The sequence below is a fragment of the Crocodylus siamensis genome, chromosome 4, assembly GCF_052110815.1.
Source record: "Crocodylus siamensis isolate JL-2025a chromosome 4, ASM5211081v1, whole genome shotgun sequence".
Lineage (NCBI taxonomy): Eukaryota > Metazoa > Chordata > Crocodylia > Crocodylidae > Crocodylus > Crocodylus siamensis.
Window position 1 is genome coordinate 163,231,527 of NC_143398.1, and position 141,970 is coordinate 163,373,496.

The following is a 141,970-nucleotide window of genomic DNA, read 5'->3' on the forward strand; positions in this document are numbered from 1 at the left end:
AGTTGCTTGGACTGTATCCACCTCCACCTTTCACCCCAGCTCTGCACCTGTGCAAACCCCTATGAAAATAACCCTCTTCCCTGGCAGCAGGCAGCCATTGCAATGCACTTCTTGCCAAGTATGTGCTGAGTACCACCAAGGTGCACCCCTTCCTCAGCATGCAACATGTGCCCCCCTCGAAGAGCATTCAATGTGAACTGTGCCCTTCCTGGAGAGCATGCACAGTGTGCAGTGTGCTTTCCCTGCTCAATGCGCATTCCCTCCCACTGTCTGCAACAGCACCTCTCCCTGGGCACTCCCCTTGCCTTCTGCAGTGCATTAAGTCTGCATTAAGTCTGTCCACAGGGAAAATTTAAAAATTCCTCCTTTGCCTATAGCAGGCACAGGATGAGGGCAAGAAAGATGCCCCCTCTCTCCCCGTGCCTCCTCCCCTTTATCCATGCATGGTAGGTAAACTGCCCTCTCCCAGGCAGTTAATAGCTGATGGGGGTCAGGCCTGCACACACATACAGCTAATGGAAGCATAGCCCTTGGCTCCTGGGGGAGCAAGGTGTGGTCCTGCAACAAAGTCTGGCCTGGGTGGAGTTACCCTTCTGTGAAGGGCTGGAGTGGGCAACTTGTGGCTTGCAAGTCCCCAGGAGCATCCACGATGACAGCTCTGTCGGCTCTCCCCCCCGCCTCGACAGCCACATTAGTGAGGGCCAAGCACAGGCAGTGTGGAGATCCAGCAGCACATTAATAACAGGTCTGACCAAGAGCAAAAAAGTCCTTGACAGTATATCACCTTCCCCAACAAAGGTAGGAGCACATGAGAGTCATAGGCCTTTGCCAGCTTGCTGCCCTCCTCATCTGTGCATGGAGGAGTTAACAGGCTCTCTCACCAGCCTGCCTTAGTCAGGGGGTGTCTTGCAACTCATATTGCTTTGCACTGGGTTGGGACTTGCAGCAAGGCACCATTGGGCTGGGAAGCAGGAGGGCTGGGATCTAAGTGAGACTGACTGCAGCCTGTAGGTGGGGAAAGGGGGCAAGTCTGGGGAAGGAAGAGCTCCCCTAGCCTACCCCTCCTCTTGCTCTTCCTGTAAAGGCAGACTGGCACCAGTAGCTGGCTTAGCAGCTGTGTTGGCTGCTAGGTTTCCACCTTAAGACAGCAGAGGAAGCACACTGACCTAAATATAGATGGCCACTCACACACACAGGCCTTGGCGGAAAGGGAGGAAGGGCGGCTGGGGGAAGCTGGCTGTGCACTGGAAACAGGCCTGCGTGCCACATGTTCTGCTGCGGCTGGAGAATATATATGCTCCCTGCAGCCCTTCTCTACCTCCTGTCTCTGCCCCTTTCCCTCCTTCCTTGCTTACAAGATGGGGCTACAAACCCTGTGCCACCTTGTCTCCCTGGATCCTTGCTCTCTCACCCTCCTGGGAACCAAAGGCTTGAGCCTGCTTATGCTGAAATGGCTGATTGCTTTGGGCTTTGACCCTGCAGCACAGTGCTGGAGGACCCAGCCCTTCCTTCTTGCCACAGGGTTGTGGGAAGGGTAGGGATGGAGTCTGGCAGGGTCACTGTTACTTGCAGCTCATAATGCTGGAAAATATGCAGTTTCCATGACTTCTTGACATGAAAGGGGAAAAAATACGCATGCGCACACACACACACACATATGTATACACCCCCCATACATTATATATACATGTTCACACCCTTCCATATACACACACACACACACACACACACACACGTGCTTGTGTGTATTGCAAATTCCTTCTCCTCTGCAATTTTTGATCCAGTCAAAATGCTACAGACAAAAGGGGAAAAGGGAAGGGGCACTGTTAACAATTCTCTCTCACCTGTTTTTTTCCCACTCTACAGTGATTTGGGTTTACGGTCAGCACAAGTGGGGCTGTAAATGAGATATGAGATTCATTATATCCCAGAAGTGCCCCGGGCAAAGTTCGGAGCTGTAGTGTGCAGATCGCTGTACCTATCTAGAGGCCTTGGCAGTCTAAATCAGTAAAAGGTCTCTTTTTCTCTCCATTTTACAGATAAAGAACCAGGGTGGAGGGAAAAAGAAAGGGAGAAAGAGAGGAGGAGAGAGAGACTGGGGGCATAGAACAAGAATGGGAAAATACTGATTGTATTCTGATGACAATTCTGATGAATGCAGCCCAGTTATTGCCCACCAAAAACAACTGCCAGATTTGCCCTGCCCTCCCTTTTTCAGTTTCCATCTCTTTGCAGGCCCAATGGTAATCCCCCAAAGAGTGAAATGATCTGTGACTACCTTCTAGAGGCTGGAAGCAGCACTGTGCTCAGCACCGTGCTGTGTGTCCTGGGCCTTATACTGCTCAGACAGGAGGGTGATTCTCATAATGCTCAGGTACACGCAGTGCTTAAGATCAAGAGGAGCTGAATTCCATTCCAAGAGGGTGCCAGAGGCCATGTGCTGTTACACAGTCCCTAGTGTGAAGCCTTTATCCCTTCACTGTCCCCATCTCAGTGCTTCAGCTTACACCATCACCTCAGCAGGATCAGTGTAAGTCTCTCCCTCTGCTTGGCACGTCGGCCCTGTCCTCTGGGGGCATGAGGCAGAAGGGAATCCATTCTCCATGCTCAAAGGCCTTGACTTCTCTCACCCTGGAAGAAACAGCATAGCTGTAACACTTCTTGCTGGTTTCATGTGTCATTTGCTTCAGGGACCCACATTGGTGAGTGACTCAGGGCCTGGCCAAGATGAACCAGAAGAAGATTTGGGGCACCTGTCCTCCAGAGCAAGACTGGGACTCCTCCAAACTATTCTCTGTTCTTCATCTGTCAGACAGCGGCAGGCTAGGCTGGCCAGGAGTACGTATTGAACCAGACACTTCTGCATCTGAATGCACAAGCCTCTAATAAGGGTCCATCTATTGCTGGAGTGGGCCCCTCTGTCTCAGCCCAGCCTGGAGCACCTTTACTGGCCTTTATCAGTGTCCTAGCCCCCCAGCCAGTGGCAGACAGCAGAGTCACACAGAACTTTTTTGGAGGATTCCTGGCCTGTGTATCTACCAGGTTCCTATAGGCACAAGGCCCTAATTTCTCTGCATCCAGCCCCAGGATCTCCCAACAGCTTCCCTCCATCCCTTCGCCACTTCACCAAAGAAGACACTCAGCAGACTTCACAGATGGCAAGTGGCCAACCCAGCTCAGAAATGTCAGCAGGAGCATAGTCTGACATCTCAGCCCCGTCTCTAGGACCTTGTGCAGCCATGGCTCTGCCACCTAACCTGTCCTGCCTGCCCACTTGGGACAGTAACAGTCAGTCTAGACACCTTGTTCCAGGGTGATGCAGATCTAGACTCTCCCTTTCAGAAAAGCTGAGCACCTACAGGCAGCTAGAAACCCAGCCTGTCAAGGCCTAACCCAGCCTGTCAAGGCCTCCTCCATGCGACCTGTATGTGGTGGTTTCTGGTGGGGCTCAGACTTGTAAGACTGCAAGCCACCATTGCCCTCTTGGCTGGCACCCACCACAGAAGCCAAGGTGTGAATGATCTCATCTCTGAACCCTGGGCAAGGGCCAAGTATGTGGGGGCAGCAGTGGCTGGTAGTCCCCTCGGCCATAGGAAGTGGGGGACTGGAGCTCCTCCAGAGCAGAGGCAGTGTCCTCCCTGCATACGTAGATGACGCCGCCCATCTCAGCTGAGCCAGCCAGCCAGAGCGTGATGGAAGGAAGAGACAGAGCAGCAGCTGAATCCCCCAAGGACTTTCCAAGCTCTGTGTAAGTTCATGGGCAGGTTAGTGGAACAAGCCGGCCGCCGGCAGGAGACAGCCTCATATCACAGCAGCTGGGGCACCTGGCACTGTTGGTAGGGTGCTGGGCAGCCCTTCTCCCCACCAGCACCTGTCTCTCATGTCCAGCCAGCGCTCCTGGATGGTGAGAGCTGGTGGGTAGGAGGCTTTACCTGGTAGGGAGAGCAAGGCTCCAGTGGGAGGAAGATACAGAGAGGGGAAGGTTCTCTCATCAATGGAGCTCGCAGACAGGGGCTGAACCCATGCCCAATAATGGTCCCTTGTTGCTGCCCTAAGGACACAGGTGGCAGAAGACTGGCAATCCTGATGTGGAGGCTCTTTTCTAGCACCTGGGAGGCACATAGCTTTCTGCCCTGGGTCCGTCTGCCGCAGGCTGCCCTCTCACTAGCTCAGCAGGCCCAGGCTGAGTTCAAGGTTTGTGTGGCAGATCTCTGGGGACTATCCAGTGGGGAGTGGCTGCAGAGCCAGGCTGGCTGGGGTTGCTTCTTTGCTGTCAGCATCATCCTCCGGTTCTTAGTCTTTTGGCTAAGATCAAGCATGACAGGGAGCAGCCAGACTCCCAGGCCTCTGAGCCTGGGACTTGTACATAGGATTCCAGCCTGGATAGGGGAAGCATCTGAATGCCCAGACCCTCAGGCCTGGGACATAAGATGCTGGCCTGTTTGAAGCTATGTGACCCATGGATTTTTGCAGACACAGTTATTGAGTTTTGCTTAATTGGATTTGGAATTCAATTGGCTACCAGAAAAAAATATATATATAGGGGAAACTGAGGCAGGGGAAGTTGAAGGTCACCCAAAAGGCTCGTAGCAGAGCTGAGAAAAGAACCCAGGTGTCCCAAGTCTTAGTCCAACACACGAGTGGCTTGGAGGCATCAGAGCTTCTTGCAGGTACTGAAGGAGCCCAGCTGAATATGAACAGCAGACAGCATCTGGAGTGACTCCAGCCTGAGCCCATCTCTAGTGCTGGGAAGGGGTTTGGAGGAGGGTGAAATGCAGAGCCTTGCTGAAGCAGACAGGGCTGAAGGCAGCAGAAGAGAGTGGAGCAAAGTGCTATGACAGGAAACCTTGATGGTAGAAAAGAAAGGGCAGACTTGGGGTTATATATATACTTACATATCTCTGTTGCAGGAGGCTCCTGCAGTGAGGATGTTCACATGGGTATCCCAGGCAAATCCCAGTGCCGGCTGGGAGGAGCACACCCCTCTAAACCATTGTCTCGTGTCACTGCTCCATTCTGCTGCCTGCTCTCTCCCACCCAGGATACAGACAGCATCTCTGTGCAAGGAAATACCTAGGCAACCCTAGACTAACCCTGTGCCAGGGCCTGCCTCATGGGAGCAGCAAGGCCTTCATGTAGTGGCCGTTCAGGTCATAGGAGCCCTTGGAGAACCAGGTGCCATAAGCATGAGTTAATTGTCCCAGGTTACACACCCTGGACACACACCCCATGGTTTTGGCGCCCCTTTGAGGCAGTTAGCAGCACAGCAGGCTCAGGATCTTGGTCCCAGCCGCCTTATGACCTTGCTGGCTCTGCCCTGGCTGCCTGTCCCTGTCAATCACACTGGACACATTCCTGGCAAGTAGGGGGAAGATGGCAGCACCACGGCTCGTCTGGATTGTCTCCTTAGCAGGCAAGTTCCATCCCGCCTCCTCCCAGGGGTTTCTGTACAAGTCAGGCAAGGTGGGGGCAGCCCAGATGCAAGGCAGGGGCAGTGTCTGGGGAGGGGGCAAGATATGCGGGAATTTAATACCCAGGGTGCAAGGCAGGGGATAGAGCAGGCAGAACAGAGCCTCTGCACAGAGAACAGTCCAGTGTACTAAATGCAGTGACCACGCCCCAGGCGAGAGGCCTGAGAGCAGACACTCTTTCCAGCCTTGTCCCCTGCTCTCCTGCCAGGGACCAAAGCAGGGAGCAACCCCCATGGTCAGACAATTCCAGACACCTTCTAAATATAACCGGCGCCTTTTCCTTACAGACCGAGTGGAACCGCCTGGCTTCCACAAGCCAGGCGTCCTGGAGCAGAGCTAGGGACTCTCTTCTGGGACCCAAGCTCTGGGGTTGGGAGGTGGTGGGAGGGGGCCCTATACAAGGAGGGCCCTGGCCAGTAGAATTCAGGATGAGCTGGCAGGCATCCCTTCTTGAGCTGGCAGGACTCTGGCCAAGGGCCCACAGCACACGCAGAGGATGTGTGCTGCGCACGAGCCCATTCTGGATGCAATAATTAGCTTGGTGCCAGAGGAAGAGCATGTCCTCTGGCTTAGCCCCAGGAGTGGGCTTTTCACCCCTATGTTTCTTAGTGCTTATAAGAGAAAAGCAAAGAATGTGGGGAAATGGAGGCCTAGACAGATGCCATGCCCCCATACTGGAGGCAGGAGCAAGAGCCCCCATCCCCAGTCCCATCCCCTTATATTGCCTCTTCACAAACTTTCCTGGTTTTTCCTGTTTTCCACCCCTTCTCTTCCTGGACCTGACTGTTCGACTCAGGGTGCTTTTGCTCCCCCTCCCCAGGCCTGTGGCTCTAACCCCAATCCCTCTCCACAGCAGTTTTCCTTGGTGGGCTCCTGGCTGCTCTCCCTGATCTCAGTGTCTATCCGGTGACTGGAGAGATCTTTGTGCACGAGCTGGAGCGGGAGCACTTCCAGGACGCGTTTCCCTCTATCCACAATAACGTCGAGGGTGAGTGATGACAAAGGAGGGTCATGCCACAGAGCCCAGTTCAGCCCCATGCAGATGGCAGGGTCAATGCTGCTTGGAGGCCAGACCAATAACTGGTTCAAGAGTAGGAGCCTCCACCAGAAATGTTGTCTACAGTGCGTCAGCCCCTACTCTTGGCCCACTGGCCAACATGCTAATTACCATCCACCCATCCATCCCTATTTACAGTGTATCTGTATATTAATCTATCAATCCCCATATACTGCCTGTCTGTCTATCCCCATACACCGTCTCTGTTATCTATCTGTTGGTCTGCTTGCCTTATATTATATAATTCAGGGTGCTCAATATTTTTTATTATATAATTCATGGTGCTCAACCCCCAGCCGTGGGCCAGATCCATCCCACATAGTTGCGTTTTTTGGCCTATGAGGTTCCCCACAGGTCTGGAAACTTGCTGATGGGGGAGTGTTGGCAATGAAAGATGCCACCTCTCCCATCCTGCCAAAATTTCTAAGCCCCACACAGAAGGACTGGGCCTTGTCTGTGCTAGCCCCATGCAGAGGGATTGAGCCCCTGTCAAACCTTCCCTATGTGCCTGGACTGAGTCCTGGCTGGTCCAGCAGCATACAGAGGAATCAAGCCTTAGCTGTATCCGCTATGCTTAGCTGGACTGGGCTCTGGCCAGGTCATTCACATGTGGCTGTATCAGGCCCCAACTGAGCCAACCCTGCATGCCAACCTAGTACCACTTATCCAGCCCCCTACTATAATCTGTAGTAATTTATCATATGTCATGATATTATATAAAAAATAATGACAGTAAATTGATGGTTGCTTTTGCTGTGTATGAGGCCATATCCAGGCATTCACAAATGGACAATCTCTGCCCTGAAGAGCTCACAGGACTAGCAAAGGGAAAGAAGGATCAGATCCCTGTGGGAGCTCTATCATACCAGCTCCATGTAAGGACCTACCCCTGGTCTCTGACACCAGTGCTTTATGAGAAAAAGTGCTGCTGCTGTTGGACTGGCACAGAACGGGGGTGTTGAGATTGCACCTGCTCAGGCAGCCTCCTCTCTCCATAGTGAGCAGTTGCTTAACTGGAAAGCACTGACTGACTTGACCTCAAAACGGTCAATTCTGCAGATGAGTTTTAGCCAAATACAAAATGAGGGAAAACACATTGGATATGGTTCAGCAGAGGCAGAAAATTTTTTTTGTGGGGGCTGAGTGCACAAGCACATGTGCCCCCCGCGGGCGGGAAAGTCTGCGGAAAAAGGGGCGGGGGAGGGGAAAGGGCCATGTGGGGAGGAAGTGGGGCTGGGAGCAGGCAGGGACTGGGAGGGAGCCGAGTCAGACCCAGGATTGGGGCCAGGGCCAGGGCCTGCTGTGCCTGGGCGGCTGCCCCTTCCCCTGCACCCAGGGTCATTGGCTGGCGTTGACGCCCCCCACACCAACTACTCCACCAGCCCCGAGTCCCACACCGGCCCTGTCTGCTTTCTTGCAATGGCCTCAGCCCCATACCATCTGGGGCGCCAGGTACTGGAGGTCCCATGCCCCTGGGACCTCCATGCCCAGCTCCTGCTGCTGTACACATTCTGGGAGTGCATGGGGGGGGTGTACCCCCAGATCTGCATGGGGCAGGGCAGGCTGCTGCTGTGGGCTGGAGCTGGTGCCGGGCTGTTCCAGGTGGAGGGGGCTGGGCTGTGCTCCGGGTGGGTGGTGGCGGCACTGGGAGGGGGGTCGGGCAGGCTACGGTGAATTTTTGGGTGGCTGAAGCCCCCTCTTATAGCCCCCTCCCAGCGCCACCACCATGCACCCTAGGCAGCAGTGGCAGCCTGCCCTGCCCCCCGCAGATCCGGGGTGTGCATAGCAGCAGGAGCCACACCCCCTGGATGTGCCGCTCATGGCTCAGTCCCACACCTCTCTGGCTGTGCAGCGCCCACCCGTCCCCTAGCCCCAGCCCCAGCCCCACTCCCTCCCCACCCCTGTTGCAACTGCTGGAAGCCCTTGGCTGGGCTGCCTTGCAGCCCTACTGCTGCCCCATGTTTTGTGGGGCTAAGGCCTGCTGCCTGTGGTTCTGGCTTACTTTCCCCGAATGCTATTTTGGGTCCATTCACACCATGTACCCTCACCTCTTTCTCCCCTCTGCTGGTCTGTGAATGATGGTAAAGTACTCTTGTCAATCTTGTCCCTGAATTTTATTAAAACAACCCTGAAGAAATAGCATTTTGTCCAAACTGAAATGATTTAAAAATTTGTTTTGAACTTTGCCAAATGCCCTGCTACTCTCTTTCTGCAAAAACTGATAAGGTCTTTGCTATTGGGACTGATTTGCTTGGAAGATGTCCTGATACTGTGGGGATGGGCAGAAAGGTAAAATCCTAAATTAGGTAAATTATATGGGATTCTGCAGGGGAAGAGTTCTGAAAACCCTAAAATTGTGTGTGTGTGTGTGTGTGTGTGTGTGTGTGTGTGTGTGTGTGTACACATGTGACACGTGTATATGTATTTTTTCAGAAATCCCATCTGATGTCCCCATCACCTTCCATGCCCATCTGTTGGGATACCCGGACCTGCCCAGGTGGCTGCGTTACATCCAGCGTGGGCCATATGAAACCGCCTTCCTCTATGGGTCACCCACAGCAAAGGAAAAGAAAGCTGGCAGGCAGACCATTGAGGTACTGAGTGGATGCTGTTCCCTACAGTCAGGGAGCTCTTGTGTGCTGCTGGGGGCAGGTATATGTGTATGTGTGTTTATAGGTGGCTCTATGTGCCTTTGAATAACTGTGGGAGTTTTTTTCAGAGTGTCTGTTGTTTATAGGAGGTGTATATAAATATATTTCTGTGATTGTGTGTTGTTTTGAAGGAGTGCTTGGTTATCATGTGTCTGTGTGTTACTGTATTTTACTTTGAGGAAGTGTCCATGTCTGCTTTTGCGCTGCTTTATGTGGGTGTGGTGTTTGAAGGAGGTGTTTATAGGTGTCTTCATGCAATTGTGTTGCTTTGTGGGAGTGTCCATACAGGTGTTTTGGTGGGATTGTGTGGTTCATGAAGGGTGCAGATGGGGAGGTAGAAATGTGCCTGCTTGTGTCAGCATAGCCAGAGGGAGCTATAAACGCTTGGTAATCTTGACTGAATTCAGAACAGTAAACCTGATTTCTATGCAGACCTGAGCAGACCTCAGTTGGAGACTCCCTTTGCTTCTAGCCCAAGAGCATCCCCCTGAAGCAGACCTTTTGGAGCTGCTGCCAGGGGATTTGAGGAGGTAGAAGGCCATCTCCCTCCTCAAGAAGAAGAGGCTTTTATTCCTCTGCCTCCTGGCCTACAGCTCTGGTCTTTGCCATCTACGGCAGACCCCCTGGCACAGGGAGAAAGAGAAGACCTAGGAGGACCTAGTTTGGGAAGTGGCTATTTTATTCCGAGTGAGGAACTTTGCTTTCTTTTTCTCTCTGTGGCAGGTGAAAGCATATAACAGACATACATATGAGACTGTGAAGCAAAGGGTCATCTTCAACATTGGCTCCTCCCCAGGTAAAGCCTACCAACTCTCCTAGTTTCACCACTCAAATACTTTTCCTAGCAATGCCCGCCAGTTTCCCAGGGCTGACCAACTTATCAGCTCCCCTGGCCTAAGGGAGCCTACCCATCATGCACCGAAATGCCAGTAGGGTGACACAGACCCTCCTCCTTCCATTTGGAGAGTCCAAGGGGCCCCTGGAGTTTGAGCTTTCCCACAGACACACAGTCATCCTCACAGCTCTGAAGCTGGTGGACTATAAGGTGCCTAGACTTTTATACGTTAGTTCTGAGCCCATCCCCACAATGTCCCAAATGTCTGATGTCTGTTGGATCCCTGATCCAAGCTGCTGTCTTTGAGCCCAGTCCCAAACCTCGTCACAGTGGAATCTCTCTCTTCCCCCACCGTAGACGAGCAGCTGCCATACCAGGCAGAGTTCTTTGTGAGGAACCGAGATGTGGAGGAAGTGCTACCGGGGGAGGCACAGCAGCTGTTCCAGCAGGGTGTGGACAGCATCTGGGATCAGGACGACTTGCGCATCATCAACATCACGTCAGCCTTGGACCGGGGAGGTCGTGTGCCCCTGCCTATCGAGGGCAGAAAGGAAGGGTAGGGAGTGGGACTTGTGCCCTAGGATATCAGCCACCACAGGGCATTAGTTTCCAAATGGCTTTCCTCCTCAGAGGTCCCCTGTGCCCATGAGTGCTCCTAATCCAGAGGCTCATCATCAATAGGCAGGGGATTCCTGAGCTGTTTCCCCTACTCAGAGAGATTCTAGGGATATCCAGTGCCAGTGCATTGCCAGACCATGACCAGGGACCTCCTGGATACTCTCTTTCTTCATGACCAGAAGAATCCTGGATCATTCTCATGACCAGAGGGTTCCTAGGCATTCCCTCAGCTTCCCTCACTGGAAGGACTAGGGCTGCTAGGACTGCCAGTTTCCTGAGCTGTTATCACCTACTTCTCACTCATGCCACCTCCCCTCTCCCCCTGTGCTCTGTTTCCTAGGGTGTACATCAAGGTAGGATCCATATACCCTTTCTCTGACTGCCTGATGGCCACCAAGTCTCTTGATAATGAGGCCCGGTGCAAAATGGAGCAGCAGATAGTTCTTGCATGTCATGACAGATTCTATCCTGTATTCATAATCGACTGGTGCAATATCACGTTGGTGAGTAGCTTGGGCCATGTCTGGGTTATGCTGTGGAGTCTCCCATGCAGCTCTCTGTACTCTGCCTGGAAACCTGGCTTCTGTGAAGTCAGCTGGAGCCCTGTAGAGCCAGATGCTTCCTTGTAGCTTTGGTCTCACCCTCATACCAAGGGAGATACCACCTATTCAGTATCTGTGTCACAGAGGAGGGAACCTTAGCATGTAGCATGGCTAATAGAGAACAGGAGAGGTGGGTCTTTTCCTAGCTCTGAAACCAACCTATTGGGTGATCTCAGCCTCAGGCAAGTCCCACTTGTAAACCAGAAATCTCTTTCCCCTTCCATCTCAGTCTGTTTAGACTGCAAGGGCTTCGGGGTACAAGCTGACTTCCAGCATGACTCTGAGTGCAGACACACAGCATGATTGCTATAAAGCAGGGGTTGCTATAAAGCAGGGGGCACTTGAGAAGGCCCTAGGGTGTACATGTAGGCAGGTGGGGATGGAGCGCTGCCATGCACCATCCCATGCTGCCACGCAGGCACTAGATGCTGCCAGGCAGGCACTAGGCACTGCCCTTCTGGCTGGACACAGGGGGCAGGGGAAGTTCACAACCAGTGGCTACCACCACTCCGTGTTTGGCTGCATGCCACCTCTTCCCACTCTGCATCCAGCCGCTGAAAGTACACTGATTCAAAAAGGTTGAAAACCTCTGCCATAAAGTAATATACTGCAGGCATGTCTACATGTGCAATTAATGTGACTGAATATACTCCGGTTCAATCTGAGCCAGAGTAAACATCCCAACATTACTGTCTACACATGCATTTAAGCACAGTAATTTGCTACACTGCTGGATACCACTTATATCTGATGGGACTATCTGGCAGCTCAGTAAATTAGTCTACTGCACCCTAATTGCCACATATGTGTAGATGGTGATGCTTTACTGCATAGCAATTTAGTTTGCAGTGCAGTAAATTGTCTCGTGTAGATGCGCCCCATGGGTTTTACTCTGTGGTGAATTTACTCTGTGACAAGCAGCAGGTGTGTCGGTAGCTTTTCTAAGCTAGGTGGCCTGAAGTAGGTGCCATTACTGGGCTAGCCCAATAGGTGGTGAGGGAACTAGTTTGCAATATGTAGAGGGCTACTCTTGAGTAAGCGGGACAAGAGTAGCAGACAGGTTTACACATACAATCAATATGAAGATATAAACTCTGGTGCATATCACGCTAGAGTTTATTGCTCTGGGGCTTGCCATTTGGACATGTGCCCAGGACCACAGCACATTGAGCTGGGTTGGAGCAGCCCTGGCTGGCAGGGAGCCAATGGGGTAAGCCTGCCAGGCCTGTGCTGCTCCAACCTGGCCCAATGTACTGTGGAGAGGCTGGCTGGTGCACAAGGATGCTCCAGTGCAGGCCTAGCTGGCAAGCAGCCCTTACTGAACTACCCTTGTGCCCCAGCCAGCCCCATCAGCATCTACACGTACGTTGCTGCTCACAAGAAAACTCCACAACAGGGTGGTACTTGTATTTACAAGTGCCATCCTACTGTAGAGTTTATTAGCTTCCTGTGGTCTAATAGGGTTGCACATGTAGACACCGAGGGCACCTGTACATGTGATGGAGAAGGCGATTAATCAAGTCTGCTGTGAGTCTGCTGGAGTGTGTTAATTAGTGTGCTCCAGAAGCCTCCGCATCACATGTATTCAATGTCTCTGCATTTCAAAATGGTGGTTGAGAGGAGTTTTAGCTGAATGAGCTTTAGTTAAAGCAGCTGCTGTCCACCTCCCGCTGCCAGGCTGAGTTCCATGGGGCTGCTCGGAGTGAAGCCCTGGCTCTCTCCTGCCTCCTGCCATCGGGCAGCTTTGAAACTTTTAAAACGTTTTGAGTGCCATCGTTTCATTTCAAAGCTGTTTCAAAGTTTTTTGTTTTGTTTTGATTTTGCTGTTTCAAACTTGAAGTGTATCAAAACAGCTTTGAAATGAAACACTTGGCGAAATTTCACACACCTCTAATGTTTACTGCAGAGTTAATTAGATAGCTATAGATAATGTAGATGTGCCCACCCACTATGTAGTGTAGTTTTCTCTAGTGGACACATACTTCTGATCTCCTCAGAAGTAATTTTGCACTGGAGAACAGCATTGTGTCAGCAGTAAACACTGTGCAGTTTACACCAACTCTACTTTTCCTCCAGGGTAAACTGAGAATACTCCACAGTAAATCTGTCATGTGTCCACACCTGCATTCTGTGTACAGCACTGCACCTGATTTAATGCAGCTGGTGCACATTATCCTTGTAGTTAAACCAACCTGATTTCTGTGCACAGTGGACTTGGATCTAAATATATCCGCAGTCCATCCAACATAGCAGGGCTCTGATCTCAGCTGGGGCCACTGTGTGCTGTTGTAACGGTAGTAGTAAAACAACAAAAGTGCCAGGTCTCAGTAAACTGCAGAGTGGTGCTTTGAGCAGCAGCAATATGTCCTGGGAACAGAGGAACAATTTCAGGCATAACAACCTTTTTCATGCATCTTTTGCCTGGAAACCCAACCCTTGGAACCCTTGCAGTGCTTTTTCTCACCAGCAGGGGGAGTCAGGCTCCTGTGCAGGAGGTCTGTGCAGGCTTGTCAGGTATCACCCATCCCCTCCAGCACCCCTGAGGCATGTTGCTCAAACAGCCAGTTTTGTCCAGTCTGTGGACCCTTGCATGGGGCATACCAGTAGTTTTCCAGTACTTGGACAGGGGGAATGATTGGGGATCCCTAGGGGAGAATCCTGTTGTACTCAATGGGAAAGTTTCTCCTGGCTGGAAGCTCAGGATCCAGCTGATGGTAAATGTTCTTACTCCTATGGAATTCACTAGGATGCTTCACACCCTCCAGGCAGGGTCATATCCACTATGGGACTCCAGTGGTTCCTGCTGCTGTTTATTCTGGCATAACAGGTGCTGCACACATAGAGTGAGACAGTCCGTGGCCCAAGGACTCGTCCTTCTCCTGGGCCTGCAGCTGGGCACTCCAGGCACAGGAACGTGAGGTTACACAAGGGGTGTGTGGCAGAGTTGGGGCTAACCTCCTGATCTTCTGAGTTCCAGCCTAGTGCCCTAACCCCAAGCCTGCCCTTTTTTTTCTACCATCAAGAGTTCCTGCCTTAGCACTTTGCTCTGCTTTTTTCTCCTGCTGCCTTCAGCACTGTCTGCTCCTGCATGGCTCTGCATTTCACCCTCCTCCAAGCCCCCTCCCAGCATTAGAGATGAGAGTCACTCCAGATGCTGCCTGCTGTTCAGATTCAGCTAGGCTCCTTTGATACCTGCAAGAAGCTCTGATGTCTCCAAGCCACTCATGTGTTGGACTAAGGCTTGGGACACCTGGGTTTTTTTCCCAGCTCTGCTACTAGCCTTTTAGGTGACCCCTGCCTCAGTTTCCCCACTTGTAAAATGGGCACTGACCTTCCTTGGGAAGTGCTTTGAGATTTGCAGAAGGAGCACAGAAGAACTGTTCTTTTGGGGTTGTTCCCTCCCTCACCCTCATCCTCCAAGCACCACTGAGATCTAACCAGGCTTGTGGTGGGGTTTGGAACAGGGGGCTGTGCAGTGACTGGCACAATGCCCTGGCATCTTTGAATTGGCTTCTGCCATGATGGCAAATGATGCTCTGTCTGATCTCTCCTTAGAGGGCGGCTATAGAGATAACCTCTCCCTAAAATCCCTCCAACTATCCTGACAGCCTCTCATTTTCCAGATGGATCTCTCCAGCCCCAGCACCACAGGGCCAGCGCTTACCTTGGGAGATGGGGTTCTGGAGGACGGTAGTGAATTTGAACCCCCCACAGATGCCCCTGAGAAGACTTTTCTGTATGACTACCTGCTGACCATCCTCCTGCCCTTGCTGGTGGCCCTCCTGCTCTGTCTTTTCCTGTCCTACATCATGTGCTGCCGAAGGGAGGGCCTGTAAGTCAAGCACTGTCTCAGGCTGCTGGAACCAGGCAAGGGGAAGGGAAGTAGGAGCTGGGAGGGGGAGGCAGGTGTGGAGGTCTCTGATGAGACCTCATCTGGCTTGCTTTTCCAGGCAGGTGGGTCTTTATGAACGAGCCAGAAATATCCAATGGGGTAAAGGCTTTTCTTGCACCTGGACTGTATTTGGGTCCCTCTGCACTGCTGACCCTAGGAAATTGATCACATTCTTCCATGGGATCTGTCACTGGGACAGGGAGAGAGTGCAGCTCCTTTGGCTTCCAAAGCAGAGCCCTCTGGGCATTCATGTGGTAGGAGAATCACCCCTAACTAAGAGCAGTGTGGGGCCTATGATGCACAGCAAAGCAGGTTTGAGTCCATCCAGTCAAGGTCAGAAGCACACATTTCCTTGCTGTGGTTGGGCCTGGCCAAGGTGTGTGCAACCACATGCTGAAGGATCTTTTCGAAGATGTGCTTGATCTTAGCTGGATTCTAGCAGCATGACTGCTTTAGCGGCTTCCAGGTGGAAGATCAGGGTTTGGCAGTGTTGCCTTCCACTGATTGTCTCCTCCTGCCTTTTCTCTTTTTTCATAGGGACAAAAGGGACATGGCAACTTCTGAGTAAGTTTTTTAGGGTCTGTATTTGCATGCGTGTGAGAGTGATTTGCTCTCATGTATGTGTACGGTATATGTGAGAAAGGATGATATGTGGGAACTGTGAGTAATTTCTCTGGGATGTGTATGTGAGTTTTGTGCTGTACAGTTTCTCCTGTTACCTGTTGGTGTGATTATGCTTATGTGCGGCATACCTGCTTGGGGATGGGCTTTAGGTGATGACACTTTGCATACTGAGCCTGTGCTTGTTTGTCTGCTCTGTTTGTGGAACGCTGTGTATGTGTGCACTTCTGAGGTGTGTGTGTGTATACACTACTTCATTGCTGTACCTGGGGTTTATTTCTCCTCCCAGACAGCCCCATGACTCTTCCCATCCCTTGCTTCCACTCACATTCCAATGCCACCATAATACAGTGATTTCCTTCTGTGCCAGTACCGCTGGACACATGCCCCTGCAGTGGTTGGGACAGGTCCCTGATAAGTGACAGGTCACCTAAGGAAGCACAGATCTCCCATTCGCATCCTCTTAGGGCCTGACCTTCTTCTTCAACAACAAATGGCCATGAACACGAGTAACTAACAGCTAACATTTCTGCAGCCTAATTCATCCCCAAGGCAAAGGTACATGTATATGTGGGTCACATCACTGACCACTGTAATGCAGCCAACTTGGGAGTGAAATGAGGGAGCTGTTTAACAGCCCACAACAGCACCACCTGACACACTGTGAGTCTTCTGGGAGAGTGTATCTGGTTAGGAACCCCTGCTGAATTGCGGTTATGCTTCAGTGTGGCTGGCTAGTAAAGAGTAGGGGCACAACGCATGACGCAACGCATGATTGGGCGGTGAATGTCAAGGGCTATAGGCTGTACAGGAGGGACAGGATAGGAAAGAGAGGTGGGGGCGTGGCGCTCTATATTAAGGAGGAATACACATCCTCGTTAATTAGCAAGGAGCCAGGGGAGGGGCACTCTGAAGTGCTTTGGGTTAGAGTACAAGGCAGTCGAGGGAAAAGGGATTTAACGGTGGGGGTCTACTACAGACCTCCCAACCAGGGAGAAGAGCTTGACCAGGAATTCTTGGGTCAGCTCGCAGAGGTAGTGAAGGCTAAGGATGTGGTAGTCATGGGGGACCTGAACTTCCCAAACATCTGCTGGGAGGAGCAGTCAGCCAGGTCTGAACGCTCCCGTAGGTTCTTGGCCAGAGTGCAGGACCTCCATCTAACCCAGGAGGTGCACAGCCCCACCAGGGGAGACGCCTTGTCGGACCTAGTGCTGGCCACGGGTGACGACCTGGTGAGGGGGCTGCGGGTGCTCGACCACCTGGGCGACAGCGATCATCGCCTGCTGGAATTCACCATCCAGCGCAAGGTGGCAAAGGCATGCAGTAAGGCAGCGGCCCTAGATTTTAGACGGGCAAACTTCAACGAGCTAAGGAGGATAGTTGGAGAAGCGCTGAGGTTCCGGAGGGGAGGGGAGCCGGGTGTCCAAGGAGAGTGGTCACTCCTTAAGGAGACGTTCTTCCAAGCCCAAAGGAAGGTAATCCCAACGAGGATCAAAGGGAGCAGGAGAGCACACAAGCCTCCGTGGCTCGCCAGAAGCATCCGGGAATGTCTCCTTGCTGAAAAGGAGGCTTACACCCGATGGAAAGAAGGGGTCATCACCAGGGAGGACTATTCTGTAGTTGCTCAGGGATGTAGGGGGTAGTTAGGAAGGCCAAGGCAGAGATGGAACTGGGACTAGCTTCCCAGATTAAGGACAATAAGAAGTCCTTTTTTAAATACATAGGGGGTAAAAAGAAGGTCCCGGGTAATATGTGGCCCTTGCAGGATGCCATGGAAAACTTGGTCGTCACACCAGATGGCAAAGCTAACATGTTTAACAATTTCTTTGCCTCCATCTTCCTAACTAGGGACCAGAACAGCCACCTCCCTGCTGGGCCCCCCTCGGGCCCTGGGGGAGGCACACCCGGGCCATGGGTTAGCAAGGATTTAGTTAGGGAGCTTCTGGAGGGGTTGGACGTATTCAAGTCAGCCGGCCCGGATGATCCCCACCCTAGAGTTCTAAAGGAACTGGCCAAGGTCATTGCAAGTCCCCTGGCACGGCTTTACGAGCACTCGTGGTGCTCTGATGAGGTACCAGAGGACTGGAAGAGGGCCAACGTGGTCCCCATCTTCCAAAAAGGCAGGAAGGAGGACCCGGGAAACTATAGGCCGGTTAGTCTTACCTCCATCCTAGGCAAGCTGTTTGAGAAAATTATGCTGGCACACATCCAGGAGGGGCCAGCAGGGGACTGCATGCTTAGGGGCAACCAACACGGGTTCATCAGTGGCAGGTCCTGTCAGACCAACCTGGTGGCCTTTTACGATCAGATCACCAGATCGTTAGATGCAGGGGTAGAAGTGGATATAGTCTTCCTGGACTTCCGGAAGGCTTTTGACACTGTCTCTCACCCTGTTCTCATTAAGAAACTGGGGGGCTGTGGTGTAGACACCCACACAGTCAAATGGGTCGCCAACTGGCTGGAGGGCCACACCCAGAGGGTGGTAGTGGATGGGTCCTTCTCAACCTGGAAGGATGTGGGCAGTGGGGTTCTGCAGGGCTCGGTCCTCGGGCCCGCACTGTTCAACGTCTTCATCAATGATTTGGACGAGGGGGTAAAAAGCACCCTGTTCAAATTTGCTGATGGCACTAAGATGTGGGGGGACGTGGGCACACTGGAAGGATGCAACAGGCTACAATCAGACCTAGACAGGTTACAAGGGTGGGCGGACGAGAATAGGATGGGTTTCAACACAGACAAGTGCAAGGTGATGCACCTTGGGAGGAACAACTGGCACCATACCTACAGGTTGGGTAACTCCCCTCTTATCAGCACAGAGGCGGAAAGGGATCTGGGGGTCATCATTGACTCCAAGATGAACATGGGCCGGCAGTGTGGGGAGGCAGTCAAGAAGGCCAACCGTACCCTGTCATGCATCCACAGATGCATCTCGAGCAGGTCCAAAAAGGTGATCCTCCCCCTCTATGCGGCACTGGTCAGGCCGCAGCTGGAGTATTGCGTCCAGTTCTGGGCGCCACACTTCAAGAGGGATGTGGACAGCATGGAGAGGGTCCAGAGGAGGGCCACTCGCATGATCAGGGGGCAGCAGGGCAGGCCCTATGAGGAGAGGGGGGATCTAGTGGCCTGTTATAAACTAGTCAGGGGGGATCAGCAGGCATTGGGGGAGTCACTGTTCCCCCGAGCACCGCCAGGAGTGACCAGGAATAACAGTCACAAGCTGGCAGAGGGTAGGTTTAGGTTAGATATCAGGAGGCGCTACTTCACAGTCAGGGCGGGTAGGGTCTGGAACCAGCTTCCAAGAGAAGTGGTCCAGGCTCCTACCCTGGGGGTGTTTAAGAGGAGGTTAGATGAACACCTTGCTGGGGTCATTTGACCCCAGTACTCTTTCCTGCCATGGCAGGGGGTCGGACTAGATGATCTGCTCCCTTCCGACCCTAGAAACTATGAAACTATGAACTTTGAATGGTGTCTGTGATATGTAAGCCCTTGCCAGGAGCCAGGGGACACATCTGACTGATGGGCCTGTCTGTAGCAAAGTGTCCCTTCCCTATGCTGGGACTGAGGGCCAACACTGAAGGAAGAATGCTGCCTCCGGAGTGCTGGAGGTGGCATTCACCGGAGGTGTCTTCTGAGCCCATGAGATGTCTTTCTGGCTCTGCCAGCAAGGGCTCATGCTTTGTCCCATCTCTACCCGCTTCTCTTAGCTGTTATCAAACAGGTCTCTGCTTTGTCCCCCTTCCAGCCCCAAAGGATGAGCCCGGACTCAGGACCATAAATACAACTCCAGTGTATTTTTCACAGTAATGACACTGTGCCCATATGGGCCCTGTCTTTCATTCTCTGAATTACTACTGCCCAGGTGGGCAGACTTCTGCCTTGGCTTCCTCTGCGGCCCCCTCAGAGCCCTTCTGCTCCTTCCTGCCCAGCTTCCTGCTCCTGTGCCCAGCCCTGTTGGACCGGCCCCACTTCCTGGGTGCCGCGTTCTTGTTCAGGGCTTTGCCAAGGCGGAAGGAGCCAGAGGCACTGGTGCCTCTCAGATGCCGCAGGACCCCCTTGGCAACGAGACCCTGGAGCACTCTCCGGAAGTGGCTTTTCTTCTTTGCCATGTCATAACCAGTGGTTATGAGTGATTTCATGAGGGCTTGTAGGGAAATGCCCAAGCGCTTCGTGGAGGAGGCCACAGCTTCCACAATGAGCTTGGAGAGGGCCTGGGTTGGCAGCTTGGGAGGGCGGATCTCCAGTGCCTTGTGCTGCCTCAGGAAGCTGGCCGCCAGTGCCTTGGGTGTACTGGAGGGGTCAGCTTGCTCCACTGTCTCCAAGTCTGGCTTAGTGGAGGCTGGGTCGGCTGCGTCCAGGCTGGTTGTAGGACAAGAGGGTGCCTGGGGGGATGCTCTCCCCTTGGTCATTCTGCTCGCTGAAGAAAACGTCTTTCCTGCCTCACTTACTACCCACTGCCCAGTGCAAGACACTGCAGTGAAAGAGGCTGCCTTGTGGCTTCAGATCTGACTTTGCGTTTCGTCTTCCACTCGGTGAGCTCTGATGCTGGGTTGGGCTTTGTGTTTAAGTGATTTCCACAGCTGAATGCCGGAGATTCAGACAGGGAATGGGCCTGGGGCAGCCTCAGATTCCCAGCTTCCTTGGAGAAAGCACTGAGACTTCCCTGCTGCCTTCCAGCTTTTCCCTCACAGGCTGACCTTTATGGTATGAGGCCTGATTTGGGGCCCTGGAGCTCGGCTTGGAGATCCTGGGTCCAGGCCAGGAGATCTCGGATCTGGACTTGGCTTCTTTCTTCAAGAAATGTCTCCCTCTTTGGGTATGTGGGCCACTGTAGTGAGAGTCCTCCTGCTCCGCGTGGCTCCCAGCAATCCAAGTTGCCTGTGACACTGACCTGTCACAGTTGTCATTGAGCACCAGGACAAACTAGCGGTAACCATGACAACAAAATGTGACAGAGTGTGATGTCATAAAGGCCCTGTGATGTCGATGAATGTGTTGCTCCATCTCACAAGGGTCTGAGTGATGTTTTATAGATTTGAAGGCTATCACAAGACTTCAATTAAAAACACACTTCAATTTTATTCTCTTCCAGTACAACAGGTCCAGAGGCACTAAGCAATCTGAATGCCCATGAGAAGGAAGGGAAGGGGGGTCACAGGGTGGACATTATACCTTTTTGTAGAGAAATTTGCTTCTACTCTGAGCTGGGTGAACCTCAACATTAATTTCCAGAGAAAATTCTGACAGGTTGAGATTCATTTTTCTTCTGGATGAACTAAGAACAAACGTTCCCAGAATTCTCTGCAAAGCAAAATTTTCAAAAGAAAAAATTCTCTCTAGGCCAGTTGAAATGTTCCCTTCTGACAAAGTATTTTCATTTTGTTCTAGTCCATCTTTTCAATTTATCTTATAACTCAATGTCAATTTTGAAATGAAAATGCATTATAACTTGAAAAAGTCGAGCGTTCCATTCCAATCAAATTGAGCTCTTTTGACCTTATTAAAAAGCTTTGGGTCAATTTTTCCCCCTAAATTGCTCCAAATTTCCACATGTTCTTGTAGGAAGTTTTGATTTTGATGCACTGACTTGTTTTGTTGGAAATTTTTGACCACTTCTCCTTATCCAGGGGCAGCAGAATTTAGCATGTAAGCTGTGTCTTGAGAAAGCACGCTTGTAAGCATGTGTATGAATGAAGTGACAATATGAGGGTGAAGATTTGTCTGGGTGTGTGCGATGGTGCACAGGTATCTGGGTCTGCATAGATATTTGTTATCGTTATTTTTCCAGTTGATTTCACATCACTACATAACAGTTATTCACCTGTTTTGTTTATTTGCATACTTCCAGTGGGACTAAAACATTTTCTCTTCAGTTATATTTCACCATGTTATTTGCATATTGGCTTTGGTTTATTGCATAAGCTAAACTAGGAAAAGGAAAGCCAGCAAACCAGTGATTGGTTTGCTGAATAATGCAGCAATTAAGCATCATGGGAAAAGAGATATCCACCTGTAACAGGCAATTTGGCACTGTGTTTCAAATTCTGAAACAATGTTGTCATCAGGAAAATGACTGCAGGTGACTTTCAGTTATTTTAAATAATTGTAAATGATTAAGCATATTGCACTGGTTTGAGGAATACTTAACACATTCCCTGTCACTCCCTGCTATATCAGGCCATTCATTCAGCGGCCTGAGAGAAAGAGTAGGGAATTGTTATGTGTGGGATTTTCATTATTCACGCACACATGGTCAAGTGTAAAGACACAGTGGGGCATGAGATATGATTGAACCTCAGCTGCTGTCATGATTTGCCAGTAAGCCTTGAAGAGCTGGCATAAAAATGCATGGAGAAGCTTGAAGTATTTCAGTTAGAGATTATGCCACCTGTTTCCAGTCTTGTTTTTTTTAAATATTTTGTTCATTAACCCAATCTACTTAGTTACATAATTCTGTTGGGAAAAAGGCTGTGCAAATAATAGGAATACACTATGTGGCGGGATGCTTAGTGTGCCTGTCCCTTGAAGAAGTGAGGCGGCTTGAGGAGTAGCCTGCAGGTGATGAAAAGGGCTAATGAGAGAGTCACTGGATTGGGAGTGGGCAGGGCTTGGGCTGTATAAGCCTGGGTCCAGAGCTGAGCAGGCAGTAAGCATCCAGCTGTGCAGGATGGCTGCAGCTCCTGAAAGCCAATGCAAAGAGTCTGCAGCAGTCTGGATGTTTAGGAAGGAAAGAGGTGGAGAAGGTTCCTAGGGGACCAAAGGGTCCACAAGCCCAGAGAGGGGCCATAAGTGGGACCAGAGAGCCCAGAGAGGGGCTGAGTGTATGGAGTGAACATCAGTGAAGTGATGATATCTGCGAGGTTTGGGTGTGGTGTAGGGGCAGACAGAACCATGCAACTAGCCCTTAAGGCTATGACCACAGACACTGTGGTCCTGGGATCAAGCTTGGGAAGCCCTGGGACAGCCTCCCTTACCTAAACTAAATACATCAAGTTGTGGCAGGCACATGAAGGGGCACATGAAGATAGGTGGAGGGTGAAGGGTCCAATAGAGAAGGGGAAGTCGGTCGGGGGAGGCAAACAGAGATGAGAGGCTGGGAGAGTGTTGGTGCGTGTCCTGCTTCCACCCTGGTAGGACAAAGCCTTGGAGACCTGAGGGGCCTGGCTTCTTTTCCTTGTGGCTCCCCACCCCTGCCTCCTGAGGCAGTGCCCTGCAGGGCCTTTTCAGCTGCATCCCCCGACAGGACCTAATTCTGCTGCCTCTGCACCCCATCCCAGCCTCCATCAGGGAGAGGGGACCTGTTTCCTGGCAGGTCACTGCCTGAAGGAGCCAGCCCAATCCCCTGGCAACCTGGAGCTGATCCAGGCCAGGCATTTTGGTGCTGTGGCAGGTGAATTAGATTGCATTTGACTCTCACTGCCTGCCCTTGAGCTTGCCAGTGCCTCAGTGCCTGGGTGATTGGCATTCTGTAAACATCTCAATGGCTAGGCAAGTGGGCCTTGGACTAGACAGTGTGACCCAGTGTACCAGGCAGTGTGTTGGAGGCCAGTAGTGTGGGTTCTGTCACTGGCTTCCCATGTGACCTTCCATAAGCCATGCTTCTTCCATCTTTGTCTACTTAGATCATAAGCACTCTCAGTGCCTTCTTTCCCCTTGGGCAGAATCCCTTCCTACTCCAGACTCTCCAGTCCTTCTGTAACATACCCTTCTTCCCATGATGGCTATGTGCCCTGCTTTGTCAAGAACCACCAGGCCATCTCCAATGACCCTTGGCAATTAGTGCCTTAGGTCTCTGTCTCCTGGAAATGCAGGCAGCCCTTGGGCATGTCGGCAGCCCCTGGAGCACCCCACTTGTGCCATGCTGGAGGAACCATCCTGCAGAGCTCTCCCAGCAATGATCATCCTCTTTCTGCAACACCCAGGTTATGCCTTCCTGGTCACTGCACCCTGTCTGGCACTATTTTTGGGGAGATGGAAGGGGGTCAGAACCCTGCAGAGTATTTCCTCCCCCCTCTCTGTGCCCTTCTTTGAAGATAAGCATGGATGCAGGATGATTTAAACACAACAATCCTTTTATTTAGCACTGTGAAACATCTGTACCTTGTGGGGGTCAGCCCCTCAGGTGCTAGCTTTTGACTACTTGGCCTTGGGTTGTGGCTTCTTGGACACATCCATTAACCCCATACTTCCTCTTTCGGCCAAGGTGGTTGCTGCTATCCCGATCTTGAGGACTTTCTCCTTTTTCTGAGGTAGCTTCTTTTTTCCTTGGCCTCCACCCATCTTCTTAGCCAGTTTCTTGCTGATCCCAAAGGAGCCCGAAGCCCCCATGCCTTTCAGCTTTTGCAGAAGCCCCTTGGTTACCAGGTTCAACAGCACCCTCTTAAAGTAGTGCTTCCTCTTCACCATGTCGTATCCTGTGGCTTCAATGGTCTTCTTAAGTGCCTGCAAGGAGAGGCCGGAGCGCCTATTGGAGGTGGCCACGGCATTCAGGATGAGCTTGGAGAGGCCCTGATACAGTGGCTTGTGCAACTTGGAGGAGCCATCACTTGCTGGACTGGATGTCTTACTAAGTGATGGCTTGGCCTTCTGAGAGAGGCCAGATTCTGAGGACTTGGTCCTTTTGGAGTTTCTGCAACCATAGCGTAGCACCTTACCAGAGAGGCCAGAGCCAGATGGCTGGGCCTCAGGGAAGAGGCTGGAGCCAGAAGGCTGAGGCTCATTGAAGAGGCTGGGACAAGATGGCTGGGGCTGCTCTGGATTCTCACTTGGCTCTGCAGCTGGGCTATCAGAACCAGCGTTTCCTGGACCAGGTCTCTCCAGATCCAGGTTGGGTGACTCTGTAGAAGGAATCTGGGGAGGCTCATTCAGGTCAGTCATTTTGCTTTCCCAGGGACTTCCTTCTCTTTGTCAGGAAGTCCTTCCCCACTGTGTATGTGCTTGCCTGTCTCTTCCTATATGGATGTGCGCTGCCCTTTGGCTGTCCTGCCAGCAGCTGTATGTCCAGTTTACCTTTGGTGTCTGCTCTGAGACATCACACTCAGTAAATTCTCTCTGGAAGCCGAGTGGCTGTCTTGTTGTTCCAGCTGTCTGCACGTTGCCTCGAGTTGCTCAGACAGCTCAGTCTTTGGCTGGATAGATACGTCCACGTCTAGCCAGCTCTTGTTCAAAAGGTCTGCTCCATGGAAGAGAGCCAGGAAGAGCTTCCCTGAAGGGGAAACACTGATCCCTTACTCCTGCCTTGCAACTTTGGCTCCTTGTGGCCAGCTGGGCAACCCGATTGGGTGATGGTCTCTCGGAAGGCCTTCTCTCACCACCCTGGGTACCAGTGGAAACTTTTCCAACACTTCGTCCTGGATTCTAGGCTGTTGCCAACAATGAAGTTGTGGGTCAATTATAGGTTGAGGGACTAGTGAGCTATGAAGCAAATGCCACTTGGCAACTCGTGCTGGGATGCTCAAATAAATTGGTTGCTGTGAGTACAGAGCTTTGGGTATTGTGACATCAGACATACCCTGTGATGTGTGCATGTGGGTGTGTCTGGGCAGATGTCTCATATCACACATCTGCCATATTGGACTTAGTACAAGTGAAGTGCAGGAATAGACTAATAACCCTTTAAATAGTTTGTGAGGCCTCTAGTGATTCACACTGTGCTCTTTGGTTTCCAAGCTGCCAGTCAGAGCAGCAGCGTGGTGTATGTGGCATGCGTGCATGTAGTTGATGTATGTACCAACAGATGTACCTGTACAGCTTCCTTGTGCTGTGTTGTGTAAAGAGCAACAGACATCATGTTGCATTTCAGAGACACTGAAAGATTTTAACAAAACCTCCCCTGACTGCTTCCACCTTGATCAAAAAGCCCCTCTTGTTCTGAGCTCTCCCACCTATTCACAGCAGCTAAAGGCCAGGCTGCTTGGAAGTACACAGCATCCACAGACCTGCAGCAGGGGTTGAATTCTGCAGAGAGCTCAGTGTGTTGGGTAGCCACAGGGCCCAAGCTGGAAGGAGTGTCACAAATGGGAGATGCACAGGCCTGCTTTGAAACATTGGCCCACACCGAGGAGCTGAACCCTTCTGGAAGCCCCACTCTGATTTTGCAGGCTCTGAACTCTTGGCAGACTGTCCTGTGGAGGCCCCAGCCCACTTCCCACTGGATACCAGTTACCTCCCTGCTCAACTCAGATGTAGTTTCACTGGGGGGTGACATGTGCAGTCTGTGGCGGGATGGAGTTCAGCTTAAAGATTATACTGATGCCTTTGTCCTTTTGCATACATCTGCTTGAGGTACATTCCTCATTGCTTTATGCTGATCAAAGGACTGGCCCAAGGACTCCTGCTTCCACCTCCTTCTCTCCTTCTCTCCCCCCTTCCCCCATCTGTATTACCCTTCTCTGGGTCATGCCCTCCCCAGCTGGAGGCTGCTGAGCAATGCAAGCTGCTGGCACCTACTGCACCCAGTCCCTTGGCACCTGGTTGCTGGTTACAAGGCTCGGTGATTTTTTTGCCCTGCCAGGTGTGTGTTGCCAAGGGCAGTGGAATCCTGCGGAAAGGGCAGGTCAGGCTTATCTGCACATCTGACTCCCCTGGCTGGACCCAGGCAGGATGTCCTTCTGGTAGGACCAATGAACACAAAGAACACAAGGGCCTATGGCAGAACATGTCCGTTTCCCTGGACACTCCATCATTGACCTCGGGATTGCTGTTCTCGGCAAAAAATAATTTTTTAAATTGAAAAACCAATTTGAACAGGAAACTACAGAACAAGAAATCATCTACAGACTGGACTGTGTTAAGCATGGTTTAAACAGGAACTATGGATTCTTATCTCATTACCTGGATTTAGCTTCTGTGACCCCCTTTGTTCTAATGGTTTTTCTGCTCATTTCCTTTTCTCTCCTAGCATTTCCCCCTTCCTCTCTCTCCCTCCTCCTCTCTCTCTCCCTACTCCCTTTTCTTTTGTATTCTAATTTCTCTGTCCTCCTTATATTCTGCTTTCTGTATGTCCTTTCACAGCGATTGATGAAGTGAACTTGGGTTCACGAAAGCTTGTGCTCTCTCTGCATATCTTATTTAGTTAGTCTATAAAAGTGCATATGTACCTTGCCTCTGACTGACTTCAGACTAACACAGGTCTAACTACATCTCTTGAGGAACCAGGTCATCACTGGCTCTTCTTTATCTGCAGCGAGAAGTGTTCCCATTATGCCTCTGGTTTCTTGAGATCCATGACACCTGGCCGGGTCTTCTTGTCCCAAAATGGGGAAGGGGAAAAGGCACCAGCACCCAAAAGAACTTGAAGAGGAGGAATCATGCTACAGGTGTTAATGATCCCTATGACCCTCATTTGTTAGTCCCTGTGCTAGGTAGGCATTCATCGGCCTACCTATGCCCATGTCATGGCTGTCAGCTGGTGAGTGGACACCTAGGCTTGTGCCTTGGGGCTGGTCAGGCCCAGGGACTCTGGATCAAAGCACTTTGGGCTCTGCAGCCTGAACTGCTTCAGTTTGCTAGCCCTTTGTCAGGGACAGGGTCTTGAATCTCTGCTCCTGGCGTAGCTGTCACTGGAGATTGACAGGGAGCCTCCACCAGCATGATCCGCCATCTTTCCTGCAGCAGCCCTTCTATCTTTTCATGTAGGATCAGAGTGTCACTGGAATGGATTCACTGTTTCACTCACAGTCCATGCTCACACGGCCATCCTGGACCTAAGGAGAGGTAATGCCATCCCAGCATTTTACTGAGCCCTGATTCATGGCTCTGGATCCAGAGGCTTTAAGCTTCCTGTATTCACTTGCTTCTGCCCATCTTGGTCCCTTTCAGGAGACAACCAGACATCAGCCTTTGTACAACAGGAGACCTCAGTCACTTTTTCTTTGGTGACTTTCTCCTGTCTCTTGGATGCTGGATGTTTCTTTCTACCCACCTTTCCCCTTCCCCCTTCTCTCTCAGTTCAGTGGAGCCTGAGTAGTCTTCACTCTTTCCTGTCCACAGGAGTAGCTTGGCCAGCAGTCTTCTTGACATGGGACTCGTTACTCCATGTTATAGCTTCCAACTTCCACAATATCCTTGTGATTTATTGGTCCTGCTTTCGAGTGACAGCCACCCCAGCACTGGCATAAGGAAGGCTGCCCTGTACTCCTAGCAAGGGTTCCCCATCTGGTCACTCCAGACCTAGTGTTGGAGGTCATTGGTTCTGACCAGGAAAGCATTGGTCCATTTCAAAGGCCTGGTTTCTTCCATGTTAACTGTGGCCCCTTGCCATGTGGCTAGGTGAAGCCTACACCTTCTTTAGGGACCTTGTCCCCCATTTCCCTTCCTCACACTGGGCTGCTCTTGACAGTCAGGTGATGACATGGCTGGGATCATGGAGAATGCATCAGAGGTGAGCTACAAGGTGGTACCTGGCCTAGTGTTTATCCTGGACTGATGTAGTGTGGCAGGCATAGCAGCGCAGTGGATGTGCAGTGTTGTTAAACTGCCAATACCTGTAGATCACAGGCTGTCCGGACTCTTTCCTATGCAGGGTGTTAGACGCTGGAGATACTACCCAAGGTTTAAATGACTCCCCTTCCACCGGCGATGTTTTTATTAAGACCCTTGCACTCTGGGATTTGCCTGAGTGTGTGAAGGTCCATAGCTGACACTTTGCCTATGTAGGAACATTTCAGGCTTTTTGGTTTTTGCTACTTGAATACCTCTCCGCCCACATTCTAGCACATGATTGCTAGACACAGAAGTAGCTTCTCCCAGCAGGGATGTGCAGCCCCCCTGTGGCAGAACCCAGAAGCAACATCCAGGTGAGTACCAGCCAGATCTAGTAAGCCAGCCAAGCAGGCTTCAACTCTTCTGGAGGCCTTTCATGAACTGCTTGTGGGCAAGAGTCAGTCCACCCATCACAGAGATGCTACCTCCAGGGTGGCAGCAGCCAGCAGTTTAACAACAGTGAAGCAGTGTGATGAATTGGAAAGTGAGGGAGGAAGACACTTTATGCAACTGAAAAGAAAGAGCCATTTGGACAATTACGTACATTCGATGTCTGAACTTGAAAGTTGGCAAGGATCAGCACTGTTCCCTTTGCAAAGTGTGCCACAGGCTCACCAGTGACCAAATCTCAGGGCTTCACTCTTCCTTGGAAAGAAGAGCAGGACTCTCATAGCATGTTGAGAGCTTCAGTTCAGGAGCAAGCTGGGGGATGTCCACCAAGCACAAATAATGTGGTTCTTGTCTCCTATCCACACAAGTCAGCCTAATGCTGCTTTGCTTATAAGGCTTCCAAAGCAGCACAACACAGTGCAGCACTCAAAGCTGCTCCCATCCCCCTCTCTTAACTTTCAGGACTTTCCTTTGCTGTTGCATTTGACTCTGTAAAAAATGCTTAGACACAGGAGAGGTTTAAATATTGGGATTACTTTATTGAGCACCTGCCCATAGCTGGGCCCCTGCAGGGGCATTTCTCAAGCCATGGCTTTCCGTTTCCTGCCCCGCTGGGCTGGTTTGCTGGACCTGGCAGGTGCTTGCTTGGATGTTTTTCTGCTTCCAGATTTCTTCTTCTTCTTGTCAGTAACTTTATTCTTTCTCTCTTCGCTCCTCTTGCTGGAGCGGAAGGAGCCAGAGTCATCAGGCCCTGTCATCTGCTTCAGAAGCCCCTTGGAGACCAGACCCTTGAGGACCCTCAGGAAGTGGGTCTTGTTTCTCATCACATCATAGCCAGCCTTGGTGACAATCTTCTTCAGGGTTTCCAGTGAGAGCCCCTGGCAGTTTGGAGAGGTTGCCACAGCCCAGAGGATGAGCTCGGAGACACTGGGGCTGGCATTCTTGGAGACAGTGGGCTGCAAGTCTGCATTCGAATCAGAAATGCCCGCCTCTGAACAAGAGCCTTCGCATGGCTCACAGAGGCTGGTCATGCTGGTGCCTGAGACCTCTGTTTATACCTATTGATTCCTGATCTAAGGGGCTTTTCCTTCAGATCAGAGCCACTCTCTCACTACCCTCCAGGCCACCTTCTCCTGTCTTTTTTCAGGTTCAGTGAGTAGCTCCAGTAGCTGGGGGCCACAGCTCTGTTCTTGGCTTTCTTTCCCCACTCGGCTCAGCACCCAGGGCCTGACTGGAAGTACAGGCCGAGTCCCACCTCTTGCTGGTGCCCCCAGACCAGGGGGATAAAAGCAGGTGTTGGTTAAGATTTCTCTCCACAAGTGTGCCAGTTAATGCCCATCACACATCACAGCTTTTGTACCTCACAACTCAACTCATGTCCTTCCTCACCCACCAACTCTTGGGAAAGCCTTGTCCAGTTCCTCAGCTGAATTCTAGGCAACTCCCCCTATTCGTGTTGTCTAGGTCCTTGTGTGGAGGATGCTGGGCAAGTAGTGGTGAGCCGCTTGGCAAGGCCCACCCCAAATGCTGTCACAGCCTAGTGCCATGGCAACAGAGCTTAGTAGATTGTGATGTCAGAGAAGCCCTCATGATGTGTGTGCATGTGGGTCTGCAGCCTCCTTTCCCATGCTGTATACAAAGGGCATGAACTACTGTTATAACAAAAGTCATAGTTTTTAAGCTCACACCAGCCCCTTTATGTCAGTGCAAGTTTTGCATTGATTTCAGAGGATCAAGGATTTCACCATACATGTGGGTGTGATGGGGAGCAGAAATGCAAAGCTAGTGGGAAGGAAGAGCCAACCCTTCATCCCAGGATTGTGCAGCACTTACCACTCTGTGATGCTGCCCTAGACTGGTGTTTCTAAGCCCTACCCCAGTGCACATGTAAATGAGTTTTGTGCTGCAAGCAAACAAGTGCCTGTATGTTTGCCAGTCTGTGGAAGATTTTGTGTGTGTACATATGTGTGTACAAATAGTGCATGCAAGTGTGTAAACACATGAGCTTGCTACCTGAGGGGGATCCATTGCTGTCCTTCTGGCTCCCAGCTCTCTCCTGTCTCATGGGCTGCAGTTCCTGCGCTCTGATGAACTGCTACTCCTTTCACCTCCGAGACAGGAACTGGAGATCAGTGATGGTCACTCCCTTAGGCACCGATGAAAACCCCAGACAGACTGGACAGACCTTGTTTCCCTTCCATCTCTCAGGAGGTAACCAGGGAACCATGAATGTTTTAGCCTGATGATTCAGTGCTGCCAATTGTGGTGGGGTCCAGCAGCTGCATCCCTACACCTTCTCTTGCTGTGCTGCCTCCTTTCCCAGCACCAGAGTACTGAGGCTCCTCAAAGGTGCTAGCCACTTACAAACCCTGGTACCCCCTAGGAGACTGGAGCTCCCCTAGGAGCTGCTCCCATGCACAGACCTGGCTCCAGGGCTGTGTTTTGGAAAGAACCAGTGTCACCGTAAGGAGCAGTCAGGCAGCAGGAGTGTAACATGGACCCCAGAGGCCTCTGTCAGGCAGACCCAGCCCCTCAAGTCCTTCCTTGTGGCACTGGCTGATCCCACAGGATGGTGCAAGCTCCTAGGGCCTCATGCTTAGGCTGTGCCCATGCCCTGAATCCCTGCAGTGCAGGCAGTGCCCTCACCTGCTGTCTGGGCTGTTTCTTTTTCATTATTTTCCTTGAGCAGAGCCAGACCCTGGGAGGAGGCACTGGGTAGGGAAGGAGGGAAGCTCCTCCTAGTCTGCTCCTCCCCAGGCAGGAGTGGTAGGGAAGCAGCCCTGCATTTCTTTGCTGATTGCTCCTGCCTGTAACAGCCAACACCAGTTCCATTGGCCCTTTGCAAGCCACCACAAATAAACCTACACGTACTGTTTTTCAATCCTTTATTAACCCTTCCTAAGTCATTTAGTAACATCCTTAACACAAGTCATGGCAGTAGTTATTCCTAGTGGGGGTGTATTAGGGCAGGAAGGAAGAGTCAGGATCCATCCAGCCCTTTCCCCAGCTGTGTCTCTACCCCAGGGTGACTGGACTGATGGTTTGACCACCCTCCTGTCTGTCAGCATCCAGATGGTGCACCACAACACAATCCATGGCAACACGGAGGAGCTGAGGCACATGGCCAGCAGCAGGGAGGTGCCGCAGCCCCTCTCCACCCTGCCCATGTTCAACGTGCGCACAGGCGAGAGTATCAACCCCATGCATGGGCGCTACGACAGTGCCCACGTCCCACTCATCCTGGACCAGAAGTGAGTGCCCCTTGGGTGGGACTAGCCTGGGTCTGGCTGGACAGTATGGGTGGTGGACAGCAGAGTCTTAGCCTGGGGTAGGTCTCAGTTTTTCCCCTGCCAGAATCAAATTTGTTAAGCGGGTTGTAAAGCAAGGAGAATGAGTCTGAGGGCATCATTGCACCAGGAGCCCTTTATACCCATGGAGCAAGGTGGAGGGGCTGCTGGGGAAAAGCTGCCTGGGGGTACAGGACCCAACACAGCTGTCTCTAGCAGAAGTGCTTCTAGCAGGAGACTGCCCAGAGCAGACTAATACCCCAGAGAGGACCACCTCTGCTCTTCTGTAGGGGCACAGGGCACTGGGGCAGCCTCTGTGACCGAGTCCCTGGCCTCTCTGTTGGGTACAGTGGAGGGGACAGACATCAGTGCTCCTGAAGGCTTCTGACTAGAACAGGTGAGACAGTTGAGCACAAAGGATATGCAAGAGCTTTCCCCTTAACCAAGCCATGGTTGCCTAGTGGTTAGAGCACATGCCTTGAACTCAGGGGCCTTATAGCTTGTCTACAGTGGGGACCTCAGAAGCTGTCCTGAATTAGCATTTCAAGTGAGTGGTTGAATTAAACTTTGATCAATGCCTGTGCAGGCACTTTTTTTCTAAACTAATTCACAGGGCATTGGCCTGGCTTAATTCTGAGTAAGAGCATCTCCATGGGGATTCGGCACAGGTTAACCAATGCAGTCTCCCGTGCATTCACACCAGCTTCTCTGGGTGTTGCCATGGAGACAGGCACTCTGTTACCCATAGGGTAGGGTGGAGGCTCCCTCCCAGCTCGGCGGTCCCCGGAGGCGAATGTTGTCTAACTCTGAAGCATTATTAATATGCATAACAATTAAATGCATCCTTCCTCTTTCTCCCAGGTAAAGGCCAGACCAGGTGTTTGTTTGCCTCTGAGTGACTCCGTGTGCAGTGGTGAAGCCCTCTTATGGTTGGGAAGAACAGGGGGACCTGGGAAGAAAGTGTGGGGGGGGCAGGATCTTGATTTTTGTAGTATGCGACTAGAGTAACAGGTTTGAAACAGAGAGATCAATGTACGTGTATGTAACAAACAGAGGGACACAGGCTCCAACCATCGGAACAGCAAATAATTAAAGAAGAGTTGTGTTTAATATTGAAACTCTGTCTCTCCGCTTTCCTTTGCTGCTCCCTAGTCACTGACCCATGCCAGCAATCTCTGCGGGCGCTAGATTGGTTAGAATGGCAGTCAAGGGGTTAACACTGCCTGCTGCTGTTCAGATCCAAGCACCTCTCACACCCATAAAGACACAGCCCCAGAAATACTCATGTTGTTGGAGGGCACTGTGCCAGGCCAGGCTGCCATGGGAAAACCATCTGCTCTGCTCTATGGCATGGAGCTGTGCAGGTTACAGAAGCCAGACAAGCTCCACTGGTGTGAACCAAGGGTGCTGGGATCCCAACTCCAAACGGGTGGACACTCACCTGCGCATGTCTCTAGGCAGTTTCACTGGGGGGTGTCTGCAGACTGCTTAGACACATTTGAGGGGCAGTAGAAGCTGACTGGTGTTTTCAGCTCAGTCTGAAAACACCCTGGGATTCCTGGTTTACAAATTACTGTACTCCCAGTCCTGCTTTTCCCCCAAAGCATTGAATTGTTATGCAGTTAGTGGTCTCCCTCTATCATGAGGGGGGGTGGGCTGTAGTTTCCTGGTGGGGTTAAGGCCACCATGTGTTCTGTCTCAGAATAAACTCTCTCTCTCTCTCTCTCTGGCTGGGGTGTGGGGAATTGTATTCAGTGTGAGGGTTGAGTTGACCAAGACATAGGATTCATTTCTCAGGATAATCTGCTCTTTCAAAGTGTATTCCCATTCCCAATGAGAATAAGCCCATTCCATTTTCCTGACTTCCCCAAAGAACAACTTTTTTGCTAAATCTCTTTCCTTTTAGGTCAATTCCCTCCGACAAAATCAGGGCGCTTTGGTTTTGTTTCAACTCTGTGGCATTTCTATTTTATTTTCTCAAAACAAAACTCCATGAAAATCAATACCTCTGGGCAAAAAACCCTTTCAATTTCAACAAATGGGCCTTTTCCCATAGAAAAAATGTTCTACCATGAAATCTGCAACTAGCTCTTACTAATAACCCACTGAGCCTGATAAGCTGCATGGGGCTAACATGGGAGATCTCCCTGGAAGCCCCACTTTGCATATGTTTTTTGCGGAGATCTCATCATCCTTTTCCGCCTTGTGTCTTCCCCCTCTCCCCACTCAGCCCCCCTTCATCTCAGCAGGCAATCCATGATGACTTATTGCTGAAACAGAAGCCTGCACAGCTTAGACGCTGACCAGGTTCACGCTGGGACATCTCCCAACTAATGCAAGTGCTGAGTGAACACAGGTGAAAAACTTGTACCAAAGGGCCCAAAGTGATTGCCTCCTGCAGTCCAATGGCAAGAGGTTCCTAATATATATACAGGCCCTCAGCTACCTGCTCAATGCAACTGTAATCTCTTCCTGCTCCCAGGTATCCTCTCTCTGTGCTTTCAATGGAAGAGACCAGTGATTTTCAACTGGATTGCCACAGCACCCTGGGGTGCCATGAGATCCTTTTAAGGGTGCTCTACAATACTGGGTGTCCAAACACCTACACATGATTCACAAGATAAACCCAGACCAGATTTCAAATAGGAATCTTCAGTGTCATAAACACTTTGAGCTGCTGGGTGCTTTCTGAGTTCCCTGCACTAGAAGAGTGGCGCTTTTTTTTTCCAGGAAGGAAATGAGTGAAAGCTACAAGCTGGGATTTTCTGAGAAATACCTTGAGCCTAGTGAGGAATGCCTTAAACCTAAAAAGACTGAGAACCACTGGAATAGACAGGATCTCCCAAGTTGGAGTTACTCCCATCTCTGTGCCTTGAGGAAGATTCACTTTCCATGTCACCAAGCACTAGTCTCTTGTTCTTAAATGTATATTGTATTGTACCTGCAAGGTACCAAAGCCAGATCAGCCCCAGAAGCACAGACTTACAGGTGGGCTATGTGCACACTCGAAACTGCTGGGAGACAGGGGTATGGTCCCTTATTGGCACAGCTGTGCCAGCAAAGCCCTGCCTAGAAGCAGTTATACAGTGATAATGCTTCAGTTCCCCAGTGTAGCTTGCTTTGCTCACTGATGTTTTCACTATATCAGCGCAGCTTTGCAGTAGCTGGGTCCACAGTAGGAGTGCTCTGCCCCGACGGTGAACTGATATTCCTGCCCTAGCAAAGTGCCCTTAGGGTAGACACAGCCCTCATCTCCTGTCTCTCACAGGCAAGGACAGAGCTCACAGATAACCACACATTTGCGCTCACCATAGACACTCACCCCTATCTGGACCACATGTGTGCACCTAGGGGAAAAGAGCTGGACCCAAGTGCAAACACACAGACTCACAGCTAGCCATGCATACAGGCTCACTTCTACCCGCAGATGTACATGCACAACTGGCTACAAGCACAGGCTCACAAGGATGTTCTCAAATCTCATGACCATACATATAAGAGGACAGGCTTAGAAGAAACCAAACAGCCCCGTAAGTGTCAATCTAACCAGGCTCTTGTACAGCTCCCCATCACTGCTATGTCTGCATGTCCAATAGCCCCATAGCCAGGTACACATCACATCCATAGATTAAATCAGTCTCAAAATCACACACACACATATACCCCCAATATACACAGATTCACAACTCCTTCCTGTATGTAAGAATTCCGCGTTACACCCAGTTATAAACCTAAAGACACCCGATCTTCACAAGCACACAAACCTGCCAACCCATATCCATCAATCCAGAGAAGCGACACGCTCTCACTGCTTACATAAACACCAAAACAGACACAGCCATCTTTGCACATCTATCACCTACACACACACAAACAAGGACCCAAGATTCACAATCCTGCTCACAAACAAAGCTGACTTGGAAACACCCCCCGGCAACAGTGCACCTTGCTGACATCTCCACTAAAAGCACTTTAGTGATAAAGCAATGCCAGGACATTATACTGAAGAAGCACAGCTAGTGTGGACCCAGCCTGACCAGCAGGGCTGTGCTCCTTACCAATAGAGTAAGACCCCCTCAATCTCCATAAGCAAACCATGCCATACTGGGAAAGATGTAGTTTTGCCAGTATTACTGCCTCTTCTACTAGCTCTGCTGTGCCAGCTGGGGGGCAAAGCCTTCTCAAAACCCAGCTCGATGGAGCAGTGCCAACAACTTCTTCCTGTGTGTTCAGAAGCCATCATCTTCTCACCCTGCTGCTCCATGGAACGTGTCCTGAGACATGTACAGCCAGCCTCCCCGGTCCTTCCTCTGCCCATCGGGTACAGCTTTCCCCTCAGCAGGGTACACTTTCCCTGCTTTGCTTCTGAATAAAATGCCATTGGGTGCCTGCCACATAACTGCAGGATGTCTGTATCCAGAGGAGACTGGCTAGCCCCCTGGCCCTGGGATAAGTCAGTCTGTCAGAGATGGCTGCAGCTGTGGGCAAAGGGAAGCATTCTTCACTCCTTCCCTCTCCCAGATCTAATGCCCAGAGCCAGAGCACCAGGAATGGGCGCGAGGTTAAGGAAACAGGAGGCACCAATGCAGGAACAATGAGACCATTGAAAGCTGCCTGTCGCAGGCTGCTCCCTCAGTGCGCAAGGAGGGAGGAGGGGAACTCTTGGCAAAGTCCACCCGCCTTTTGCTAGGATTTCTCCAGCAGGGTGCTGGGGCTCATGAGCAGGTACACAGTACTGTCTACCCAGCTCTGGCACACTGTTTGAGCTCTCTCTAACCCATTCTCTGATAATGGGTGGATAAAGCCCTAACTGGGATGGAGTCCAGTCCCTGTGACATACCCTAGAAAGGCCATACTGTCTTTTGCCAGGGTCAGGGGGCTCAGCACCTATCCAAGGAAAGATCAGGGCCAAGTCATGGAGTATCTGCAGTGGTGCTCCTAGGGGCTTCTGCCTCATTTCTGTATGGGCCCGGGGGGGGGTTCTGCTACAGGATGAGAGCACCCGCTGTGTAATGGGGTGGGAGGGAGGCATGGGCATCAGTGAGAGGTGTAGGGAGGAGAGGAAAATGCACACATGCACCCTCCTGCTCTACCCATACACACCTGCACATACCCTCTCCACTTGTATACATAAATACACACCACATATAAACACACTCTACCGCTGTCCTCTATATGTCCACACAGAAACACACACACTCTCCACGCACACCCTCACATGCATTTTCCACACCTCTTACACACCACCTACAGGCACATCCCCTCTCCATGTACACACACTACACCTTTCCACACATGTGCTTACACCCTCCACGTGAACACACACATACCCTTTACGTGCACAGACACACATCACACATGCTTTCTATATGCACAAGCATTGTCTTCACCCAGATAGATGCACACACATCACATCTAGATCTATACTTCACATATATCTTCTAGATGCACCCCCCCTTTACACACATTTCTAGCCATGCACAAATCCATACACCTACATACACATTCTGCACACACAAACACAAAAAACCACACATATTGGTCATACCACACACACACACATACACACACTGGCTACACCATACAGATACATACACATGCACCCTCTCCACACTCCAACTCAATATATATACAAACACATTCATATACTGGCTACGCACACATACATACATACTGGTTACATCATACACACACCACATACACACACTCTGGCTACACCATGCATACACACACACACACACACATACACAAACACTCCCTTTCTGCATATATACACGCCAATCCACATACATTCACACATAAGCAATCTCTCCATCTATATACATGCCTACACACCACACACACACAAGCACCGTCCTCCTATGCATCAGTTGACATGTTCCCTCACCACTTACCCACACTTAACACACACACTTAACACACACACACAATGGCTACACCATACATATCTCCTTTCCACATACATATACAACAATCCACATACATCTATAGCCAACCAATCTCTCTGCCTATATACATACATGCCACACACACACACACACACACACACACACACACACAAAGATCCTTCTTCTACACACCAGGTTCACACATTCCCTCACCTACCCATACTTTACCAACCCCCCACAGTGCCACACAACCACCTCTCCACACACAGACACTAGCACATATACACAACCCTCTATATCTCTGCTCTCTCTGTAAACACCACCCCACACACACATCGATTTGTTTGTGCACACATGAGTGTGCACACACCTCACTGACCTATCTGCTGCTGCTGAGGTTCATCGCACCCATCTCCCTCTATACAGACATGCACATGCACATGCACATACACACACACATGCATGCACCTGGCTGGCCCCTGTGCTGTTGCCGCGCCATGCTGCTTTGCCTCCTTGCACACACCTTGGCACAGTCCTCCTGGAGTGGTCCCTGCCCCTTTCCCAGGCCCACCCCTGATCCCAACCCAGGTGGGTGTGCTGGGACTGTGTGTGGTGCTCGCTTGTGTGTTGCCACAGCCACATGCGTGAGCATGCATGAATGTGACATGTGCCCGCCAGGGCTGTGCTAGTGTGCTGCTTGTGTGTGGCTGTGAACATGTGTCTGGACTTGTGAACATGGCCTGGACTTGTGGCTGTGAACGTGGGCCTGGACTTGTCTGCTGTGTGCATACACATATGTGTGTGCACACTCATTGTGTGCTTGTCCCCCGTGTACCGGTGTGTGTGCATGCATACATATGAGTGTGTGTGCATGCATCCATGTGTATGCACCCCCATTCTGTGCTTGTCTACTGTGTGAATACATGTGAGTGTGCATGCATACATGCAAATGTGTGTGCACACATATATGTGAGTGTGCACCCCCATTCCATGCTTGTCTACTGTGTGCCAGTGTCCATGCATACCTACATGCGAATGTGTGTGCAAGTGTCCAAGGTGAGTGTGCACACACATTCCATACTTGTCTACTGCATGCATGTGTGTGTGTATGCACACGCATTCCTTGCTTCCTGTCTACTGTGTCAAGACAAGTGAGAGTGTATGCCTAGTGAATGCTTGTGTACTGCTGCTGGGGTGTATATGTACATGTGAATATGTGTGTATGCATCCATGTGAGCATGTACACCCATTCCATGCTTGTCTACTGTGTGCCAGTGTGCATGCTTACATGTAAATGTGTGTGCACCCAGTTCCAAGCTTGTGTATTGTGCGCAGGTGTGTGTGCATACATGGAAGTATGTGCACCCATTCCATGCTTGCCTACTGTGTGCGTACATGTACACGTACACGTACACGTACACACACAGGTAGTGAAGGCTAAGGATGTGGTAGTCATGGGGGACCTGAACTTCCCAGACATCTGCTGGGAGGAGCAGTCAGCCAGGTCTGAATGTTCACGTAGGATCTTGGCCGGAGTGCAGGACCTCCATCTAACCCAGGAGGTGCACAGCCCCACCAGGGGAGACGCCTTGTTGGACCTGGTGCTGGCCACGGGTGATGACCTGGTGAGGGGGCTGCGGGTGCTCGACCACCTGGGCGACAGCGATCATCGCCTGCTGGAATTCACCATCCAGCGCAAGGTGGCAAAGGCCTGCAGTAAGGCAGCGGCCCTAGATTTTAGACGGGCAAACTTCAACGAGCTAAGGAGGATAGTTGGAGAAGCGCTGAGGTCCCGGGGGGGAGGGGAGCCAGGTGTCCAAGGAGAGTGGTCACTCCTTAAGGAGACGATCCTCCAAGCCCAAAGGAAGGTAATCCCAACGAGGATCAAAGGGAGCAGGAGAGCACACAAGCCCCCGTGGCTCACCAAAAGCATCCGGGAATGTCTCCTTGCTGAAAAGGAGGCTTACACCCAATGGAAAGAAGGGGTCATCACCAGGGAGGGCTATTCTGTAGTTGCTCGGGGATGTAGGGGGGTAGTTAGGAAGGCCAAGGCAGAGATGGAACTGGGACTAGCTTCCCAGATTAAGGACAATAAGAAGTCCTTTTTTAAATACATAGCGAGTAAAAAGAAGGTCCCAGGTAATGTGGGGCCCTTGCAGGACGCCATGGGAAACTTAGTCGTCACACCAGATGGCAAAGCTAACATGTTTAACGATTTCTTTGCCTCCGTCTTCCTCAGTAGGGACCAGAACAGCCACCTCCCTGCTGGGCCCCCCTCGGGCCCTGGGGGAGGCACACCTGGGCCACAGGTTAGCGAGGATTTAGTTAGGGAGCTTCTGGAGGGGTTGGACGTATTCAAGTCAGCCGGCCCGGACGATCTCCACCCTAGAGTTCTAAAGGAACTGGCCGAGGTCATTGCAGGACCCCTGGCACAGCTTTATGAGCACTTGTGGTGCTCTGGTGAGGTACCAGAGGACTGGAAGAGGCCAACGTGGTCCCCATCTTCAAAAAAGGCAGGAAGGAGGACCCGGGAAACTATAGGCCGGTTAGTCTTACCTCCATCCTAGGCAAGCTGTTTGAGAAAATTATGCTGGCACACATCCAGGAGGGGCCAGCAGGGGACTGCATGCTTAGGGGCAACCAACACGGGTTCATCAGTGGCAGGTCCTGTCAGACCAACCTGGTGGCCTTTTACGATCAGATCACCAGATCGTTAGATGCAGGGGTAGAAGTGGATATAGTCTTCCTGGACTTCCGAAAGGCTTTTGACACTGTCTCTCACCCTGTTCTCATTAAGAAACTGGGGGGCTGTGGTGTAGACACCCACACAGTCAAATGGGTCGCCAACTGGCTGGAGGGCCGCACCCAGAGGGTGGTAGTGGATGGGTCCTTCTCAACCTGGAGGGATGTGGGCAGTGGGGTTCTGCAGGGCTCGGTCCTCAGGCCTGCACTGTTCAACATCTTCATCAGTGATTTGGACAAGGGGGTAAAAAGCACCCTGTTCAAATTTGCTGATGACACGAAGATGTGGGGGGACATGGGCACACTGGAAGGATGCAACAGGCTACAATCAGACCTAGACAGGTTACAAGGGTAGGCGGACGAGAATAGGATGGGTTTCAACACAGACAAGTGCAAGGTGATGCACCTCGGGAGGAACAACCGGCACCATACCTACAGGTTAGGGAACTCCCCTCTTGTCAGCACGAAGGTGGAAAAGGATCTGGGGGTCATCATTGACTCCAAGATGAACATGGGCCGGCAGTGTGGGGAGGCAGTCAGGAAGGCCAACCGCACCTTGTCATGCATCCACAGATGCATCTCGAGCAGGTCCAAAGAGGTGATCCTCCCCCTCTATGCGGCACTGGTCAGGCTGCAGCTGGAGTACTGCGTCCAGTTCTGGGTGCCACACTTCAAGAGGGATGTGGACAGCATGGAGAGGGTCCAGTATGATCAGGAGACAACGGGGCAGGCCCTATGAGGAGAGGCTACGGGACCTGAACCTGTTCAGCCTCCAAAAGAGAAGGCTGAGGGGGGATCTTGTGGCCTGTTATAAACTAGTCAGGGGGGACCAGCAGGCATTGGGGGAGTCCCTGTTCCCCCGAGCACTGCCAGGAGTGACCAGGAATAACGGTCACAAGCTGGCAGAGGGTAGATTTAGGCTAGATATCAGGAGGCGCTAGTTCACGGTCAGTGCGTCTAGGGTCTGGAACCAATTTCCAAGAGAAGTGGTGCTGGCTCCTACCCTGGGGGTCTTTAAGAGGAGGCTGGATGAACACCTTGCTGGGGTTGTTTAACCCCAGTACTCTTTCCTGCCATGGCAGGGGGTCGGACTAGATGATCTGCTCAGGTCCCTTCCGACCCTAGAAACTATGAAACTATGTGAGTGTGTGCACACCCCTTCCATGCTTGTGCAGTGCATGCAGGTGCATGCATGGACTGAAGGGAAGAAGGCAGGAGAGCTCTTAAGGGAACAGCTTTGCCCTGCCCGGCAAAGCACAGTCCTGTTATCCCCAGTGTTCCCTCATGGTCTGCTCCTGGCTTCCCTGGAGTCCTCCCCCTGTGACACTTCCCCAGCCCCATTGTGAGGCCTCTTTGCATGCCCCACTGTGCCACTGTGGATGCAGAGGTTTAAACCCAAAGGAAGGTCTGAATGGAGGGCTGGGCATTATCATCTCCTAGGACAGCATTGTACAACTTGTGGATCACAGCCTAAAAGCAGGTCACAAGAATATATGAAAGGGTTGTGAACAAACTTTAAAAATGGATACTCCTTTAAGAGAAAAACATGGGAAACGGGCTTTTCCCTTGCAGGCTGGCAGTGTTCCAGTCTGCAAGGGGCTGCTTGGGTCTCCCCATGTCCCCCAGATCCCCCCACCCCACACCCCCTGCCCCACAGAGTGGCAGGCTGAGGGTAGGGGGCAGCGGGTTGGGAGTGAGGAGCACTGGGTCAGGACTGGCCCTCGTTGTTTACAAATTGCTCACGGTACAAAAAAGGTTGAGAACCACTGTCTTAGGAGGTGTGTTGGTGGCTGGGAGAAACCATGGGTGGTATCTGTGCACCCCACCTTAGAGCGCTGAGCTTCTCCTGAGCGAGGATGCAGCCTGCCCTGAGCAGCCCAGCTCCCAGGCTTCACACAATGTTGTTTGTGCTTCACCCGCCAAATTCTCATTTGTCCTGGGAAGGCGAAGGAGGTGATGGCTCCTGAAAGCCAACCATTGAGAAAGGTGGAGGGCTGGGCCCTGTCAATCAGAGTAAACCTGTCTCACTAGAGATGGAGGAGCCTTGTGTGACTCTTTCCTTCTGTGTGCTGAGTAAAGAAAGCAAGATGTAATGGGAAATGCTTTCTTCCCCCTCCCTCCCTGGCCCTGCATGAAAGGGATCTGAAGGGATGAAAGAGATCTGTGTGATCCCAACACTGAGTTGGGTGGGAAGGAGAGGAGGGGGAGGTGGCTTCCAGAGCAAACTGGGGAGTGAAGAGGGAGACCCGGGTTGTGACGGAGAAGAGATTGGTGTCGAGGTGCAGCAGCAAGGAAGGGGTAGGGGAGCAGGATCTGAACAGGGGAGGAAAGAGAAAGTGTGGAGGGATGGTGTAGAAGCGTGAGAGCAGGAATGTAAGAGAGGAAGGGAGCAGAGGAGAGACAGAGGGAGAGCTTGGATCTGAGAGGAGAGGGAGAAACGTGGCTCAGAAAAGGCTGTAGCACTGCAGTGTTGTGGCAGTGCTGGTCTGGTGGGTATATGAGAAGCAGGTTCTGTTTGGTGATAGTTTTTATAGGACCATTGGTACACCTGGGAGAGATGTTGGAGAAGCCCTTAGGCACCCAATGTCCTTCCTGGGGTCTGGGAAGGAAGCAGACACAGCCTTAGCCACATCCCAGATAGACCCAGAGAAACAGGGTGGACAGCAGTAGGGTGAAGGAGAGGCAGCTTAGGACGAAGGTATGAGAGAGGGAAGATGAGGTGAAAAAGAGGAGAGGAAACCAGTAGGAGGGGCCTTAGGGGGAGGCCGTCCCATGTCTGAGACCCCCGGTTCTTAAACCTGCCTCAGAAACAGCTGATTCTGGCCTTCGTCAGAAACCTACCCCTGGACTTAACCAGCCTCAAGTCTGGTGCTGCCTGGGGATCCCTGAGTAGCAGAGAAAGGGAGCTGAGAGAGGCTGGCAGAGGAAAGGAAGAGCAGAAAGTGGATCAGAGGAAGAAAGCTCCTGTCCCCCATCCCTGCTGGCCCTACCTACGGAGTGCTTCCCCCCACAAGCCAGCAGCTGGACCCTCCCAGGAGCCTGTCAGCAGATATGCCATGCACGAGAGAAGAGTCTGGAGCACCACAGGTTTGTTTGGATCATTTCACATGCTTTATTTCAGCAGTCAAAATAATTAAAAACATCTCAAATTATTATACATATACAAAATAGGTACAGAATCCTTGGTCGTTCGTACTCCCTGGAACATCTGCCTCTTGCTAGGAATGGTTTTGCATGGGGGTTGCTTTGAAACCCACAGAGAGAGTTGGAAGAATGGGAAGAGACGAGAATGAGGAAGGACAGAGAAGCTGCAGAGGCTGGCAGAAGAGTGAGAGGGCTTTGGAGCAGAGTGTGCGCAGGAGGGACGGAAGAGAAGAGAGAGCAGCAGAGGGGACACACAGATGAGTGAGAGGGATGAATGACTGCGAGATGGAAAGCAGAAATGGAATCCACCTGCTTAACTCTGGAAAGACAGGATTGCACACACTTTGGTTCCCTGTTGAGGCTCTTTGGATCTAGTTTGCGTGACTATGTGTCCTCGCTTGTAGGACTTTTAAAAAATAGCACCTTTAAAGAAATTCACAAGTTGAGCCTGGGCAGCAAAAGAATGGAGTTTCTTTCTCTAAAACAACAGTCCTATTGCTATAGCACCAAACGGTCCCTACTGTCACCTTTTCCTGCATTGGCTTTTGCAGAGTTTTAACCTCCAACAAAAAAGGGACCTAGAATTGAAAAATATTAACAAAGCAAGCTAAAAAAAATAAAAAGAGACAAAGTTAGCACCTTTGATCTAAACCTGGCATTCAAATGCCCCCCACTCCACAACCTGGTGTCAGTAAAAAACCAAATGAACCTAAAACTACTTGAAAAACACAGTGGTGAGGTAGCCTTCCATACAACAATAATATACATTTAACATAACATTTTCTCTGCTTCGGGCGTTGTTATTTTTTTCCTTCGCTGTTCACCAACAAAACATTGCCGTTTTCTAAGCCGATATGATCTCCCAGCTATTCTGCTCAAAAGTTTTTAGCTTTTAAAAGGTCAACACATGAATGAAAAATCCTGGCTGTTTTCCATCCTAATGGTTTTGCTCAGGGAAACAATTACAACCAACTGGATTTGAAGCTGTTCTCACATTTATTTCTTTTGCTGCCTGAACAAATGAAAGAAGGAAAAAAAAGGCACATTACACATGATCGTAAGCGTCTTCCTTTCAGTGGTATAAAAAAATATATATATATATATGTGTATATATATATATATATACACACACACACACACTAGAGCAGAGAAAGGTTGGCTGTAAGTTAATTTTGGTAATTTTCTCCAACTCCAGGTTATACGGAGAGATCTTTGCTTTGGAAGGGAAGGGAGTGGAGTGGGGAATGCAGGTTCTAAACCACGTTAAAAAAGTTTAGCCTTGCTCTTGTTGCCACAGACTTTTCAAAGCAGGTTGTTGTGACTTTGGTGTTTTAGTAGGGTCAATTGCATTTTGTAGGGGTTTTTCTTTTGTGCAAATAGTGGTCCCAAGATAGCATTATTAAAAAACAAAATAACCAAACCAACCCCAAGCTGTCTTCAGGGATTAAAAAAAAAGAAATGTCAAGCAAGTGGACCCACTTCCTTATTTTTTTTGAAAAGTCATTTATTTTTATTTTTTTGGTTTAATGCTTTTTTTTTTTTTTACGGAAACGAAAATAGTTTTAGAGATGATGGATAGAAAAAAACACGAATTCAAGTCCATGTGAAATTTTCTCCTTTTTTGGCTGTTTTTTATTTTCTTTATGGTTGGGTTTTATTTCCGGTTTACAAGAAGCAGACAGGTCCGATGTCAATTCCGAATTCCTGATCTTGTGCTCCAACGTCCATGGGAGCCACGTCAATGACGGGCAGGCGAGAGGTTTTTGTTGTTTTGTATTCAATGACTGTCTTGCCCCAGGCACCGTTGTGAGTCTGCGGGGAGAAAGGGAGGGAAAGGACAAACATTAGGGCCTCTATAGACTCACTTGCCACAAGGAACATCTCTCTCAGACAGTCTAGTGCAGCCTGCAATCCCTTCACAGCTGTTCAAGGGAGTGAGGTGCAGTGGTAGGGGGAAACAGAACTGGGGAAACTGGGGATGAGAGTCAGTGACACAGTGAGATCCTTTCCTGAACCTTCAAATCCTTACTGAAGGACTGAACAAGCTATAGAAACCTCAGCCACTAACCTACATTGTCAGGAAAACCAATTTAGAGCTCCACTGTCTCTTTCAACAGGAACCTCCCCCACACCCCAACCGGCCGGATATTATAGCCTATCTTAAAAGCTCCTTTTTAGCTAGGGGAGCCTTGTGTTCATCAGCTGCTGTTGACCCCAAACCCCAGGGGACAGAGAGTTTGTGACTTACTGTGCAGCCATCCTCAGTGACTCCATAGGTGAAGCGGCTGTTGCCTTCTGCTCTGATCTCGATCTCGTTGGAGCCCTGAAGGAGCAGAGCCTTCTTCAGGTTGCCAGTCTCCTGGTCCATGTAAGCCACGCTGTTCTTGCAATGGTAGGTGATGTTCTGGGAGGCCTCAGTGGACATCAGGCGCAGGAAGGTCAGTTGGATGGCAACATCAGCTGGGTTGGAGCCCACACCACCATATTCGAACTGCAGAGGGCGGAGGGAGAGAGGAAGAAGGAAAGACAGAGGGTGAGACAACATTATTTACTGGGTGCTGTTCCCCACTGAGTCTCCCAGGCTGCCTCTGCTTTTCATGGCCCTGCTTCCCCTTCACCAGTTTCTGGGCTCACCTGGAAGCCATCGCTCATTGTCTCGCCAAACCAGATGTGTTTCTTCTCCTTGGGGTTCTTGCTCATGTACCAGTTCTTCTGAGCAATGGTGGCCTGGGTTGGGTGGACGCAAGTCTCGCCAGTCTCCATGTTACAGTAGACCTTGATGGCATCCAAATTGCAGCCCTGGTTGGGGTCAATCCAGTACTCGCCTGGGGAGATGAAGGAGGAGTGAATGAGAAAGGAAGGAAGCAGTAATATTGGATGAAAGTTTGAGAGAATGGCTTAGAGAGGGAGAGAGAGAGCAAGTGAAGAGGAGAGTAAGGAATGAAAGCAGTGTGGGATGCGGCCTTGGGAGGTGGTGACTGTGCTGAGGAGTCAGGGAAGCTGAAGGGGCAGGTAAGACGCTTACCGCTCTTCCAGTTGTTGTGGCACATCTTCAGGTCACGGCAGGTGCGGGCAGGGTTCTTCCTGGTGCCTTCGGGGCTGCGGATGTTCTCGATCTGCTGGCTCAGGCTCTTGAGGGTGGTGTCCACTTCCAGGTCACGGTCACGCATCACATTGGCGTCATCAGCTCTGTAGTAGCGGCCAGGATCGTGGGCCTTCTCCTGAGGAGGCTGGGGCATGAAGCTGAAGTCAAAACCGCCACTGGGTGCTCCAGGAGGACCTGGGGGCCCAGGAGGTCCAGGGGGACCCTATTGGAGGAGAAAAACAATGAAGGTTGAAGAGAGGGCGTCATTTTACCTGGCATCCAAAGTATCCCAAGAGTTAGATCCCCAGAGGAGAATACGTACAGCAGGACCAACATCACCAGTGCGACCCCGGGGACCAGGTGGACCAATAGGGCCGGGGAGACCATTCAGACCATCTTTGCCAGGGGTGCCAGCAGAGCCAGGAGGACCCTGGGGGGGAGAAACAAGAATAGATTTGTGAGGCTTTGTCAGGAGAGAGGGACTAGTGGGTGGTAGGTAGCATGTTCAGCTTGACAGACAAACAGAAGGAAAACACTTCAGCTACCCTGTCCTTTCCATCAAGGCTATCGATCTCTTTGATCTATTTTTTACCTGTTTTCATCCCCTCCCAGCTCTCTCATCATATTTCTCTTATCTGCCTTAGGAATTCATATGTCATCAATGGCTGAAGCTCCACAGATCAAGCTCTGTTTTCTGCTACATAAGGATGAATTCAACATATCACTCCCCTGAAGCAAGTGAAGTCATTGCAGATTTATCCAGGTACAACAGGGAACAGAAAACAGCAGAGAACAGATCTGGGCCAATGGACTTGCCACCTCTGTAAGAATCCCTTTCCACCCAGACCTTCTACATGCATCTTGTTAAATGCTGGTGTGATACCCTCAGAAGCAACTTGCAGTGGCTCTGAAGTATCCTTGTCACCTGGAATGCTTCTGTTCTCTTGCCATCATTGCCACCATCTGAGAGAGGATTTCCCCACCCAAACAGTGCTTGGCTTCTGTTTTAAAGGCACATCCACAGAGTCAATACAACTCACTACAGTCCTGTCCCTAGCTTCATATCTGACCAACAGCAGTACATCCATGTTCCACACAGTCAGTGATACAAGATCCTGTACTGCCTGTTATGAGGCTAAGTTCAATTTCCTTTAAGATACTGAATTTCCAAATGCCTTGGGAGTCTACACTGATATATGGAAAAAACTTGGGAACTGTTGGCTACACCAAAGAATGAGTCATACTTACTCTTGGACCAGCAGGGCCGGAAGCTCCAGAAGGACCTTGCTCACCAGGAGAGCCCTACACACAACAGAAAGCAAATGTGAGTTCAGTCATCAGCCCAGATGCTCCCATGGGTAGCACAGGGGTGTTAATGAAAGGGAATGTTCTATGGGGGCTCACATATTTGGCCTTCTCCAACACTTGTGGTACAAAAGAGAGGGCAAACACTAGGGAAGTTTTGGAGGTTCTAGGGTGCAGCTGTTGACTTATGTCCTGAGGTCCAGGGGTTGCCCAAACGTGACTTTGAGGTCTAAAGCCTCACTATGTTCAAGGGCAGCCACAAAGCTTGCCCTTTTCAGCATCCACAAGTCTAAGGACACCCTTGACCTGAGGTAAGCCTAGCACCTGTTCTCCTCAGCTCCAGAAACTGTCCTGCTGAGCCACACAAGGCCCAAGGCTTGCCTCTGATGATGAAGCATCTCCTCATTATCAAAAGCCTTTAGCTGGTTCAAACTTGGGGCAACAAACCAAGAAGGGAGTCTTTGCTCCATTCTCCTATCTTCTCCCATATCCCAGGACTGGCAGGGGAAGCAACTCAGACTGCTTGTCTGCCTGACCTGGTTTTATCATGAAAGCAGGAGTCAGGCATACTTACAGGAGGACCAGAGGGACCCTGGGGACCAGGGAATCCTCTGTGACCCTTCATGCCTCTGTCACCATGTTCTCCAGTTTCACCTTTGTCACCACGGGCACCTTGTGGGCCCTGCAGGAGGAAGAGAAATCATGTTGCTGAGTGCCTACGAGGGTGATTTATAACCCACTTCTTTTACAACATCAGTGGTGGAAGAGGGGGAGGATTTGAACCATAACTTACAGCAGGACCACGAGCACCAGCAGGACCAGCAGGGCCAGCGGGACCAGCAGGACCCTAGGAAAGGGAAGAGAGAGAGAAGAGCAAAAGTTAGAGCATCCATGGGCTGGTGAAAGCAGTGCTGAGTCCATTCCCTGAGCATTGCATCAGAGTGAGGATTGCAGTCTTGGGGCTGGCAGAAGGCAGACCAGATGTTAAGACACCTGGTTTCCATCTCTAGCTCTGAGGGGAGTGGTGTAGTCCAGCAGTGAGAGCTGGGGAGCTGAGAGTCAGGACTCCTGAATTCTATGTCTGACTCTGAAAAGGAGTCTGGTTTAGTAAGTTAGAGCAAAGGGGCTCTATGATACCAAGAGCTGTTTTATTTGATCCTTTTTTTAATGACTGGGTTAATCATTTCATATTGCCATAAGTTCTATTCTGGGGTCTATTCCCAGCTCTGTGAATAAGCATTATCTAGTGGTCAGAGCAGAGGACTGGGATCCAGGATTCGTGGATTGTGTTCTCAACTTTGGGACTGCCCCTTAGCATGTGGTTAGAGCAGGGGACTAGGAGACAAGACCCCTGGGTTCTCTTCCCAGCCCTAGCCAGAGCATTAGTTCTGCACCTTACAGGGCTGAGGAAAGAAGGAAGGAAAGGAGGTATCACTTACAGTCTCACCACGGTCTCCATTCTTGCCAGCAGGGCCAATAGGGCCAGGAGCACCAGGGGCACCGGGAGCACCAGGAGGACCAGCGGGGCCAGTCTCACCACGGTCACCCTATTTTGAGAGAGAAGGAGGGGTGAGGGAAACACAGAATGGAATTAATGTTTTGGGATCAGCACCCTCCCTCCAGTGCAAAATCTCCCTGCCATAGCAACTCAGGGTATAGCTTACCTTGGGACCAGCAGCGCCATCGCGACCAGGAGCACCTTCAGAACCAGGAGCACCCTGAGGAGAAGCAAAGGAATGGTGTTAGGCCTGGATAAAGTAATGAGGATGTGATTAAGAAGACATTTAGGCCTGAGCTTTGGACAGGGGTCTAGGTCCTTCAGGCAGCCACAATGGGTGACAACTAGAGACAAAAAGAGGGATAGAAGAGGAAGGGCTTCTGTTCCTCTTGGGAACTGGATCATCCCCTGACCCATGCCCCACAGGGCTTATCACCCTGCTCTTGGAGTGCTGATCCTGTTCTCCAGGAAGCCTGGGTGCTCCCCCTCTCCTGGACACTGCATTGAGTGCATTCTTAGCCAGACCAGATGGCTATTTGGCCTTAGGCTGCCCAGAAGAGTCATGGGGCAAGGTGAGTTTACCAGTACTTCCTGCCCTGAGATGGAGCAAATTATAGGGCATCACACTGAGCATCAGGCCAGGGGAAAGGATCCACCTCTGCCTTTCTGTGTTTCTGCCTCTGGTGGTCCTGGTGGGTGATGGAGCTGGGGAGGTAGCACCTGATCAATCAGTTGCTTCTAGTTACCATTATGAGGGCTCTGGAGTTTACACAGGGGCGGCAAGAAGAACAATGGGGCCTGGGCCTTCATGGTTCCCAGTCTTGCCCAGGCCTGGGAAGAGAGCCATGACAAAGTCCTGACAATACAAATACAGAAGCCACTCACCTCACGTCCAGCTTCACCAGGAGGTCCAGCCAAGCCAGGTGGTCCCATTGGGCCAGGAGGACCGCGTTCACCAGAGGAGCCAGATGGACCTTGTTTGCCAGGTTCACCCTGTGGAGGAGAGGGAGAGACAGTTCATGTTAGAGAAGTACAGTCCAGATTCACGTGCAGGCTTATGAAGGTAGAGGTGGTGAATACCATGTACAGAGAGCTGCTTCCAGCACTGGATCTCATTCTAAATTGAACCTGAGATTGGTGTCCATGCGGAGCTACAAGCAAAGGACTAGCTACTCCCAGGAGCTCAGCTCCAGCATCCCAGAGCAAAGATCACATACTCCCCAATATGCTTCCTTTCTTCTCTCTGGGATAGAAATCTCCCACAGACTATTGGAGAGCTTCCATTCCTGCCCCCAGCAGCCCCCATTGCACCTTGCAATGGGGAAAAAATGAAACAGCCTTAGCTCCCTTAGAGCTCCTCTCTCTCACCCCCACAGCTTCTCCTGCAGAGGAGATCAGCGTGGAAGGAGAGGCTCAGCTGGTCCGTTAAGTCAACCTATGCCTGGAGGCTTTTGGGGGCAGAGGGAAGGGAATGGAGCCATGCCAGTTCTCTTATGCTCAGTGTACAGATTTCAAGTCATACTCACAGATGGGCCAGGGAGACCAGGGAAACCTCTCTCGCCTCTCTGTCCAGGAAGACCAACTACACCACGCTGTCCAGCAATACCCTGTGGGCCTGGAGTACCAGGGGCACCCTGAAGGAGAGAAAGACCAGGTCAGATAGGAGCAAACACGGACAATACCTTGTGCACAGATGCTTGACCACTGTCAAGAACAGCCACTATGCAGCTACAAGTGGACACCCAGGGAAGCTGGGATCAGGAAGGGATATCCTCCCACAGGCTGGCACACACCTTGGGGCAGGGGTAGACACCCAGCTTGAAAGCAAGAGAGTCTGGACTTCAGCTCACAGGGCAAGTGCTGGGTTAAGTGTGGTGCAATTGCATGCTGAGAGCACACACCCAGCAGAATTACTGAGACGCCCCAAGGTCACAGGGCACCTCAAGGTAGAAGAAGTGATGAGCCTGGGGCTTGCTTACTCCCTGTAGATATGTGAAGGGGTAATAATTCAAAGGGGTGATACATGACAGTGACTTATGCATAGCACTAAGATTTGGCTGTCAGATTAGCAGCTTTTGCACTGAGGGATGGGGGACAAAACCTCTCCTTGTGCTTTGGAGCATCTGCTCTGAACAGACACTTGCCCTGAACAGACACTTGCCTTGGGCCCAACTAGCCTTAGGGAGCCCAAAGGTACTTACAGCGGGACCATCACTACCAGGAGAGCCCTTCTCGCCAGCAGGTCCTGGTGGGCCAGCAGGTCCAGGTTCACCGGGGCGTCCAGCGGGGCCAGTCTCACCACGGGGTCCCTTAGAGCCTTCCTTTCCACTGGGGCCTGGTGGGCCAGGGACACCGATGTTACCCTGTGAGAGAGAAGAGTGGAGAGGTTAGGCCATGAGTCATGCAATTTGGAAGAGCTGCCATATCACCTTCTTGCTGCAGCTCCCCCTTCATGCCTCCCCACAAGCAGCACAGCACCTCCTGTTTGAGGGAAAGCTTCATTTCACTTCCTAGCATCACCATGGGGCAGGCAGGATCTCCTGCTGCTAAGATGTCCATATCAACTCCAGGCACAGCCCTGGTCCCACTTCCCACTGGAAACCTGAAGTCCTCTAAAACCCTCTAAGCCATCAAGGTATCTCTACAGCACAGCAACCGTGCCACTCTGGCCCATAGCCATGGTCCCTTATGTTCACTGAAGGCCTATATGCTTCCTTCTTTGGCTTCCAGGCCTTCAGCTCTTCACTGTAGTCACTGCCCATCCTCCCCAGTTATGGTTACGGGAGGTTGGTTGACCTGCCAGCCATCTCTGCCCCTGCCAGCAGGACCCAATAACTTGTTCAAGAGCCTCCCACCCTAGCACCCGTACTGCCCAGTACCACCAGCAAAGTGAAGGGAAAGGAGATACTTACAGCAGGGCCAGGTGGTCCAACTCTTCCAGCAGCACCAGGGAAACCAGTAGCACCCTGAACAAGAGAGAAGGGATAAGTCACATGGCTCTGGTATCCCTAGATCAGGGTCCATGCTTGGCAAGACAAGCCTTGCCCTCAGTGCTACCAGTAGTCTGGGACTGGGAGGGCTAGGAGCTGTGTACAGCAATGAAAAGGGCAGCTTAGTCCCTCCGGGCAAATGGGAAGCCTCTGATGGTTGAGAAGGGGTCTGCCTTGGTATCCTTAAAATGCTGCCTGATATGCCAGGGATTTCAGGCCCAGAATCCCATCAAGGTACACTGTGCTCCTGCTAAGGAGATACTCCTGGAAAATCAGAGGGAATAGCCAGGTTGCAGACCTCTATCTCTCACAGCTAAAGAGACAAGCCTTAACACCATACTAGTACTGGTACCAGAGCCAGAAGACTGCTTAACTTATGGATCAAACTGGGGTGTCAGCACTCAATCTCAAAACATTTCACCTCCACGCAGAGGATTTTTGAGTACCCATAACTCACAGGTTGCTGCAAGCCCTTTACTAGGCAAGTGCATGGCCAGGATTCACTGTCTGAGCTACACAAAGACATCCCTATTCTAAAAGGAGTGACTTCAACTGATGAGATACTTTTGTTTTCTCACACACAGATGCTGGGGTTTGAAGCTCTAATCAAAGGGGAACTTGTTCCTTCAACAAAAAAGGAAAAGATACTTAGAATCCCAGAGGGAGGGTTTTTAAATGGGTTTGGGGGAAGGGGTTTAAAATTTTTTGTGGGGTTTTTTTTGCATTTTGCAAAAGCAGATGCTCTTTTGTCCAAAGGCCAAAAAAATTAAATACATCAACAAAGTACTCTGAGCCTTAAAAATTGTCTCTTTTGTAGAAGCTTAGGCTGGAAAGCAGGTCCCTTCAAAGGGCAGCTTCAAAAGGCAGGTTCCCACCCCATAATAAAATGTCACCCCATAGTCAATTTTTTGTGAGGGAAGCAAAATCCAAAAGGAAACAAAAATTGTCTACTGCAGAATGGAAAGAGCCCAGACAGGAACTCATGACTATTTCTCAGTGCAAGGCAATGGATGACTTGCAACAAACTTGTGGGCTTCCCCCAAAGACTTGTCCCTATAACAATAAGGTGCATGGCTATGATTGGGAAGTGGATGGAGCCACACTGTAAATATCAACCCCTTTTTTGTATCTGTGGCACACAACACTGTGCTTAACAGTGGAGGAAATACTCACAGGGGGTCCAGCACTACCACGAGCACCTTTGGGTCCAGGAGCACCAACAGCGCCCTGAAAAACAGGAATAAGCATGAAGTCAGAGGCTACAGTGGACTGTTGGCTGAACTGGGAGACACCTGGGAACTGGAGCATTACTTACAGAAGGTCCAGGAGCACCAGTGGGTCCAGCAGGGCCTGGAGGACCAGCATCACCTTTAGCACCAGCATCACCAGATTCACCTTTAGCACCAGGTTGTCCATCAGCACCCTGTGGGGGAGAGCAAAGCAAAGGGTGAGCAGCAGTGTCTGAGTGTACTGTCTCAGAACAGTACACTGTGGTGAGGGAGGTGGAGGGAATGGCCCTTCATGGAGCAGTCAGGTGTCAGGACTAGAAGCAGCATGATGCTCCCTCCCTGGGGAAATCCTAGTCAAGTCCAGATGGGGGTCTTCCTCATGCAGTGGCAGGACACAACCTGGTGACTTCAGAGGCGTGGGATGAGCCCCATCTCCATAGCCACATATAACACAACCAGTACTGCCGTGTCTGGACAACACATGCTGGGCAGCCTTTTTCCCATCCCACCCATTTGGGAAACAAAGGATTTTTCCCACCACTTATTGAGTACCCTCCTTCAGCAGGAACTCAGGGAGAGGAAAGGAACTACTGTTCCTGGTGACTAGTAGTAAGACCTGCCTTTTCCTGGACATACTTACAGGAGGACCAGCAAATCCAGCTGGGCCAGGTGGACCAGGCTCACCACGATCTCCCTAGAAGAGATGTCAAGAGAGACATGGTCAGCAGTGGAAGGATGGATATCTCCCCAACTAGGTGGGGGATGGAGACAAGGATGGGTCTGAAGAGAAACCCAGAGGAAAGGTACTTACAGGGGCACCACGACCACCAGTGGGACCAGCAGGGCCAGAAGGACCAGCTTCACCCTGAGCAAGGCAAGAAAAAGGATGAGGTTAAGGTACAAGAAAAAGTCTGAAGATTTGCATGGGGCAAGGCTGTGTAGGGTGGGGCTTACTTTCAAGACTTGCACAGAGAGACACATGTCATCTCCTTTCTGGACAGGATGGGCAGAAAAGCTGCCTAGGCACAGCTCTGTATGGCAAGCTGGGGGCTTATGGCATTTCATGGGGACAGTGAGGAAGACCCCACATTCTGTCCCTGTAGTGTGTAGTGGGTAGAAGGGACCACAGTGGCCTTCTTTTCTGTCCCTTGTGACACAGTAGCTGATTGAAGGGAAGCTGGGAACCAATGGGGCTAGCTTTTGTACAAGTATTAGGTGGAGGAGGTGCCAGATCAGGTGTCTGGCAGGTGACTAGAGAGACTGCCCAGCTCCTCCTGCAGGGGCAGAGAAAGGAAAGGTTCGATTCTCACCTTGTCACCAGGGGCACCAGCTGGGCCAGGAGGACCAATAGGGCCAGTCAGACCTCTCACACCATCTTTGCCAGGAGAACCATCAGCGCCTTTGGGACCAGGATCACCCTGGAGAGAGAGGAGATAAAGCAATGTTACTTCCCATCCCAGAGCACTGAATGGGGTGGGGCCTTCAGCCAGGCTGGGTGTGTGTCTGTGAGTGTTTCTGTGTGTGTGTTTGTACACAGGCAGATCCATGCACCTCTGTGCACACCTGCACACTTGTGTGTGAACACATCTCTGTGTGTTTGTTTCTTTGGTCCTTTGCATATCCGTTTACTACCTTCTTAGGAAACATCTGATCTTCCTGTTTCTCCACCCTAATCCTCAGCTTGCATGTCTGTTGTGTAGTGGGGCAGTCATGCCCAAGAGATGCAGAGCATCCCCAAACCCCTTTGGCTTCAGGGTGATGCATTAAGTAATCTCTGCCTACTGAAAAGTGGAAGCGCAGGCCTCAAGATGTTTATTATATTCACGCTAGTGGGGAAGACTTCCTGCCAACATCCAGCTCATGATAAGAAGGCAAGAAGAGGGGGCCTCAGTCAGATGCCGGGCAAGAAACACCCCTCTCTGGGCTAGGGCTTGAATTTGAACTTGTTTCAACGTGGGGTCTGCCACCACAAGTGACAAAAACACCTGGAAAGGCCATGGTTGGCTTATTTTGTTTTGGTCTAAAGCCACTACTGGACAAGTGCACCTTACCCTTGGAACAGCATGAAAGCCAGGCTTACCTGCTGCTCTCTTAGGATGTAAGAGCAGAGATGGGGAGATGGAGAAGGAGTTATAGACACAAGAAATGAGTGGAAGAAGGGGAGAGAGATGGCAAAAACAAGAGAACAGAAAGAAGAGAGGCAGAAAGAGAGAGACTGGAAGAAAGGGACAGAGAGAGAGACATGGGAAATAAGAGGAGACACAAGGCAGTGAAGAAAAGAGAATACAGAGGAAGCGTGAGGAGAAGTCAGGGAAGGTCAAGGAGGAGGGTCTCATGCAGGGTCCATAGGCTAAGGGTGAAGACCGAGAGATACAAGGGGGCTAATACTTACTCTGTCACCCTTGGAACCAGGCAGACCAGCAGCACCACGCTCACCAGGCATACCCTGCAGACCGGGAGGACCTTGGCCACCAGGAGCACCGGGAGCACCAGCATCACCCTAGAGCAGATCCGAAGAGAAAGGTAAAACTGAGTTGTTTCCTTACAGGAGGTAGAGCTGCCTAACACCCCCCGAGCTGTGACTCTGTGCCATTCACAGTCTGGCTCTCTGGGGCTGGGCTCCCTTTCTTAGGCAAGGTTCATTAGGCCTTCTGTGTAGTCACACACAGAGAGTGACTGTGGCCTGGTCAGAAAGGATAGGAGCCTGGTACAGCCAAGCCATGAGCACCTGCAGGGTGGGTGCTACCTCACATGGACAAGACGGCAGCCCCTTCCTGCCCTGCACCTGTTCAAGGTTGCTACTAGCTGGTTAAGACACCAACTCTCAGTTCCCTTTCAAAGCAAGATGGGTTGTATCCCAATCCAGCAGTCTCAGAATCAGTTTAGAGGCACTGATTCTTCTCCTGGCTTTCCAGGCTGCAGCCATTCTGATTCTTATTTGGCGCCCTTTACCCAGGAGTCAAAGCAGCACGTTTATGCAGGATGAGAGGGAGATAAGTCCATACCTTAGCACCATCATTACCGGGAGCACCGTTAGCACCACGTGGACCCTGTGGACCTGGTGGACCTTGGACACCACGCTCACCAGGGAAACCTCTCTCGCCCTAGAAAAGGTGAGCAGGAGGAGAGAGGAACAAAGCCAGTTACAGCTCCATCCAGAGAAATGGGAGAAAAATGAACAATATTGCATGGAACACGGGAAGGATATCAACTTACTCTTGCACCAGCTGGACCAGGAGCACCAGCATCTCCAGGAACACCCTGTAATGAGAGAGAAAGCAAGGCAAAATTAGCATCCTGAACGGGCAGGAAGGTATACAACCCAGTAGGAAAACCACAACATGACTCTGATTGGCCTGGGGTGGAAGAGGGACTGGGCTTGAGGGGCCAGTTGCTCCAGGTAACTACCAGACATAAAGACCTGACGCTGCCAGTAAAATTCTTTATGGTTCACAGATGGGAGTGACCAGTGGTGTTGGAGCACCCAGCTATGCACAAGCAAAGCCAGGATAGGGCCTCCCCAACAGAAGCCACTCCAGCTGTTAAACAAAGAACTGTTGCTCATAGCTGAAGGGTCATCCTCCACACAGGGAAGGTATTGATCTCCTTGGACTGAACAGAAAGGGGGTCCTGAGTGGCCCAATTCAGGCCTAGATCCTAAAGCTAAGCCCCCATCTCCACAGTGTATAGGCATCTAGATCTATGGTCTAGGCCCAGCTCCAGCCAAAAGGTATTTCAGGGAAAATAGGGGAAGTGGAGTGCCCTGGACACCTGGAATGTGCTCTCCTGGTCTTACCCCCTGAGAGAAGCTGTTGAGGGAATATAGAAGCCACTCTCCCAGTGAATTTGTAAAGAGAGATGCTCTGGAAACAGAGCCAGGTCTGGAGGAACATCTCCACTTGGTGTAGGAACAGATTAGGAAAAGATCTAATCCCACAAGAGGCCCTGAGGGAAGCTCCCTCAATCAATGGGCACCAGTTCTAAATCACAGGAGGAACCAGGCCCAAGAGTGGAGCTAAGGAAGGGTGATGAAACAAGCTGTGTGCCTGACATAGGGTTCTAGCCTTTGCTGATGACCCAAAGCTGGGCTACTCTGCTCTGTCTGTCAACCCCCATAGCCATGGCTTGTGGGTGTGTGTTTACCTGTTCACCAGGCTTGCCAGATTCACCAGATGGGCCAGCTGGACCGGGCAGACCCTGGAAAGGGAAAAGGAAGAGAGTTAAGATTTGGATGGATAAAAAATTAAATGGAGCAATGCAATATTTATCAGAAGGGACTTTTCCTCCTCCTTCCCCCACCTCACTGGGGATGTTTCTCACCTGGAATCCAGGAGCACCAGCAGGACCTTGTTCACCTCTTTCTCCAGCAGGACCCTGAAAGAGGATGGCAGAAAGTCAGAAGGGGTCAGTGGCTGACAGGGCTCGGAGCATGTTCCCCGATGGCCACACATAGATTTTGAGATCAAAGCAGGGGTTATACTCACAGCAGCGCCAGGTGGACCTTGGGCACCAGCTTCACCATCCTTACCAGCTGCACCCTGAGGATGAAGAGTGAGAGGTTAAAGAGAGACTGGAGCAGAAAGGGTCTCAGACATGAGTATAGCTCATGTGAAGAGTCTGAAGTAAAAGTCATCTGAGTGCCTACAAGGCAGGCCTCACAGGCTCCTTTGCTAACCTGTGGAACTATCTGCCATTAGGTGTGATGAATGAGGATGAAAATGGACAGACATAAACTTTCATTCTTTGTAGACCAAATTCCAGAGAACAAGCAATTATATGGATTTAGGAAGAGCCAGCTGCCCTGGGCATGTAAGATCACTGCAAAGGATTTTATACCTGGCCACTGTCAGAGACTGGATACTGCCCTAGATGGACCACAGGTCCAACCCACTGTGGAAAGCTCTATAATATGTAGGTCTGTTTTACTATCATGGGCCTTAAAACACTTCTACATCTCAGAAGGCCAGGTCTGAGTCCTCATTGTTGCAGTTTCTTCGCAGAGCTGGGCCTTGGCTCATCTTGAAGGAAAGAGGCTTCATAATGCAAGGTTTGGCCCTGGGAGAGTGGATTTTTAGTCACCATCCATACCAAGAAGAATACTTACAACAGCACCAGGGGGTCCAGGAGCTCCTCTCTCACCAGGTTTGCCAGGCTCACCCTAAGTAGAAGAACAAAATAGTTTACTAATGGGGTAAAGAACTTTGCCACAAACCAGCAACAATTGAGGATGTTAGGGCTCCTGTATTCCCCTAGGCAATGGGCATGATTGCAACAGGATTTCGTGAAAACAACCATGATGGAAAGCAGGCAGTACTAGCCCAATGGCCCTTCTGTGGAAGCTCCGGGTAGAACTCCCTAGCTAAATACGCTCCCCCTAAATCCCTTTATCTCAGGTTTCCTCTCCTGTTCACCTCATCTCTTTCTTTCTCTAAGGGTCTTCCCATTTTTTCCTCCCTTCTGGGTGGCCTCTCTCCTCTTGCATGTATCACCTGAGGGAGAGGTTCTCAGAGTCTCCCCATCAGGCCCTCCCATATAAGATGGTGCTGGAGGAGACCTCTGAGTCATTGTCTTTTACAAACTATCATCCCTTGGCAGCCGGGAGACCTAAAGGCAGCTATTACTGGAAGCTAGAAGGCCTGAGCACGACATTTTGTGACTCTTTCACCCTGTTCTGGGTGGATGCAAGCATCTCCTACTTTGGCCTCTTCCAGAGGAAGCACCTCCTCTCTTCAAAGCCCTGGGCACTCATTTCAGTAAAGAAGTGGGTTGTTTATACTTACAGCAGCACCTTTAGGTCCAGGGAAACCCATCACACCAGCCTGACCTCTGGCACCAGGGGGGCCTGGCGGTCCTGGGCGACCATCTTGACCAGCAGGGCCCTGTCGTGGAAGAATTAAAGATACTGTAGAGGATACTGTTGTGAGAAAAACACAAAGATGATGAAGGAGGATGAGTCAAATGTTACTTACAGGTGGACCAGTCTTGCCATCAGGACCTGGGCTACCTGGGCTTCCAGTAAGACCCTAGAAAGGAACAAGAGACAGGTTAGGACATAAGACCTTCAGTTTCCTTTGCTGTGTATGAGTGGCCTGTGGTGGTGAGACAAGGCAGCAGGGCTGCAATAGGACAGGCTGCAATGACAGACCACAAGCTGGCCCTCTTGGGAGCCCTGAGAGAGTAAGTTATTTACTACTGGGTAAGATTTAGGGTGGCCTAAGCTGTCCTTCTGCATGCAAGAGGAAGGTACAATTGGGTTGCTGGGCCCACTTACCATCTGCTCCTAAGCCATGTATACTAAGGTGCCTGAGAGCAGAGGCACCAGGAAAAGGTGTGTGTCAGGGTGGCAGGGCATTGCCATGGGACGACATCTCACAGCAACAGCTCAGTTCACCTCTGGGATCTCTAGGCCTTGGAGCACTGGAAGTGTTTTGCCCTCAACCATGCACAACTTACTTCCTCCTCTAAGCACTCACCTTGGCACCAGGGAGACCGGGCTCACCAGGGCGTCCAGATTCACCAGTAGATCCTTTGGGACCAGCAGGGCCAGGGGCACCACGTTCACCAGGGGGACCCTGTAGGGTGGGGGCAAGAGAAGAGAGAGGTCACCCACTGTGGCAGGTGGTGACATCAGATGCAGGGGGAAGTGGGAACCTCTGTGCTCCTGCAGAGAGGAGGCTGAACTCAATTACCAATTTTCTTGTGGCATAAAAAAGTTGGGCAAAGGAGATGGAGAATGGATGTGCATTGATTGGCTGGCACAAGTGAGGGGAAGCATGGAGGATGAGTACTGTGATTTAACAGCAAAGCAATTACTCTGCTATGGAAAAAGGCTGAGGTGGCCTATGCAAACAACCGCCTAGGGCATGTGCCATGTTGGTCCAAAGCAAAAACACTCTCTGCTCTCCAAATCCAGAACATGGAATGACGTCTAAACTAGTAGAGAAAGGATAGCTGCCAGAGAGCAGCTGGGTAGCTGATCAGACCCTGCAGGGCAGACTGCCTCTGTCCCCAAGACTACAGGGCATCCCACTCATAGCTCCCTTTGCAGGATTTGGATGCCCCAAATGTCCAGGTGTGGGTTTCCCTCCCAGAGTCCTAGGTGTACTTCAGAGGGGAGAGGGGGATAGAGATCAGTGTCCCTTGGGGTCAGTGTTAGATCTTATTCTGCCTTTCCTCTATTAGCAAGGGAAAAGATGGAGAAAGACCCATGCCTACCTTGGGACCAGAAATGCCATCAGCACCAGGGAAACCACGGCTTCCAGGAGCACCCTAGGATGGGACAAAGAGACAGGTGAGTTAAAGGCCTGTGTTTTCAGCAAGGGGCACTGGGAAAGAAAAGGGGGCTTCCCAGCACACATGCATCCTCCTGCAGTCATGCACATCACATCCCTGTGAGTAGGAACAGGCCACAGCTGTACAGTGCAGAGGGCCATGGGTTTTGGTGAGGCGCTTTACAAAAATGGGGCTGAAGTTTCTTATGAACTGGTCCTGGCCTCCTGCAAAGTTGTTGAGGTTATGGAGATAGGGGCCAGTTGTGACATGCAGAGTGGGATCTGGTTCTAGTTCCAGATCAGAGTTCCTTATTCCAAATGTACAGGAGGCATTAGGACCCATCTCTGTGTGAATGAGGTGGAGACAGAGCTCCAGATCTGACTGGGATGATGTCAGTGAGCTGCTGGGAAACTGAGGCAGAGAGAGTGAGGTGCTACTTACACGTTCGCCAGCAGGGCCAGGAAGACCGCCAGGGCCGGGCTCACCACGGGCTCCTCTCTTGCCTTCTTCACCAGCTGGACCAGGTGGGCCTTGGATACCAGCAGGACCCTAGAGAGCAAGACAGAGGGGTGAGTGCCTGCCTGTGTCCACTGAACCGGACTGGGAACAAAACTGTGAGAGGAGCTAGTAGGATGGTACTTACAGGCTCTCCTTTTGCACCACTGTCTCCCTTGTTGCCTTGAGCACCAGGTTCACCCTGGAGGTAGAAGAAAGAGAAGCTGTTTCATTATCGCATCTGTGTGACTAGAGTGTTACTGGAGACTGTTACCCATGCTGAAAAATGAGGGCCCAATCCTGTCAGGCACCAAGCATCTTCAGCAGGAGAGCAGGATTCATAGGGTCTCTTTGAAAGCTCTCAGCGCCCCCCACCCCACCCACCCTGGCAAGGAACAGAGCCTTTAGATGTTGTACTTCAGATGGGAAGGGGAAATGTGGATGCTAGGAGCAAAAGGGCAGAGAAGGAACATCTCCAGTGGCTGAGGACAAAGGACAGTGTTATCTGGACAGTTGTTGGACTAGTCAAGGAGGGCATGTACTGGAGGGTTGAAGGGGTCAGGGACCTTGCTGCCCTCTCCAAGCCCAGTGGATCCTTCTACCCCCTGGACGGTGAATGGGGCCAGTCCAATTCAACTACGACAAAGAGCAATGAATGACACTTACACTGTTACCCTTGGGGCCAGGAGCACCGCTGGGACCCTGGGGTCCAGAGGGGCCACGAGCACCAGGGAAGCCAGGAGCACCAGCAATACCAGGAGCACCCTAGAGGAGGCAGAAGAGAGAGTGAGGCAGCTGACAAAACCTCTCTGCTGAGAGCTGCTCAGCTCTGGAGGAAGAGGGAGGAGGATACTTACAGTTGCACCTTTGGCACCGGGTTGACCATCAGAACCAGGGTTGCCCTACAAGAGAGAAGGCAAGACAGCAATGTTATCACTGGGGACAACCAGACAGGTGGGAAGCAATTGGTCAAAGGGAAACAGCAGGAGTCACTGGTTGGTTCCACTTACAGCAGGACCAGCAGCGCCAGCAGGGCCAGGAGGACCAGGCTCACCACGAGCGCCCTGTGGGCCTTCACCACCACGAGAACCTTGAGGACCAGTTTCACCCTACAGAAGGAAGAAAGACCATTGAGCACTGTGAATGCTGCAGAAACTCCACCAACACCTCCACTCAAGGGAAAACTATTTTCCCTCAGGTCTGACTAGACTGGAGCTGTCTTGCTCTGCTGAGACCTGCTATCTCCATCTGTGTGGTAAGGCAAAAGGGTTATGGGATGGTGGGTGGACAATTACTAGGGCCCCCTAGTAATCTCCAAGGCCCTTAGATTGGAATAAAAAATACTACTGCTGTTAAACCTCAGGCTGATTAAAGGAACTCCCTTAGTGTCATCACAGATGAGGCTAGGTCTCACTCTGTGCAGAGCAGAGATGAACACACAAGGCTATATTGCATGATGAGGGGCACAGGGGCAGGGTTGGGCTCTAGTTTTAAAGCCCATGTGGACAGTACATTCAAAAATCTCAAATTAAAGTCTAAGATTAGTTTCCACGCAAGGCAGCTGCCACAGAAGTTCATCTGCAGAGATGCAGAGGTCCACCAAGGTGAAAAGAGAGGCACGTGTCCTTACCTTAGCACCAACAGCACCAGGGAAGCCAGGGGGGCCAGCTGGGCCAGTTGGACCCTAAATGAACAAGAGGGTATATTAGTGCACAATTATAATGAAGATCAATCAGGGCCTGGCAGGTTCTCTCAGCAGCACCCATCTTGGCCTCAGCCAGGATTTCCAAGCTGCAGTCAGAGGTTTGGTCTGTGATTTGACAGCAGCAGGAAAAGGGAGAGGGAAGGGAGAAAACCCTTCTATCCTGTGGGCAGCTAGTTCCTCAGAGGGGTTGTGCTGGTGCCACGATTACAGCTAAGCCAGTCAAGTTCCATAAGGAGAGAGATGTGGCAATTGCTGTGGTCAGCACGTGCATGGTTGTATCTCTGCATTCAGAGGTTATTCCTTGGTATTGGGAGTATACTTACTGGAGGGCCAGCAGCGCCAGGACTACCATCATTACCACGAGCACCCTGCAGGCAAGGAGAGGAGAAAGGCAGGGGTTACAATCACATCTGTGCTCAGTAGTGGCCCCAGAAGTGGACCCTGTCACATGAGCCACGGAGCTATCCCACGGGGTAAAACCAAAAGTGACACTGCCAAGGGGATGCTTCCATGTGAGCACAACTCAGTGGCATAGAATATATACTTACAGCAGGGCCAGATGGACCAGGGCGGCCTCTCTCACCGGGAAGACCACGAGGGCCCTAGAAAAGGTTCAGAGACACAAGTTACTCAAAAGAAGATGCCATCCTCACCCTCTCTGCAGTATGCCTCTAGCTTTGTATCTGTACAGCTCAGCACCTGCCATGCTCCACAACTCACCCACCTCCTGCCAGGCTTCAGGCTGATAAGACAGTCCTCACTGCTCTTTAGTGCTAAGGCACTATTGTAAAACCAAGCCCTCTGAGAGCAAGCTCTGCTCTCTCAAATGCATCTCTTTCCCTGCACTCTTCTCTTATTTTTACAGGCTTCAAGCTACCCCCTTTTTAACCTCCCTGGTGCTTCAGTCTCACTTCAGCTGAGCCCAGCTATTTCTGCCAAAGGGCAGTGGGAAGGCATAAGGGTGTACTCACCATTTGTCCAGGAGCTCCATTCTCACCAGGGCTACCAGGCTCACCCTACAGAAGGACAAAGCTGGAGTCAGTGTCTGATTTCCATAGGGAAAGGAGAAAAGGACAGCTCTGAGGAAACAGAGAGGGTCAACATGCCTCCTAGAGATGCAATCTTACCTTGGGGCCAGATGGACCAGGATCACCCTTAGCACCATCCAGACCACTGAAACCCTGGAGTGAAGAAAAGAGAAATATGTAAGTACCTAGGAAACAAGGCCAGGAAGAAGCAGCCTCCTTCCATGTTGAAGCATAGCTGAAAACAGTCAGGCTTTGTCACAGCATTTTAGGTCATTCTTCAAGGGTATGAAAGCTTCCTCTGTCAGCCAATCTGTGGCATGAGGAAGGGGTTTTCTTCCAAGAGACTGTGAGGGCATGTAGCTGGTGATGCAGCTTTTGTGGTTGCCCAGGGTTCTCTGTGGCAAATTTCTCATGGACTGCCCATGGAAGGCATTATGATGCCAATTCAGCTCCTCCTTGTCTTCCTTTGTGCCCAGAGGTCCATGCAAAGCGTGCATGATCAGATAGCAACACTGGCAGCCTTTGGAAGTTCTCCCTGATTTAAAGGGGAGTAACTAGGGAACAACTTACTCTGTGACCCTTCATGCCTGGCAGGCCAGCGGTTCCGGGCAGACCACGTGCACCCTGGGGAAGAGAAAAAAAAACCCAAGTGAGAGGCATATCAAGTGAGAAGGACACCAATCCCCCCATGACATAGCTCAGTTAAGATGTGGCAGCTGGGAACTCTTCCCAGTGGATTGTTGGGGTGTCAAGGGGCAAAACCATACCCTACTGTGATTTTAACTCCTAGTTGTTGGCAGTGGTCAGCCTGGTCTAACCAGTGCCAGCATGGGCTAGACTCAACTCCCTTCCCCAGTCAGCAGCTACCGCATGAAGCAAGCTAGCGTCACGTACGGTTAACCAAGAGGTTTCTAGAACCCCCTGACTACTTGGAGTCCATGTGCCCAACCAGCCCATTCCCAAGCACCTCACAACATTGCTATTGAAGGGGCAATGCCATCATGTCACTAATGTAGCAAAAAACTGGAAGACAGAAGAGGTGTCTCACCTGGGGGCCAGGAGGGCCGCGCTCACCGGGACGGCCGGGCTTTCCAGCTTCACCCTGGGAGAAGGAAGAAGAGAAGAACAATCAGCTGAAGCCTCATCCATAATCCCATGACTCATTTACAATGAAAACTGTCTAACCAGTAAATACTCCAGAGAAGGGTACTCAGTTCCTCACAAAAGCCTCTTTGGAGAGAGACCCCATTTTCTTTTCCCTCCATGTTTCAAGGCAACCATGGAAGCTAAAGCCTCGGCTGCCTCACTTGTGCATGTAAAGCCTTGGTATCACCAGGGTGCAGCCAGATACCAATATCTGGCCAACAAACAGGACAGTCCTCCACATCCCAGCACCTTCTGTATAAGGACTTTTGATCTTAAAGGTTGCTTACATCATCTCCATTCTTGCCAGGGGGGCCGGCTGGACCACGGGGACCCATTGGACCCTAGGAGAGGGAGAAGACACATGTGTTAATCTTCTGAGAGCAGAAGAGACTTCCTCATGGCCAAACCTCCCATAACTATCCCTCCTGCAAGGCTATTGCAGGACTGGCTATCCGGTTGGATATAAAAATCCAGTCCCTCTGATGCCTTGCCAGATGCGGCAGCTTGCTTTGTCCAAGTGTCCCCCCAGTGGTGGAAGAGGGAATGGCAAGGATGAATACCAGGCTGGGGCTTGGAAAATCAGTATTCAGCCCAGCACAATAACATGTGAGGAGCAAGGAGATGACGATCCATGACTTACTGAAGCACCGGGCTCTCCAGGCTCTCCAGGAGGACCTTGGAAACCTTGAGGACCCTGGAGGATAAAAAAGGAGAAAATCAGTTAGGGAATGAGCACAACTGAACCCACATAACTCAGGAAAAGCCCTCAGTGCCATAGGAAGAGCCTCCAGCCTGGGGAGGAGAAATGAACCTCAATTATATTCCCCAGCCAAGGTGTTGGTTGCTTACTGACACCCATAATGAGAAGAAGGTTGGAAAGGCCAAGCCCTCCCACAGTTCACCCTCCCAGCTCCCGTTGTCCCTCCTCCTCTGGGAAGGTCTCATGAAGCTGAGGTGCCAGTAGGGCCACTCTCATTCCCAGAGGAGTGGGGCACAATGCATTCATCAAAGTTTTCTTGACAGGGGTACTTACAGGAGAACCAGGGGGGCCGGGGAGACCACGGGGGCCAGCTGGACCCTAGAAATGAAGAAGAGAAAATACAGATCACCCAGGTGAAAAGATGAGATGGAGCAGCCTCTTTGTTACCTGTGCCTCCGGCTTGGCTTTCAGTGATTCCCTCCCCTTTCCCACTCCTTCCTCTGCCCACCCCAGTTCCTTTTCACACCTGCCACTGATGGTGTCCGTTTTCTCACAATATGGTAGGAGTGGGCCTGTTACTTGAGAAGCTTTCCTCCCTTTTTTGTGACATCCTTGCTTCCTTACCTCTTCCCCTCAAGGACAGAGTCTGTGCAGGTCCCTGTAACTCCCAATTATTCTGGTCCCAGGTAGTCTCTGACCCAAATATTCTCATTTCAGGGACAAATATTATTGAGACAGCCAGCCCTGGGTCTCAGACTCTCATAGGGTGAAAGTGGACTCTCTCTCTAGTCCTGGGCAGCTAGGGTTGTCCCTCAGCATTCTGCTGTCCTAGAAAACCTCAGCCCCTGCCAGCCTGTACCCTGACCCCAGACATACATTTACTGCCCAGATGTTCTGCCTGCATAACACTGCTGACCTTGCATGTTGCAAGGCTGAGAGAGGCCAAAATGGGACCTCTGTTCCCTACCCTCACACTCTCCAACCACTTCCCAAGTGTCCCCCATGATTTCTTTTCCTACTTCTGTCTTTGCCATCAGGCTAACATCTTACCCAGACCCTAGAGGGAAATGCTGGATGCTCACCATGGGGCCAGGGACAGAAATGCCAGCAGATTTGGTTTCATCTCCGTAACCGTAAGCCATTTGAGGAGCAAAGTTCTGCAGGGAAGAGAGAGGAGAAGGGGTGAAGGGACTGCGCTGAGCTCATTACGAGCTGGGGAAGAGCTGGGCTGACGTTCTAAAGACAACTCACTCCGCCAAGGCCAGGAGGGCCTGGAGGTCCAGGGGGACCAGGCTGTCCGGGAATGCCATCTCTGCCAGGTGGGCCTGGGGGTCCCTGGAAGAGAAGATGACAGAATTCAAAGGTTAGTGTCACAGTCAGGCTGTCCCAGGCTGATACACAGTTGGGCAGCAGGGTGCCTGGAACAGGTCTGAATGTTCCATCAATGGATTTTAGATTTTGGATGAAAATTTTGCTGGAAATGTTGGAATTTTATATTTCCATGGAATTCCCCCTTCTGTGCTCCATTTTCAGACCAATTTCAGTTATCACGGGCTGCAGATACCTACCCTCTCTCCTCTGGGGCCAGTGTCTCCCTTAGGACCCTGGTGGAGAGAAAAGAAAGGTGTTAAGAGAATGATCAGAGGGAGAAAGAAGACGTTAAAGAAAACAGCAGGGACTATGCTCCCATAGAAAAATTATGAAGTATAGTTACCTCTACTCCAGGGGATTCTGGATAGCCAGGAGAGGCTGTGAGGAAAGAGAGGACACCGGGTCATTCAGGCAACCCGTATAACCATCCCCAGGCATTCCTGTGTTCTTGGTAACCACCCCACTGATACCACTGAAGCTGCACTGATGTAGGGAAGCAGAACCTGTGCTATCCACACACCTCTTGCTGGTTCTACATTAGTGTTATAGTTGCCAGCCCAATTCTAAAGTTATCCACCTGGGAGAGACCTGCACTTCATTCCTTGCCCCACCCTGCAAGAGGTGTATGCTCTACTGAAGAGTCATATTTGTGTCCACCATGCTTTATGCTGGTTCACTGGACACTACCAGGAATAATCAGGACTGTAAAAAATGCCTCTATATAAAGAAGATGCCCATGAGAGTTCAAAGGAGAGGCTTCCCATTTCCCAGCTGGGGTGCATGTTCTGGGCTCATATTATAGCTGGGCACTCTGTGATAGCCTGATGAAGGCTGATGAGACTATCTGGTTTCCAGTCTAGGTTTTGCTGGTCTTCCAGTCACCCATGTCATGCCCTTCCTGCCTGGTTAGCAAGGGATGATTGCATCTAATCCCTGTATACTGTAGTGACTGGGCCCTTCTCCAAGGCTACCCAGGCAGACAGATAGAGGCTGGTCCATACCTTTGGTGTCAGGACAGATGGGACAGCATTCTTCAGGGACGACCTGGGGATTGGGACAGTCCGAGATATCCTCGCAGATGATCTCGTCACACAGGATGTTGCCACTGTCGCATACGCATATCTGGCAGGGCTCGGGTTTCCATACGCGTTTGTCGCTGTATGCTATTCCATCCTGTATGCAGCTTCCAGTTTCAACTAGATAGAAAATGAGAAAGAAGGGGAACACATCATGAGCAAGAGCCCAACCCAGAAGTTGCAGGATAAGAGTAAGCAGGAGGCTACAAGGGTAATTCCCAAGGTTGATCAGAGTTGGGGACTATTTTTTTCCTTTAATCCAAGAGTGTTTTTCTTTTCTCCACAGTTCCAATAACACACCTCTCTCTTCTTTTTCCCCTCATCCTGGAACCCTTGCACACTCATCTGCTTTTCATCAGCTGTGCTCAGTGACACAGGAAACATGCCAACCCCACAATAACTCTTTCCACTTACTTTGGAATTTAAACAAAACCTACAGCCAATTGTTAAATCCAACTGTAACTGCAACCTTTTGGAGCCTGAGCCAAGCTAAATAAAAAAGTGGATTCTTCTAAAGGGAAGAGGGACGGAGCAGAGGGATGAGGGAAGGCAGAGGCCCAGCTACGAGGGGTTCTGCAGAGGGGGAGTGGAATTTATTCTGTAATGGTCTGTTGCTTTGGGAAATTGGATCAAGTGAAAATGACTTGAGTGGGAAGGAAAAACATCAAGTGTGAACTAGACTAGGGTCGAATGGAAGGCCAGGTGGGCTGGCTAGGCTGAAATAAGATCCAGGATGTGACCTGATCAGGTAGGCTTGGCTAGGCTGATGGGTGGGGTGAGGGAAAGGAGAATATATCTTAAAAAAACAGATAGATTTCATAAAGAGAAGTATGTGGAGGGGGTTTTCAAGTAGGCAGTTTATTTTTCATAACATGGAAATATTTTAAACACATTTCATATTTTAAAAACCTCCATGCGCTTTCCCTAGCACCAGCTGCTAAATAGGGACAAATCTTCTATGGAAACCCACACGGCAGTACTACATCTGAAAAGCCAGTTGATCCTATCCTGTTATCCAGCAGTGCCAGCACTTTTTGTGTTTAGTTAATTTTTTAAAAGCCCATAGATTTCTGTGACTGACCAATCCCCTAAAAGCTAAAGCAGAGTTTGCAAGCATAACCTTATCTGTTGATAGGCTGGGGATCCTGGTGAAGGGGCAGTCAGGCTCTTGGTCCCTAGGTGGCAGGCCAAGCCCACGTGAATTAGTACTGTTGCTGTCCGCATTTGAGTGGAGCTGTAAGCCTATCAGGCTGCTGACCCTGAAACTGGAGCCCCTTTGGCAAGTAGTGATCCAGGTCGTACCCCCCAATGGGGCTCGAGGGTTACAGGACGATTTGGGGGGGGAGGGTGGCCCTGAGGGAGCAAATCAGGCAATGGCCACCAGAGGTCGCCTATGGATCCTCCAAGCTACTTCATGCATCCAGTTCCTTAGCATCCAAAAGGTTTTGTCTATGAAGTGATGTCTAGACTTTCGTGCTTTATGGGCTACTAAAACATTTTCCTTATGAATCATCTGAGACTTTTCTAATTCTTTCCTGATGGCTTTTGCAGATCCGAGGACTCCAGCTCTGATTCCCCCTTTCTCCCTCCACCCTCCCTTTCGCTTTTCAAGACCCACAATGGCTTTTCCATAACTTGCTTTCTTTTTTTTTATCTTTCCCTTGATCCTCCCCCTGGTGACAGCCCCTCCTACAGGCAGGCTGTGCTCCTCTCTCTCTTCCCCACCCTCTTTCTGAACTTGGCAAGGAATCTCAGAGCTCCTAATTGATCCAGGGCTGCCTGCCCTCAAGGGGCATGTTTAGAAGAGACAGAGCAACAGAACACACCCATCCCCTTCTGCAGCTGGTTAACTTCTGAGAGGGCTGTGTCCTACAGTGGACAGCTTCACTGGGGGAAGCATTCAGTTCAGCAAAGACTTCATTTTTCCATTTCACCTTTTCCGCAATGGATTCTGCCCCCCTTTACTCCCCCCGCCCCCCCCCCGCCATCCCAGCTGCTTTGCAAGAATAGAAAAATTCTTGCTACCTCCTCATTTTAAGGCGCCAAACACTTTTTTTCCTCTCCCTCTGCCTTGGTAGAAATTCCAAACACAGTTTCCTAACCATAACTGCATGCAATATACATACATTCGTATATCCATATATATATATCCAGCAATTCCCATCCTATTCTTACAAAGGGCTGAAGTTTGCAACCACACTCAAGAACATTGACAGACTTTTTGTTTTTCTGCAAACTTTGCATCCTGCTTGCTCTGACGTGCATTTCACATTCTAGCTCCAAACCCACCCAAAGCAGCACTTGCCTGTATACATCAACAGCAACTTTTAAACAGAAAATGCCTCTAAGCAATAATACCAAGATTTATGTCTAGTAAAGGAAGCTTGTACTTACTGTCTTCTTCTCCTTGACCTTTGGTGAGTAGTACAGTCGCTGCTATCAACAGCAGTAACCGAGAATCCACAAAGCTGAACATGTCTAAATATTAGACATGTAGACTCTTTGGGCCCCTTTGTTCTTTTAGAGTCCGGTCATACAGGGAGGATCTGACTATGTAGTTCCAATCCGGACCCCAGCAGAAACTTCCTACTGACTTTCCAAGGCTTAGGTTCGCTTTTTATATGATCCAGCATCCCAGAGAGGTGGATCCCATCCCAGCTTGTTTCTCAATGCAGAAGGGATCTTGGACCAGCCCCTCAGCCAATCAGAGGAGCCCAGCTAACACAGTCCCAGGCAAAAAAAAATAGTTAGGAGGCAATAGCCAACCCCCTTTGTATCCAGTCACAAGGGTATGGACCAGTCTATGTGGCTTTGGATCCTCTGTGTTGGCAGTGCAGGTTGCATGTACAGTAGGGATGTGGTAGGTTCTTAATGAATTGAAAGACAAGAATCAGGGAGGAAAATTCTTTGAGCGAGGGGGAGAAGTGTGCTTTGCTGTTGCATGGTTAAGAGGCTGAGCAGTTGTTTGTTAGGAGGGAAGCTTTCCTGCATGGAAAACAATTGTGTGCTGCTTCACCAGGTGGAATGCGCTTCTTCCTAGGTGATCCAACGATTCACCAGAGAAGCAGGGCATTGAAGAAGTTCACTTTTCAGCTTGCATTTCTCAAAATGTATAGAAAAAACTTTTGAGGGAGTTTGCAAATATTTCTGAGATTGGGTGGGTGGGGGGAAATCTGGATCCCAGCATTGCTGCCTGTTGCTGTGGCTTTATCTTGGAAACCTTCCTTGATTTTTTTTTTAGAAATAACAATTGCGCTTTGTTAATTTTAAGTAAAGGCACACAAAAAGGCTTTAAATTTGTTTTGTCCAATGGGAATGTTCTTCTTGTTAAAATGTGCTAATGGCAGAAGAGAATAGGTTTTGAAAGGGTCTAGGAGGAAGGGAAATGAAGAGAGGAGGAGAAACAGAATCATTGGAAAAGTTCTGTAATGTCACAGAAGCAAGCATGGCAGGGTAATGTCTTTAACATGCAGAAGGGAAATGCACAGGGGACTCTAGACAGCAGCAATAGGATTTTTCATCTCTCTGCACTATGTGCATGAGTATGTGTTCATTAATGTAGAAAAATTAAATGGTCCTGTAGCTATATGCCTATACACACGCAAATATGCATACACATGCATAAATCTATCTATTGCAAATAAGCATGTTTGCATGCATCCGCCACACAGTAATGCAATATTCCATGTATTGTTATGAAAAAGCAGAAGTAGTGAGTCACTCAAACCCTCAACAACTGCACTTCTTTTGATAGAATGGAGGTTTCCATGGTCTGTAAAAGTCTCTGATTTCTGCCTTCATGTTCTCACCCCTCTTTGCAAATCAAAGTCAGTTAAAAACCCCCTAAACTTCCACATGGCTTTTCAGAGGTGTGAATCTGGAAGTTACCAAGCAAAAGGAGATACCATGCCATCTCAGTTCCAAGGCAATGCTGCTTAATAATAACATCTTCAAACTTTAACTTCATTTCCTGAAATACTGCAGGAAGGTTTTTGAATTCACTGTATAAAATGCTGCAAAGAGCATTTTCTTTCTTTTTTTCCATCTCTCTCTCTCTTTCTCCTTCATTCTTTCCTGCTTTCTTGCCTCCTTGGCAGAGATCCACAGCTGTTTCTACGTTTGAAGAGCCACGTTGGTTGGAAAAAGAAAAAGCACCCTGACAATAACACACAATATACCGTACAATTTTTGGAGGTTATAATTACACACAAAAATATATATATTTACCAGGCAATGGCAGACGGCAGTATCTTTAGTACAAAGAGGGAAAAGAAAATATTTATTGCACAGGATTCTTTGTAGGTTATCTAGACAATGTGGCATTAGGGTGTTTTTTATTTGGTTTTTGTTTTCTTTCAGTGAGGGTGTGAAGTCAAATGTGCCTTTAGTCATGGAAGAAGACTGTACCTAGAGGTCCTCTATCTGCATAAATCATGGTAGTTGATGGAGCTAAGCCTCTTTATACCAGGATCTACCTCTGTTTACATTACCAGTGCTGGAGGGGTCATATTCTTCTGACCTAACTGTCTTTGGTCCTACTACTTTATTGGAATCACTCACACACAAACCTTGCTTCCAGTAGAGTCAGTAAAAACACTTCCATTGGTGTTGGACATCCAAGATCAAGGTTTATGTTATTAAAGGGTGGCAGAGTCTAATGCCTGGCAGCCCACATTTCTGTATATGTCTTACTGTTGCTTTCAGAGATAATAGGAGCAGAGGAAGTGGCCTCAGCTGGTGTAACCCAAGAGAGCTCCATCTGAGTCACTGGGCAAACCCCAAGTTGGCATAACCCGACAGAACTCTGTTGGAGTCAGTGGGCCATGTGGCCAGTTGGTGTAAATCTACAGCAATGAGCATCAGCTGTGGATCTAGCCCACAATAGATAGTCCACCCTAGCCCATCAGATTTCTCTTCAGTGGGGTGGTTTCAGTTTGACTCAGATCTAGGAGTCAGAAGATCAAGGAGCGGCAGTGCGTGACAGTGATTCTATATGGGTACAAAGGGGTTTCAGATGCGACCTGATCAGAATGAAGGGGAGAGGCTCTGACATGACAATCACTTTCTTTAGGTGTAAATAATGAGCCCAATCACTTTGTATGGGTGCAAATAATGAGCCCTGGTGTAGGCCTGCAGATAATCAGTCCCCTCTACAGCTCTGTAAATAAGATCGCCAACTCTGTAACGTCTAAAATGCCTCCAACCTCCTCACACCTTCAGGCTTGCAAAGGATGACGGCTGGAACTCATGAGTGGCAGCTCCAGAAGCTTTGCATTTTTTTAAGACGTGTGTGTTCTCTTCCTCCCCGCTCCAAAAAAATGGGACACGTCGAAATTGGGACAAGGAAGGATCATATGGCGACCTCTACTATTTTTTTTTAGGGCTGCAATTAAATGCAAAGAAGGCTCCACCAAAAGTAGCTATCTATCCGTACTGGGTTTTTCAACACACACACACGCACACACACCAAACTATCTGGCCAGCTTTCAACCCTGTATCTATGCGCCCAAGACACGTTGCAAGAGAAATCTCCTCCAATCACATCTTCTGGAACTTGAAAAAGCTGGCTGCCTTCCAGGTTGAAGATGTGTCTTTAATTTTTGCAGCATGACAGAAAAGAAAAGAATGTCATCTTTTTTTATATATATGTAAAGAGAGAAAGGGTTGGGGGAAGGAGTAGAAAGGAGAGGAGAAGACGCCACCTCATCATTGGAGTTAGCAGTTGAGGCCATTTCAGGAATGCCATGGTTTTGCTGAGAGTGAGAGCAGGGGAGGGCGGGAAGGGGGTGGGTGGGAACAGAATGAGAGAAAGAAGGAAAAGAACCCCCCCCCCCCAACTGCTAAAGCCATTAGGATCTTAGAAGAAAAAAAGCAGAGAAACGGAATAAATAGAAGGGAAAGAGCAACATCAAGCTGGTTTCAGTCTGATGCAAAGGGGCCTCAAACTGGGAACAAGGACATTTTTGGCCTGTCATCTCAGCAGCGCCTTCAGGCCTGACCCTTCCACAAGCCCACTAGAATTGTTTTGGGGGCAATATGGGGCCCAGGCTTTCTACTGGGCTCTGTGCTTTGGGGTGGGGCTGCTTTGGAAATCTGCTGCCCCGGTGGCTGCTGGAATCAAGGGCGGGTGAGAAACCAGGTAACAGCTGTAGGCACCTCGCTGGGAGCTGTGTTCTTTAGAGAATCCAGACCCTGGCTATGAGGCTGCTGGGCACCTGGGAATTTGGCCCCAGCTCTTGGGAAAACCCATTCCTTGGCGCCATGGCTTTCTCTGGTGCTCTGCAGCTACAGAGTTATTCCAGGTGTGAATTTGCCCCGTTTGTGCCCTAGAGACTATATGGCACCAGGAGACAGCTCCAATTGGGGCATCTCATTAGTGGCACCCTTTGAAATGCGGTCAGACCCTCAGCAAACTCCCCCACCCTGTGCTTGGGAGGGGTGAATCTGCTGTCACTGCTAAAACCAAGACATGCAGCAATGTAGAGAAGAGGGACAGAGGGTTAGGCCTGGGCATAAGAGATGCCATTTGCTGGTAAGCCTGTTTCATGGAGTCTTCTAGCGCTGGGAGGACAGAAAACCCAAAGCAGTGCATGGGCTGCCATGACAAGCCTCCAGTTCCCAGTGACCCTGGAATGACATAATAGGCAACAAAGCCAATTCCCTCAGTGGGTCTCAATTGGGGTTGCTCCACTGAAGTCAGCACCAACTTGCACCAGCTGGGAATGTGGTCCCACGGGGACCTGACAGGGCTCAAGAGGGATTTCACCTAAACAATTACCCTGGACATTGTAGAGTAAATCTGAGGTCCTCATCTTGTCTTCACACTAGCCCGACCAGGGAGTGATACCAGTAGAATTACCTCCAGTCTTTTGCTCATGTGATAGGATCAGGCCTCCCTGTTCAGACGGGGATGTCTGAGCTTATTCATAGTTCTGTAATTCACAAAAAGAGTGTCTGGTTGTTGCTAGGGCAAGGTGGGAAAACACACACACACACACGCATGCACGCAGAATTGGTGTGGGATTCATCAGTTATGTGGATTTCCAAGAGTGAATCTCAGCTTGACAAGCCTGCACAATTCAGGGCAACCCCACTGAGATGCTTGCTGGTGACAGGTAGGGAAAGTGGGGAGCAGTGATCCCTGCTGTATGTCTGCTTCTATCTTTCCTAAAGGCTGATCAAAGCAGCTGGGCAGCTCTGGATTCCCTGGGGATCCAGCTAAAAACCTGGTCCTCCACCTACCTGGATCCCTACACACAGCACCTACCACCTGCCCTAAAAGTTTGCATTATACCCCCAGCATTTACTCTCATCAGGCCAACTCAGTGTAGGTCCTACTGAAAAACAAAGCTGACTGAACACTGATCTCAGGGAAAGAGAAGCTGGATTTGGTTTGCTGTGTGCTGAAATAACTGGAGCAGACACAAGGCATCTGGGATAAGTTAACTTGCTTCAACAGAAATGGCACATGGGTTGCATTAAATTCTTCTTTTTCTTCTTTGTTTTTTGGTTAATCTGCACAATAAAATCTCTCCAGTGCTCTGTTCTGCTGGCACTCTCAAGTCTCCATATATTTGCAAAACTTTCTCCTGCTTTGCTTTAAGCGATCCCAGCAGCAGCAAGCCTTAGCCTCACGCTTGCTGAGTTTCCAAAGACTGCACTGTGAATTTTCCTTTTTTCTTATATGTACTTGCAACACACGTGCACACACACACGCACATACACACACAAATGCTTCCCCTCCTACAAGTTCCACATCTCTCCCATGTTTCCTTTCATCTGACACCTCAACCAGAAACCAGGTGCAGCGCAGGGATATTTGCAGGTTGAATCCTAATGCCTGTCTTGGCGTGTGTCTCTCCATGCTCAGTCAGACTCACTCCAGGCTCCTGAGCTGCACTGTCAAGAGCACCCGACACTACCCCTCCTCCAAACATAACTGATCTGCAAATGCTAAGAGGAAACATCCACTAAGCATGGCTGGGGGGCTTTCTGAGGAGCATGCAGAGTTGGAGGAGGATGCAAAGCGTGGCTCAGAGAAGGGTAACAACTAGATCAAGGCCTTTTCCCAGCCTTGTCACTGGACCCACCTGCCTCAAAGGAAAAACGTGAGGCTTCACTAGTTAGTATCTGTGAAGCTCTCTGGATGAAAGTCTCGGTGGAAGCATCTGGAATTGTTTGGGCTTGGGGCCAGCCCTACATTTCCCTGACCAAGCGGCCCCACACCCATCCCTGCAGCTCACACGGGACCTGCAGTCCTTCCATGGGCAGAGTTACCAGTGCTGAGGCCCAGAGCAGTTCCACCTAGCACCGCCCTGCAGCGAACTGCTAGAGCGTTAGCAAGATCTACCCCCACCCCATGGCCTTAAATTCTTGAAGACCATCTACGGGGTGGAAGGAGCCAGTTACTCTGTGCGTCATGAAATGTCCCCTCAAGCCCTACCTCTAGGCAGTCCAGGGACTGTGAGCCCTGGTCTACTTGGGAAATCCTGGACTGCATGAAGAAATAAATGAACAGCGCTTTTGATGGTCTGGCCTTTCTTGCAGTCGTTACTCAGTCACTGGGTCCAGGATCTGAGTGCAGGCTTCCCAGCATGGCTCATGATCCCTCCCTTGGGTACTGCAAGAAGGCTTGAGGTTGTAGTGATGTTCAAAGCATGGCTCTCAAGGCACATGTAGCTAGCTATTCAGTGTGTTGACTGCAGATCTTTGCAAATATACAATCCAGGGATTGGATCTGACGTTCCTGCAATGCTGATTAATGCAACAATGCTGCTGATGGATTGTGCAAATGATAAATGCCCTAGAGCTTCTCTTGAATTGGAACATGCTAGCCACAATTCACTTTGGGGGAAATGGGGGCTGTAGTGGTGGTGTTGCTTCTTGTAACTGGTCACTGATGGATGGTACAAAATTGGGTGGAGCTGCATGTACTCAGAAGGGTAGGTTTAGGATCCATTTGGCCTGGCTTGACTGGAAAAATGATCTGCTATCAGCCAGATGAGATTCAGCAAGGACAAGTGCAAAGTCTTGCACTTTGAACAGAATAATTGCACACTAATACAAACTGGGGAATGACTGGCTAGGCTGCAGTACTGCAGAAAAGGACCTGGAGGTTACAGTACATCATAAGCTGTATATGAAACAACAGTTTGTTCTTGTTGCAAAAAAATGCCAATGGCATACTGGGTTGTATTATCAGGAGTGTCACTTGCAAGTCAAGAGATATGATTCTTCCACTCTATTCAGCACTGCTGAGGCCTTACCTGGAGTACTGCATTTAGTTTTAGGCCCCTCACCTCCAGACAGATGTGGACAAATTAGAAACAGTCTGGTGGAGAGAGACAGAAATGACAGAGGCCTGGGAAGCATGACCTGTGAGGAAAGGCTGCAAGAACTATGGTTATTTAGTCTGGAGAAGACACAACTGAAAAGGGATTTGAGGACATTCTTCAAATACCTGAAGGGTGACTATAGAGAGCATGGAAATGGGTTTTTCTCTGTGGCCATAGGGGACAGGACTAGGAGCAATGGTCTCAAGCTGCAGCAGAGGAAATTTAGGTTGGAGGTTCAGAGGAACTTTCTGACTATGAGGCTGGCCAAGCATTGGAACAGGCTACTTAGAGGGGTTGTGAATTTCCATTCCTGGAAGTTTTCAAGAACAGGTTGGACAGACACTTGGCTGGAATGGTTTAGTCAGGGAACATCCTGCCTTGTGTAGGGGGCTGGACTAGATGACCTTGTGAGGTCCATTCTGGCCCTACTTTCCTATGTTCCTATGATCCTAAGCTGGGCAGGACTGAGAATCACTAGGACTTGTGATTTGAGATCCTTGGGCAAAGGGCTGCTACAGTTAGGGTGGGCTCTGTAGGGCTATAATGACCTTCATTACCAGGTTAATCCAACCCTTTATTATATTCACCATGACAACAGCCTCAGGAGAGAAGGCAAGGGATTATTCCCCTTTGCAGCAAGGGAAAGGGACCAAAGGCATGTTCATACTGTGTGGATAGGCCTGCACAACATTCATGGGAAAACTTGCCCTGCACGCTCACTCTGAGTCATGTAGCCACTCTCATGAGCATGCCTGAAAGTGGCGCTAAGTACACTATGGGCGCATGACTTCTGTTAGTATCCACGCATGGGGCTGGCTGGGTATAGTCTCTCTGCTCAGCATGCTCCCACACATATATTGGCTATGCCTCAATACAAGGATGATGTGTGCCAGGGGGTGGCTATTGGTGAGTTTTAAGATGGCTGAGGAGTACAATCCGTGCTCTGCAAGTTTTTCCACACATATGACCAGTGGTGCCTTGGGCGGGGGGAGGGAGGGAGAACAGCTGTTGGCCAGGATGCTGTACACTTTTCTTCCTCTTCTGCCATTTATCAGCTTCCTGAGCAAGACACTTCACTCTGAAGTAGACAGTAGCTTGATGTATAGTGCAGCACCATTGGGACTTTTTACCAACCAGCACTTCCCAGTTTGTAAGGTTGATGCCAGCTTTCTTAAGGTATGCTTTTAAGGTGTCCTTGTGGCACTTCCTCTTGTCCTTTGTGGATCCTTTTACCATGACTGAGTTGAGAAAAGAGGACTTGCTTCAGGAGATGAGTGTCAGCCATCTGCATACAGTGGCCAGCCCAGTAGAGTTGATGTTTCATGTTTTTTGCCTCAATGCTGGTTATGTTAGGTGCAGAGAGGATGCTGGCCTTGGTGCAGTGGTCCTCCCATCACAGTGCATCAGTGCTCTAAGGGACTCGCCTGAGGTCACATAGGGAGCTCGTGGCAAAGCAGGGAACCAAGCAGACTAGTACCCACCATCCTGCCTCTCACCCTAACACCCCTGTTTAATGCTGTGATGTTGCTCTGAGATGATTGCTTCATTGGAGTGAGTGTAGAGAATGCCCTAGCCGCTGGCTGCTGATGGAGTTCCTCTTCCAGCCACTGGGAACAACAAACTAGAAAACCGCACAGCCTTATAGCTTGGGCTGGGTCCTACTGCCACCACACATAGTGGGAGTCTTTTCACTGACTCCGAGGAGCTTTAGTTCAGGTCCCATGGACCCACCCCTATTGGCACTGGCGCAAGCTTGCCCTGGACAGCAATAGTCACATGAGCAGATGCTCCTTGAGGCCTGTCTTCCTCTTTCTGCTGGGATAGATCACCTGGGGGCAGCCTGGAAGCAGCAGTGCCTCAGCTTTCTCTTTGTACTGGGAATGAACAGGTAGGTGGTGTGAGCAGAGCCCCAGCACAGCCCAGCACCCCGGAGATCAAAGGGAACCCACCCTGGACTATCCCTGGAGACCTTCACAGCCAGAATGACAATCATGGAACAAACAGATGGAGAGAGAGAGAGACGGGATAGCAATAAATAGATAGAAGGGAGGTGTATGAGGATAGAAACAGAGAGCTAGAGATAGACAGACCCTAGGGTATATATTAGAGTGGGAGATACTATTTTTAGGTAAATGGGCAGATCTACCAGCTCCTACAGCCTGCTAGAAGACTGCAAGATACTGCAGACAGTCCCTCCTCACAGCTGGGGAGCACTGCTACTCCTAGGTTAATCCATTCTGAGGTCTTTTCTCTGGCTCTTGGGGAAATGGGGGTCTCTGATGGCTGGAGTAAGAGCTGGGAATCAGGAGCCCTGTATTCTATCCCCAGATTTGCCCTGGGCATCATGAGGGAGTCAAAACACTTAAGGCAGAATCATATTGTATTTGTGTGCCTGAAGGGTGCTTATCCTGTTGTGTGCCTGCTGCTTTGGGCATTTATACAGAGCTGGGGATCCTATTCCACATGTAGTGTAGACTTGTAAGTCACCACCTGTCTTGAGCATACTCAATAGGATCTGGAGGCTGGCTGTGTAGGTAGGTGACTCCATAAGCAGGTAAATTGTTGCTGGGCAAAACCCCATGACCAGTTGGTGCTAGACACTGAAGAAAGAGGCGAGTCCATCCTTGCTTTAGGTCAGGAACCTAGTGGCCAGGACACTTACCCCAGAAGGGGAAAGCATAGGTCCTCACTCAGGAGGGTTTGGAGCTGTAGCTCTCTGACTTCCTAATACAGTGCCCTAACCACCAGGTCACAGATTAGGGTCTTTTAGATGCTTCTCTATCCCTCCTCTTGAAGTTGGTCCCCTGGGCAGCCAAAAGAGGGATCTGTGAGGCCAGGAAGAAAAGCATGAGCTGGAGGATGTATGGCCCCATGAAATGGGGGCTGCTTTGGAAGGGAGCAAACCCTGGGTTCTAACCTGCATCTGTGCTCCCAACAGGTCAGAAACTGGTTTTCATATGTTGTGCCTAGTAAACAAAAGGTTCAGTGGCTCAGCTGCAAGGGGCTAGATCAGGGATCAGCAACCCCCAGCACACGTGCTGAACATGGCATGCAAGGCCACTTTGCTCAGCACACCACCGCCAGCCTGGGCTCTAAGCAGCTGCTGCCAGCCATGGAGCCCAGGCTGCTCCCAGCAGGTGGCTGGGAGGCTGCAAGCCCTGCTGCAGGCAGACAGGGCTCCATGGGCCAGTTGCAGTTGGGAGGCTGTAAACAGCTGCTCTGGGCTCTGGCACCTTCCAAGGTAGACATTGTGTTTTTTTCGGCACTCCGGCCAAAATCGTTGCCTACCCCTGGGCTAGATGGTGTTTGAGCTCTGGCTTGATTGTTAGCACACTGAACTGGGGAGTTAAAGAGTTTTGGGTTTGAATCATCTCAGGGTTTGGGGCAGGGTCATGATCTTAGGGCTGCCTGCTGCCCGGCTGACTGTAGTAGCCATGAGGCTCTTGGACTAGAACATGGCAAGGTTCTCCTTTGCCCAGCTATAACTTTGCTCAGGTATGTGCAAACCTGCCCAGCCAGACCTCAGGCTACTATGCATACTTAGAAGCCATGTGGGTGCTTTCATGCCTACACTGTGCATGGAGAAGGATGACAAGTTGTGCCCAGAGTGGCAGTTACATGGCCAGGTCAGTGCACTTTGGGTACATAAAGTGAAACAGGATTCGGCCTTCTGGGCTCTCAGCCCTCCATTGGACACAATGCTAAACATGCAGTACACACACCCACAGGAGGCCTCAAATGCCTCTACACAAACGCTCGTAGTATGGGCAACAAGCAGGAGGAACTCACCCTCCTACTGGCTGACACCAGCCCGGACATTGTGGTGATTACGGAAACGTGGTGGGACGCGACGCATGATTGGGCGGTGAATGTCAAGGGCTATAGGCTGTACAGGAGGGACAGGATAGGAAAGAGAGGTGGGGGCGTGGCGCTCTATATTAAGGAGGAATACACATCCTCATTAATTAGCAAGGAGCCAGGGGAGGGGCACTCTGAAGTGCTTTGGGTTAGAGTACAAGGCAGTCGAGGGAAAAGGGATTTAACGGTGGGGGTCTACTACAGACCTCCCAACCAGGGTGAAGAACTTGACCAAGAATTCTTGGGTCAGCTCGCAGAGGTAGTGAAGGCTAAGGATGTGGTAGTCATGGGGGACCTGAACTTCCCAGACATCTGCTGGGAAGAGCAGTCAGCCAAGTCTGAACGCTCCCGTAGGTTCTTGGCCAGAGTGCAGGACCTCCATCTAACCCAGGAGGTGCACAGCCTCACCAGGGGAGACGCCTTGTCGGACCTAGTGCTGGCCACGGGTGACGACCTGGTGAGGGGGCTGCGGGTGCTCGACCACCTGGGCGACAGCGATCATCGCCTGCTGGAATTCACCATCCAGCGCAAGGTGGCAAAGGCCTGCAGTAAGGCAGCAGCCCTAGATTTTAGGAGGGCAGACTTCAACGAGCTAAGGAGGATAGTTGGAGAAGTGCTGAGGTCCCAGAGGGGAGGGGAGCCGGGTGTCCAAGGAGAGTGGTCGCTCCTTAAGGAGACGATCCTCCAAGCCCAAAGGAAGGTAATCCCAACGAGGATCAAAGGGAGCAGGAGAGCACACAAGCCTCCGTGGCTCACCAAAAGCATCCGGGAATGTCTCCTTGCTAAAAAGGAGGCTTACACCCAATGGAAAGAAGGGGTCATCACCAGGGAGGACTATTCTGTAGTTGCTCGGGGATGTAGGGGGGCAGTTAGGAAGGCCAAGGCAGAGATGGAACTGGGACTAGCTTCCCAGATTAAGGACAATAAGAAGTCCTTTTTTAAATATGTAGGGGGTAAAAAGAAGGTCCCGGGTAATGTGGGACCCTTGCAGGACGCGTTGGGAAACTTGGTCGTCACGCCAGACGGCAAAGCTAACATGTTTAACGATTTCTTTGCCTCTGTCTTCCTAAGCAGGGACCAGAACAGCCACCTCCCTGCTGGGCCCCCCTCGGGCTCCGGGGGAGGCACACCTGGGCCACGGGTTAGCGAGGATTTAGTTAGGGAGCTTCTGGAGGGGCTGGACGTATTCAAGTCAGCCGGCCCGGATGATCTCCACCCTAGAGTTCTAAAGGAACTGGCCGAGGTCATTGCCAGTCCCCTGGCACGGCTTTACGAGCACTCGTGGTGCTCTGGTGAGGTACCGGAGGACTGGAAGAGGGCCAACGTGGTCCCCATCTTCCAAAAAGGCAGGAAGGAGGACCCGGGAAACTATAGGCCGGTTAGTCTTACCTCCATCCTAGGCAAGCTGTTTGAGAAAATTATGCTGGCACACATCCAGGAGGGGCCAGCAGGGGACTGCATGCTTAGGGGCAACCAACACGGGTTCATCAGTGGCAGGTCCTGTCAGACCAACCTGGTGGCCTTTTACGATCAGATCACCAGATCACTAGATGCAGGGGTAGAAGTGGATATAGTCTTCCTGGACTTCCAGAAGGCTTTTGACACTGTCTCGCACCCTGTTCTCATTAAGAAACTGAGGGGATGTGGTGTAGACACCCACGGGCAAATGGGTCGCCAACTGGCTGGAGGGCCGCACCCAGAGGGTGGTAGCGAATGGGTCCTTCTCAACATGGAAGGACGTGGGCAGTGGGGTTCCCCAGGGCTCGGTCCTCGGGCCCGCACTGTTCAACGTCTTCATCAATGATTTGGACGAGGGGGTAAAAAGCACCCTGTTCAAATTTGCTGATGACACTAAGATGTGGGGGGACGTGGGGACACTGGAAGGATGCAACAGGCTACAATCAGACCTAGACAGGTTACAAGGGTGGGCGGACAAGAATAGGATGGGTTTCAACACAGACAAGTGCAAGGTGATGCACCTCGGGAGGAACAACCGGCACCATACCTACAGGTTAGGGAACTCCCCTCTTGTCAGCACGGAGGCGGAAAGGGATCTGGGGGTCATCATTGACTCCAAGATGAACATGGGCCGGCAGTGTGGGGAGGCAGTTAGGAAGGCCAACCGCACCTTGTCATGCATCCACAGATGCATCTCGAGCAGGTCCAAAGAGGTGATCCTCCCCCTCTATGCGGCACTGGTCAGGCCGCAGCTGGAGTACTGCATCCAGTTCTGGGTGCCGCACTTCAAGAGGGATGTGGACAGCATGGAGAGGGTCCAGAGCAGGGCCACTCGCATGATCAGGGGGCAGCAGGGCAGGCCCTATGAGGAGAGAGGGGATCTAGTGGCCTGTTATAAACTAGTCGGGGGGATCAGCAGGCATTGGGGGAGTCACTGTTCCCCCGAGCACTACCAGGAGTGACCAGGAATAACGGTCACAAGCTGGCAGAGGGTAGGTTTAGGTTAGATATCAGGAGGCGCTACTTCACGGTCAGAGTGGCTAGGGTCTGGAACCAACTTCCAAGAGAAGTGGTGCTGGCTCCTACCCTGGGGGTCTTTAAGAGGAGGTTAGATGCACATCTTGCTGGGGCCGTTTGACCCCAGTACTCTTTCCTGCCATGGCAGGGGGTCCGACTAGATGATCTGCTCAGGTCCCTTCCGACCCTAGAAACTATGAAACTATGCCTTTGGCCCCACAAGCTACCTGTGAGGTAGGTGTGTGCCACTGACCTTCCTTCACTGGTGGAGCACAGAGAGGAGAAATCACCCAGCCAAAGTTACACAGGCTCAAGGAGAGCCCCCAGGTGTCCTGACTTCCAGGCACATCAGAGCAGCTGCACAGACACTGCTTTTTAGCTTTATTTGGTAGTTAATGTACCTTGCCTTTAGAAGTATCCTCCCTGTCTTGTTTTGCAGGTGGCTTGCAAACCATGCAGAGGGAACAGGAGCTAATAGAGACCCAAGTTCCTCTTCATTAACCTGAACAGGACATCTTTGCATTTGCATTAACTTGAATGGGACACGGTAACAGGGCCTGGAAGAGCAGCCAGACAGGTTCCGGGCAGAGCAAGAACAAGGCAGGATCCAGGAGTCATTTTCCAGCTAGCCAGAGGAAGGGACCTATGACAACAGCCTTGGCTGGCTGAGAATCAAACGGCTGACCTCAGAGTTTTGTTGCTGCTTTAGCATAATGGCAATATGACCTAGTGCAGGGGAGCCCTGCAGGCTGGCTGAGTGGTGGCGGCCAGCTTGCGGGCTGAACAAGACCAGACCCACAGACTGGCCCTGCACTCTGGTCCTGCTTCAGCTGCTGTGGGGCTATGCTGCGTTTCCCTGGAGCCATGGGACTGTGGCAAGTCCTGGAGCCTCTATTGCAGGGCTGTGCTGCTTCACATAGCCCCAGAGTCCCTGTCATGGGGCTGTGCCACGCAGTCCTGGAGCAGCCGCTGTGTGCAACAGAGCCCTGGAGCTGTACATGGTCACTCTGGGGCTGTGCTGCAAATGGTGGCTGCTCCACCACTTCATGGGCATCACATGGGGCCATCCAGTGCACCCCACATGCTACTTGCGGGTCACTCTGGGACCCACGGACAACACCGAGGCCCAGATGATATGGCTCCGCAGGCTGGATTTGGCCCACAGGCCATATCTTTAAGACCCCTGACCTAGGGGGTAGGGCACTGCACTGTCATCAAGACACTAGGCTCTACCCCTATCTCTGCCCCTTCCCTCAGTTAGGATGCTTTCCGTGGGGTTTGAGACTGTCTCACACCAAGCTTCTGGCTACAAGTGGGGCCTGGCTCAGCTGAAGTTTGCAGTATGGACTGTGTCAAGCAAGAAGCTTCTGCTCTCTGTGCCTCAGTTTCTCTTCATCCACTGTCTCCTTGGGACAGGAAACAAGCAGAGCTTTTAGCTGAGAGTTATACATATCCTAGGGAGCAAGAGGAGCATGGTGCTATTCCCTGATTTGTGCCTTAGAATGCCTGTAGTCTGCCTGGGCTAATTAATTGCCCAAGCAATGCACACCCCTAAGAACTATGGCATGAACCCTAAGGGTTTCCCTTGCTCAGCACCTCAGTTTGCACCCCTGCACGGTAGAAAGGAATGGGGTTCCCTGGCCTCACCCCCCCACTCAGGCTCCCACTACAGGGCCAGCTGCAAGGAGATAGCTCCCCAGTGCAGACGTTGAGTTTCCCAAACCATGCAGCAGGCAGCTCAGCCACAGGCCACAGGCCAGTCGACGCCCAGTCTATTCCAGGCCAGGCTGCCTGGGTACTGGGGAAGCTGTTCGCCCTTCACCCTCAATTGTGGTTCTCTGGGCGAAACCCCACAATCACTCGCAGGGAGTTTGGAGGCTATTTCCAGCTTCCGTTCAAAGAGCCCAGGGTAATTTCTTAATTGAACTCCTGCTTGCCAAGACGACGCGAGGCTCATTAGATGGTCCCTTAAGGAGGGCTTTGGTGAGCCAAGAGAGGAGGGAATGTTATTTAAGGGAGTCCCAAAATAGGAGCTCTTCTCATGTCACATGGGAAGGTTTCGGGGAGGGGCTCTCATGGTGGCAGAGGGAAGAGATAGCGAAGTCCGGTTGGGACCCCCAAGTGCTCCCTAGGTGTCTCCAAGCTGGGCTGACGCAGCCCCAGAGATCTGCTCCATGCTGGTTTAGTGCACGCATTCCTGGCTCCTGCTGGGCTCAGGAGAAGATAACAGCTTACTAGTACTGGCAGCCAAGACAGTTACCCTTCTCATGATTTAAAATCAGTGCTAGCTTTCTAGGCCTCAAGGAGCTTGCATTCAGTCCCCAGGAAAGGTGGTATTTGTCCCTCAAAAAAGAGGCAGTCTCTGTGCTGCCCTGCTTCTGCGGGCTATTCATGCCCCTCAGCGGCATGAGGGTTCCCATAGGCAGGGCATGCCCTGGAATAGCCCCTTGGTGGGTAGGTGTCTTGGGGAGAGATGGTCTTGAGAACAGGGGAGGACTTTGTAGTTGCATGACCATCATAAATCAACTCCTACCATATCCTGGGCTGATACATCCACTGGGACTTGGAGCTGGTCCAATATGGCCCCGAGGAGTAGAAGGAAGGTTCTGTCCCACCCCAGAATGAGCTCTGGGAATCTCCAGCCATCCTCAGCCACCCTAGAACATGCGAACCCCACGTGTGTCTGACAGCACTCTACAACGTCTAAAATGTCCATAAAGGTGCTTATCTACCCAGCCCTCCAGAGCCACAGCGACAGCAGATTCCTTGAGATCCAATAGAAAACCTCCCCCTAGGAGTGTGTGCAGGGGAACTCATAAAGATTTCCTGCTTCTAGCAGAGATGGCTGTAGCCTTTGCCCTGCCTCATTCACCCCCTGCATGAGAGACATCCAGCTGAGAGCAGGGTGGGTACATGGGGCCTGGTGCTCCTTCAGCATTGGGCTTTAAGTCAAGGCAACTATGCAGGTGAATTCACAAAAGTTTCAAGATTAGTTTCCATTGGTTCCATTCACGAGCCTTTTGCACATGCATGTATACATTCATGTACATGTGTGTGTGCACATGCATGCACAGATACACATAAACTGATGTAGGCTCTTCCAGCACCAGTGTCTGTGGGCAGAGCACTTTGAGTGATGCACTTGGCTGCTCAGCAAGCAGTCTTATCATGGGTTCTAGTCCCTGGGCTGTTGAAATATGCTCCCTTTGTAAAGGAAACCAGGGGCTCTGGCACTGGGGTAGAAGTCAGGGTACTTGGGTTCTATTCCATGTCTATGGTAGGCAGAGAGTGGGGATAAAGCTGAAGCCCAGGACTGGAGATCTGTGTGGCATGTCCATGCATGGTGCAACCTTGGTCAAGTGACTTCCCTTTTGGATCTTCGTTCCTCAGTTTCCCCTCTGTAGCATGGGGATGAGGCTGCCCCACCTGTATGCAGTGCTTTAAGGCCCTTGAGTGACAAAGAACAAAGGGTGAAAAGAGGAATGATAGCTTGTCACTGTGTATAGCTCCTGGTGTGGTTCAAGACCCATATGTGGCAGATCCCAGCCAATGTTCTCCACAAGAAGATGCACAGGGAAGTAAGGAGCACCCAAGAGAAAATGGCCAGCAACTTGTGAGCAAGGCACAAGGGCCTCCCTGCACTGTGGCTAAGCACCATACGGGGGACAGATTTCTCTCAGAAAGTGCTAACCTGGGGGCCTGTCTAGATCTGGGGAAAGCTCCCACTGGACAGGGTGTGCTCAGTGTTACAGATCTGCATCGGTGTGGCCATGGAAGCACTTCCCAGCATGGACAGCCCCTTGTCAGAGCTTTCTGAGGCTCCTGGCTGGGTCCAGAGATCACATCAGTCCCAGTGGAGACAGAGGATGGGAGAGGGGAGAAGTAGGGGAGAGTCTGCAAAGTGGGGGAGTGTGCCTGGCTGGGTGAGGGAGCAGTGTAGGGAAGGTCAAGCTGCAAGAGTGACCCTGCCTTTGCTTCAAAAAGCACCTGGGCCCACTGGGTGCAGTCACAGGTGGCAGGTTGAAGATTTGTCCATGGCACTGGCTGATATGGAGGGGGGCAAAGTATGCTTTGCTGGGCCCAGGCCATCCCTAGATTCTCCGCTGGATAGCAAAGCTGGTTCTTGGATGCCCTGCAATGGCTACCCTTCTCTGGGTGCTTCCATTAGAGACACTGGAAATCTCCCCTCAGCAGTCAGACCTCACCTCATTTCCAGCCCCAAAAGCACAGAGGAGTGCCTGAGCATGTGTCTGTTAAGTCCAAGTAAACCATACCCCCCCATGCCAGTCAGCTGCTCTAAGCCCCTTCCTGCTACAGCAGCCAGCTCATGGCTGCACTGACACCAGTGTCCTGTCTCTCTGGGACTGCACTACACAGGGAGGGGGACCCTGGCACTCTCTGTAAAATAGTGCAGGAGGGAGGAAGGGAGGGAGGACATCCAGGTGAGCGGAAGGATGAAGAGGAAGAGCCGGCAAGTCAAAACAGAGTCTGGATTTCTTGCTGGGCTGGAGGCAAGTTGAAGCTGGTACAGTACCTCCCTGCTCATGTGCTCAGAGCAGACCTCTCATCCTGGGTGTGTGGGAATGTGCAGCAGGGAGTCAGGCAAATGCAACCAGGGCAAGAGGAATGGACTGACTGCATGTTTCCCACCATGATGAGGAAGGAGTGTCCCCAGGCCTGGGCTCACTTCCCCCTGTGCCCTATCACAGTATGGGACTCCCATTAGAGGGACTCTGTCTTTGCTTTCTTCTTCCCTCATTTTCTCCCCCACTTTTCCCTCCCCTGCCCCATTTCCTTAGGCCGCACAGAGCCGGACGTGGGCCATCCCGATGCACTGGTGGCAGTTCTAGGGCTGGGAAAGATGTCTTACTGCTTCTGGGACAGAGAGGAGAGTTTCTGAGCTCCAGCCAAATGTCCGGCCTTGATTCCTGTACTGTAAATTCCAATGTCTCCAGAAGAAAGAGGAACAGGAGAAGGGATCTCTGAGCCAGCCCCCTCCCAAGCAAGGAACCAACTAGATGCTGCAGAGCTTTGCATGTAGGCATGGTAGCCCCAAGGTCACTGGGCTGGATTCTGACCTCAGGCACCAGTGGAGATACACTGCTTTCAATGGATTCCCTGTAAGCAGGTGAGTTCAGGCCCATTGGTTTCTGTTGGCAATGATCACCCCAACAGGACTGGTCCCAAAGTCTCTCAAGAGCCTTCTTGGGCCTCTGTCTCATACCTAATTGGAACAATTGTGCTGGGCAGTTTGGGGCACGTTTTTGCCTCAGCCATACTTCATGTAGCCCAAGACCAGAAATGGTGATTGAGCATAGTCAGTTTTAAGCCACTTGAAGCTTCCCCTCCACCTGAGGCTGAGGTCTTCCCAGCAATGATACTCCCCTCCTGCAGGTTAGAGCCACCTCCAGGCTGCTCGATATTGCCCTGGTTTCTGGGATACCCTGACCATGCTTCCTTTCCCCCAGCCAGGCACCTGCACCAGAGTCTGTAAGCATAGTTTCATAGTTAGTAGGGTCGGAAGGGACCTGAACAGATCATCGAGTCCGACCCCCTGCCATGGCAGGAAAGAGTACTGGGGTCAAACGACCCCAGCAAGGTGTTCATCCAGCCTCCTCTTAAAGACCCCCAGGGTAGGAGCCAGCACCACTTCTCTTGGAAGTTGGTTCCAGACCCTAGCCGCCCTGACAGTGAAGTAGCGCCTCCTGATATCTAGCCTAAATTTACCCTTTGCCAGCTTGTGACCATTATTCCTGGTCACTCCTGGTACTGCTCGGGGAAACAGCGACTCCCCCAGTGTCTGCTGGTCCCCTCTGACTAGTTTGTAACAGGCCACTAGGTCCCCCCTCAGCCTTCTCTTGTGGAGGCTGAACAGGTTCAGGTCCCGTAGCCTCTCCTCGTAGGGCCTGCCCTGCTGCCCCCTGATCATGCGAGTGGCTCTCCTCTGGACCCTCTCCATGCTGTCCACATCCCACCTGAATTGTGGCACCCAGAACTGGACGCAGTACTCCAGCTGCGGCCTGACCAGTGCCGCATAGAGGGGGAGGATCACCTCTTTGGACCCGCTCGAGATGCATCTGTGGATGCATGACAAGGTGCGGTTGGCCTTCCTAACTGCCTCCCCACACTGCCGGCCCATGTTCATCTTGGCATCAATGATGACTCCAAGATCCTTTTCTGCCTCTGCACTGATGAGAAGGGAGTTCCCCAGCCTGTAGGTACGGTGCTGGTTCTTCCTCCCCAGGTGCATCACCTTGCACTTGTCAGTGTTGAAATCCATGCTATTCTCGTCCGCCCACCCCTGTAACCTGTCTAGGTCTGATTGTAGCCTATTCCTTCCTTCTAGCATGCCCACATCGCCCCACATCTTAGTGTCATCAGCAAATTTGAACAGGGTGCTTTTTACCCCCTCATCCAAGCCACTGATGAAGATGTTGAATGGTGCGGGCCCGAGGACCAAGCCCTGGGGGACCCCACTGCCCACATCCCTCCAGGTCGAAAATGACCCATCCGCTACCACTCTCTGGGTGCGGCCCTCTAGCCAGATGGTGACCGATTTGACCATATAGGTGTCCACACCACAGTCCCCCAGTTTCTTAATGAGAACGGGGTGAGAGACAGTGTCGAAGGCCTTCCAAAAGTCCAGGAAGACTATGTCCACTGCTACCCCTGCATCTAAGGATTTGGTGACCTGGTCGTAGAAGGTCACCAGGTTGGTCTGACAGGACCTGCCTCTAATGAACCCGTGTTGGTTGCCCCTAAGCATAATCTCCCCTGCTGGCCCCTCGTGGATATGCGCCAGAATAATTTTCTCAAAAAGCTTCCCCAGGATCGAGGTAAGACTAACTAGCCTATAGTTTCCCAGATCCTCCTTCCTCCCCTTTTTGAAGATGGGAACCAGATTGGCTCTCTTCCAGTCCTCTGGCACCACACCAGAGCACCACGAGTGTTCGTAAAGCCATGCCAGGGGTCCCACATTGACCTCTGCCAATTCCCTCAGCACTCTGGGGTGGAGATCATCCGGACCAGCTGATTTAAATACATCCAGTCCCTCCAGAAGTTCCTTAACTAGTTCCTCACTAACCCTTTGCCTAGGTGCACCTCCCCTGGGGCTTGAGAGGGTCCCAGTGTGGGGGCTGATCTGGTCCCTGCTCAGGAAAATGGAGGCAAAGAAGTCGTTAAATAGGTTAGCTTTGTCATCTGGTGTAACGACCAAATTTCCTAGCATGTCCTGCAGGGGCCCCACGTTACCTGGTACCTTCTTTTTGCCCCCTATGTATTTAAAAAAGGACTTCTTGTCCTTGATTCGGGAAGCTAGTCCCAGTTCCATCTCCGCTTTGGCCTTCCTGACTGCCTCCCTGCAGCCCCGAGCAACCACAGTATAACCCTCCCTCGTGACAGCCCTTCCCTGCCATTGGGTGTGCGCCTCCCTTTGCAATGTGGCCCAGAAGCAGTTCTGCTTCTGTTCATGCTTCTCTTGTGCCATGTCTGAAAGATTCCCCTCCCTGCATAGTTCAGTCCCCAAGAACGTCCTTGCATGGTTCAGTCCCCAAGAGCCCAGGACACTGGTCATGGCCATGAGCTGGCTGCTGAACCAGGGACATCCTCAGGTAGTGGGGGCTAAGTTGGACTGCAGGCTGCTTTGTGCCCATGGCGGGGAGGATGTGTCAGTGAGCCCATCTATCTCTGATTTGTCATTCACACAGGATACACAAGGCAGGAAATGCCTTGGGAAAGGAGGGTCACAGGGCCACCACCCCTGCAGTCCCCACTTCCCTATGTGCTGGCCTCTGTGTAGCCATCTGCAGGCTGCAGAAGCTTCTTCTCCAAACCCAAGTCCTTTCGCACTCCCCTGCCTAATGCCCTGTATGGAGACAGGGAAAGCTCATGCTGCTCTGATGGCAATGATTCATCCTCCCTGTTCTGTGACCTCCCTTTCCCCAGCTGCTTAGCTCCTGCACTGAGGATCAGCCTGATCCTGTTGCTGAGGCAAGAACCCTGGGGGACACCCTGGGAGCCAGTAGTTGAGGGTCTGTGTAGGGTGCGTAGCTTGGTGGAAACAGAGGTGAAAATTCCCACAAGAAAAGGCTGAGGGGGGATCTAGTGGCCTGTAACAAACTAGTCAGAGGGGACCAGCAGGCACTGGGGAAGTCGCTGTTTCCCCGAGCAGTACCAGGAGTGACCAGGAATAACGGTCACAAGCTGGCAGAGGGTAGGTTTAGGTTAGATATCAGGAGGCGCTACTTCACTGTCAGGGCGGCTAGGATCTGGAACCAACTTCCAAGAGAAGTGGTGCTGGCTCCTACCCTGGGGGTCTTTAAGAGGAGGTTGGATGAACACCTTGCTGGGGCCGTTTGACCCCAGTACTCTTTCCTGCCATGGCAGGGGGTCAGACTAGATGATCTGCTCAGGTCCCTTCCGACCCTAGAAACTATGAAACTATGAAACTACCCCAGCTGCTCTCTCTGCTTCAGTTTCCCACTCTGCTAACCAGGGGTCAGGATGGCTCATCTTGGAGCTAATGCGGCCACTGTGCTGTGAATAATAAAGTGCTTATGTTTGCAAAGCACTGTGAGAACCATGGGCTCAATTGTCAGTTGGTGCAAGTTAGTCTCACTCCCATTTACACTGACTGACAATCTGAGCCTGCTCCAGAAGGAAGCAGAGAACAACACCAGTTCCACCTAACCTCATCTTCTGCAATGGCAGGGATCTCAAGGCCAAAGAGGACTGGGGAGACCATTCTGTCCCAGCCTCCTGCATGATGCAGGCCCCTGAATTTCCTGCAGAGACACCTGTCTCCAGCCATGAGCCCAGAGTCCAACTGGAGCTCCTGCTGAGTAGCAGCAGAAAGTGAGGCCTGAGGGTAGGCCTGCCCTGCACCTGCAGGATAACCAGGGAGGTTCCACCTATGCACACCCTGACTGTTCACTCTCACTCGGAGGTGTGTAACCTGGAAATGTGGTGGTGTAGCCACTCTGTGGAGATTCCTTCCCAACCAGCCATTCTCAAGCCCTCTGCCTGTGGGTGCTTAAGACTGGCTATGTGGGTGCCCCTGGAGCAGGGGCTGCACTTCTGGGTTTAGCTTGTGCAAAGGGAGTGAGTGGGTGGGTGAGGCCTGCTCAGGTGTGTTACTCCTGGGGTACGCAGGAGACGTGGTGAACATGGTCGGAAAGTCTCTGGATAGAAATGGTATCTACAACTCAGTAGAAACCTGGGATGCATTAACAGGAGCGTTGCCTGCAAGTCAAGAGAGGGAAATGATTCTTCTACACTGTATAGTGCTGGAGAGACCTTACCTGGAGGACTGAGTCCAGTTTTGGGCACCACACTTCAGGAAAGTTGTGGACAAATTGGAAAGTTGTCAGCATAGTGCAACAAAACTGATTGGAGGTTTAGAGAACAAGATTTACAGGGAAAGGTGTGGAGAGAGAAGTGGAGAGAAAAAACTGAAAGGGTATGAGAGAAGTCTGCACATTCACAAAGGGGGATAGAGAGGAGGGTGATAGATTATTTTCTTTGACCACTGAGGACCTAAATTATAACAGGAGATTCAGGTTGGAAATGAGGAAGAACACTGTAACTTGGAGGGTAGTTCAGCAGTGAAGTAGATACCTAGAGAGGTGATTAAATCTCCATTACTGAAAGTCTTTAAAAGCAGGTTAGATTAGCACTTGGCTGGGCTGGTTTAGAAAGTCCACAGTATTCTGACCAAGGGGAAAAATCCCTTCCTGACCCTAACTGTGGTGATGGGCTTGACTCTGAGAGGCAGAGCAAGACCTTCCAGGTAGAAACCTCTGGGTTTCCTCTGTACCCGCAGAAGCATCAACACCTCCACTCAGAAAGCCCAGGCTGGGTTGCAGTCCAACATCCCAATGCCTCAGATGAAGGCAAATGCCCTCCTAGAGGAGAACATCATTAATGAAAGGAAAAAATCCCTTCCTTCTGCACTGAGCTCCTCACCTCTGGCTGAGTGTCAGTGTCTCTGGGTTTAGCTTGTGCATCGTGATTTAAGAGTCTGCTTGCCTGTGGCTACTGTGGTGGTGGCAGGTAGTGCAGTGACAGTGGCCACCATGGCAGCAGTAGGACAAGTAGCCATGTATCAGGCAGCTGCTTGTCATAGGACAGGCACACAACCAGCAGCAGGCCAGGCACCTACAGGGTGATCAAGGGCTGTCTCAGCCCTTGTTTGCCCCTCTGCCACTGTTGGCCTTATCCAGTGGGGCCCCTGATCCCTGGATTTCATGGTGGGCTCTGCCCACTGTTAGCCACACACCCAAACAAGAGCCCACCAGTAGCTTGGTAGCCTAATGCAACAGCTCTATGGGTCATATCCGACCTGTAGGCTGTATGTTTGACAGCCTTGACTTTGAGGTTTCCAGTGATGGTGAACTCCCCTGGACCCTAGGTTAGTGGTTCCCCTGGTTAATTACTCTCTGTTAAACATCGGACTCTTATTTCTAGTCTGAATGTGCCTGACTTTAGCTCCCAAATGCTGGATCTTTTGTCTTGTTTGACAGATGACAGCACTGCCTGCTCTCCGCAGTCTCTTCCTCATGGAGGCACTCTGTGGTTCATGATGGAATCACCTTTTGGGTAAATTTCTACTGGTTGATCTCCTGCAGCCCCTCCTGATAAAACAGGTTTTCCAGACTTCGAGTTGCTTTCATTCCTTTATTTTCTTGATATCTAACCTTGCATTTATTTATATTCGATCATATCAAATTGAAGCAGGCTCACCTTACTGAACAAACCAACTTTCCTGGAAACCAGTCTTTCCTATCAATAATTACCAGGCCAGCACATTTTTGCATCCTCTGGAAATCTTACCAACAATGATGATGTACTGCTTGACAGAAGACAAATTTTCCAAAACTAGGCCCCTTGGGGACCTCACTGGAAACGTCTCCAGTGCTACAAAGTTGGTTAAAAATCAACACTGCTGATTCCAAGAGCTCCTCAGTTAGTTCTTTTCATGCTCTTTGGTATAATTTATCCTGTTCTGCAGCTTAGAAAACAATTAATAGTTTGGTGCTACTTTATACTTACTGATGCAGTTAGAGAATTGCATATTAAATAGTGTGTAGTATTCTGTTAGCAGGGATTTGATAACAGTCCTCAACTATAAAAGAGTGGTTATAAAGAGAATGGTGAGCCATTGTTCTCTCTGTCCACAGGGGACAGGACAAAAAATCATGGACTGAAATTGTAACTAGGGAGACATGGGTTGGATATGTGAAAGAACTTTTTCATTCTTAGGGTGGTTCTGCTGTGGAGTCTCCATCACTGGCAATGTTTAAGTATAGGTTTCACCAACACTTGGCTGGGTTGGTTTAGACAAGGCTGATCCTACCTGGAATGGAGGACTGGACTAGTTGTGACCTACTGAGGGCCCTGCCAGCCCTATTCTCCTGTGGTTACTGCTATACACTGATGATCCTATGGTTATCATTATACACTGGACAGGTAACATCCCAAAGGTGGAAAACCATATGAAAAAGACATCAGCTACTGACCAATGTCACTCCTGTGTGCGGGAAGGAGGCTTATGGAGAGGGCTTGGCTCACTCCCTTCCTTGAGAGTACCTTTGCCAGAGCTCAGGGAGGCTTTAGACCTGAGTGTGGGTGCTATGATCAAGTCCTGGCTTTTACAATCCACACTGCCAAAGAACTGTCACAGCACTTGTCACCCCCCACCCCTAACTTCCATTTAACAACATGGTGCATAATATGGTGTGTAGCTCCGCTTGATAATGGCTGGTTTCTTCTCTTCTTTGTGACTCCTAAGCCTATGTGCACCTTTACAGGAAGGCTAGCACAACAGAAGCCATCAGTGATGGCATCTAGACTGGCTCCATTGCTCCTCAACATCTACACAATTGCTGGACACAATATTGAGAAAGCATGTGTGCTGATGACATTGTCCTTGCAGCCCTAAGCACCAGATTCACCAGTATCAGCATCAGTCTCATGGCTGACCTTGAGGTCTTGAGGGACTTCTTTCTCTATTGTAAACCATCCTCCAGCTCTGCCAACTGCATAACAGCCTCTCCCACCCTGAACAAGGCCAACACAAACCTAACTGACTTCTGGTTTTGTACCTAGAAAGAGAAAAATACGCCTTGCCCAGTATAACAGTGAGAACATCAGTGCCCATTGGTTAAACACCCACAGGAGCCTGACCTGCAGAAATCACTGTGCAAAGGCATGTAGAGAAGTCAATATCAAGTCCAGTCCTATATGAAAGCTAGTAGAGGCACCATGAGGTGCCAGTGCCAGTCTGCATCACACCTGCTCTGGTATGATCAGTTGTGGTACATCACATTCCTGTTTGATCTAGCTGCATCCATGCCAGATGATTGGATGTTCAGCCCTATGTTGCAAGTATGTATCATAACCAGGGCTCTTAAAGCAATGCGTGCTGATTGGCTGCCAGCTCTGTTCCACATAGGTCTGCTTCTAAGTCCATCAGAACTCACTTAGTCCCAAGTTACGAGAGGATCCCCAGAACCCACCACAATCTCAGCCGAAGCCCTAAAAGCCATTCTGTGGTTGTGTGTGAGCTCCTGGAGAGCCTTTGTTTGATCCTGTGGCACAATGGAGGGCATCTTGGGACAAACATGATGGCCCCGAGAGGCACCTCATTGCCAGCACTTCAGAAAAACCTCCTGGCTTCAGTCCACATTGCAAAATTTGGTCCAGAACATCACAGGGAAGACAGGACCAATTCCTTCATCCACTGGTGTGACTATAGTCATGACTTGCAGAGTGCGGACCCTGTTATATGCCATTGCTGGCTGCTATTGTTCACCAGGCTATTTCTGATAACCACCAACCTACTACAGAAACTGCCCATTGACTCACCCCACCTTGACAGCTGTTTGCTGATCACCTGCCATGCAAAAGCAGGTGACTGGTGAAAGTCCTGCATACATCAGCCTGCTTCTTCCCAAACATAGGCCAGAAAGATTTTGCTGCCCTTGCTGCTTTGCAAATGACAAGTTCATCACTCTGAAGGAGTATTGGATCTATAGTATTGCTTGGATGTAGGTCAGAATCCAATGGCACTGTATCTACCTCGCTGTTGGTTTTTCAGCTGCCCAGGTGCATTTTGGCCACTTATGCACAGTTTGCACACCTATTCCACACACAGAGTGGCCATGTAAGCATCAACATGCTTGCTGACCATGTGCAAGAAGCTGTGCTGTTGCTGGGCACATACAAGGTTCCCTAGACACGTATGTTGGGCAAGTGTAAGTCATAAAATTCTACTTGGCAGAAGTCCTGAGTCCTGAGTGATGAACAGGCAACAGCCCTCCTGTGTTTTAATCCCAGTAGCTTAATGATTAGGACACTTGCCTAGGGAGAAGAAGAGCCATGTTTGAAGTCCCCTCAACCAGAATGGATTGGGATTCATATGTCTCTAGCTTTTTAGTAAAAGGCTCTAAGCATCACACCACAGGTCAAGCATGCAGCAGTCCCTTCTCTGGAGTTTCTTCTCAAGCTGCCCTCCTTGGCAGCTAAGAGAAGAAGCTATGTGGAGCCAGGAGCAAGTGAGTCAGGTGGGGCATGGCTCCATGAGACAGATGCTTTCCTAGAAAGAGTGGGCCCTGGGTTCCAGCCTGGATGCTTGCTCCCAATGTGGTGGGAACTTCCTCCACTACTCCCCATCCAAGAACTACTACATGGAAGGGGCAATGAAGGAAGGAGGGAGAGAAAAGCCTGCGTGGGGATCACGTGAAGAGATATTCATCCTGTGAGGACCTGGTAATGACCAGGGCAGCTCTCACAGTAAAGGGAAGGGCCTATGGGGCAGTCAGTGTCCTCTCTGGTGCGTATCTCAGGCTGCTTGAGCAGTGGTTTGAACTCCATTTCTTCCTCTCCCAGGGTTGATGGGGCAGCTGCTGGGGTTATGGAGGGCTCCATGGAGCACACCTGCCACCAAGGAAAAACCCCAGGGCCCCTTGGCTGGGGAAACCTCTCTACGACCCAAGGCCTGTACTAGAGTTGGGGACAATGGACACCCTTTGATCACTGCATAGGCCATGTAGTCACAATGTAGTAGGGCTCTGGGCCAGCCCAGGATAGAAAAGAGGTCCAGATGCAACATTTATCAAGCACTTTAGGGCACCCTCACTGGGGAGTGAGGGAAAGAAGGGACCTGAGACTAAGGACGATCTTCTCAGTGATCGTGTCTACATGAGTGGCAGACGGTCTCCCGTGCCAGGGCTATTAACCATGTTGCGGCACCAGTTCCTCCTGTCCATCTGGAGAACAGGTACGAGGCCCTGGCAGCCCTGGAGGAGGAGGGAGCAGTGGAAGATACCAGGGAGGAGACTCTGCGCACACCATGTCCTGTGCGGGCGGCGGGAGTCAAGAGGCCTAAGAGAAGGAAGCGTCGCGTCATCGTGATTGGTGACTCCATCCTGAGAGGTACGGAGGGTCCCATCTGTCGCCAGGATCCCTCAGCATGTGAGGTCTACTGCCTGCCCGGAGCGAAGATTCAGGATGTGAAGGGGATGCTCCAGTCCATCATCCAGCCCACCGATTATTACCCCATGGTCCTTGTCCATGTGGGTACTAACGATGCAGCCAGGAGAGCCCCTGATCACCTGATGGAGGACTACCATGCTCTGGGAGGCGTGCTGAGGGAGATGGGTGCACAGGTGGTCTTCTCTTCCATCCTGCCAGTGAGCGGTCGAGGCAGACGCCACGAGATGTGCATAGCGGAGACCAACTGGAGGCTACAGGAATGGTGCTTCGAGGCGGGCTTTGGCTTCCTCAGCCATGACCGGCACATCGTGATGAGAGACATGCTGGGATGGGATGGGCTCCACCTTTCCCCTAAAGGTAAGCGTGTGTTCTCTTCCAGGTTGGTGAACCTCCTTCGGCGGGCTTTAAACTAGGCTCATCGGGGGAGGGGGAAGATGAGGGCGGGGGAGACGATGAACTACCAGGCCCAGCAACAGCCAGCGAGCCCAGACCAATGGTCAAAAGGGAGAAACAGGTAACTGATGGGGGACGGGGCATGGCTGAGACTAGGGGGTCAGTGGGCACAACCGTTGGAGGCCTCAAATGCCTCTACACGAATGCTCGAAGTATGGGGAAGAAGCAGGAGGAACCCGCCCTCCTCCTAGCTGTCACCAGCCCTGACATAGTGGGGATCACAGAAACGTGGTGGGACTCATCGCATGACTGGGCGGTGAGTGTCAAGGGCTATAGGCTATACAGGAGGGACAGGATAGGAAGGAAAGGTGGAGGAGTAGCACTCTACATCAAGGAGGAATATACTTCCTCGTCAATTAGCAAGGGGGTAGAGGGGGGGCACTCTGAGGTGCTCTGGGTTAGAGTAAAAGGCAGTCCAGGGGATAGAGACTTAATGGTGGGAGTCTACTATAGACCTCCCAACCAGGGAGAAGAGCTCAACCAGGAATTCTTAGGTCAGCTCACAGAGGCAGTGAGGGCTAAGGATGTGGTCATCATGGGGGACCTGAACTTCCCAGACATCTGCTGGGAAGAGCAGTCAGCCAAGTCTGACCGCTCACGTCGGTTCTTAGCCAGAGTGCAGGACCTCCATCTAACCCAGGAGGTGCACAGCCCCACCAGGGGAGACGCCTTGTTGGACCTGGTGCTGGCCACGGGTGACGACCTGGTGAGGGGGCTGCGGGTGATGGGCCACCTGGGAGACAGTGATCATCGCTTGCTGGAATTCACCATCCAGCGTAAGGTGGCAAAGGGCTGCAGCAAGGCAACAGCCCTAGACTTTAGGAGGGCTGACTTCAACAAGCTAAGGAGGATCGTTGGGGAAGCGCTGAGGACCCAGAGGGGAAGGGAGCCAGATGTCCAAGGTGAGTGGTTGCTCCTTAAGGAGACAATCCTCCATGCCCAAAGGGAGGTAATCCCAACAAGGGTCAAAGGGAGCAGGAGGGCACATAAACACCCATGGCTCACTAGGAGCATCCGGGAATGTCTCCTTGCTAAAAGGGAGGCATACACCCAATGGAGGGATGGGGTCATCACCAAGAAGGACTATGTTACAGTTGCCCGAGGATGTAGGGGGGCAGTCAGGAAGGCCAAGACAGAGATGGAGATAGGACTAGCTTCCCGGATTAAGGACAATAAGAAGTCCTTCTTCAAATACATAGGGGGTAAAAAGAGGGTCCCGGGTAATGTGGGGCCCCTGCAGGACACGATGGGCAACTTAGTCGTCATGCCAGATGACAAAGCTAACATATTTAACGATTTCTTTGCCTCTGTCTTCCTAAGTAGGGACCAGTTCAGCCACCTCCCTGCTGGGCCCCCCTCGGGCCCCGGGAGAGACACGCCTGGGCCAGGGGTTAGCGAGGGGTTAGGGTACTTCTGGAGAGGCTGGACGTGTTCAAGTCCGCTGGTCCGGACGATCTTCACCCTAGGGTTCTACAGGAACTGGCCGAGGTCATTGCGGGACCCCTGGCGCGGCTCTATGAGCACTCGTGGTGCTCTGGTGAGGTGCCGGAGGACTGGAAGAGGGCCAATGTGGTCCCTATCTTCAAAAAGGGAAAAAAAGAGGACCCGGGAAATTACAGGCCAGTTAGTCTTACCTCAATCCCGGGTAAGCTCTTTGAAAAAATTATCCTGGCACACATCCAGGAGGGCCTTGCGGGGGAATGCATGCTCAGGGGCAACCAACATGGGTTCATCAGTGGCAGGTCTTGTCAGACCAACCTGGTGGCCTTTTACGATCAGGTCACCAAATCATTAGATGCAGGGGTTGCTGTGGATGTAGTCTTTCTGGATTTCCGGAAGGCTTTCGACACTGTCTCTCACCCTGTCCTCATCAAAAAGCTGGGAGACTGTGGTGTCGATGCCCACACGGTCAAATGGGTCGCCAACTGGTTGGAGGGCCGCACCCAGAGGGTGGTAGTGGATGGGTTCTTCTCGACCTGGAAGGACGTGGGCAGTGGGGTTCCGCAGGGCTCGGTCCTCGGGCCCGCACTGTTCAACATCTTCATCAGTGACTTGGATGAGGGGGTAGAAAGCACCCTGTTCAAGTTTGCTGATGACACTAAGATGTGGGGGGATGTGGGTGCACTAGAAGGGTTCAATAGGCTACAAGCTGACCTTGACAGGTTGCAACGGTGGGCGGATGAGAATAGGATGGGGTTTAACACTGATAAGTGCAAGGTGTTGCACATGGGGAGGAAGAACCGGCACCACACTTACAGGTTGGGGAACTCCCCTCTTGCCAGCACGGAGATGGAAAAGGATCTTGGAGTCGTCATTGACTCCACGATGAACATGGGCCAGCAGTGTGGGGAGGCAGTCAAGAAGGCCAACCGTACCCTGTCATGCATCCACAGATGCATCTCGAGCAGGTCCAGGGAGGTGATCCTCCCCCTCTATGCGGCACTGGTCAGGCCGCAGCTGGAGTACTGTGTCCAGTTCTGGGCGCCACACTTCAAGAGGGACGTGGACGATATGGAAAGAGTCCAGAGGAGGGCCACTCGTATGATCAGGGGTCAGCAGGGCAGGCCTTATGAGGAGAGGCTACGGGACCTGAACCTGTTTAGCCTCCACAAGAGAAGGTTAAGGGGGGACCTTGTGGCCTGCTACAAACTGGTCAGGGGGGATCAGCAGGTATTGGGGGAGTCCCTGTTCCCCCGTGTGCTGCCAGGAGTGACCAGGAATAACGGTCACAAGCTGGCGGAGGGTAAGTTTAGATTAGCTATTAGGAGGCGCTACTTCACAGTCAGGGCGGCTAGGGCCTGGAACCGGCTTCCAGGGGAAGTGGTGCAGGCTCCTAGCCTGGGGATTTTTAAAAGGAAGTTAGATGAGCACCTTGCAGGGGTCATCTGACCCCGGTGCTTTTTCCTGCCAAGGCAGGGGGTCGGACTAGATGATCTACCTAGGTCCCTTCCGACTCTAGCTACTATGAAACTATGAGATGCTAACTGCGCAGTAATGCTGCATGGAACTCCATTACTGCACAGCCATTTAGTACTTGTATACACAGAGTGAGAGCATAGTACTAGATGCACAAGTCCTAAATGACTTGTGTCATGACTTGTGTCTTGTGTAGACATGGCCGGTGGCTATAGGAGGTCCCCTCTGCTCTCACTCTGCAAAGGGGTGGATAGCCACTGGCTGCACCCTGTGCATTGGCTGCTGTCAGCTCCAGTACTTGACGTGGAAAATATGAAGGGCAGACACATATGCAGAGAGCATTTTCCATTTCAGATTTGCTTTCGCTTGTTTTTTTTCTGTTTTTTTTTCCTTTCTTTCTCCAAAGGAGCCTCAGCTGCCAACAACATAACAGACATTGAGCACTTCAAAGCAGGAGGAAGCCAGAGGGTTTCTGTTATTGTCTGAGTTCAGAAGAAATCTCTGGATGCTGAAGAGCAAGACAGAGATCTTTAAACCTGGGGCTGGGGTGGGGGAGGGGAGAGGGATCATTCCAGGCATCCAGTCTGCCCTTGTGCATGATGCCAGCCAGAGAACTTGGCCCACAGACTCTTGCATCCAGTGACGTGTTGCTCTTCTTCTGCTGGTGACCTACATAACCAGCTGCCTTTGAGGGCCAAAACCCTGCCCCTGACACCCTACCAGAGATGCTGCAGAGGGGTACCAGAATCAGGCTCAACATTTAAACACCCTCCCCTGCTTCCAGAGGAAGAAGAGGGCTGAGGTCATCTCTACACTGGCATCCTTCATGAGAAAGTGCTGGGAGGTTGGGCGGATCTGATGCAAACCCAGCTGAGAGGCACAGGAATGAGAAATCTGCGGGGCTGTGTGTGGGTGTATGGTGGGGTGGGCCCTGGGTGAACTGGGAGATGTGGGGTGCTCTGTAGGGGGATCCTGCCTGGGCTGGCTTAGAGAATTTGGGATCGAGCTTGGCCTTGGATGGGCTCTGTCCTCGTATAGGCCTCTGCAGGGAGGGGTGTTTATTGCAACTGGCACCAGAGGACAGGCCACAGAGGCTGAGCTGCGTGTCCATCTTGGCCCTGTTTCCCTGCAAGGAGGGCGGGCACCCTGGCTGAGATGGGTCTCCTCCAGCTCTCTGCTAACAGGATCTGGAACCTCCTTTGCAGCAGCTCAGGGCAGCTGAGGCCACCATGATCCATTTCCCTCTCCAGGGGTGACTGACAGCGCCCAAGAGCCTGTAAGATCATCCCATTGTTTTAATCATTACCACATTGGCAACACATGCAGAGGGGAAGCAGGAGGGATGGGGCCTGGTTGCCGATTTGTGGGGGGAGCAGGCGGACAGAGGGAAGGGCTGGGGGGAGGGGAAAGAGCCACATCAGAAAAAAAAAGACTTGGCACCAAGGGGGCAGCTTGATGAGTTGCAGCTGGGAGAGGACTGGGAAGAAGAAGGACCCAGCCACCCCGTCAGAGTATGGAAAGTGCAGAGGACTGCCTGGTTTGGAAGGGGTGGCGGAGGGGCAGGGCAGCGGCTGGGAGGGGATGCGGGGGAGAAGAGGAGGAATGATTTATTCAGCAGACCTGGGTCTTCCAAGTGACCTCATTTCAAATGGCTCCTTCTTTTTTTCCCTTCCTTTTCTTTCCTGATGGAAGAAGCAAAGCTCAAGTGCCACGTGTGTAGGGTGTCAGGAGCTGTGGTCTGGCTGGGAGTTACTCGAGCTCCTTAATCACAGCCTCCTCCTCCTCCAACAGCCCCCTCTCTTCTTCTCCAGTGCACTGATGTTGGCCAGGGTGAGAGCAGCGTGTCACTTTTAGCCCTTGCGCTTCTTGCTTCTCTGTGTGATGGGAGCATGAGACTCAAGCCATTCCAGCCCAGGGCATAGATAGAGGTATCAAAGTCAGGGAGGGAAGGAGAGACTTATAGCCTAGATCTAAAAATAAATTAATCTTATATGTTACAGAGAAAGCAGGAGATCTTAGAGGTTTTCATAGCATTGGAGTTCAGATAGCAAATAAGGGCCCGAGCCAAGATCAGAGCTATATTGTGCTTGGATCTGTGCAAGTACTTGGGAAGGGCGGTCCCTGCTGGCATTGGTGAGCCACAGGAGGGGGAAAGAAAGAGCCTTGCCAGCATCATGCAACCAGTCTACTGAGTGTTGCACCAGCACCTGCACCACTGGCCCATACTAGCCAGCTCTATTGGGGGTGGTGTCTAAACCCTCTAGGCAGCTGTGTGTATCTAAGTCTCCTGGACATCTGTGTCTGTCTAAATTCCCTATGCAGCTTTGAAACTGTTATTTTGGTTTGTCAACCTAATCCCTAGCAGGTAGAATTCACCAAAGGGGCCAAGAAAAATCCAGTCACCCAGCAGAAGCATCACATAGTTAAAGCCAATCTGCATACCCACAAGGAAAAAACAGCTAGAAGTTGCTAAGGGGTAGCTTGACTCGGCAATATGGAGCCTTAGGCTCCCAGGCCAGTGGGAACATAGCAGTTTGTAAGCGATAGCTTTGAGTGGAATGAGCTGGGTAGATCTCAGTCCAAGCCTAGCTGACAGGTCTCCCACATGCCAAAAAATGGCAATAAAAGACTTGCATTCTTCAAAGAGCTCAGCTCCTCTTTAGGCACTAAGTGGTTGGCTTTTCCCAAAAGCCCAGCACATTGGAGGCTGAGCCCTTGGCAATCCTGCCCAGAGCTCTTTGGAAAACCTGGTCCCAAGACTCTTAGTGGAGCAGCTGAGAATGGAGCAAGCCACCCTTGTCCTCCTGCCATTGGGGGAGCCACTCAGGCACTCCTGTCACTGGCCTCCTTCTACCACCCTGCTCTGGGGAGACAGAGAGAAAGATGGCTTGTTGGGGCCATTGATCCAGCATTGAGTTCACACCAAGAATATAAAAGCCCATCTATTTTCTTGAGGCCACATTAATTCTTTTTAAAGGTTTCTGTTAAGCACCCCACTCCAAACCTGCTCTAAATTAAGGAAAGCCCTGCAGCCTGCAAGGGCTGTATTGAACCCACATTTTTTTCAGTGAAGTCTTCCAAGAGTTTCCTTTTTTTTCCTAATAGATTCAGTTTGGATTCCTGACCAGGGGGCCCCCAAAAGCATCTCTCGTGTAACTCAAGCAAAGTTAGGGGCATGCGTGAAACCATGGATGGATTTGAGCACTTGCCACCAAACAACAGTAAATGAGTCTAACATTTCCACATTCTACGAGTGGAGAGCAAATGTCTACAGTGAACTGCAGGACTCATGGAGTGGCAGGCCTATTACTCCCTGAGAGCCAGAGTCCATAAAGGAAGGGAATCATGTGAATAGGGCCTGATTCACCTGCTGTTGGGCCTGATTCAAAGCCCCTGGGTCCCTGAGAACTGCTCCCCATTGACTTCAGTAGGCATTATATCAGATCCTAGCTTCACATAGGTGCAATTCATTAGCATTAATTCTGATTAAGCTGGAGGAGAATCAGTCTACAGTGTCCTTGGCTATGCTGCAGTGGTAGCTTGGTTGAAAAAAAAGATTGCCAGGTTCATTTGGGCCTGACAAGAGGAATCCATTAAATAGGCTTCAGTCAACAGCAAGGTTTTGGTGACCAGTTTTTCAGTCTCATTTAAGACTGTTGTTGTGGGGCTGTAACTTGCCCTGGCTGTGCTCAGGACTCCAACCATGTACTATCCTGCCAATGCCCAGGCACCAGAAATGGAACAGACCCTCACTTTAGCCAGGCAATTGTTGTTCACCTTGTGAGGGATGTAGAGGGACAACTGAATAGGAAAGACAGGGAATTATGAGTCAGTGGGGCCCGATCCCCAAGAGCATGCATTAGTGTCAGTCAACGGAAGGATTAATCAAGCTATACAACTGTGGATCTGACCCAGTTAGGCAGGCAAGCAGACAGGCCCAGCCTAGGAGCACTACTGGCTTAATTTCACACCTAACCAACCCCACTGTCAACAGTATGCCCCTGTGATGTACGTGAGTATGTTGAGGGTTGTGGTGCTTGGGGTGTAATCACAGCCCTCAAGGCCTGACTGCATGGTTGCCATGACTGGCTGGCACAGGATGGACCCCCCCGACCACCCATGTAATGTGAGGCTGGATTAGCCAACTGCCTTCTCGCCCCAGAGTGTCCTAGCACTAATTCAGGGAGCAGCAGCGGGGAACCATGTGCTTCAAGATGGGCTTGAGGGGCACAGGCTGTCACACCTCAGTACTGACCCCAGCCCACGCCTCCCACCAAAGTGCAGTGAGGAAGGGTGCACTGGGTCTGGTTTGCCTGTATGCTTCCATGTAACGCTGAGTAGAACTGCAAATGGAGGGGGCCTTTGGGAGGGACTGAGAAGTGTCAAGAGGAAGGAAGATCCCTCTGCTATTAGCTGCATAGGGTGGGAGACTGTGCTTTAGCTGGCTCTCCTCTTCCTCTTGATTTACACCCCTAGGAGAAATCAGTGCAGAACCTGACCCTTCACCTTCAGGAAGCTGTCTCTTCCTTCCAATAATAGGTGGTTAATGCCTGAGGGGCAGAGGTCACATGCCTCAAGTCCATATGGGAGTCCAGGTGGGGCATGGCCTACTCGCAGGGGCAGAGGCTGCTGATTGCCTCACCCATACTGGGCTTTTACCTTGAATTAGTTCAGGCAGGCTTGGGACACACCCTCATTGGAGGGTGGGGCAGGCCTCACCCACAGGAGGTGACAACAGAGCCAGGTGTGGACTGCAGCATCCCTATCTTGCTGCCTGGGGGAAGGACTGTGAACAGCACTGCAAGGAGCTCAATGGAGGCATGGGCTCTTCCTGTCTTTTGCACCCTTTGGGTGACTCATTAGCCCTCCCTGCTCCTTCTCCAGTCATGGGAGCAGGGTGCCCAGCAGTCATTAATTTAATGACTTTTCAGCCTCTGTGCTGCTGAGTGCTAGCTGACTAAGGGCATGGCCATGCAAACAAAGGCAGGCATGACCTCATGTGACCAGTAGCCTAACTAGGAGGTAAACAGCACTAACCAGGGTGCAAACACTTTAGGGTCACGGGTATATCCTTTGGTTCCTAGGGCATGGTAAGGCCTGGATGGCAGTGTCTTTTCTGTTACTGCTACCAGGGCTAACCCACTCTACAAACACCCCTTCACGTTGCCATGTAGACAGACAGTCTACACTGCAGACTCACGGTGTCAGGCAGTGCCCGCCTCAGACATGCCATGCAGCCCCGTGTAGGCTGACTCCTGCCCTGGAAGCAGTGCAGCTGTGTGCACACAGCACTGGGAACAGCTAATTAGCATTGTGGCTCAGCAGTGCTAATGTTTCTGCCAGCAGTAGCCTAAGACAATGCAAAACAACCCCAGTGTGTGTGAAGTGCTGGGTATGAAGCAGAACGGACAGACAGTAAATCTCAGCACCTGGGTAAGCAGAGGGAGAGAGGAGCATCTCCACCAGAACACTGGGGAAAATGAGGCACAGTGAAGCAAAGAGTCTTGCCCATGGAGCCACAGGGACACAGAGGCAGAGCTTGAGCTTTGTACTCCCAGTAGGATGAAACCAAGCCAGAGAAACTTGGTCCTGCCTAATCCCCTGACATGGACTCCTGCGAGACAATGTGGGGCTGCACCCATAAGCATCAAGGTCCTATGGATAGAGCTTCAGATGGGGGTGGGGAAGCACCATAGGAGCAGCACCTAGCTCTGTCACCACCCAGCTGGGCAAGACCCTTGGCTGTTCAGTCTCAGCTCTAGAGGGCTGGGGATGTGCCCTACTGAGTTCAGAAGGGCCCTGATCCCAGATGAGGGCCTCTGTGTCCTACTGCAGCACCCCAAACAAGGAGATGGCAGCTGGCTATGGTGATGGGAGTGTGTAGCCTGCTGCACTACACACCATGAAGCTCCACTCCATTCACAGCTATGGGTGTCCACCCAGTTCTGACAAGGGCCTGGGTTTCCTCCAGCTTCTCCAGTCCTGAGCTCTGCTCCCCTCAACTCTGCTGCAACCCTTGCTCTGGACCCTCTCCTACCAAAGCCCCCTGGACCTCTGCTGTCCCAGCCCTGAGTCCCTCTGCAGAGCCAGGCCCATGCAGACCCTACTGGAGCAGCTGAGAGCCCAAAAGCCCCGGGTGGCAGTTTCGTGTGTTACGGAGGGCTGCCCAGGGTGGGTGGGGTGAAGCCAACATTTTGGTGTGCGCTTGTTAATTATTTAACAAGGGATTTACATAGAGGAGGAGCTGAGGCTACAGAGGATAGGCCATGGGGGTGAGGGTTGTCTCCCCCAGCCCCCAGTGTGGACTGGTGGGAGGCTGCCATGGTACACAGCACAGTAATTGAAAGCAGATTTGCTTCCCTAGATGAAGTGAGCAGCAAAGGGAGAGCGGGCAGGCAGGAATTTGCTGTCAGCTTCTGTGCCCAACACATTTTTCTGGACTTTTTCATTCCTTCTGCCTCCTCCTCCCTCCCTCTCTCCAGATCGGTCTGGGCTGGCTCATTCCCTTCTCTTCCCTTCCCCTCCTGCCGGCCCAGCCCAGCTGATGCTGCTGGCTCCCACCCCCGAGAATGCAAGAGGCTTGTGAAGCTGCCAGCAGGGATCTGACACGTACCCGGGGCTCCAGCTCAGCACCTCTCTGCAGCTGCAGCCTCCACGTATGCAAATAGGGACAGGCAGCGCTGGGAGGCACTGGGAGCCTTGATGGGGAGCCCTGTAGGGAGGTGGGGGAAGATGTCTCATACCCCAGGCCACCAGGCCCCTCACCACCTCTCTGCTGAAGCTCCACAGCCCCACTCTCCTTAAGCACCATCTCCTCCCTCTCCTGTCCAGCTCCCCACTTCCCATGCCCTCTAGCACCTTAGCAATTGGAGCCCCACACTCAACTAGTTTCTGCTGATTTCCTGACCCATGGGGTGTGAATTCCAGGGTTCATAATCCTCCCCGGTGCCACATATGCTGCACTGCCTCCAACCTGATCCATGTGACTACAGGCAGAGCAGAGGCCTGTCATGTTTGCCCCAGTTGCCCCCTCAACATGAGTCCTTGGCCTCTGATCTTGCTGTGTCTGGGGTGCTCCTGCTACCCTCCCTGGGATCGAAGCAGAGGGTGTTGTGAGCTCACTTTCCACCTCATTTGGATGCACAGAAGATGGAGAACCTTTACCGGTGACACCCATACTGCAGTGAAACACCAGAGAAAGCAATGTTCTGTGGGGAGCGGACAATGAGGAAGTTCCCCGCTGTTCCCCACAGCCCTGCGAAACTGGTCTTTGGAGCTTTCTGTCACAAGAGGTTCTCACAGTCGCAGGCTCAAGTGGAGACGGGGGACTTGCCCAAGATCGCACATTAGGCCACTGGCAGTAATTAGACTAGAACCCAGGTGTCCTGAACTTTAGGGTGCTGGACCCCCTCCACGTTCACGAACGGGCCAGGGCCAGCCTGGATTTGCACTAGAGAGACCAACTCTGGCCTATGTGTTCAGCAAGAATAAACCTAAACAAGGCTTGGTCTTCACCCTTCAGACTGTGAGTGGGGTTGGCGGGGTAGAGGAGGGACTGTGTTCCCCTAAGAGTGGGCAGGTGATGGTGAAGGTCTGGAGCTTCTGGTCTGGCTGAACTTGAGTCTAGCCTGGGCAGCTCTCTCCTTCCATGACCATGTTCAGTCCTAGTTGCAAAATGAAGCCACCTTGAGGGTGGTGGCCCATGACCTCAAGGGTTGCTCAAGTGATGGGATGCACTAGCAGCCAGTACACTCAACAGCAGCTTTGCACCACCCAAGCATTTCCCTCCTCGGGGTTAAACCTTGTTGGGGCAGTTCTACTGATTTCATGCTCTGAAAACAGTAAGGCCACAGGTTAGGACCTTCCTCCAGATGCCAGGCAAGGCTATGTCAACAGACCCCACTGACTGACCCTCATGCCCCAGCACTTATCAGCATCTCTGCTCCCCTTCTTGCTGGAGACAGGCTGAGGGAATTGACCACCCTCACCTCTAAGCTCTAAAGGGAACTAGGGAGGGAGCCCAGGCACAAAGTCTACCACGGAGACAAGAAGGCAACCTGTGAGAGGTGGGCTATGTGCAGCCAGTCCCCTGAGGAAGTGGCAGAGGTGCTAGGAGGTAGAGGGCAAAATCTTGGCTCCCAGGACAAGCAGAAATACCCCAGATCTGGCAGCAGGTTCTGTACTGCGGACATGTCCTCCTGCCCCAGTCTCTACCCCGACCTCTTTTAAGTAGGTCAGGGAAAGATTAGGAACATTTCCCTACCCCTGCCTTGGGCAGAGATGACTATAAATAGCTTCCAGTGGCCCTTCCAGGGACAAGAAGGATGAAACATGACTGGCCCCAGGGTGGACAATAAGCTGAATATGAGCCAATAGTGTACCCGTGTTGCAAAGAAGGCTAATGGCATACTGATCTGCATTAATAGGAGTGTTGCCAGCGATTAAGGGAAGTGATTTTTCCCCTCTATTCAGCACTGGTGAGGCCACATCTGGAGAACTGTGTCTAGTTTTGCCCCCTCCCTCCCACTACAGAAAGGATATGGACAAATTGGAGATAGTCCAGGGGAGGGCAATGAAAATGGTTAGGGGGCTGGGGGACATGATTTTTGAGGAGAGGCTGAGGGAACTGGGCTTATTTAGACTGGAGAAGAGAACACTGAGAAGGGATTTAATAGCAGCCTTCAACTGCCTGAAGTGGGGTTTGAAAGAGGATGGAGCTAGACTGTTGTCACTGGTGGCAGATGCCAGGACAAGGATCAATGGTCTCAAATTGCAACAAGGGAAATTTAGGTTAGATATTAGGAAAAAAAAATCACCAGGAGGGTAGTGAAGCACTGGAACAAATTATCTAGAGACATTATGGAATCTCCATCCTTAGAGCTTTTAAAGACCCAAGTAGACAAAGCCTTGGCTGGCATGATCTAGTTGGGGATGATCCTGCTTTGGGCGGGGGGTTGGACTAGATGACCTCATGAGGTCCCTTCCAACCCTAACTTTCTATGACTCTATGATTCTAAAGACCACCCCATGGAGTCCACCCATCCCTGCTACCTGCACAGGTCTGGGAACACAGGGCTTTCCCCTCCCTCAGTGGGACACAATTAATGCCCACTGGTCTCTGGGCATCCCTCAGTCCTTCAGTGTGGCGGGGAAGGTGACTTTCACTGTGGGTCCTTGGGTCCCCCCAAAACATTAGCTCATGTCTCACTGAGGTTGGTGGCAGCAGTGCATCAGCACCTGGTTGAGTGAGATCAGGGCCTCGCTGTGCCAGGTGCTGCACAGACACAGGATAAGGGCACAGGCAGACAAATTCATCACCATGGCGTAAAAGGATGCAGGGATTCACCATACATCAGATGCTGCATGGCAGCCATCCATGTGCACGCTCTTACCCCAGGGCAAATGAAAGCTAATCCACGATGATTTCACCCTCAGTGAAAGAGGGCGGCAATTCTTCACCCCCTCCTGCCCCAGGGCAAACTGTTTGTCTGCTCAGACCTTGCCTGAAAAAAATTACTGGTTCAAGCTTTCCCCCTAGCTTGCTCCCTCAGCTTTCTGGTGAGGGGCAAGTGAGACTAGGGGGCACCTTTACTCCAAGGCTTCCAGACTTGGGGCTTCCATGTACGATGCCTGACATGGATTTGGGAGTACAGGCAATCCTGGACTTATGGTTCCTGATAACTATATCTTAAGTTGAAACGTTGTAACTTGGAAACAATTTTCCCATAGGAAACTATGTTATAAATAGGGGATTGGTTCCTGAACCGAGGCCCAATACCCTATTTTCACCAAAAATAACCCAGAATTTTGTACTCAACCAATTATAGATGAGTAATATAGCTACATTAATGTATTTATATTGTAAATAGCAATCACATTGATTTGGAAGGATTTCTCTGAGGTGATTTTGCTGGACTTTTTGAAGGGTTCTTGACTGGATCCTTCTCAGGAGTCCTGGCTGCAGGTTTTTCTGGAGTCTTGTCTGCTTTCTCAAAGAAAGTGTCCAAGGAAGTTTGGACAGATGCTCTCCAGGGAGATGGGTGATGCAGCAAACTTGTTCACTGGTGTCACGTCGCATCAGATCAAACATTGTAAAGTTGAAACTGATGTTAGAAAGTTGAAATGGGGTGTCAATTTATAAACATTGTATGTGCAAATGTCTGTAACTTGAAACATTGTAAATCAAGGACTGCCTGTATATGAAGCCCCAGGCTGAAAACTCTGGGAGGGAGAATACTTGTCACCACACAGACTTCAACAACTGAGCTCCACTCAGTCAAAATTTGGAACTAATTTGGCCCTGAAAATGAAATCTTATTTTTTTTAAAGTTAGAAAAGGCAAAGGAGAACTCAGCCACAGTTGTGCAGCAGAGCTAAGGCCCAGAACTCCAGTCTCTTATTGCCCAGGCCATTGGCTCATGGTTCCTCTCAACCCTGCTCTGTGTCTTGGGCGGGGAAGAGTTCCAGTCAGGCTTGCTGCATGGGGCTTTCCTCTTAAAATCCAGGGGCCAGGTTAAAAATCTCAAGCAGCTTTTTCTGATGCCCCTGGCATCTTGGGGCAAAGCATCCCCTCCCCATGCGCAGGGTACTCCAGATCCTCTTCCTGCCAGCCTGCCCAGGCATTTATGCCTCTCCCCATGTCAGCAAGACAGTTTTGTACACTGCACACCAGAGAGGAGGCCCTGTTTCACCCATACTACCCTCACTCTCTTTGCCTTCATTGCTTTCCCTGCCAAAGAAGTCTCCTGTCTTCTTCCACTCCTCCTTTATCTTTCTGCCTTTCCCTTCACATTTTTTTCTCTAGCCTCCTCTCCTCAGAGCTGTTTTGGGTATGCCTCTCCCCCATCTTTGCTGATGAACAGGGCACACACAGATCCAGGCCATAAGCCCCTATGGCCCTCCCCAGGCCACTTGGCTGCAGACAAAAAGGTAAAGCTCCAAAAGCCAGATCCAAGGGACAGGGCAGTTTACACAGTGGTGCTCCTTCCACTTGTGCATGTCTCCTCCATCTCCCTCTGTCTTGAGAACCCTAAGTTCTTATCTAGTCTTCATCCCCCCCCACATGTCTGGGCATTTCTTGTCCTATCAACACCCCTGTGAGGCAGAGGTCCTAGTCCCATGGTACAGCATGGCGGATAGAAAGCTAAGTGATGAACCTAGATTCACACAGGGCCTGAACTCTCCATTCCCCTGCCTCTGGCTGGTGCTGTCAGCCCTGCACCAGGCTTCTCTTCTGCGGATAAAGAGGATCTCGATTTCCTAATCGTTCCTCACATCTGCAGTGAGGCGGTTAGCAAGGACCTCCCCGGCGGGAGCAACAGGGAGCTGGGATCCCAGCCACGCCTGGCCTGGCAGGCAGGAGGGGGAGGGGGGAGGAAGGAATTCAGTGTTCAAAGGAAAAAAAAGGCTCCACGTTTCAGCGGTTGGGACAGAGGCAGTGGCTTTGGACTCTGGCATGAGTGTGGGGGGGCAATGTCCAGCATGGCAGGACAGCCCAAGAAACAGAGTCCTGAAGTAGGAAGCTAAGCACCACAACTCGCCAGCTGCTTCCAGGGGCCTGATTGCAACCCTGATACCAACGGTGGTGGTTCTGGCTCAGTGAGAGCAAAAAATTAGATAGACAGATAGAATCATAGAGAAGTAGGGCTGGAAGAGACCTCCAGGGGATAGCTAGCTAGAGAGATAGAGGGGTGTGCTGGGGAATACATCAGTATCTCCTGGTCAAAGAGGAAAGCTTGAAAACATGAAAAAACTGTACCTTCATGGATCAGGATTCAGAAGCTCAAGAAAATGACCAGACCTTTAGAAAAAAATCATGATTTGGGAACTTGAGTCACAGGCTTTGAATGCTTGTGGTTGGCAGCAGTGGAAAAGGGCACTGGCAGAAGTGTTTTTCTTAGGACGTTGTTCCCCAACACTAGGCAGGTCCTTCTCCATTCCATCGCAAAGGAACCTGAGCACAGGCACTCCTGAGACCTCCTTAGTGGGAAGCATGGACTGTGCCCACCCTGCTCTGAACCATGCATCCCGTCATGCACCTTGGTTCAAGTGGGACCCTCACGTGCCATTTTCACCAACCAGGGTCAGCTGTCACCAGCCTCCATTGTCTCTGTACCATCCTTTTATCAGAGAGTCCCATGCAGAGGGGAACTGACTGTCTCGGTGCTCAGTGAGTCCAGGATTCCAATCAGGATTTCTAGGCAGTACTATAACAGTGATAATATCGCCTCATCTATCTATCTGTGAATGGCTACTGCTTCCTGGATGCACCCCTCCCCCATCTCCATGCTGTGACGGAGCCAGCACCCTGCGGGTTGCACCTCGAGGGAGCTGCCAGCTGGAATATTGTGGCAGCTCCTGCATATTTTCCTTGCACAGCTCACTTGGTTCCAGTCAGACTGCTAAGATGTCTCTTGCGCTTGGCTTTCACCCCGGCAGTGAACTCACTGCATGCACACCAGCAAGCCCAGACACCCTTCTCCCTGCACATTCTTTGCTTGCTTCACAGGCTAATAAAATAAGTGAGGAGCGGGAATGTCTGATTTGCTGCAGAAGCATGGAAGCCCTCCAAACAAGATCAAAACCTATCAAGTACTAGTGCCAGTGCCTTCCACCCCTTTCTCTGCAGAAAACTCTTCTTTAGAGGGAGTCCCATAAGCTGGAATCACCCATGGGGTTTGCTCTACCCATTACTGCAGTGCAGCCACCCCTGTGGCAGGTCCTGCAGCTGTATTAACAGTGTGCAAAAAGGCAGTCTGGTAGTTTATGAGAGGGAGTGAAACAGAATATCCCGTCCCAATCCTGAGGGCCTAGGGGATTTCAGGCAGGCAGACAGAGTCAGGGTTTGTTCAGGAAGCTGTGGTTAATCTTTATAACCTTATAAGTATGCAGCTTCCAGTTCTCTGCGTCAGGCACCAAACAGTTTTGCACAGTATCGCTGGCATCCAGTACACAAATAATCCACATAGCGCAGCTAGCATACAGTGTGCAACCACTGTGCTGCACAGTTGGCATCCAGTCTACAACAAATATTTTATACAGTGTAGTTGGCACCAATGTGCAAACACTTCACACAGTGCAGCTGGCATCCAGTGTGCAAACACTGCACAGAACAGCTGGAATCCAGTGTGCAAACACTTCACACGGTGCAGCTGGCATCCAATGTACAAATACCATATAGAACAGCTGGCATCCAGTGTGCAAACACCTCATGCAGTGCAACTGGCATCCAGTTTGCAAACACCACACAGCACAGCTGGCATTCAGTGTACAACAAATACTTTCTGCTGTGTAGCTGGCACCAATGTGCAAATACTTCTCATAGTGCAGTTGGCATCCAGTGTGCAAACACTCCACTGAACAGCTAGCATCCAGTGTGCAAATACTTCACACAGTGCAGCTGGCATTCAGTGTGCAAACACTGTATAAAACAGCTGGCATCCAGTGGGCAAACACTTCATGCAGTGTAGCTGGCTTTCAGTGTGCAAACACCACACAACACAGCTGGCATCCAGTGTACGACAAATATTTTGTACCATGTAGCTGGCACCAATGTGCAAACACTTTACGCAGTGCGGCTGGCATCCAGTGTGCAAACACTGCACAGAACACCTGGCATCCAGCCGGTATGGTGCAACTGGCAGTCAATGTGCTAACAACCTGCACCGGGTATCTGTCATCCAGTACACAAGCTCCTTGCTCTGGCCAGTGAGTATCCAGTGGATACCTTTTGCAGTATGCAGCTGAATGTAGGTGCTGTGAGCAGTGAATGTTGCAATTCCAGTCCCACCCATAAGGACGCCTGGCAGAAATTTCTTCCTGGAAAGTTTTCTTTCCAGATATTCTCTCCCAAATATTTCCTCCCAGAGCCAAGGATGCACCCAGAGGGCCTGCCATCTTTACTTCCGCCCCATGCCTTCCTAGACATCCCGGCAGCATATCTCTGGATTGCCTGTGCACGGCCTGGTATGCCCAGGTTCCACCCCATCCCTCCCCACCCACATGCAGCAAATGGGCCTGCAGTGCACTGGATGGGCTCTGCTGCCTCTGCCTCTGCACCACCAGCCCACCTGGAAAGGAAGGCAGACTTCAGAGCCGTGTCAGAACTGGTTCTCCAGACCTGGCGAGTGGCCAGGTGAGGTGAGGAGCGTTTGAACAGGCTCCCCTGCAGCTACGGCAGGAAGGGCAGAAGGAAAGAGGAATCAAAGGGAAGAAAAGAACCCACAAGCCACTTGAGCATACCTTGAAAGTTTGAAATTAGAGCATGGATCTGCCAGACAAAAACCCCTCCGTTCAGTGTGAAAAAGAATCCAGAGAGGCTGATTTCATGAGAGAAAAGAGCTAGCCACAAATACATGCTGTGTGGGGGGTGCCAGGAGGAACTGGGAGCTCCCTCCTGGCCAGCACCTTCTGCCCTAGCCTCTCCGGCACCTCCTCCTGGGAAAGGCCAGGACTGGAATAACCAGGGTCCCCTTGCAGCAGCCCCTCCTGCTGAGACAGGCTGAGCAGGATTACCTGAGGCTAGCAACTGAGGCAGGGAAGGAAGCCAGCAGGTGGGGACTGTCTGGAATGGGATATTTATCTCTCTGGACCAGCTGGAATTGCCCCTCCTCAGAAAGTGCCTTTTTGGCATCAGAGTGCAGCTTCACTCCTTCTGGGGAGACAAAGCGAAAACCTGCCTGAGCACTCACCCAGGCGACACAAGTGGGCTTGGAAAGAGGTTTGAAAGCAGCAGCCTAGGGAGGCAAGAGTGGCTTCCCTTGTGGGAGGGGGAGTCAGCATGCGGCTGTCATTCAAGTGCCTGCAAACTGATCACCGCACAGGCATGCCCTCCCACGCAGCCTCCTTGTCACACCCCCCAACTTGCGCTTTTGTCTCTCTCTCACACATACACACATATATGCATGTACAAATACACACACACTCATTTCTCTGTTACATACACTTCCTCTCCTTGTCAGGCATACACGCAAACACCCACTCCTGTCACACACAAATCTACATTCAAATTGACACACACTGCCTCCTATAAAACGCATTCATTCCTCCTTGTTACACACATGCACACTTCTTCTTGTCATACGCACACTCTCTGTTGTCTCACACACCTACATACATATTCACACACACTTCTGTGTCCTATTATCAAACACCGTTCCTTCTTACATACACACACACACACGCTTCTGTCTCATAGACATACACATTTACAATCCTGTCTCTCTCTCATGAACACAGATATACAAAGATATCCTCTGTCTTTCCCCCACCGCCAACAATTTCCATTCTTAGTGGCAAGACTCTGTACATTATGTCTAGGTTCTGCCTTATCATATCTATGAACACAGAGCAGGAGCCATTCCAGGCACTGTGTCACTAGGGGCAAGATGCGGGCAGTTGGAGACCCTGCATGATCTTTGTGTAGCTGCTGCAGGAGCTGGACGACTCACCCAGTGCCATGGGAGTGTTTTGCAGGGGAAGACCTTTTCTGCTGATTGACCCACTCAAGACCAGAGACTCTGAGTGGTTGTGGGATAACTACAGAGTCCCGTGTGGCCCTCTTAGCAGGGCACTGCTTCCTCCTGGTGCAGAGATAATGCTGAGGGCCAACTGTCCCCAGTCACGCCTTCCACCCTGAATCCAGCTCTGCTGCCTTTGCCTTTATCATGGGAGGGCATCAGTGTAGCTAGGCCAGAGCAGCCTCCACCCAGCTGGGAGCCCCACTGTGTCCCTTCCGTTCTCAGGACTGTTCTCAGCAATGGTGTGGGGCGTTCTCCAGCCCACTAAGGGGCACATAGGGCAGAGGTCCTGTTTCAAGGAGATGGCCCATCTAACCCCCTCCCCCAGATGCTGCCACTAAAATCTGGTGAATTCCTGTTCACCATCTTCAAAGTCCATAGCTGAAGACCCCTGTACCCAAATCCACTGAGTAGCATCCCCAATTCCCCTGGAGCTCCTGACAAACTAACCACGCTTCCCTATTAGTGGAGTGCAAGGGGTTGAGAGCTCCTTCCTTAACAGTCCACACAGAAGGACAGACCCCAGGCTGGGAGCTCCCTTCAGTTCACATGGCAACTAATAGCAGGTCCCTGTGAATAAATAGGAATCAGGATCCATTCCCATTTGCAGTCAGGCAGAAAATAACTTGTGCCTCCTCCCAACTCTACTCCCATACCCCTTTCCTCCCACCTCTCCCCTTGACCAAGCTCTGCAGGCTCTTCCCTTTGTTGGATCTTACTCATTTCAATGACCCATGACCCACCTATCCATAGCAGCCTGGAGCAGGGAAGCGAGGGGCAGGCCAAGTGTCTCTTTTTCACTTGCCTCAAGCCACTTCTGCAGGTCTGTGATTCTTCCCTCCCACATGGGGGAACAGACAGGGGGCAGAAAGTTTCACTTCCCTCAAATGCCCCAGGGCCAGTGAATCTGAAGGCCACATCAGGACTGGGGCAGGTTGTTTCGTAATGAGTGGCTGATAGCATCACGGGCTGGATCTACTGTGCAGCTGTGCTGGGCCCCTTGCACAGAGCAAAACCAAGGTGTAGCCATGAATGGCTGGTGCAAAGCAGGTTCAGAGGCAGCTTCAGCCCCAGGTGAATGTGCAGGACAAAGTGGAATGTTTGGAATTGCAGACAGAGGTATAGGAGCTTCATCAGAGAGGCCTGTAACTAGACATCAGCAACTGAAGCAGATCAGCAGTTCTGTAATATGTCCTAGCACAGCTGATCCACTTCATCAGGAGAAACAGATGCCGCCCATTGTCTTGCAGGGGTGGACCCCTGCCAGTCCTGGAGCTTCAAGTGGGACAGTGCTCAGGGCATTCCTGTACAACTGGGGAAACTGAGGCAGGTGCCACCAGGGCTTCAGAGACCCCATCCTACATATCCAGGAATTTCCAGGGCATGCAGGATCAGACCCCTGAAGCTCTGGGAGCATCCCCCTGGGGTGGCTTGATAGTGTGAAGAGCTGCAACCTGCTTTAACACAAAGATGTCCACTGCAAAATAACTGCATAAATTTATACAACTCTGTCACATCTTTGAATTTGGGCATTTGAGACTCAGCAAAGGGCACGAATGTCCATTTGTTTTGTGGCTTTGTGCTGCCACTAGCTTTTTTATGGTGGCATAAAGGAGATGTCTGTTTGCAGCCGGAGGGAAAAGAGTTTAAGGCGAGATGTGGGTATGCATGGATGGAAACGTGGACAAGTTCATGCTTAAAGCTCTGAGTGCTTAAAGCCGGGTTTGAATCTAGTCTTGGTTACTCATGATCCTTGAGCAAATGACTCAACCTGTGATTATTTCTCAAAACCAAAAGGACTTGGGTTCCTTGCTATCATTGGAATGAACGGCAGCTGCATCTCTCAAACCCTTAGGCCAGTGGTGCTTAAGCTTGAGTCCACAGTCCAGATCCAGCCCATGGAGCCATGGCATCTGGGTCACCCCAAAGCCTGGTGTCAGAGGAACAGTGACAATATTAAGTGTAACTCCACTGCTGCCATATTTCCAGCCCCAGGGGAAGCTCTGTGCCTGCATGACGCAGCCCTGTGTGCTAAATTACACTGGTGTGTGGTGGGGCCAGTGAATATGGTCACTCTGTGGCTGGATCTGGTGCATGGGCTCGGGGTGGCATGCCAGATGAGTCCCATGTACTGACCCAGCATACAGAATCTGGCCCCATGCAACTTATCTGGCTCGTGGGGGCAACAGGTTGAGCACCCCTGCCCTAGGCAGCGTGGAAAATCTCAGCCTACAGCTGAGCCTGCATTGCCTCTCAGGTTCAAAATGGGGACATTACTATCAACCCTGCTGGGGTGAGGGCAGTGGGGATTTGGGGGAAGCTATATACCTCCCAGGCTGTAATGTGTGACAGAGGGCTATACAAGTGTTGGGTGCCTAGCCTGGAGGGGGTGAAAGCCCTTATCCCCCAACTGGTGGCCTGACACCTAAACCCAGGGATGCAGAGGCCCACATCCACAGGTGAACAGTGCAGCTTCCAGGCAGTTGATTCCTCTCCAGGCAGTGGCCCAGCAGTTACAACAGCACCAGAAAGGAGGGCCCCATGCCAGGTCCCTCTGCCTCAATACAGGAAGCAGGTCGTGTGCTCAGACCTTCGTGCTGCCAGCCGCCTGCTCTGATGCAGCAAGTGGACACAGTGACTTGCTGGATGGGGCCACAAATGTGGGTCAGGATAAGCTGGACCAGATCACAACCTTGCTGTTCCACAGCTGGACCCTTCAGCAAAGCCCAGGAACCTCCCTGCCTTTCATGATATTTTGCTTCATGCTCTCTCTGCTTCCAGTGTGGAGGAGGGGGAAGCAATGGAGCTCCAGGAGAAGCTGTTCAGCAGAACCTTCCTCAGTCCAGGACACTGCATTGCCTTTTGAGGCCACCAGAACCAAGGGATGGGGGAAGGAGATACATTTTTCCACCCACATGAGATCTTGATTTTAAGTCAAGTGTGACCTGTGTAGTCATAAAGCTCCCTGCAATTGCACCCTGGGCTGGTTCAACAGCATTGAACTGGAGGGCTGTGGAAGAAAATGGGCAAGGACATCATGGCTGGTCCTGAGGCTGATGGCACTTTATTAGCATTAGCTGTGGGCTAGATCACTGAAAGAGCACTGGGCCTGATCCTCAAGGGCTCTGCACTCCTATGCCTGGCTCCCATGTTCCCATGCTACCATTTTGTGGCACCAGAACAAGCTGTCAAAGGGCCTATCTACACTGTGTCCCTGGCTCTCAGCCTGCCCACTTTCACATGCCAAAGCTGGAAAGGCCACCCCCATCCCAACCAGTCTCAAGAGCTCTGTCTTCAGCATGCTTCAGAGTGGCTGCAGGGGACATCCCTGGAGTGGCTTCACCACTGCATTGCCAAAAGCCAGCAAACCCAGTGTGGTTGAACACAGGCACCTGTGGCAATGCTGGGGACAGAGAGAAAATAAACATAGCAAGTGCTGTGCACCTTGCATTTACTAGTTATTGGAAAAAAATGGATGGGAGGTCTGGTTGTTTAAAGCTAGGGTCAGCAGCTTTTCAGGAGTAGGGGGCTGATGTCACACAGTGCCATCTGAGGCAGGCTGCCTGTTGTGACCCCATTGCTGCCACCACTTTCCCTCCCACAGCCACACTTGCCACCTGCTGCCAAATTGCTGCTGCTGTCCAGGCTCTGCAGGCCACATTAAACCACTCAGCAGGCTGGATCCAGGCTGTGGGCTATAGGTTAGAGCAAAGACGCTAGAGATGCATGTTCAAACTTCTGCTTGAGGGGGACCTGGCACCTAGATGTCTTGCTTCCTGGGTGAGTGTCCTAATTTCTGGATTAAGAACTGGAGAGCATTCCCCCCCCACCTTCCCACTGTGTTCTCAGTAGTTATGTGGATGCTTGTATGTCTGCCCTGCACATGGAAGAGGATCACAAACTATGTGAGTGCTCCAACCATCTGTGACATGGCTAGGTAAGTACCACTGGGGTGCAGAAAGTGCAAAGGATTCTGCCCTTCCTGGGCTTGGAGTGCTGCGTGAGCCCCCTCCTAGCAGTGCAACCCCATAAAGCAGTGACCCAAGGACAACACTAGATCCTGCACCACCGGAGATATGGGGAACCACAGAAAACATCGGGGGGGGGGGTGTTCCTGCGAGGATGATTTCCATTCCTACGGGTGCCTGGGAGCCCACAGCACTCCAGCATTGATCCACCTCTGGTCCTGAGCATCCCCAAACTGGATGGGGTCATGGCCCCACATCCCCACCTCCATAAAGGGCAGCAGGATCCAGAAATGGGAAGGAGGGGAGCAAATGGCCAACACACATCAAAAACACTCCTCTCCCTCTCTCTGTGCTTTGGTGAAATCCTGAATGTAAATCCGTGTGTGACCTGTTGTCCCCAGGGGTCCTTCAGACTGGAGTGACTCAGCTGGGGCTCTCTCGCCCTCCCGGGGCTGTGCAGGATACTGAACCCAGACTGCACTTCAAAAAAAACCCACTGGTGAGCAGTGGAAAATCTGACTCCAGCTCTTCGAAAGCTGAAGATAATACGCGGCAGTGATGGAAGCCAACTGGAACGGCAAATGCTTGGCTGGATACATCATTTCTCAGTGGCGGGCGCTGGAGGGGGGAGGGGAGCAAGGAAAAATGCAAACAGGCTGCTGGAACCTCCCCGTACAGAGGCCGGTGGGGCTGTTGCTCCAAGGACCAGCACCTCCAGTCCTTATCTGCTCTGATGAACACATGAGCCAGGCCCTCTTAAAACGTACTCAGCCTGTCTCCCTCACCCCCCCAGCCCTGTCCTCACAGGCTGGCCAAACCCCAAACACTCTAGCTCATGAGGGCTCTCCCGTTACTGTCTACTTGGATTCACATGCACCCTGGGGATGGGTCAGCTCCCAGTGACTCCTTGCACCAAACTGTGGCAAGAGTCTGGGGTCCAGCCCCACCAAAAGCTCTGAGAAAAACTGAGATCAGCTTGGTGCCTGATTTCACTGGACCCTGACCTACTGCCTCAGGGCTCCCCACACGGAGCTCTGCTGATGCTCCTCAATGCTGCCCTGATACATGCCAGTTATGCCAGTCCATTCTCCAGTGCACCATTGCACCTGAACTCTTCCCTATAGCACCCCCCTACAACTCCTGTTATTCCAGTTTTACCTTCTGCCAGTGCACAGGTCACCCTCAGCCTACAGCACCCCATTATCTCCACCCTGGACTCCACTCAACCCTGGCCTCTGCAGCACCCCAGACCAATTCTGCAGCACACAGTGCCCCTGCTTTTCCTGGCATTTGTGGGTTCTCCCTGGGCTGGGGTCACCTGTACAATGCCTCATACTAGGGCTTGAGCAAAGACCACCAAGCTCATTGCACCTATGACTTACAGAATGTTTGACCCTCTCTCACTGCGCTTCCCTGGCATACGGCCCTGAGACAACATGCAGCCCCCTGCCCCTCCCTTGTTTACTGGTGATGAGAAGTCCTGCCAAGTATCTGATGCTCCAGTCCACAAGACTGGACTCTCAATGCCTGGTGGCAGGATTCAGAGCTAGGGATCTCAGGGGCAGCTAGAAACAAAAGGGATTAGAGACAAGAGGGCACAAAAGCTTCAGAGTGGGCAACATGTGCCAGAGGATCCATGCCAGGCTATTCGCTGAGACCTGTGCATAGAGGAGACAGGGCCTTGGGGTTCTAGCTGGCACTGGGGTGGATGCCATAAGGGCATGGTCCAGTGGGCAGAGCATGAGTTGAGAGCACAGCAGACCTGGCTTCTCTGCCTTGTGTAGCTAAGTGGGGCCTGAGCAAATTGTTTTACTTCTGTTTCCAGCCACCGGTTTGGACTGGAAGCTCTCTGGGACAAGGACTGGCACTGGCAGTGTGTGTGTGCAGCACTCAGTGCTGGGTCACTGATTTCAGCCACAGATGAATACAAATAACACCAGCTGAAATGTTGTAACTGATTATTTACATGGCAACAGCATCTACAAACCACAGTCCTGGATCAGAAACCAAGGTGCGCACTGCTATACATGTATTGGGCGAAATGGTGGTCCTTGCCCCAAGGACCTTCCAGCCTGAGTGACATACCTCACTGCTGAGTCCTAGAGCCTGGAGCTTCCTCTGGTGGGTTTGAGCTTGGAAAGCGACATCAGTCCTTGCACCTACAGCAGTTCCAAAAGTGTCATGGGGCACACTACCAAATGGATTGCATCTACTGTATGTCCCCTAGGATGCCCCACACTCTTCAGTGTTACAAGGCCAAATATTTCCAAACCCAAGTGCTGTATCTTCAGACCCACCAGGACTGAATGGATGGCCTTCAAATGCATGGCTCTTGAAAAGCCCTTCTTTCACCATGCTCACAGGATTCCTGGGTCCTATCCCAGAGATGCTGCTGCCAGCGTGCATCAGTTGCTTCTCAGCATGGTGCCTCAGTTTCCCCTCTAGAACTGGGGCAATATCTGTGCATTCATGAAATTGTTGCTACAGTGTAATTTACGGTTATCCACCTGAGTTCCACCATCAGGGCAGGAATCCATGCCCTCCTTACAGCCCAGCCAAGGGTGTTAAGCCTTCTAAAACACTGGCAATGGTACAAATGCTTTGTGGATCAATTCTTCTCCCTCCCCTGGGGGCTCCAGGGTTTAGGTGGGTCTTCACCTCAAGAGAGATCAACCTGACAGTCAGTCTGTGCAACCAGCATCCAAGCTTGGAAGCTGGGCTAATTTGTGCAAGAATGAAAGGACAGGTATATGTGAGCCTGTCTGTATGTGAGCAAGTAAGCGTGTCCCTGTCTGGGTATGGGTGAGCAAGGGAATGTGAGCATGGGTCAGAAAGCCCACGAGCAGGTGCTTGTGTGTATATCTGCCTTGCGCTAGTGCAGTGCATGTGTGTGAATGTGAGTGAGCAAGTACACAGTTGGGTGCATATTTCTGCATATACATGCATGAGCAAGTACATGGGTATGGGAGCAAATAACAAGATCTGTACACACATGTACTTGCATGAACAAATATATGCACACATCTGTGCATGCATGTGTGATCAAGGGCATGTATACATCAGCAAATGCAACAAGTGTGCAAGCTAGCACACAGATATGTATATGCATGCATGCACGCGCATATGTGAACAAGGGGCATGAGTATGTGCATGTGTGTCTGTGCTTCTTTGTCTCTCCCCTCCCCTCCCCTCCCCCACAGCTTACAGGGGTGAGCAGAGCACAGGCAGCTTGAGAAAGCTGGGTGGGATGCTGTGGCCACTGACTCATGCTGCTGTCAGAGAGGCCCAGACAGCCCCAGAGTTACTAGGTGTGAGAGAATGAAATAGCAAGCTGCAGAGCAGAGGCATTCCCCCTCCTCCCCTTCCCATGGCAGGGGGGAGATGGGGCTGGGGGAGATCTCATGTCCTTCATCTCCATGAGGGACAGAGGGACCCCTCTCCCTCAGGAGACAGACAGTGCTAGCTTTCCCTTGATGGTGAGAAGGACTCTGCAGTTCCCCTGGGCTAGGGACAGACATTACACATAAACTGGTTTAAGTGATCAGTAACTGGTTTAAACCTGTAACAGAACAGATGTTCAGTGGACACGAGCCAGTTTGAAAATGGCTGAAACCAGTTTGAGATAAGCCCAGTTGAATATAGTATCAGAGTTAGCTGATGTGGCTCAAACTGGTTTGTGCAATGTCTGTCCCTAGACCCCAAACATTAATGGAAACTAGACAGACCAGAAACTTGGCAGGGCAACCTGGAACCTGATTCTGAGGTGGCACAGCACCATCCAGGAGCCACGGTCCAGAGCAGGCCCCAACCAGCTAAAAGCAGAGGATTGGGTCAGGAGTGGAACAGGGACAGAGGCTGGGATTTCCTTAAGAGACTTAAGGGAGTTAGGTGCCAGATTTCCTTTCACTTTCAGGCTGCACGGCTCCCGTGGCCTGACAGTGCCTTGGTCGCCAGTTGCTCTCAGTGACCCTTGGTTGCTAAGCATCCATCATAATGTGTGACCTATGGAGCCTACCAGGAGATGTATCCACCCCTTGCAATCACTGCTCTTTTTTCTAACATTGAATCATCTCTCTAATGGCCTCCTCTGGGTCTCTGCTGCTTCTCCTGCTTGTTTTCTAAAGGATCCCTGGTAAGGTATTTCTGTGTAGCCCATTCTTAGTATGCAGCCTACCCACCTCTATTAGCCCCTGCACCTCCTCCTCCAGAACCTCCTGTTGAAGTTTTAGCTACACTTCGCCTCTCACTTGTTTGTTTTTGTGCACCCCATCCATGGCCTCACCAAACCCCAGGACCTCCTGGTCAACCTCCTCCTGGCCCTGGCCAACCTGGCCATCTATCTTACCAGGAAGGAGGCTGTGGCCGGGAGGGTCCCCAGAGACTATAGGGCTATTTTCCTGGGTCTCATCTGCTCCTGTCTCCAGGTGGAGCACCACTAGGCAGTGTCTGCCAGCTCTCTAGCCACCTTTGAGAGTCAGTGGATGCTGTCCGGGGTGCTATGCTCGATGTCCCTCCTGGTGGTGCACTTCTTTTGAACCTTTAGTCCACTCACATGTCTCTGTTGTCACTTTTTGTTCTCCTGCATTTAGTTGTTGCTTTCTTCTCCACCAAGTTGCAGCTCTTTGTGATGTGGTGGACATAGGCCATGGCCTTGAAGGCAACAAATAAGCCTACCCACCTGTATGATGAGGTTTCATAGATGTCATAGATTTCATAGACATTAGGGGCTGAAACAGACCTCACGAGATCATGGAGTCCAGACCCCCGCCATAGGCAGGAAGTCTGCTGGGGTCAAATGATTCCAGCAAGATATGCATCCAAAGATTTTTTGAATGAGTCCAGAGTAGGTGCTTGCACCACCTCTGGGGGGAGTCTGTTCCAGACCCTGGACACTTGGACTATAAAGAAGTTTTTCTTTATGTCCAGTCTAAATCAGCCTTCCAGAAGTTTGTGCCTGTTAGACCTTGTTATCCCTTGGGGGCACCCTGATGAACAACTGTTCTCCCAGATCCTGGTGCACACCCCTTATATACTTGTAGGCTGCCACCAAGTTCCCCCTGAGCCTTCTTTTCCCCAGGCTGAAGAGTCCCATGTCCCTCAGCCTCTCTCGTAAAGCTTGCTTTCTTGGCCTTTGATCATGCGGGTGGCTCTCCTTTGGACTTTCTCAAGCTTGTTAATCCACATCCCTCCTGAAGTGGGGGGGCCAAAACTAGATGCAGTAGTCCAGTTGCAGCCTCACTAAGGCCAAGTAAAGTGGGAGGATGATGTCCCTGGTTTTGCCTGAGATCCATAGGTGGAAGCATGCCAGATTTTGGTTTGTCTTGCCAGCTACAGCATCACATTGGTGGCTTATGTTCATCTTGTGGTCAATCAAGACCCCCAAATCGCTTTCGGTTGTGGTACTAGAGAGCGTAGCACCACTGAGCCTATAAGTATGATGCTGGGTTTTCCTCCCAAAGTGGAGCACCCTGCACTTCTCTATGTTGAATGCCAGCCTTGTAAGTCTGGCTCCGCCTTCCTTGTAAATCTGTCTAGGTTGACCTGTATCCCTAGCCTGTCCTCCAGTGTGACTGCCTTCCCCCATAGTTTAGTGTTATCCATGAACTTTGCCAGTCGGCATCTGATGCCCGAATCCAGATCATTAATGAAGATGGACTGGCCCAAGTACTGAGCCTGGAGAGACACCACTGGTCACCTTGTGGCATGTTGATTTGCACCTGTTAACTAATACTCTTTGGGTCCAACTCCAGAGCCAGTTCCCCAGCCATCGGACCGTGAGATGGTCAAGGCTGCAGTTCCCCAGCTTGGTCGTGAGGACATCATGGTAGACCAAGTCAAAGGCCTTCTTAAAGTGCAGATAAATTACATCAACCTCATCTCCCTTGTCCAGGCAATGTATCACCTGGTCATAGAAAGAGACGAGGCTGGCCAGGCAAGAACTTCCAGCAAAAAAGCCATTTTGGGTGGCACTCAGAAAGCTGCTTTCCATTATCTGTTGCTGATAGAATCTTTGCTGATTTTCTCCAGGATCTTTCCAGGGATGGACATCAGATTGATTAGCCTGTAATTTCCTGGATCTTCCTTCATTCCTTTCTTGAAGATTGGGACCACGTTGGCTCTTTTCCAGTCTTCCGGTACCTCTCCCAAGCGCCATGAGTTCTCAGATATCTTGACCTATGATGTCTGCCAGCTCCTTCAGGACTCTTGGGTGCCTTCCATCTGGGCCCTTGGACTTAGGGATGTCGAGCCTCTCGAGGTTCTCCCTCACTTGATTTACGGTGATTGTGGGCCTATCACCCCATGCATAAGCTGAGGATAAAACCTTGCAAGGAGACATTGGAGGTGTGACACATAACAACCTAAGAGCTGCCATTTTCTGGGCCAGACTGTAGTCCATCTAGCCCAGTGTCTTGTGTCACACAGTGGCTGGGAGTGGATGCTAAAAGGGAGAATGAAGTGAGTATGACCAGGGTTTTCCCCACTGTTCTTCTCTCACTTGCAGCCTCCAGAATTTAAGGTCGAGGAAGTTCTGATTCAGAGGTCGTATCCCTAACTCACATGCTTTGAAGGAAAGGGAAAGTCTTTTTGTACAGCACCTAGCAAGCTTCTCTGGGATGGGGTCTCCAAGTGCTACCACAATATAATCAGGAACATCAGCAACCAGAGGTAAGGTCCAGTGAAGGATGTGGATGGATGAGGGCAAAGTGCAATATATAATGGGCCAGGTCTGCAGGTGCTATGAGGGACCCTTGCAGGCTTAGGTGGGGACTGAGCTGAGGACATTTTAGTCTACCAGGGTTTAGTCTGCATTTCTCCTGCACCTGTTCCTCAGGGTGCTGGTCCTGCCCTGGCTGCTGGCTCCTTGAGTTCTTTCTCTAGGGCTTGGTGGCCACTGCTGGACCCTTCATTCTGACCCTCTGACCTGCATCTCCACCTCTGCTCCTCCCCTGTGACGGCTGAATTCTGTGGCCTCTGCCCCACCTGAGAGGCCAGGGCTTCTTGTTTTTCCAGAGGCTATTTTGAAGCTTCTGGTCCTGGAAACCTGTGCCTGCTGAGAGGCCCCAGTACCCACCTGGCATGCTGGTAGGACACCAGGCAGGCTTCCAGCTGTGCCTGCTCCGTGCTTGTAGTAGAACATATCTGTGACACATTTTGGTTTTAACATAGGGGCATTTCCCAACCTGCTTCATTGGAAAGTCCCCAGCCAGTGGCTTCCAGGCCAGGGTGGCCAGGTAGTGAGGATGCTCAGGAGACATACCATACACTAAGTGAGCTACTTGCTGGATGCACATCACCTCCTTTCTGTTGGCATGGAGCAGGGATGCTCCTGTTTGTCCTATTCAGATGGTTTGAGAGACCCCAGGCAAGTGTGGCTCTGCTGGTGGACTCTGAAGTTAGCAGCTGCTGCTCTGGGCACTATTGCTGGGAAAGAGTCATTTTCTGTAACTTCTACCCATCTCCGTGCCACCTCCTGGCATGCTGATGCCTCCATTATCTCCCTCTCTTGGTACCTCTATTTGCTTATTTCCCTACTGAGTCTTCCTTTCCTATCCTTATCAGGAACCACCTCTTTCTTTTTTATGTAACAAGTAGTTAACATGTAAAATTCATTGCCACAGGAGGTGGTGGAGACTGACAGCACAGCCAGGTTCAAAAGGGGACTGGAGAAATTCATGGATCATAGATCTATTAATGGCTATTGAACAGAACGATTGGAGATGGTTCCTCCGGTATTTCTAACCCAATACTGGTAGATGCCAGGAGGGTATTGAATAGGGCAGTGGTTCCCAACCTTTTTAGACCATGGACCAGCAAACCACAGACCGGAAAGGACCATGGACCAACAAACTACAGACCAGCATACTGCACACCGGAAGTGACAGGCTTACCACGAGACAGCAGCCGACCCTTTGTTATATTCAGTATAAAAAAAGTTTGGCTGCCGGTCCTCGCTATACCAGTCACTTTGGGACTTCCAGTCCAGCAGCCAACCCATTGCAGCCCAGTACTGAGCTGCGGCCCAGGGCTTGGGAACCTCTGGAATAGGGGACTGATTACTTTAGATTTATCCAGTTCAGTGTGCTCCCTGTATAGCATCCACCCCTTCCATTGTCAGAGACAGAAGACTGGGCTAGAGGGAACATTGGTCTGACCCAGGATGGCACTTGTTATGTTCTTTCCTTTGCCCATTGTGAGGGGTCCTCTTCTGGCTGCGTGTATCTATTGCCATACCTACTCCAGTAAGCAACTACCATGGGTGACTGGGGCCACCTGAGTTGGGGGGCACATGCCCCCCAGCAACCAGTCAGTGACTGGGGGGTTCCCTTGTGGCCAATCTTGCCAACCAGGGAGGGGGATGGGGGTGCTCCCATCTGCCCCCCTGCCTGTCACCTAAGCAGGGAGTGCAGCCTGTCAGGGGTGCACCAGTGCTCTCGAGGAGCATGCGTACCCCCCTGCAGCCCCTATTGGAAACTACTAAGTGCTATCCAGCATTCAGGTTGGCTCAGTGTTTGTATTCTTGGCCTGACAATGCTGAGGTTCCCAATGCAAGGTCCATCTCCACTGCTTGATCTTGATCAGCTGCTCAGCTCCTGACTTGTTGTCTTTCCCAGGAGCTGCCTGGGGAAGCCGAGCACCTTTCTGATCCTGTCCTCAGCACTTCCAAGGACACATCTCCTTTTACAGCCAACTCCAGATGAATAATTATGGTGGAGGAATGTAGTAGGAGACAGAGCTCTGAGGCCAGCAGATCCTAGCTGAAGGGTGGGTTAGACAGAGGCTGTTTTCTCCGGCGTGGGCTGGAAGATGCTTCCCTTGATTTATCACCTGTATTAGGGAAGGCAGCTAGAGCTGCTGTTTCCAGAGTGGAGAGCTCATGGGGGATGTTGAAGGGAGATGCTATCCCCCTACCCCCCCGGGCCATTGGGAACAGCAGAAGTGCTGCAGAAAGGACCTAACTCTCCTTGGTTTCCAAAGGCAATCTCAGTGGAAGAAAGCAGATCTTGATTCCCCAAGGAACGGGGCGAAGGCAGTCGCCCCCTCAGCCCTAGGTAAGTGCTGTTTGCATGGTGGCAACTTGCAAAGACCTCACAGAGAGTCCAGTTTTCCTGGGAGCTGTACATACCTATGCAGACAGAGACCCAAGGGGGGCTGGTTTAGCCTAGAGCATTAGATGAGGTGGGGTTAGAACCCAGGCTTCTCCTGACTCCAGTCCAGTTTGCTGCCTGATGGACCAGCCAGGCTCCAGCCCCACACTCTGCCAGGGAAAAGGATGTGAACTGCCTCCTTGAGGTGGTGAGCAGGCTGTTCACATATGTGTTTCATCCCTTTTCACCCCCTACCCCACCACAGGGCCCACAACCCTACTTCCACAGGGCTACAGCAGTGGGGGTTGGGACAGATCAGTAGGTCATGTTCCCTGCCTCAGTGGTCTTCTGCCATGGCAATAGCTAGGACATTTCAGCCACAGAACTCAATGGGCCTTGCCAAGGAGGGCAGGTTCAGTATCCCCACACCAGAGATGGGGAAACTGAGGCACAAAGAGGGGCAGTGACTTCCCCAAGGTCACCCAGCATGCCCGCAGAAAAGCTGGGAGGAGAACTCAAATCCCTTCAGTTACAGCACTATTCACCAGACAGCATTGCTTCCCCATCCCCATATCCATAGGATTCTTTTGCTCTGCTCCCATCTCACCCTATTACCCCCTGGGCTTTATGTCTAATGTGGTTGTGCCTCTGCCTCCCCTGGGTGGGAGGAGAATCCAGCCTTCCCCCAAACCTGGCACAGCCAGTCCCTGGGCACAGCCCCTGCCTGACTGGTGCATTAAACTACACTGGATGTCAGCAACTTAAAGAAGTCATTGCAGCAGCCCAGGGAAACCAGGCTAGACCCCTTTTGACCTGCCATTGCCCCCACCCCAGCAGGGTGGAATCTCCACCCCAAGATCCCCATCTACTGGGGTGCCCCTCCCATAGCTGGCTCAGCTGCTGTCCTCTATCTACAGCCCCAAAATCAGTGGAAACACCCCATAGAGCAGGCCCCGAAGAGAAAGCTTCAGAGCCTCATTTAGCACCCCCTAAAGCCAAAGGCAATGAGTAGAGCAAGGAGCAGCTGAAAGTAGCCTCTAACGCAGCCCAGGCCTGGCCATGGTTCTAGCTCCATAAAAGGACCATCTGCCTCTCCCCACTCTTTCAAGAAGCAGAGGCCAGGCCTTACCCTGACTTTGTCTGGCTCAGGCTAAAGCTGGGGAGACCAGGCCCCAGTGCCCTGGGCTGAGCTTGGCTGCAGAGCAGGAGCTGGGTTTGTTTCTCATTAGCTGCTCTTGGCAGGAGCTGTGGAAAAAATAGCTTAAAACATCAAAAAGTTTGGGGGAAAAAAGCAAAGACAGTATTGGGAGACGGGATTTGGGGGGGGGGGAGCAGACTTGTGGCTGAGGGACAGCCTTCCTGAGCCAGGGGTGTGGGCAGAGAGGGGAACAGAGGGGTGCATGGTGAGAGGAGGCTGGGGAGGGACAAAAAGACCCAGGGACTCTGAGAAGCATGAGAGAGACAAGGAGACAAGACAGCAGGAGGAGCAGACAGAAAAGACAGCCAGGAAGAGAGGGGGAGGGAGAGGTAAAGACAGTTTGCCTGTCTGTGCCTGGCATTCTCCCGCTGTAGCTCAATACTGGCGTACTCCTCTGAGGCCTGTTTCCCCCCAACTCATTCCTGCTCAGGCTTGAGCCCCTATGGGCACCAAAGTGAGGGCTGATGCCCCTTGCCCCTATCAAGCTCCCAGGTGGTATGCAAGGCCCCACACACCTCCCCACCACCAAGCCTCCCCATGGCTCTCACCAGCCTGTGAACCAGGTTCTGCATACTCCGGTGTACTCATTGCCAACAAGTGGCCCCATGCCCTGTGCCTGGGCTGGGAGCTTTGCACTTATAACTCCACTGATTTCATTACAGCCAGTTCTGAATTATCCTGGCGCAATGGGGCAAAGTCCCACACCTGCCTTAATGGCCTGAGTAGACGTTGCTCAAGTCTTGAGGAAGGGTAGTCAGGCTCTCAGTGTTGGTGCCCAAGCACCAGGCTCTGGGGCTTTAGAATCACTGACAACAGGCAGAGCACCTGGGGTACACATGGTGATAAAGATGGAGCTGAAGATGTAAAGTTGCTGAGTGTACATCCATGTGCATTAAACCCCAGGCAACTTCTCTTATTCAGAAGTAAAGGGGCCCTGTATCCTCAAGGGGGGTTATGGGCTTGTCTACATGGGGCCACTCAGGAAAACAAAGCTGAATTAGCTCAAGGCATGACTTCAGCTAAACTGTATTGAACCCCTGTGTGCATGCTCTCATTTGAAATTAATTGATCTTGATTCTGTTTGGCTAAATTCCCTTCCTAAGGGAACTGGGTCAAGTGGCATCAAGGCCATTTTAAGTCTTTGAAGATGTGTATCCACACAGAGATTTGTGCAGTCCAGCTGATCCACTTCGAAGTCACATCTTTTTTCATTTGGATCAACTTTCCTGAGCATCTCTGTGTGGATGAGCACTGAGACTTGCTCCTTCCCACAATCAAGAACAAAACCCTCTTTTCCAGATCCCAGGACAGAACCCAGGCATTCCTGTGCTCTGCTTTAACTCCTCCACCCCACTCCCTCTCTGAGCACCTCATCCATTTTTACTCACCAAAATGCTCAGGCAATTAACCAGCCCTGTGGATGAGAAGAAGTGTGGGTTGGAAACTGCTGTGATTAAAATGATCCATTTGCTGTCTGTGCATCATAGAGCAGGAGTAAAGGGTAAGAAGTGCACTTAGGTATAGATTGGTGTTTTCCAGTATTGTCCTTCACTAGAAAAGCTTGCACTAAGGGGGAAAGGCAAAGCTGTTTTTCAAACAAGAGTGGACCCTTTTCACAAACTCTGAGCTGGTGTCCAAGGCCAGAGGCCTCATTCACCATTGCCCTGCACCGTGCACCACAGCTTGAACCAGGCAGCTGTGAAACGTTGCTGTTCCGAAGTACCAAAAATCCAACCAGTGATATTCTATACTCATCCTTGCAACAGGGTAAAAGTGGGACCAGATGCAGGGCAAGGCAGTTGGGGCCAAGATGTTATCCAGAGACAAGGAGATCCTAAGAAGGGAAAGTGTCCCAGGTCGGACCAGGGATGGGAGCATGATGGAGCTACGTGGACTGGGCCGAGACTGATGGTGTCAGAGCTGTTACTCACAGGCAGAGCTGTACGGAGGGGGACATACACGTGTGTACACACTGGCGTGCATTCACGCATGTGATCACAGCCAAGGGAGCCCATCACTTGTGTTTGTTGCCTATTAGACAATATTCCAAGGTCACTTGAGCTGCAACCCCCCTCCCCTTGCAATGGGGTGGAACACCAGGCGGAGGCTCCACTTTAGTCCCACTTAAGCGCTAAGAGAAGTCCCATTGGCCTCTCGGGGCCTAAGTGGGTCATAAGTGGTACTTAACCCTGGCCCTGATGCCCAGGGAGGAGCTCCCCCATGCTGAGATCTGCTTCCAGTTGCAGGGCAGTGTCAAAGAAAAGACAACATTTGCCTGGGATGCCTGCTTGGGCACATCTGGAAGAGGAAACAGCTGTAGAACAGATGTAGACAGGACACACTGCCAGAGTGGGGAGAGGCTGAGAGGCTCCCCAGCTGGGCTCTGCTGGCCCCATGCACCCCTGTGGGGCAAGGTGCATTGTCTCACCCTAACTCGCAGTAGAAGAACAGTGCCAGGACCTCATTTTCTGGGGCCAGACACACCCTACCCTGGCATGTCTCCCATTTTACTCCTCCTCCATGGAGAAACTACAGGGACTGTAGACTTCTGACACTGCTCTAAGTTGCAGATATCTGGCACAACCACTCTGGGGTGCAGAAGTGATAGGCTTTGTGGCCATGCTAGCCATTTCCAGTCCCCTTCCATGGTCTGGCTCCTGCCTCCTGGAATGCTGTCAGTGCTTGGACTTCACACAGAGGTATCACTGAGCTTGCTGTGCCATTGGCATGAGGGCTCTCGCCCTGGGGTAGTACTTGCTAGGAAGAGCTAGTTATGTCTACCCTATGCCTAGTTAGTGCAAAGGGCCGGCTGGAAATCCTTGTGACCTTGGTACTAAGCAAAGTGGTGGCAGAGCAGAGTGGTTGCAATTTACACCCACTAAGCTTTGGAGTACATGCAAACCTGTGGTGCAGGGCAACACAGCCCCAGGCCCAGCATGTCCCCATCCACAAAGTTAGTTCTTGTCCTGTATCTGCTCCATCACCTGCCTGAGTTTTCTTCCCTTGCCAGGCTGCAGCAGAGCTGATTGGCACATGCATCACAGTGGGTGGGGGAGGAGATGCATCTTAAATGCAGCTTGCAGGGTAGCCCACTTATTCTTCTGTGGCCCAGTGCCCAGAGGGACTGCTCACACCATGAATCAGCTGCACAACCTGTCCTAAAAGGTGACAGCAACCTTTTCATTGAGGCCTCTGCTGTGCAAAGATGCATGACATGGACCCCGCCTTGATCTCATTGCACTTGAGTCAGGCAAATTCCACAAGCCTCCATGCTGGCACAGGGCGAATGACATGGAGAGGCTCCATGTGACATCGGAAGGAATGAATAAAGCATACACATGAGAGAGAGCGAGCACAAAAAGCTTCCAAAAGAGAACCAAGGTGGGGACTAGATCAGCACCATATGTGGGGCTGGGAGCATTGTACAGCCCAGCTCCTCACTGCCACAGCAAGAAGCAAACTGCAGTGCTTGCTGGGGCAGCAAACTCCCCCTAAGGGATATCTGCCCCAGGGTCCTGTACTAGCAGAGCTGCAAGGGTGCAAGGGAAAGCTGGGAAAGAGGAAAGGGGAAATCAAACTCCTGCTGCTGCTGTTGTCCTGGGAGGAGCTTCTTGCATGGCTAGGCTAAGAGGGCGCTGTTCACTGTGCGTCTCCCTGGCTGGGCCTTGGCAATGAAGTACAGAAGCAGAGGGTTGTTGGCAGGCTCATAGGTGAGGCGTGCAGAGCGCCCAGCCCCAATGCTCTCCTCTCCCAGAGTGGGTGCAGGGGCATTGCTGTCCCAGCCAGACTTCTGGTGTGAGCATCCAATCCCTTCCCTTGCAGCCAGGTGTCACCCTGCAGCCACCTCCCTGTGGGCACAAAGCAGGTGGGAACAGAGGTGGAGGAACTGAAAAGGCACTTTGGAATGGGCCTTTCCAGCTGTCGCTGGGTTATAAATCTGATGTGGTAGCACTAGACAGGCGGAGGCTATTTACTTTGGCAGGCTTCCCCTTGCACAAACACACACAGTCACTGCTTGAGATCCACTCTCCAGGGTAATTCATCTCCAAGCTCCTTTTAACACAACCTCATTTCCTTCCTTCTCTCCATGCCTGGTCCCAGGTGTGTGTCTGTGCTGGGGGGGGTCCAGTTGTGGAGAGAAGGTTAACAGGGAAAGCACTCTGGGGCTGTTCCATGCCAAATACTCGCACATTGCAATAATACGGAGCAGCAATGCTGTATGCAATTACTCCAGTGAGAGAACCATTAAGTGGAAGGAAATAGCTTTTTCTCTTGCTTAATTGCTTCTCTTGCCCCTTCTCTGGCTGGAAGGGAATGTACTTCTCACCAGCAGCAAGAGATGTGGCCTCAGGAGAGTCGGTGTGTGATACCGTGCACAGAGACGTGGGTGTCTTGGATGCCCCTAGGGAGGGTTGGGGGAAGGGGTGGGTAGATAGTGCAGGTCAGCACCCAGGTGTTGGTAGCAGGGTCTGATGGCCTCTCTGGACTGGAATGGAAGGAGACACCTGCACCCACATAGGCCACTTTATTATTGGCAGCCTCCGCCACAGCCAGTTTGTGACACGAAGTCCTGTCCTCAGACTCCCAGCTGACGGGATGAAATAAGGGCTTAGGGCTGAGAAGCCCTCCTCATGCCCACACCTGAGACACCTGTGCCAGGAGATCAGGCCCCGCAGCCTGATTGCACTGGAGCCTGGAAAAGGTCTGGGGGCTGGGAAGGTAGAGCATGGTTGAGGCATGTTGTAGCAGGGGAGGGGGTACAGCAGGCTATAGCTGCTGTCTGGATCCACTGAGGATGTAGGCTGGCCTGAAATTTGCTCAGCAGGCCAGAGATATTAGGGAATGCTGGGGGGCCCTACCCAAAGCCCATGGGACACTTTCCATTGGCTTTACCAGGCAGCACAGCAGACAATGGGTCCCCAATGACCCCCCACCGATGGCCCCCTCCAGAGCTGGAGCAGCCTAAAAACCTGAGGGAATCTAGGTCCTAACCCCTCAGCTACAAGCCTGTTGGCCCCCTCCCAGAGCTTCCCCATCTCTGTAATCTGGGTGGCAAACTCTGGCTCAGATCCCACCCTGGGTGCAACTCCCACCACCCAGCATTGTTTGGGGTGGGGAAGGGAAGAGAAGGAAAGCCACTGGGCAGATAGGGCCTGTGCCTTAGGTCTCTTTTTCCCCTCCCCTTTCACTCAAAAGTGCTGTGCTGGCAGCTTCTGAAATAAAAAGCAAATGTGAATCTGGCAGAGCAACAATAAATGCAAGCAGCAGCAGTCCCTTCTCCTCCTGGGCCTTGACTCATTATTTCCATCCAACAGCCTCACCTCTGAACCCCTCGCATTTCATCATGGGTTGAGAAGGGAATCCTGCCCCCTTAGGTATGTATATAGGCAATCCTCTGCCCCAACAATGCATTTGCCCTCCCACATACATCCATGAGGCCGGGAAATACCAGCCACTCATCACACTGGGGAAACTGAGGCGTAATGCAAAAAGGCCAGGGAATCAAATGGGCTTAGCTAAGAAATGAATCCATGTCTCCTGAGCCCCAAGTATTTGCTTCATCCTGCAGCCCCCAGAACAGCTGCCTTTTCTTTGAGGAAAGAGGGTTCTCTCCCCCAGTACACTTTGGTTTTAGCATCTGGCCGTTGCATTTCTCATCCTGGCAGGTCTAAGATAGCAGCCTGACATATCCATGGAAAGGGACAGTCCCAGCCATGAGAGGGACAAATATTGAGGAGGAAGCAGGAGCCTGATCTGGTCCAGGCAAGGCAGGAGGTGAAGAACACAGCTCACACCAGAATATGGGTGTTCTGTGTCTCTAACCATGCTGCCTCTAGCATAGCTCAGGAAGCAAATTCCTATGGAGGGTTGCAGAGATTGTCTGGAGGAAAGCCAGACAACCAGGGTGCTGTGACAGAGCAAAGGCTAAAGAAAAATATTCTCACATTTGGATCAAGGGGAACAATGCAGAGGTCAGGCGCAGAGCCCATCCGGAGCATAGCTGTCTCCTCAGGCCACTGTGGATAAAGCAGGTTCTGGCCTATAGTCAGCAGCCTACAGGGTTATGGCCAACATTATGTACAGATGCCTTTGGCTCTGCAACCTGGGTCCAGGTGTATACTCCCAACTGGGCCAAATGGCAGGGGGAGGGAGGTGTCTTTGGCACAAATTTCAAGCAAGGTTCAGATCAAGCATCTGAATCTACATTGTGGTGCCTTAACTAACTAGTGTGGAACCCCCATTTGAGGAGCAGCTTCCTGTCCCTTCAAGCGACACTGCATAAAACTCGTTTCCTGAGCTTTATACAGGGAGAGGATTGAGTTCAGGATGCTCTTCTTCATCACTTCCCAGTAGATACCACTAGTTGTTGCTTGGGAAGTGTCTCCAATGTCTCCACCACTCAGGCACCCCTGGGGTGAGGACCCCCAGGAAGGAGGCAATCAGTATCAGCAGTTCTCTGGATACTGCTGGTGGCAGTTCTCTGGATAGGAAGAACAGCCCAGGTTGGGGGCTAGACTGAGACCCCACTAAATTCATCTCATCTGGGAGGTTAATGGGGTATATGGGGAGAACCAATGAACTAGATATAGAAGATCCCCTTTCCCCCTGAGAGGCATGACTACTAATCTTAATGGCTCTGTAAGTGATGCCAGGCTGGATCTAATCCATAACCCACCAAGCCCAGACTGGATGGCCTGTCTCAGAGCCAGCTCTGTGATGACCATTCAAGCTTTCAGTTCATTTCTAGTATCTAGGGCTTTAACCATAACAGACCCCTGAATCCGAGGCTGGTGGGGTCTTCAGCCAAGAGCATGAAGTGGCAAAGAATGCCACTAGCCAGGTATGGCTGCTGTACAAGTCTCATTCACTTGGACTGGCTGTGAACTGAAGGGCCTGCTTTAGTCCCTGCATCCTGAGGGCTGCTTTTTAATATGAGGATAATTAATAGTCGTGAGCTCATCCTCATCCAGGCATAAAGACCCATATCCTGCTTGCAAACCCAGTGTGTGTCCTGCAGACCACCTCAAGGGAGAGGCCTCAGTGAGTTGACCCAGCAGAGAATGGAGGTGCCAGGCTTCTGCTGGGTCTTTAGCTCATGCTTGCTAGTGGCCCCTCAGTAAAAAGCAGGCATCTTAGCAGCAAGGCTCAGCTCTGTCTGTCTCTGCAAAATACCCTGGACCCCAGGTGCTGTCCCTGTTCCTTCTCTTCCAGACCATGTCCCACCCTATGATGTTCCAGGGTGGCCCTGCAGCATTAGCTGAAGTGCAGCGCCCTGTCTGCACTGCTTCTCCTTTTAATAACAGGAAATGTAAAACCGAGGTTCTCCAGCCTGGCTATTTATCATAGCCCCTCCTGACAGAGGCGGCTCTCTGAGCTGCTTTTGTAGTGCGCAGGTCTGCCTGGGAAGAAACACAGGTTTAACAAATTAAGGGGAGAGGGAGAAGTGAGGGAGGCCTCTGGCAGACACAGCGAGGTTTCTAGAGAAGGGAGGCGCCAGTGTCAGGGGCAGCAAACAGCACCCTGGGCTTGTAGTACAGAGGTGCAGGAAGAAGCAGGACGTTAACTGCAAAGGCCATAACCAATGTATCCTTCTCTCCAGACTGAGGTCCAAGCAACACTATATCCCATGGCCAGGCCTCCCAACCTGACCCTTCTGAGGTGTCCTCTGGGGTCTCCTCTGTGTCTCATTTTGATCAGCATCCCTGCCACCCCTGAGCTGCTGACAGTGCCAGGTGGGTTCTCATGGGTCCCGTGCCATAGAGCTCCACACAGGAAGGCCAGGCCAGGGCTGTGTCCTTGCTCTGTATTTGTACAATGGCAGGTTGGGCCTGTGCCCCAAGGTGTTCTGCTATGAATACACTATAATCCACCTAAGCCTATCAACCTGTAGGGGCAGCATGGCTAAGGTGAGGCAGTCTCTGACTGATGGCCAGCATCACACCCATCTGCCTGCAACTCCACAGCAGGAATGACTAGGGACTCATTCACAGCTGGGCCAACTGAAGTGGCCCTTTGACATGAGTCCAGAGCAGGGCTCAAACTCAGACTCTAGACTCCATAGACCATAGTAGGCCTTAAGCTGTTTTAATGACAGGCTAGTACAGAGTTACTTGTATCTGCTTGAACTATAGCTTGTCTAAGAGGAGGACAGGCGAAGGAGATGCTCAGGCAGGAGAAGGCCATAGGTATGAACAATTTTAGGAACTACTTTAAAGCTTGAGTAAAATGGGTGGAATGAAAACTAGGATAAAGGTTGCAATTAATCTTGGGTACATGTAGTGGGTTGATGATAGACAAGGCTAATTTTAGATACAATAACGCTTATATAGGAAATAAGAATAGGCATGTCAATATTAACTAGAGAAGCACCTATTAGGAATACTTTTATCTTTTTTTTTTTACTTTATTTGGTAAGTTTTTATATTTTAGCCAAGTCATCAAGTATAAAAATCAGGTCCACTTTGGAAGTTTTGCTCTTCAGTCTTAAACAATGGTTTTTGCTGAATTGCTCATTTGCAACTTTACCTTGTTAGTGTCATTTAGACACTTAGGCTGCCTATACACATGCTTGGGGGTGGGTGGAGCAAGAACAACTCTAATGAAAATGCTTCACTGTCATGTGTACTAAGCAGGTTTAAAAATGGTTGCAGGATGCTTTATCTAAGCCTCATTTGATGAGGTTTAGATTAAGTGCCCCAGTGGACATTTTTAAATCCATGGGGGCTTACACGTGTGATGATGAGGCCACATTGGAGTTTTCTAATTAGAATGCAAACCAGCACATATATAGGCAGCCTTAGTTTTGAAACCTAAGCAAGTTGGGATGGCTACCTGTTAGAGGGTTTTTAAGACTTGAGGACTAGGGTTGCCAGGATTGCCCTGGAGTCTCCAGGAATTAGATATAAATCTCCAGGATACTGCTGAGAGTTACCCAGGAGATAAATGATAGAGCATTCATTAAAATAAATATTAAATGTTGAATCCAATTTATACAGTAATCCAGTGGGTTTTAAAAATGTAATAATAATGTGCATTTGCCTTCCTGATGTAAAGTCATTAATGTCATTACATCATGTGATGAAATCTCTTGGAATAGATTCAAACAGAATTGGCAACTCTATTGAGGACTTAGAAATATTAAGATTACATTGCTTTCACATCTTAATAAGACTGTTATCCTTTGAGATAAATATGCATTTATATATTTTAATCACTTGATATGCCTTGTCAATACTGTTGGGTCATTTCTATCTTTTCTGCCTTTTTATTTAACTTGCTATTAAAAATCTAGATAGTCTTATGTTGTGAGTATTTAATTTGGTTGAACTGGCTCTTCAAACTTTTCTTGGTTCTCAGAATCCATCTGAGGGTCAACAAGACACAGCAAGCCCCTTTCCCTACTGTACCCCCAGGCTCCTCTCCTAGGCATTACAGCACTATACATATAAAGAAATGGTGTTGGAGAGACCCAGCTCAGTGACACCAGGGGCTGGAAATGCAGGCTGCTATCAGACAAACTTGAGCATCTCAACATGAAGCATGGCCTCCATGTACACACAGTGAGGACCCCTTTCTATCTGCTTGTTGTGTCCCTGCTTGCCAGCAATTATGAGGTGGCAAAACAAGGGGGCACAGATGGGCAGTGATTTGCTCAAAGGCAAATGGAAGATCTAGGAATAGCCGGCAGATCCTGGGCCCTAGCTACTGCACTCCACTGCCCCCAGAGCAGCACAGGTGCAGGCAACACCACTTCCACCCTGCCTGTAGCAACCTGGTGTCCAGCTCCTAAAGCAGAGACAGGCTTGAGCCAACGTGCCATGTCCCCAGACCCAAAAACCATGGGGTGCAGAGGTCAACTTAGCAAGGGACCAGTGTTTCTTTTAAGGGGTAAACCAAATTATTGGATCCAACCCTCCAATCAATTCCTTCCTTCCTGCCCTCGAGCTGCTTCTGCGAGCACTGGGCAGGAGCCTCCCAGAGACCACCAATGTGTGCTCCTACCCATACCAGGTGGCCAAGTGGGACGCCGTCTGCCTGGACAACTTTCTACTGGGCCAGGCCAAGATGGCCATCCTCAAGAGCCGCCACAAC

The 141,970-nt window shown here is 51.2% G+C and overlaps 2 protein-coding genes across 5 annotated transcripts; one reads left to right on the plus strand and one right to left on the minus strand.

The window, feature by feature from the left end:
- The first annotated feature begins 5,351 nt into the window (after positions 1–5,351).
- Positions 5,352–33,022, plus strand: SGCA (sarcoglycan alpha). 4 transcript variants are annotated; one of them, XM_090044721.1, is made up of 10 exons: positions 5,352–5,413; positions 6,325–6,459; positions 8,962–9,122; positions 9,903–9,975; positions 10,372–10,570; positions 10,973–11,135; positions 14,843–15,066; positions 15,664–15,690; positions 31,683–31,868; positions 32,766–33,022. In XM_090044721.1, exons 1-10 carry the CDS (start codon positions 5,374–5,376, stop codon positions 32,767–32,769), a joined length of 1,212 nt encoding a protein of 403 aa, XP_089900847.1. In that variant the 5' UTR covers positions 5,352–5,373; the 3' UTR covers positions 32,770–33,022. The 4 variants fall into 4 exon arrangements, with proteins under 4 accessions (XP_089900847.1, XP_089900849.1, XP_089900850.1 ...); XM_090044723.1 differs by having other exon boundaries at positions 14,858–15,066; XM_090044722.1 differs by having other exon boundaries at positions 5,361–5,413; positions 6,328–6,459.
- Positions 33,023–43,622: 10,600 nt separating this feature from the next.
- Positions 43,623–71,169, minus strand: COL1A1 (collagen type I alpha 1 chain). Its single transcript, XM_090044725.1, has 51 exons — positions 70,973–71,169; positions 68,504–68,698; positions 67,846–67,880; positions 67,700–67,735; positions 67,383–67,466; positions 67,214–67,288; positions 66,465–66,509; positions 66,072–66,125; positions 65,719–65,772; positions 65,334–65,387; positions 64,856–64,909; positions 64,385–64,438; positions 64,229–64,273; positions 63,806–63,859; positions 63,581–63,625; positions 63,183–63,236; positions 62,563–62,661; positions 62,410–62,454; positions 62,219–62,317; positions 61,701–61,754; positions 61,499–61,606; positions 61,001–61,054; positions 60,259–60,357; positions 59,755–59,808; positions 59,566–59,664; positions 58,890–58,943; positions 58,270–58,323; positions 58,106–58,159; positions 57,929–57,982; positions 57,002–57,046; positions 56,791–56,889; positions 56,178–56,285; positions 55,096–55,203; positions 54,597–54,650; positions 54,426–54,479; positions 53,872–53,979; positions 53,730–53,783; positions 52,479–52,532; positions 51,768–51,929; positions 51,093–51,200; positions 50,452–50,559; positions 49,733–49,786; positions 49,508–49,615; positions 48,862–48,915; positions 48,643–48,750; positions 48,012–48,065; positions 47,086–47,193; positions 46,704–46,986; positions 46,313–46,503; positions 45,927–46,169; positions 43,623–45,490 (listed from the first exon to the last, which is right to left on the minus strand). The coding sequence occupies exons 1-51, from the start codon at positions 71,052–71,054 to the stop codon at positions 45,344–45,346; spliced, it is 4,359 nt and encodes a 1,452-aa protein (XP_089900851.1). The 5' UTR covers positions 71,055–71,169; the 3' UTR covers positions 43,623–45,343.
- Between the last annotated feature and the right edge of the window lie 70,801 nt (positions 71,170–141,970).

Bases quoted from the DNA above. Each gene is read 5' to 3' on its own strand.
- COL1A1 (XM_090044725.1), bottom strand. From the start codon at position 71,054: ATGTTCAGCTTTGTGGATTCTCGGTTACTGCTGTTGATAGCAGCGACT. The intron at 61,755-62,218 runs GTAAGTGTCATT...TTCTACCTCCAG, and splicing joins CTGGCCCCAAGGGTAACAGT to GGTGAACCTGGTGCTCAAGG. The intron at 54,651-55,095 runs GTGAGAATCGAA...TGCCTTGCTCAG, and splicing joins CTGGTGCCCCTGGTGACAAG to GGTGAAGCTGGTCCTTCTGG.
- SGCA (XM_090044721.1), top strand. From the start codon at position 5,374: ATGGCAGCACCACGGCTCGTCTGGATTGTCTCCTTAGCAG. The intron at 9,123-9,902 runs GTACTGAGTGGA...TCTCTGTGGCAG, and splicing joins CTGGCAGGCAGACCATTGAG to GTGAAAGCATATAACAGACA. The intron at 15,067-15,663 runs GTAAGTCAAGCA...CTTTTTTCATAG, and splicing joins TGCTGCCGAAGGGAGGGCCT to GGACAAAAGGGACATGGCAA.